General features: G+C 45.3%; 2 protein-coding genes across 11 annotated transcripts; one reads left to right on the top strand and one right to left on the bottom strand.

Moving 5' to 3' along the window:
• Nucleotides 1-9,571: 9,571 nt before the first annotated feature.
• On the bottom strand, nucleotides 9,572-14,904 carry JMJD4 (jumonji domain containing 4). 3 transcript variants are annotated; one of them, XM_060092655.1, is made up of 6 exons: nucleotides 14,398-14,904; nucleotides 13,976-14,141; nucleotides 11,779-11,904; nucleotides 11,155-11,422; nucleotides 10,428-10,574; nucleotides 9,572-9,980 (listed from the first exon to the last, which is right to left on the bottom strand). In XM_060092655.1, the coding sequence occupies exons 1-6, from the start codon at nucleotides 14,660-14,662 to the stop codon at nucleotides 9,678-9,680; spliced, it is 1,275 nt and encodes a 424-aa protein (XP_059948638.1). In that variant the 5' UTR covers nucleotides 14,663-14,904; the 3' UTR covers nucleotides 9,572-9,677. The 3 variants fall into 3 exon arrangements, with proteins under 3 accessions (XP_059948638.1, XP_059948640.1, XP_059948639.1); XM_060092657.1 differs by having other exon boundaries at nucleotides 9,572-9,734; XM_060092656.1 differs by having other exon boundaries at nucleotides 11,155-11,386.
• Nucleotides 14,905-15,108: 204 nt separating this feature from the next.
• On the top strand, nucleotides 15,109-118,279 carry SNAP47 (synaptosome associated protein 47). 8 transcript variants are annotated; one of them, XR_009531524.1, is made up of 8 exons: nucleotides 15,109-15,277; nucleotides 18,027-18,146; nucleotides 25,589-26,133; nucleotides 56,606-57,096; nucleotides 64,355-64,479; nucleotides 81,616-84,977; nucleotides 94,380-94,477; nucleotides 99,012-101,370. XR_009531524.1 is itself a non-coding variant. In XM_060095012.1 (5 exons), the coding sequence occupies exons 2-5, from the start codon at nucleotides 25,634-25,636 to the stop codon at nucleotides 67,338-67,340; spliced, it is 1,152 nt and encodes a 383-aa protein (XP_059950995.1). In that variant the 5' UTR covers nucleotides 15,109-15,277; nucleotides 25,589-25,633; the 3' UTR covers nucleotides 67,341-67,778. The 8 variants fall into 8 exon arrangements, 2 of the variants coding, with proteins under 2 accessions (XP_059950995.1, XP_059950993.1); XR_009531523.1 differs by lacking the exon at nucleotides 18,027-18,146 and having other exon boundaries at nucleotides 15,138-15,277; nucleotides 81,616-81,782; nucleotides 84,877-84,977; XR_009531520.1 differs by lacking the exon at nucleotides 18,027-18,146 and having other exon boundaries at nucleotides 15,138-15,277; nucleotides 81,616-81,782; nucleotides 83,288-84,977.
• The last annotated feature ends 2,536 nt before the right edge of the window (nucleotides 118,280-120,815 follow it).

The following is a 120,815-nucleotide window of genomic DNA, read 5'->3' as shown; positions in this document are numbered from 1 at the left end:
TCCTGGTTTTGGCTATGTGAGCCAGACTTCCAGATCAACCAACTCTTTGTCTGATGCATTCTAATTTGGCCTTGTGCACTGGCTTTCTGGGTTAATGAGCTGTCCTTCCTCTCTGCCCCAGAATTGGCCTTCCTTAAGTGCCAAGCTGCTGGGTTGACCAGCTATCCATCCTGTTTCCTGGTCTTGTCCTCAGGAACCATGCTTCTGGGTTAACAAGCTGTTTGTCCCAGCTGTCAAAATCCTGGCCTCAGGCATCATGCTTCCAAGTCAACCAACTTTCTGTTCATCTCACATCTGGTCTCAGTGTTGGGATGCTGGGTTGACCTGCTGTCAATCTCAGGTGTCCTGGGCATCCCAGACTTGGCCTTGGGTGCCAGGATACTGGGACAACTTTGGGCACCAAGCTGCTGGGTAGTTCAGCTTTTTTTCAGGCATCCTGAACTTGGGCCTCAGGCGCCAGGTCTCAGGTTGCCCAGCTTGGGCATTCCATAGTTGACCTCACCACCAGGTTACCAGGTAAACCAACTGTCTGTCCCAGGCTTCCTGGCAGTCTTGGACTTGGTCTATAGTGCCAGGCAGCTAAGCTCTCCAGCTCTGTGTCTCAAACATCCCCGGCTTGGCCTTTGGTGACAAGCTTGGGTTGACCAGCAATTTGTCTCATGCATTGTGGAAATCCCAAACTTTGCCTCAAGCACCAGGCTGCCAGGCCAATGAGCTGTCCATTCTGGTGGTCCTAGACTTGGCCTCTGCCTTCAGGCTGCTGGGTTGGACAGCTGTCCATCCTGGGCATCCTGGACAACCCTGAGTGGGCCTTAGGTGCCAGAGTGCCAGCATGACCGGGTATCTTTCCTGGGCCTCCCAGATTTGGCCTCTGGCACTGAGCTACTGGGTCAGCAAGCAAATAATACTGGGTATCCTGAGTGTCTGAGACTTGGCATCAGGTCAGGCTACTGGATTGACCAGCTGTCCTTTCAGGATGTCCTGGACTGTTTGAGAGTCCCAGACTTGGCCTTGAATGCTGAGCTGCCAGGTTGATCATCTGTGCATCCCATGGCATTCCAGACTTGGCCTCAGACCCTGGGCTGTCAAGTTGACAAGCTGTCCCTCATAAGCATCACAGTCTTGGACTCCTGTATCGAGCTGCATTGACCAGTAGTCTGAGGTGCCCCAGACTGGGCCTCTGGTGCTGTTCTGTCAGGTTGACCAACTGTGAATTCTGTGGCATAGGGAACTTGGTCTCAGACACCCAGCTACCAGGTGAAACCAGTTGTTTGTCCCAAGCATCACACATGTGGTACAGTGTTGGGCTGCTGGATCAACCTGGTACCTATCTGGGGTGTCTCAGACGTGGCCTCAGATGTGAAGAGTTGACCAGCTGTCCATTTGAAGTATCCCAGACTTGGCCTCCAGTGTTAGGCTGCCAGGTCAACAAGCTCTCCTTCCTGAGCACCCTAGTGTCTTGGATTTGGTTGGCAGGTTCACCAGCTCTTTGACCTGGACATCCCAAACTTGGCCTCAGGTGCTGGTCTGCCAGGTAACTAGCTGTCCTGTTTGGGCATACTGGATTTGGCTTTAAGTGTCAAGTTTCTGGATCAACCACATGTCAGTCCTGGGCATCCCATGTATCGCTGACTTGGCCTTGGGTGCTAGACTGTCAGGTAAACCAGCTGACAATCCTAGGAGTCCTAGACTTGGCATCAGGCACTGGGCTGCTGGGTTGACTTGGGTGTCCCGTGTGTCTTGGAGGGTCCCAGACTTGGCCTTGGGCACTGAGCTGCCAGGTCGAGTTATCACTGGCATCTCAGGCTTCCTCAACTTGGTCTTGGATACTGTACTACTGGGTCAACCAGCCATCCATCCCAAGTGTCCTGGACTTGGCCTCTAGTGCCAGACTTTAGTTGACCACCTGTATGTCTTGGGCCTCCCAGACTTTATCTTGAGTGTTGGGATACTGAATCATCCAGTTCTTTGTCCCAGGTGTCCTAGACTTGGCCTTGGGCACTGAGCTGCTGTGTCTACCAGCTGTTTTCCCTAGGCCTCCCAGATTTGGACTTGGGCATTGGTCTTCTGTGTTGAAGAGCTGTTCGTCCTGGGCATCCCAGACTTGGCCTTGGTCACCTCGTTGCTGGGTTGGCCAGCTGTCTTTCCAGGGTGTCCCAGACTTGGCCTTTTGTGCCAGGCTGCCATGTCAACCAGCTGTCTGTCCCAGGCATCCTGGACTTGACCTCTAATGCCAATGTGCGAGGAGACCACTGTCCTTTCTGGGAATCCTGGAGTTGGCCTCAGGCATTAAGCTGTCGTGTTGACTTGTCTGAAGCAATCATCCTAGATTTGGCCTCTAGCACCTGGCTGCCAGGTCAATCACTCATCTTTCCAAGGTGTCCCAGCCTTAGCCTTGGCCCTGGGCTGCCTGCTCAACCAACTTTTTGTCCCAGACTTGTCCTCTGGAATTGGGCTGCTGTTTTGACCAGTAGTTTGTCCCGGGCATCCCATATTTGGCATCAGGTGATGAGCATCCAGGCCAACCAGCTGCCAGGTACCCTGCACTTGCCTTAGGTAACAGTCTGCTGAATCAAACAGCTGTCTGTCCCAGGCATTCCGGATGTCTTGGACTTGGCCTCAGGCATGGGGCTGCCCAGTCAAACAGATATGTATCCTGGTCATTCAAAACTTTCCTTGGGTGCCTGTCTGCTGGGTAGACCACCTTTCTGGTCCCAGGAGTCACGAATTGGCCTCAGGCACTGAGATACCAGATGGACCAGCTATTCATTCTGATCTTGGACTTGGCCTTGGGCACTGGGTTGGCCAGTTGCCTGTTCTGAGTGTCCCTGTCTTGGCACTGGCACCAGACCGGGGGGCCAACAGTCATCCTAGTCATCCTGGAATTGGCCTCACAAGACAGGTTGCTGGTTTAACCAGCTGCTCATCCTGGGCATCCTAAAATTGACCTCAGGTGCTGGACTGCCGGGTTGAACACCTGTCCATTTGGGCATCCTGGACTTGGCCTTGGGCACCAGGATACCGGCCTGTCTAACCATCAGTCTTGGACATCCCAAACTTAGCCTCTGGATTCAGGTTGCCATGTCAACTAGTAGTTTGCTTTAGACATTCCATACTTGGCATGGGGCTCTGGGTAACCAAGTCAACCAGCTGTCCATCCTGGGCCTTCTGAGCTTTATGTCAAATGCCAGGCTGCCAGGTCTACCAGCTGGGTATCCTGGGCTTGGCTAGAGTTTCCAGGCTGCTGAATAGACTGGGCTGTTCATTCTGAACCTCCTGGGTGTCCCAGACTTGGCCTTAGACTTCAGATTGCTGGGTCAGCCAGCTGTCCACCCAGAGGATCCCACCTAGGGTGCTGGGCTGCTGGATCAATCAGTTGTTTGTACCAGTTTTCCCAGACTTGGTCTTGGGTACTAGGCTGCTGGGTCGGCGAGTTATCCATCCTGAGCTCGGCCCTGGGTGCCAGGTTTCCAAGTGACCAGCAGTCTGACGTGGGCTCCTGAGCATCCAAGACTTGGCCTCAGGCACTGGGCTGCCAGGTGAATCAGCTGTTTCTCTTGGGTGTCTTGGGCATCCTGGACTTGGCCTTGGGCACTGGTCTGCTGGGTTGACTAGCTGTTTATCAGTCCAATTGCAGTCCAATTCTGATGAAGTCCATTTGTTTTATATTTTGTTGCTTGTGCCTTTGGTGTCACGTTTAAGAAACCATTGCTAAATCCAAGGACATAAAGATTGGCCTCTATGTTTGTTTGTTTGTTTTCTTTCCCCTAAGGGTTTTGGAATTTTAGCTCTTGGATCCATTTTGAGTTAATTTTTGCATATGGTGTGAGATAAGGTTCCAATTCCACTTGTTTGCATGTTGAAAACTGGGATAACCAGTTTTCCCAATGCGATTTGTAGAAAGACTGTTTTTCCTTCATTGGATGGTCTTCATGCCTTTGTTGAAAAATCCACTGGCATGGGTTTAATTTTTAAGTCTCAATTTCTATTCCATTGATCCTGCAGCTTGACTGAATTCGTTTGCTAGCTCTAACAGTTGTGTGTATGTGTGTGAATTTTTTAGGATTTTCTACATATAAACTTTTGTCATCTGTAAATAATTTTACCCCCTACTTTCCAATTTGGATGCTTTTTGCTTTGCTTGCCTAATTGCTCTGGCCAGAGCCTCCAAAGAAATGAATGTTGAATAGAAGTGGTAAAGGTGGATGTCTTTGTCTTATTTCTGATCTTAGGAAGAAAGCTGTCAGTCTTTCAAAACTGAACATGATGCTAGTTGTGGGGTTTTATACATGCCCTCTATCATGTTGAGGATGTTCCCTTTTATTTCTACTTATTGAGTTCTCTTATTCTGAAAGGGTGTTGGCTTTTGTCAAATGCCTTTTTTTCATCAGTTGAGATGATCATGTGGATTTCCGCCCCCCTTCATTCTACTAATGTGGTATAGATTGCATTTCATATATTGAGCAGTACTTTAACCCCTGGGATAAATCCCATTTGACCATTATGCATAATCTTTTAATATGCTGCTGGATTCTGTTTGCTAGTGTTTATCAAGGATTTTTGCACCTATACTCATGGGGGATATTGGTCTCTAGTTTTTTCTTGTGAGATCTTTGTCTAGCTTTTGTATTAGTGTAATGTTGCTCTCACAGGAATCGTTAAGTGTTCCCTCCTCTTCTACTTATTGGAAGAGTGTAAAAATTGGTGTTAGTTTTTCTTTAAATGTTTGGTAGGATTCACTGGTTTTTAAAAAAATTTATTTATTTATTTATTTATTTTTGGTTGTGTTGGGTCTTCGTTTCTGTGCGAGGGCTCTCTCTAGTTGTGGCAAGCAGGGGCCGCTCTTCATCGCGGTGCGCGGGCCTCTCACTATCGCGGCCTCTCTTGTTGCGGAGCACAGGCTCCAGATGCGCAGGCTCAGTAGCTGTGGCTCACGGGCCCAGTTGCTCCGTGGCATGTGGGATCCTCCCAGACCAGGGCTCGAACCCGTGTCCCCTGCATTGGCAGGCAGATTCTCAACCACTGTGCCACCAGGGAAGCCCTCATCTGTTTTGTCATTTGTGTGCCTGTAAGAATTTTCCCATTTCATCTAGAGTATGCAATTTGTAGGTGTGTAATGGTTCACAGTTTCTTATAAACTCTTTTATTTCTGTGGGGTTGGTAGTGTTGTCCCAACTTTGTTTCTGACTTTAGTTCCTTGAGTCTTCTCTACTTTTTTCTTAATCAGTCTAGCTAAAGGTCCATCAAATTTTTCATTTTTTCAGAGAAACAACTTTTAGTTTGTTGATTTTCTCTATTGCTGTGTTGTTCCCTATTCTATTCATCTCGGCTCTAATATTTATTTTTTAGGTTTACTTTGCTCTTTTGCTGGTTCACAAAGGGCATCTTCTAACTGACTCCTGGCAATAGCTAGCCTCAGGATCACCCCCTCCAGGGTGAGCTAAAAACTTACAGACTGGAGTGGCCCAGGCCAGAGAGGCATTGTGCTCCCAACAGGACAGCCCAGGCCACCTGCAGGCTTGCTTCACCACTGAACCTCTCCTGGCTGGGTGTGACACCTAACAGTTGACAGGCTGACCTGGACTCCCGGGGACCTTCTTACTGCCTTAGTTGCCCTCTGCTCTATGGGCACCAGAAGGCTAGTTAACTTTAGCTGAGGAGCACTGCCAAGGGGCACAGGACCCTGCCTGCTGCTGGATATTGCCCTCTGTACACTTCTCTCATTCCTTCACAGTTACCAGTCGTTGTCATCTGTGCCCACAGGCATCCCAGAGCACTCACCCACCCAATGGGTCTGACAACTTCAGTTCTAACTTCACGACTTACAGCACCTGCCTATTACCCTCCCAGGGCTCCTGGCCCTGCCTCCCACCACGTTCTCAGGCTAGATTCCATCATCAAGGCCAACTGAGAGTGATGGACTTACCTACCCCCCTCCTCCAGTAGAGGAGAGACCCCACTTAACATACCTTGCTCTTCACCAGGTGAGGGGCAGCTGAGTCCCACTGATGTTGTCTGGTGCCACTGCAAGTGCCAGGCACCAAGGACTTTATGAGACCACAGGAGATGGGGTCAGTGGGAAGGGAATAGTTCAGAGGAGGTGAGAGGGTGATTGATTTGTTTGTATAAAAGGTAAAAAAAAGAAAAGGTTTACTATTGTTGGAAATAGCAAAAGCTGCACTGGAATATTATATTAAAATCCCATTTCTACTATAGCCCGGGAGTTGTGGTTTTGTTCTTTCATTTCTTGTGTTTAAAAAGAGATAGACACTCTCACTCTTCAATAAGTCTTGAGGGCCATCAGTTCATTGTATGTGGGAGAAGTAGGAGGGGCCAGCTACCCTTCTCTGAAGGACACGCCCAAGTCCATCTTTCACAGAGACGTTTGTTTCAGTATCATTAAACTGGGCAAGGAGCTGAGAAAGCCCCTCAGAACTCGGGGGGCTTGGAGGTTGAAGGTACTTTCACAGGCATAGCAACAACCACTGAAAACTGGGCATCTTTAAAAGTAACTCTTGCCAGGACCACTTCCTGCCCCAGGACAATGGCTGCTTTTCTACACTCTGGAGAGAGCTTTCTGCTTCTCTTGCTGAGGTATCTTTTGACCACCAATTAGGAAACTGTAGGTCAAACTCTGGAATTCTATAAGCCCTAAGTGGGGAAAATGGTTAAAAAAAAAAAAAAAAAGGAAAGGAAAAAGCCAGAGGAAGATTATTTGCAAACAGACTGAGGGCAGGCAGGATTTTTCATCATCCCTCCCCACCAAGGTCAGCACTTTACCTAAATTTGAATACTCCTCTGACTTCAGAATTCCTTTTCCTACTTATTTCTTATCCAGGGGAAAGATTTGTGATGCAGAGTTTAGGCCTCTAGCTGGGTGTCATTCTATAAGCATCCCTGCAATGCCCTGTATAATTGTTTTAACCCAGAAATGCCCTAGATGGCCCCCAGTCCACCATCAGGTACACTGATCAGGTACATCAGGTCACTCCTTTCTGGCTGGGGCCTGATGAATGTACTTTGGTTATGTCAAGGGGATGTCAACCTTTCATGTCGGAAGGGCTGAAAGATGCAGCCTGATAAGCAGGGGAGGAGGTGTACCACCAGGACCAACAATCCATGGGCAGCAGAGACACAGCTCTACCAATTAAACACTAGAGTGCTTCCAATCTGGGTGGGAAACACACACTGCCCTGCACTCACCTGAGTGCCCTCCTGGGGCTTCCCCCAGGATTGGAAGCTAAAGGGCTAATGCCAGGCATAGGGAGGGAGCCCCTGGGACCCTTTACAGACTTCAGCCTGCACCCTGTCACCTATGTTCAGTAACATCCCCTAAATATACAGCCTATAAAGGCAAGAGACAGATGAAATGCAGGGCAGTTCCGAGTTACTCTTTCCTCTGGGACGGCTCTGTCACTCAGACACAGAGCAGGGCTCACCTCTGCCAGGCCCTAAGTGACTTGTGCAAGTGACTGTTGAACGCAAGTGGAAGTGCAAGAAGCGGACACAGAATAGAGCAAAATGGAGCAAATGATGGTTGAACTACAGATAGCGATTGCAAAGGAGTTGATTATTGATGGCTTAGTGGGATTTGGATGGTGCAGAATGTGCAAGGGAAGATTGATAAGTTGACAGCAACGTGCTAAAGAGTAGTTGTTTTGCAGTGAGTGTGCAAGCACTGACTGTTAAATGGCACTCAGTGGCTGTACAGGAGGGGAAGCTGGAGGAATAGTGAAGAGCAGTTGATAACATGGCCCCAGGGAGTATTCAGTGACTCTTGCAGTGGGCGCAACAAGACGTTGTTGAAGAGCACACAGTGGGTGTGTGAGAATAGAAAATGTGATGGTGAGCATGGGAGGAGCAATTGTTAAATGCTGCAAGAGTGTGCTGGAGTGAAAGTGGGACGCACATGCATAGATTGGCTGTTGAACTGCACATGGCGAGTGTGTAAACAGTGACTGAGTGGCAAAGAGGTGTGCAAAGTGTGAAGTCAAATGGGAACGACAGTCATTGGCTTTTGAATTGCACAGTGAGTGAGCAAGGAGACACTGGTCAATGTCCTAAGAAGTGGGCACTGGATGAAGCAGAGTGACCAGTGAATATGCGGGGAGTGATTACAATGGTCCATTTTATGGGCCAGTGTGGTCAGGTCATGGTGCACAGTTGTTTGGCTAAATGCCAGCGTCTGGATGTTGCTGTGAACTCAACAGACTTTAAGCAGATTACCTTCCATAATGTGGGTGGGCCTCATCGAATCAGTTGAAGATCTTAAGAGCAAAGGACTTAGGTTTCCCAAAGAAGCACTTCTGCCTCTAGACTGCAACACAGAAACCCTGCCTGAGTTTCCAGCCTTCAGACTCAAGACGGCAAGGTCAACTCTTCCCTGGGTCTCCAGGCTATCCTGCAGATTTAACAATCAACAGCCCTTAACACCTCTCTTTCTACACATATTCTATTGGTCCCATTTCTCTGGAGAATCCTGAAACTCTGACTATTGGGTGTAATATAGGTGTGCAAGAAGTGGAAACTGGATAGTACATACAAGTGCAAAGAGTCTGCAATGACAAAAAATTCTGGACAGGGCAGAATGAGTGCACAAAGAGTCGTTGCTGAATCAAACACTGTTTGCAAAGTGACTTTAGATGGTGGATAGTGGGTGTTCAATGAGTTGAAGTAGTATACGGTGCAGAACAGGTGTATGAAGTGTGGAAGAGGCCCAGGTTCCAGCTGGCCTTTTGGGTCCTACCTGGCCTGCAGGGAGACCTTGGGCAAGGCCCTCTCCCTCACTGGGTATGCAGCTGCCAGGGTGGGCTTAGAGTCCCTGAAGGGGAAAGGTGGTGCTGTAGCAAGCAGGAGGGGATAAACTCACTGGTGCTTTGCCTTGCCCTACTGCCAGCAGGGCCCAAGTGGCACGTCAACGATGTACCTATGACACTTGGGGGGCTTGCATGAAGGACAGCACATGAGGCCTAGAGTCCTGACCAAGAGACATCTTTGGCTCAGGATCCTGCTGGGGAGGAGGTGAGCACAGGTGGTTCTAGTGTGGGATAGAGACACAGGCCTTTGGTCTTGGGGCTGCCTTGGACCCCAGTGTCTCCACCTTACACTGAGGGTCTTGCTCCAGTGGGAGATGTGTGGACTCACGCAGGGATGTGGTGCTACTGCAGAGGGGGCCCTGCCAGACGAGCCAGCTGCCCTGCACTGCTGAGGATGGGAGGCCTGTCAGCTTGGATGCTGGCCTTTGCTGAGGGAAGGCTGGGGGAGTGGGGGGAGAAGAAAACCTAGCCACATGCCACCCCCACTCCTGAGTCCCCAGCACATTCCCAGCCTCCTTGCCGTGGGTCCAAATGACCAACACCTCCCCATGCACCACCCCTCACCGGATCCAGTTCCCAGTCCTGGCCGGGCCTCACGAAGACAAGGAGCCTGGACCCTCTGGACAGGCATCAGAGCCCCAGGGATGCCAACAGACAGCCAGGACATGTCAGACCCCAAAGAGCAGGAATTGTGCCTGGGACGCCGAGGTGACAGTTCAACAGGGAGGTGACACATCCCAGGCCACAAAGGAGGACAGAGCTTTATTTCCAGAAGGGACCCTAGCACAGGGTGACTGCCTTCCACACTGGTGCCTCCAGGGTCCCCCAAGGATGTGCTGCACCCGATCCTTGCAGCATGCACTAAAGCGATGTGGTGGCGGCCACAGCCTCCTCCAGCTGCTGTAGGAGTTCCTCTGGCTGTGGTGAGAATGCACTGGTGTCCACTCTCTGGAAGTCAGGGTGGGCCACCACGGACTCCAGCACCTCAGCTATGCGGCCAATGTCAAAAGCGGCCTGCTGGGGGTCCAGCCTGGTGCCCTTGCCGCCCTCCACCTTGCCAGGACCCATCCCCTTCGCCAGGAGGAGAAGCCTCCTTTCAGCAACGACCTTAAGGAAGTGATAAAATTCCTCGAAATTAATCCCGGAGCAGGACTTCATGATGACCTGGGCCAGAAAGGAACAACCAGTGAGCTGCTGCTCACTCACAGCTCTCGGCAAGTTCTGCTGACCCTGCATCGGATCTAGGCTACAAAGGGCCCTGAGACACAGTCCAGTCCTCGAGGATGGAGACACCTGGGGGCCAGCCAGTGATCAAATGGGTCTGAGTCCTGCAGCCTGGAAGCCCCAGAACCCTCACTCACATAGGTAGGCCTGGTTGCCACCAGGCCCCCAAAACTACAGATCTGACCTTAGAGACCACACCCTCCCTTAAGACTGCAGGCTGTCCTGGGGCTTTTCCATACCCTCCCCCCACTGATGCCCTGGGCCAGGTGAGCACCCTCTTGCCCTTGACTGTGGTCCTGGTCCAGGTGAGCCCCCTACCAATCCCCCCACTATAGCCCTGGTGAGCCTCATCCTGTGCCCCCCTCCTGCTCAGACCAGTTGTCCCACCTGGCAGTGGTGGTGCCAGTCGGGCATGCTGTCCCTCCACTCAGTGATCTCCTGCTGCACGGCACAGAGCTCTTGCTGCAGGAAATGCCACATGTTGGCCAGGTTACAGCCGTTGACCCAGTTGTGGTTGATGGAGATGGTGTCCTCCTGGAAGGGGTAGGGCACAGGCTGTCCCCGTTAGCCCACAGGGGGCACCGTCCCCTCCCCATCCTGAGGTCCTCTCAGCCTTCCTCAGCTCGGAGGAGCTGCTTCCATCTCCCAATGGGAGCCAGCAGAGAAGAGGGAGCTGGGATGATTTGAATCCACAATTAGCCCAGAATGGGGCTCCGTAAGGGCTGGGACAACACCACAGTGTGTGGACCCCTTGCCCACTGTTGCCCAGGAAAGCAACATGGGAGGGAGGGAAAGAGGCTGGGGGCCCTCAGCAGTGCTGCATGCAGGGAACAAACATAGCCACACGTAGTACCAGCCTTGCCCGTGGCCTGCCCCCTCCCATACCCAGGCTCTCCCAGAGGGACAGCCTGCCCGCTCTATGGGATCAGGGCGGGTGGGCTCGGCCCTCTCTCTGCAGGAACGCATTTAGGAAGGTGCTGAGGGCAAGAAGAGCTGCTGAGCAGGCCAAGGGGCACAGGTGAATGGGGGTAAGAGTCAGCTCAGTGGAGCCCTGTGGCCTGTCTCCCTGACCCATCTGGGCCACAGCACATGGGGTAGGGAGTGACCAGCATACCAGGTTGTGGACTTGATGGTGCCACCCACTGGGCACAAACACCATCTCGCCTGCCTCCTGTGTGACCTCCAGTGGTGGGCTACAGTGATCTCGCATGGGGTGTAGGCGGCTATCCAGGAGTGTGGGGGAGGTCACGTCGTAGGGCAGGCTACCGTGGCAATCCCGCAGGGCTTCTTCTTGCCCCGGTGGGAAGAAGAACCACTTTTTCCTCCCGCAGATGTTGACAGACCAGCTGAAGGAGCGGAAAATGTCAGCATGGAACGGCGACCTGTGCAAGAGCTTCTGTTGGTGCTGTGTGGCTTGGATGTGGGCTTTGCTTCTTCTGAGTAGACTGGCCAGGCTCAGAGGCCTCAGTGGTCCCCAGCTCTCACACCTGGCCTGTGAGCCAGGTGGGAGGGCCAAACCTCCCCCACCCCAGAACATCACACAGGAGGTGCATGAGCTCTTTCCACAGAAGAAAGAGGTAAGTGGGCTTAGAAATGACAGACCTGGCAGCCGACTCCATTACCTGGCTAATAGGAATCTCTGAGAGGCTCTGGGCAAGAGGTGACACACCAGCATGAAGGTTCAGGAGTGACCAGGGACAGGGTGTAGGATGGTGGGTGGGAGTAGACAGGCGGTTACCAGGTGCCGGTGGGCCCCATGTAGATGAAGCGGTAGTCATCCACGTCCAGGGCATCCCAGTACTCGTTGAGCCAGTCAGATGAGAAGTATATGGGCAGGGTGAACACGCCCTCCGCCGAGGAGTCCCTTTAGAAAACGGCATGAAGCTACAGCAGAAGTGGCTACAAGCCAACCTCCTGGCACCCACGTCCTGAGTGCATGAAATATCATGAGAGCTTTGAAATTATGTGAATGACCCTGACCTGCCTTCCAGAGTCAGCACCAACCACCAGAAGTGGGGCCACCTCAGACCACCCAGCGATAGTCCAGCCGCCAGATGACCACAGCCCCAAGTGGCCCTAGCTGATCCCTGCCCAAACAACTGAACCAGAGTTGTAAGCAGATGAAATGGCTTTTGGGGTGCTGTGACACAGCCTAGACTACTTGTACAGGCAGTGACCTAGATGTTCCTGGCCGCTCCCACACCCATTCCAGGATTTCAGCTTCTGGCTGAGCTGGGGTTTAAATGCATCATCTGCATCGTGCTGGTTTCCCGAATTTAGGGGCCTCCTCCACTTTTTTAACCACACCAGTGACCTTGATTCTGCTGAGCAGATTCAAAGCCACAAGCCCAGGCATGAGGATAGCCCAGGTACACGGAGGTCCTTTTCAACCCCTCACTCCCCTGGATCCATCCCCACAACCCAACCAATGGGCTCCCAAACAGAGGAGCATTCTAAACCAGCCCAAGGGAGAGTGCAGTTCTACCAACAACATGGTCGCACAACACTCTTGGTCAGAGGCCATGACAGGGGAGAGCCTTAGTAGTACCAAACCACCAGTAGTTCCCCAAAACACCATGCAGGTCCCTCCGCTGCCATGCCTTTGTACAGTGACAGACTCCTGCTTATCGTTCAAAACCCTGCTCAGATATCACCTCCCCTGTGGCTACCCCTGCATGCCTGATCCAGGCCTTCCTTTGTTCTTTTTATTTTTGGGTTGCCAAGGAAAACACAAGACACTTCCTCAAGACTGAATTTCAAATCAACAGTGAACAAGTTTCTAGGATAAGTATGCCCCTTGTAATACCTGGGACATACTTATACCCAAAAAACTACTCGTTGCTTATCTGAAGCACAAATTCACAGTGCACGAGTGTCTGAATCTATGAGTCCATCTGTGCTGTTGGAATATGAGTCCGTGAAGTCTAGGACCAGAGTCTGGTTGCATCTTAATGACTGTCTGCCGGGCCAGGTCTCTCTGACAAGTAAGAAGCTGTATGGCAGACAGTACCAAGGGCAAACTTTGAGCAGGATGCTGGTGCCCTTCATGTACTCTTGGATTGCTCTTGGGAATCACAAGGGCCTGAATTTTTTTTTTTTTTTTTTTTTTGCGTCTTAGTTCCTGCATCAGCAAAACAAGAATTCCACTGTTCACTCATTCATTAAATGAGCACCTGATCTGTGCGAGGGCCCTGTGCTAGATGGCGGGGGTCTGACTAGGGCCTCCTCTCTGCTTGTGAAAAGCACACCCCTGGCAGGGCTACAAAACCTGAGGACCACCTCAGAGAGTGGGAAGGCCAGCAGAAGGGGTGGGGCTGCCCACAAGAGCTAGGCGTTTCTCAGAGCACATCCTTTGAGCTCCCCAGGTGGAAGAAGCATGTGGTGAGTGGCAACAGATCTCGGAAGGCCTTATTAAAGAGTTGGCATTGCTTGTTAGTGATGGAGATTTTAAATGGGTGGGGCACAGTCCTGCTGGAAAGCTCACTTGGACTTTAGCAGTGGGGTGCAGGACTTGAGGCGGGGCAGCTAGTCTGGAGACTGGCAACAGCCAAGGTGGATGATAACAGGCCTGACTTGGAGAAGTAGGTCTGGACAGGGGAGGCTGGTCCCAGGGGCATCTGAGAGGACAGGCAAAGGCTGGATGCTGCCAGTTAGATGGAGATGAAGCCGACAAGCATGGTTCTCGGCAAATGTGACAAAGATGAGGTGGGTAACCATAGCCCATCTGTGCCTCTGCCAGGCCCACATTCCTCATAGCAACCAAGCCTGTGCAGGCATGGTAAGATGGCCATGATTGGAGAGAATGACACTTCCCACCAGGCCGAGGAAAGTGGGTTACATTCCGAACTGGGGAAAAGATGAGTTCCTCCGTGTGCAGCCAGGGCTCACACAGAACTGAAAAGCAGTGCTGTGGCCAGTGCTCCAGGCTCCTTTACCTGCACAGATGCCAGTCTTTGAGATAGAGACAGCCCCGTGAAGAGGAGTAGTTTCCCTGAATGTACTCTTTCCAGTAGCTGATGTAGTCTCTGAGGGGCATGTGTTCTTTGGGGTTGGAGTTGTATTCCCGGACCCCACAATTTGCAACGGGTACAACCACGTCTCCTGAAAGGAAAGGGTCAGGGACAAGACTTTTCTGAGAGTCCTCCAGCCTGTCAATCCTCCCTGACCCTGCCCGCCCTCCAACTCATTGCTACACCGTCTCCAGGTGAATTCTTCTGGGGAGTGACTCATGCCTTGCCTCCCTCAAGCCCTCTGTGGCTGTCCTCACTTGCGCCCTCCCTCACAGTCCGACCTAAGGGCCTAGTCCTGTGTTTGCACTCCATGCTGTTCTTGCCCGGGGCACTCGCGCTGTCCTTACCATAGTTCTGAAGCAGATAATCGAAGTTGGGCTTTCCGCTGGGTGTCACCCAGAGCCTCCTGCTGCCCCAGCCCTCGGTGAAGGCGCTGGAGAAAACACAGGGTAAGTTAGGGAGCAGGTAACCCTTGAAGAAGTCGGCGTAGGAAAAGGAGTCCGGCTTCTCGATGAAGTCCACGCGGTCCAGTTTCGGGCAGACCCTGCGGGGGAGACACTCCTCGAGGCCTCGGAAGTGGCTCTCGGCGAACACGCGCGCCTCCCTGTCCATCCCGGGCCAGGTTCAGCGTCCCTGGCGTGCGGGATGCGTGGGGTGGGAGTCTGCCGGGGGGATCTGGAGGGCTGCCGGGAACAGGGCGGGGCTCGGGGGGTTGTGGGTCGGAGGAGCTGCCGGGCACAAGGAGGGCTGCGGGGCGGTCACAGAGGCTGCGCGGAGTCGGAGGGGCTGCTGGGGACGGAATGCTCCTGGAGGCCCAGAATCCGGCTTCCGGATTCCCACTTCTCTGCTCTTTAAACAGGGAGGTGAAAAAGGAAGTATTTGCTAAACCTACTTCCGGAGTACACGCTCTGAGCACCCGCGGCTCACAGCCCCGCGCCGGCCAGAGCGAAACCGGCGAGGTACAGACACTCATAGCCGCGGTCGCCCCGGAGCACTCGAGCGGAACCTAGAGCCCGCGGTCTAAGTTCCTGCCCGAGCCTGAAACACGGTGAGCCAGTTCTTGGGCGCATGCTCGCTGCATGCTACGGCCCTCACCCGGCGCAGGCATAGGAACGGCCCACGGCACAGTCCTCCCAGCTCCCGGTCCCCCGCCCCGCGCGGCTTCAGAGATTGTTGAACGGTGTCGGCCTCGGGTCTTGTCGGCTTCGCGCCTCCCCCGCGACTCAGGTAAGGCGTGTCTCCAGTCTGCAGCTGGGCCTGTGCTCTTCCGTCAGGGTCCCTCCTAACGCTACCGCCGAAGTGAGGACTCCTCCTCTTTCCAATGCTCCAAGGACTACGGAAGGTGGTGGGATGTGGGCTGGGCTAACAGAGAGGCACAAGGGCCAAAGGTGGGGTCTTGAGGGTTGGTGGGTGTCTAAGGGGATGCTGGGTACCTGGAGGGGATGCTGGGGGACTAGGGCGATGGTGGAGGCCTAGGGGGATGATGAGGACTTGGAAGGAATGCGGTAACTTGCCTGTGATGGTGGGACCTGGTGGGGATGCTCGGAGACTAGGGAGGTGCTGAGGGCCTAGGGCGATGCTGGGGACCCGGAGGAAATGCTGTGGACTAGGAGAAGATGGTGGGACCTGAAGGGCATGGTGGGGACCTGGAGGCATGCTGGGGGACGAGAGCGATGGTGGGGACCTGGAGGGGATGCTGGGGGAATAGGGTGGGTCTGAAGTGAAGGTGTGGGGGGATCAAGTGTGGGGATATGAGGCTGTGCACACCAGCAGACCTGAAATGGGAGACATCAAAGAGGAACTTGGGTGGGGGTGACACGTCAGGGTCTCAGCATGTTGGAGAAATAGATGTCCTTCCTACCCATATCAATATGGAAAGGAAGAAAACAGTTTCATTACTGTATGAGCAGATTACATGCATGTAAGGCATCTTCAAGAGAGTACAGAGCTGGGCAGAACGTCACACATTTTACACACAAGGAAGTAGAAGAATGAACTGTTAAGACCTCTCTCATCTCCTTGAGGGAAAAATAGATGCACCTGTGTAGTCTGCAGCTGATGAGAGACTCCTGCCTCAGTTCTGGAGCTCCATGTTTACTTCTCTGAGTCAGCAGGTGGTGACTGTGCCCTGTAAAATCTGAACACTGAGTTTGTTTCATTCCTGACGAAAGGAAACACTCAAAGGACAGGGAAGGGGCAACTTCTTCCCCTTTGTTAAACAGTGAAGATGTAATCTCATTTATTTACCCTTATAGATGGCATAAGTGAGATCCTGGGGATATGAGGGCTCTGAGCTTTGGAGCGGGGCTTGAGGGGGGACTCTTTCCAAGGGGTATGAAGCTTATGCAGAAGGTGAACAGTGAGGACGGGAAGTGGGGAAAGGCAGAGATGGGGAGGACTAGGAAGAAAGTGAGTTAGGGAGAGTCTGAAGTCCAGGTATAGGAGGGGTCTAAAGTGGGAGCTGAGAACATGGGCAAGATGTTGGAGTGGAGAGTTCGTTGCAAGCAGAGCAATGTGTGGGGTTGTGTGATTCTGTGTGCACTGTGTTCCCTTCCCAGTCTGTCTCATTGTACCTCATATGGTCAAGCTGTGGAATTCTTCATTGGGCCAGTGTTGGGCAGAAAGTTAGAATGCACTGGGAAGTTAAAATGGAGAAAAAGTGTCACCCTTGAGCATTTTTTTGTTTCTTGATATAGAGTTATCCTTCCAGGCATGCACTCATTCATTCATTTTTTTTCTCTTTATCCCTCCCTGTACACACACACACGCACACCCACAAACACAGTCTCTCTTTCTATTTTATATGGATGTAAGTTTATATATGTAAGCTTTTGCTGCTTTTAACTTTTTAAAAAAGATTAACAGATGTCAATTTCTTGCCACATATTGACCAGATGTTCCTTAATTATTTGGTTTTAGTTGTGAGTGCAGATCATGGAAGGCAAATAGAAAAAGTGTGGGAAGCAGAATGTTCATAATTGTCTAAAGAACTGGGAAATATGGCTCAAAGTTTGCCTCACAGGGGAAATATGAAGTTCCGATAGACATTGCCTGGGAAGAATCCCAGGATTCCAGCTTCTGAAGCTCTGTGGTTGAGACTAAGTTTCATAAGAAAGGGGACTCTTTAGGCCAGCAGGTCCACATGCTCCCCAGGATTGTTGGGGCAACTGAACCAGTAACTCAGGGTAGGAGAGAAGGTCTCCTTTCTTGAGCATTTGCCCTGGGCCAGGCATTTTGTCCTGTATTTCCCCTAGTTCACATGATGGCTCGCTGGTGTTGACAGTATTATCACAACTGTACGCATGAGGCCCTGACATAACTAGTGAGAACAGGGGACTGGAACACAGGTCTGTGTCCCTCCAAGGCCACTAGACAGCAGCCCTGGCATCACTTGGGAACTGGTGGGAAATGCACATTCTTGGGCCCCACCCAGACCTGACTCAGAATCTGGGAGCAGGGTACTGCTCTAAGCCTTGTCACATCTCAGTGACACACCCCACAGAGGGCCAGAAAGAAAAATGGCAGGAGTGGAGTTTAAAAGTTAGCATTTTGTAGGAGATGCAGTGGGAATAACATAAAATCCTAGTTGTCTGCTCTGAGAGGTTAGAAAGATAGCACGTACCATGTGAATAGGCTATGTTATTGTAATTAAACAAACACCCCCAAACCTCCCCGGTTGAAAGTGGGAGCCTCTGAGGAGCAGGAGGTGAAGGTAATGGAAAAGACTGGCCACCGGTGCCTGGAGACACTGCTCCCAGTGTTCTGACTCTAAGCCTTCTTGTGGTCAGGAGTTATTGGAAGGTGTATAAAATGTTGCTTGGTCTGTTACTTTGGAAATTAACTAAAAATAGGATGTTTACTTGATACTGAGTCTACTCCAGGACACAGTTCTGATGGAAGTGCTAAAAGAGATCCATTATACTAATTGCAGTGTGTTAATAAGTTCAGTCCCTGTGACCATTCATTTCTTCCCCAGGAGCATCACTGTGTGGATTAGTCTCAAAGACTCTTGAGGTACCTTGCCATGACCTCTTCTCCATAATTCAGCAGGCATGTTGTGTTTTCACTGGAAGATGTGGGTTCCAGTTTACAGCAGGTGAGGACCAAATAAGAACTGCGTGAACTTAGCATAGAGTGAAAACCTAGTTCAGCAGATAGAGGGAAGAAAACTGTCCACAGTGGACACAGTTAATGATTTCACATCATGTGATTTGCGGTTCACTCAACACATATTTAGTGGGTTCCTGTGATGCACCAGCATTGTGCACAAGGCACCCTCCTTGTAATGTTTGCCTTCTCCATTGTTTTGACTGAGTTGGTCAACATGTAAGCACATTCACAGGCTTTTTGGAATTATGGTGAGTGCTGTGGTTGGTGAGTGCTGTGGTTGGTGAAGGGGCAAGGATGCCACTGGAGCAGAGACCTGGAGAGTGAGGTAGAGTTGGCTGTTCAGAGTCCCAGGAGCAGCAGGTGGGGAGCCTGAGACAGGAACAGAGCAGAGCAGGGAGAGGGTGTGGGCTGGGCCGTGAGGCTGTAGTTAGGTAGTAAAGCCTACATGACCTGGGTGGCGACTTTGGACTTTACTCGAGGTACATGGGGAAGGATTTCGGCAGAAGAATGATATTTTCTAATTTTGTTTTATGACTGTCACATTGGCTGCTGGCTAGAGAACGGGTAGTCGGGGGCAAAGTGAAACCAGGAGGTCAGGTGGGAAGTTGTCCAGGAGAGTAATGACAGTGTTGCATAGTCGTGTGGCTGGGGGGATGGGGGGCGGTGCAGACGGCAGATGTGAGATACAACAGCCAAAACTTGCTGACAGATTGAGAGGGATGAGGAAGAGGGGATCCAGGAGAACTCACCTGGCAGTGCCTTCACTGAAATGCAGGAGCAGATGGAGGGGCTTGCTCAATTGCAGATGCCTGTTAGATGGTCAGGTGGAGATGCCCAGGCAGCACTCAAGTCACAGAGAGTCTGGACTGGAGAGGAAAGGTTGGCAGGCCAGGCAACAGCTGGAAGGTGATATTTAATGCCGTGAAACTGTGTTGACTCACTTAGAGAGTATTGATTAAGAGGACCAAGGTTGTGGCAGGGTCATTCCAGCATTTAGCAGTCAGGTGGAAGAGGAAGAATCAGCAGAGGAGACTGAAGACAGGCCCCAGGGGGTGGGAGACCAGGGGAGCATGGTATCCAGGAAACCAAGATGTAATGTGTCTCAGGAGTTGAGCAGGTGTGTTGGACAGAGGTTAGAACAGATGTGGGCTTTGCATTTGGCCACCTGGAGACCTGGACAGAGAAGTGTCAGTGAGTGGCAGGGACAGGAGCCTGTCTGGAGGGGGAGATTCCTGGCTGGTGGCTGGGGGGCAAGCACAGGGAAGCATTTGGAGTCTCTTGGAGGAGCAGTAAGTGGAGAGGACTGCAGGGATGTGGGGACGGTGTCTGTTTTAAGATGGTCTTAGAGCGTGAGTGTAAACTGATGAGATGATCTAGGACAGGTTGGTAAACTATGGCCCCTGGGCCAAGTCTGGCTACCACCTGTTTTATAAGTGAAGTTTTATTGGAACAGCCACACCCCTTTGTTTCTGTATTGTCACTGGCTGCTCTACTCTACAATGGCAGAATAGTTTAAGGGAGACCATGTGCTCACGAAGCCTAAAATACTTACTACCTGGCCCTTAGGAAAAAAAAAAAAAACATGCCCTTTCCTAGTGTTGAAGGGATGGAGACCAGACTAGAATCTGGTCTTTGAGGGAAGGAGTGGGGACACTGCTTCCCACAAACTGCGCACGGAGACCAGAGGAAAGGCAAAACACCCAGGGACAGGTGTGGTATCAGAGTCCTCAGCTGAGGGAGAGGGAGGGTGTGGGTGGGGTCATTCTAATGCACACGGGAATGTTGTTCTCACTTTGGCCCTTCCACTTAATCCTCATTTATTTTGTTCTGTTGGGAAAGCTGCCATGGAAATCTGTGGTAGGAAAAGTTGTGGCCACAGGTTTTTCCTTTTGCTTTTTCCTTGGTATTTGTCAAACCTGAGTACTTTTCTCATATTTCTTGTATTGGTACAATCATGAGAAGTGTTTTCGTTCTTCTCTTAATTTTTTTTTTCCTCTAACTTTTCTCTCTTTTTGAATTTTAGAATAATTTAGAGCTGATATTGTCCTTGGGCCTTTTAGTTATTTTCATGGTTAAACAGAGGCCCAGAAGATGAAATAGCTTTTCCACAGTCATAAAGTTTGTCGCAGAGCTGGAGTTGGAACTACAGCAGGGTTCCTTGGATGCTGTAATGCCAGACTCAGTAATTCTTCGGGGAATTTGTGCATAATCTCACTCAGTGCTCAAGGAATACCTCTCAGAGTACACATTCAGGAATGACAGCTCGGGTCAGGCAATTGTTAATATACATTCAATTTTCTTGCTAAATCAAAGTCTCAAAGTATGGGGAATAGCGGTAAACAAGATATGGCCCCTCCTTAACTCTCTTGGGGGTGTTTATGGCAGACAGGGGGTGGCCAGGTGGCAGGAGGCCCTTTTCAGCCAGGAGGACCAGAGTCTAGCTGGTTTCACATTGAGCGCATTGCAGTGACTGAGGCCAGAGGTACCTTGCCTCTGACATTTGTCTTGGACGTGGAAACACTGAAAACCATGGTTGATGGGGTTAGTAGTCCCTAATGCTGAGAGTAAAGACTTTTCTGTTATTCACATCTGAATAACTGCTGAGTGGCCTCACGGCAGGACAGTGCTAGCAGGTTGGGCAGGTGGCTCGCCGGGGACCTCACAGCTCTTGGGGGACTGTAGGTGTGTCCGTCATAAAAGCTGAAGGTCTACACATCCTTGCTTCCCTGTCCTGTGAGAAGCCCTAGTCCAGCGACACTCTGTAGTCTGTTTTATGTCTGTTTCAGGGTGGTCAGGTGAGTGTCCTTCTTACTAGGGAGAAAGGTCTGGTGAAGGCACTTTGGCTTTACAGTTCCTTTTGTCCAGAGTGAACCGTTGTTACAGAGGAAAGGCACCCTCCCAGCTGCTCTGCCCCGTGCACGGAGCCTCCACACAATCCCACTGCGTGCAGGGAGCTCACAGGGAAAGCCCCTAAAGAAGACGACACCAGTCTTCTGTACAGGAGGTCAGTTTTAAACACCTGAGATCTTCGTTAGCTTTCCAGCGACATAAGAGCACGGGTTTCCTGGATCCTTCACAGAGCCCTGCTGAGTTGGGAGTATGAGATTGTTTGTAGTGTTGAGATTCCCCTTGGTCTGGCATTCATCATCATGTTGCCTAAGAAGATGGATTCTTGGGTTTGTGTCTCCTTGGGGAAGTTTCTGACCCCATAAGCCTCAGGCTCCTCTGTGACTCAGAATGGTCATTCCTACTGACGCACAAGAAGGTGGCACCAGACCTGAGAGTGGAAAGTCTCTGCTTCTTCCTGCTCCAGCCCTGCTACATTCTTCAAGTAGGAGGCTTGCCTTCCTTATAGTCTTAATCTGCAGTAGTCTCTTCTAGAATGTTCTTTACCACTTACTGTTTTTGCAGTTCAGTGCAAGTATCTGCAGTCTAATTGTTGCTTATCTTTAACTGTATATGTTCTATCTCCTTATCCCTGTACCCTCTGGTCCCTGCACTGTATTGTATCTCCTTAAATATGGAGGTCCTAAGGCTATTACTTTTTCAGAATTGACACTCAGAGAAAACACTTGAAGATGCTAATACTCCTGAAAGAGTATTAGCCAAGCTATCAGTGGACTTTCAGAGCTTCTGCCATGATAGAGTTGTGCTCATTCATTTGTTGAATGAAGTGAGTTGGAGATGATCTCTGTGGTCCCTCCAGCGCTGACATCATTTTGTTGTGATGACAAAATTCTCATGCTTAATGTGGCAGCTTTCTTTTAGGTTTGTCCTAATTTTAGGTATTAGTAATTAGCAGAGCTGGTAAACTGGACTGATTTGTAGTACTGAGTAACAGGGCTTGATTGGCACATACGCATATCTGGGAAGTTTGGGTCAGCCCTTGCTACTGTGATTAAGAGAAGTTCTAGAGCATACTTGGGAAGTACTTCAATCTGATTAACATAGGAGTTAAATTTATTTCTCTTATAATGGAATCAAGTTGTTTGGCACTTCAATTTTGTGTACACTAGGCACATTCTTCCTTCTTTTTTTCTCCTCTTTTTCACTGTCATGTTTGTTTTTGTGACCAGGTGCTGATCAGGTGGTGAAAACTAATGAGACCAAATGACAGATTCTGGGTATGGTGATGTTTTAGCAGTCGTTAAAGAAATGGAATCAAGAGTAGACTCTTCACATGCCTAATAGATGAGCTGAGTTAGTTCTGTAAATATTCGTAGTATTCACAATGATTGTAATAACACCTATAGCATGTATTGGGTGCCAAGTACTCTTCTAAGCACCTTTCACGTTATCAGTTCAGTTAAGCCTTACAGCTGCAGTGTGGGATAGGTACAATTATTATCCCATTGACAGATCAGGAAGTAGAGGCAGTGGGGCTGAGTAGCCAGGGGTCCCACACAGATGAGTGGGAGTACCTGCCATTGTCCGTATGAAAGGTTTGTGCTGTAGTCTTCCAGCTGTGCTGCTACCTAAGGCAGTGATTTCAGATGTTTTTGAAATTGTAATGCCCAGCTGAAATTTAGTTTTGGTATATCTTTCATATGTACATTTATTATTAATTTTTAATAAAATTTTATATTATTACTAAATATTTAGTAAATCCTTCATTGAAGTATTAATGAAGAAAAGTGAACAAATCATAACAGAAAATGCACAAATCTTGAATTATCAGAAAATTAATACACCCAGGGCAAGAAATAGAACATTACCAGCACCACAGAGTCAAGGCCTCCTTTCTCCCCAGTTATAACCACCATTCTGACTCCTGTTTCTGAACTTTTCATGGACTTATTTTTAAAATGAATTAAAGTTTGGGGAAAGTTTTAATTCCCATAAGTCAAATAGAAGCATCCTAGGGTGTTATGAATTGATAGAGTCGATTTGTAGAGTTTGCTTCCTAAATATTTAGCTTAATAGAGATTCTCATATGAAGAACCCATACCCAAAGTAGAATGATCTTTGTGTTGCACATCACTGTTGGGGATTGTGAAGGGTCTGAGACTTTATTGCGGGTTGAAGAGTGAGCCTGTCATAGTTTTGTAGATGTGGCAGAAGAGAGGAGGTCCTCTGTCAGAGAGAAAGGGCCTGTTGTGCATGGCATAGCAGGATTCACATGTGCATCTGTTCCCCTTGCCCCCTACATTCTGAGGGCACAGGTAGATGCTGCATGTACCATGGGTTTGTGTCACAGCTTATGAGGGGATTGCTAGCAAATCTGCCCAACATTTGCCTCCAAGGGGACACTGACCTATTATCCTGGTCAGGAAACAGATCTTCTTTCACCCAGGAGGGAGACACTGTCCACAGTTACAAGGAAGATAGTCTGGGACAGTTTTTGGTACATAAAATTTTATGTCAGTTTTTGACATAAAATGTGGAGAAGCACCATGAAGAATTGCCTCCATAATGTCCATACCTTGTATGTGCAGTATTTAATTAAGCAGTAGGATGAGACCAGCCTGAGCACTGACCTCAGCTATGCTGAGGGTCACAGATGGACAGATACCATAAACCACGAGTGTCTGTTCTATTCATTCAGTCACAAAGTGTTTCCTGAGTTAGGATTATGAATAAAATAGTCATTGCCCTTTGAGAGCTTGCAGTCAAATAACAAGGGGTCATCCTACCATTTAACAGGTATAGTAAGTGTGCATAAGTTCCATACAGCCCCACAAGGGAGAGAGAGGGTGGGAGAGGCCGAGGGCTGGATGGGGCCTCTCTTACTCTGGAAAGAAGATTGCAGTGGCAGTGGGGGGGTGGTATTTTGGAGTACCAAAGGCAGGAGACCAATTAGACTGCCACTATAGTCCACTTAAGACTTCCTTACATTCCTTATCATGCCTACAACCCTATGAGCTTTGGGGTTTTGTTTGCATTAACATATTTCATATTTGATGATACATTGCCTAATCTCAAATCACTTTGTTTCTTCATAATTAGGAATCTCAATTCAATTCAGGTTCTTCAGGTGCAGGTACTGCCTTTTTTTTTTTTTGCTGTTCAGGCTTGTGGTGCTTGATGTGGCGTCTAGTACAGTAATTACATTGAAGAGTCTGAGTCTTTAGAATATAACTCAGTGAGGAAGTTTATAGAATTCCAGTGGACTCTAAGCTCCATGAGCCAAGGACTATGTCATTGTTGTTTCTTTTGTACTTGCAGCCCAGCATGGCATAGTGGGGGCTTAAAACTTGTTAACCAAATGCAGAGAATCCCTGTACCCATTCTGTGAAAGTCCACACGTTTCAATATTTTTAGAGATAATATTATGTCTTCTCCTATTTTTATAAGTGAAATCATGTCATAGTTAAACTCGTGTGTGTGTGTGTGTGTGTGTGCGTGCACACGTGCGTGCATGCATGCAAGAGAGAACGAGGATTTGAGGAAGGAGGGAAGGAAGGAAGGAAAGAAAGAAGGAAAGAAGGAGGAGAAAGGAAAGAAGAAACGCCATATTACAGGTGGACCTCTAATTGGAAGAGCATTGGATTAGGTATTACCCTGCCTGGTTCTAGCCATGTTAATATCATGAACTTGTGGTTTGACCTTGTACAAAGTCTTCATCTTTTCTTGGCCTTATATTCTTTATCTGTACAATGAGAAGGTTGGACTAAGTGTTCTACAAGGGTTGTTTCAAATCTGTCATTCATGACTTTTTAAAATGCATTGATAGGGAATTCCCTGGCAGTCCAGTGGTTAGGACTCCATACTCTCACTGCCGAGGGCCTGGGTTCAGTCCCTGGTCGGGGAACTAAGATCACACAAGCCGTGCAGCGTGTCCAAAAAAAAAGTGCATTGATAAGTGCAAATGGTACATAAGAATAGTACACCTTTGTTATGTATAACTATATAAAACTATATATAAAATATATATATATAATTATATAATTATGTAGAACCCTATAAAATTAGTTGGGATTACAAGAATAGAAAAGGTTGTCTGTAGGATTATTTTGTATATGAAACTAAGTAAATTTATAAAAATTTCAAAAGGAGAATGTTAGTTTAGAAACTTGTAGAGTGTGTAGTTGATAGGGGTCATCACAGCTGATGGTGTTCCTATGGAGAATCCTTGGGTGGTCGTTTCCAGTGATTTTCTTCTTTCAGTCACATCAGCTGTGGACCCTGGTCCCAATGGGGGTGCTCTGGTGAGTGAAGAGCCCCTGGGGACCTTGATGCTTGACCTTGGTCAAGCACAAGTCTGGCCCCAGCCCTTACCTCTCTGCTGAGTAGGGCAAGGTCTTCATCCTGCCTATCACAGGTGGTGTGAGAGTCCTTGCTAGGTGAGGACTTGGCCATGTGCTGGAGTCTCCAGTGTGCTTGGAATCCAGACCATACCCTTGCTGTCAGTGTCCTAGTGTCTCTAGTCCAAGTGTGATGTCCTATTTTAAGCTCATCTATCCACTAATTTGTCCCCCTCTCCTTCAGAGGCAGAGTGACCTTGGCCGTGGTACAAACCAACCTAGGAACCAGATGAGCAGAGACATCTGCGTCCACACCTGGCCATGCTCCTATTATTTAGAACTTGAGAAGCAATGGGTCCCTGGAAAACTTTCATTAACTTCTCTCTCACTAAAATTTATGACTGATAAAACTAGAGAAATTCTTGTCAACTTTCCCCTTTCTAGTATAATTGAGATCAAGAAAGAAGCTTCTCATTTTATCTTCAGTTCTATTACCATCCTGGAAAAGGACCACAACAAGCACTGGTTCAGTTCCTTGCAGCCTAGTCGAAATGTCGTTTTCAGCATCATCGAGCATTTCTGGAGAGAGATGCTGTTGTCCCAGTCAGGAGCTGCTGTTGAGGAATCATCCTCCCCCATGACCAAGGGGAAGGAGTTGACTGGTCTGATGGCCTGTACCCAGAAGCGTCTGGAAGACACAGCCAGAGTCCTCCACCATCAGGGCGAGCAGCTTGACAGTATCTCGAGAGGCCTGGACAAGATGGAATCTGACCTGGATGTGGCTGACAGGTAAACAAACACTCTAATCCTAACCTGACCTTTGGATGGCTGTGGTATAGTATCTTTTCCATCATCCTGTATTTATTACACATTCAGCCTTCTGAAAACACAAGCTGTGCCCCTGTTGTGGACAGTTACACTGGGCTGACTGCTGTGGGCGTGCAAGTAATGAGGGCCAGCGTTCGCTAAGTGTGCAGTATGTGCCAAGGACCGTTTTAAGTGTTGAAGGGGGATTACCTCACTGAATCAGCAGACAAGCCAAGAAGAGGGTGTTGGTCTTCATTTTACCCATGGGGAAACTGAGGCTGAGAGGCCGGGTAATTTGTTCAAGATCACACACACTAAGTTTGTTAGCGTAGTTTATCTTAATTTCTTTTCCGTAGCTGTAGAGCAGCAAGGTTTGAGCCAAAGCATTTTGGCTTCAGAAGCTGCCATCTTAGCCACTGCACTAGCCACTCTCAAACCTTCAGTCTTAGGGGCCACCCCACCCACCTTAAAAACTGAGGACCCAAAGAACTTCTGTTGATGTGGGTTATATATACCGATATGTACCATATTTTTTTAAAACTAAGAAATTAAATAATTATTTATTTAAAAAGTACAATGATAAATCCATGACCTAGTAACATAAATAACATTTTTTTAATGAAAAATAACTTTTATAAAGCAAAACGTGTAGTGAGAAGGGTGGCACTGTTTGAGATTTTTGTACCTCTCTTTAAAGTAAAGCTTAGCAGAAAACAGCTGGATTCTCATGCCTGCTTCTGCAGTCAGTCTGCTGTGATATCACAAGTCACATGGTCTCTGGAAACTCCACTCTACACTCATGAGAGAATGAGAGTAAAAAGCCAAATAGCCAAATAGTGTTGTGGTGTTGTATGAGGTGACTTTGACCTCCCAGACTCCTTTGGAGGGTCTCAAAAACCACATTTTGAGAAGCGCTGCACTGACTATAAGACATATAAAGTAAGTCAGGGATCTTAGAGTCTGGTAGGAATAACCTCTCCCCCATGTCTGGAATGGTTGCTTGAGAGCTCAGGATGAGGTGGCAGCCTCTCAGTGATGGGCCCTGAGTGTGGGCCCCCCGTCTCAGACCAGGGCTGCATGGCTGCTGTTTGTGAGACCCCTTGCCTCTGAGTGACCCCACTCTGCAGTTACCACCTGTTGCTATTTCTAAGCACTATGTGGTAAAGGTCATCGTGCTAGAGCTACAGGGAACAGGGCCCTGCATCTTATTCTTAGAGGGGGTGCTTATGGTGGTTGGGACGTAAGATCACCAGACCTTTGTGAGTTTTCCTCATGGGAACATGGCCAGACATTTTTCCACCCTCCCTTGCAGTTTGGGGTCTATATGACTGAGTTGTGGCAGAAGTGATGTAGGTCACTTGCAGGCCTAGTCTCTAAAAGCCCTGCTACCCAATCTCTAGTACTGTCTTCCCCTTTACCTGCTGGAATCCTCCAGGACTCGAAGGCCCTAGGACAGAAGCATTAGTTAGACAGAGTTTAGGGCCTCAAATGGCTTCCCAGAGCAGAATGCTGACCCCAGCCCTCAATTGGACTACAGTGTGAGCAAGAAATAATCCTCTATTGGGGCTAGGCCCTTAAGATTTTGGGAGTTGTTTGTTATAGCAGTCAGCCCTCGCAGAATAACACAACATTCCTGTAGGAAATTGAGACACCTATTAAATATCTTCAATACATAACAGGACATAGAGACCAGAGATTTAGAAGAATGTTCATTTGCACTGGAAATCAAAGAAATGCACACTAAAATAATGGAAATCTAGGTTTTAATGATCAAATTAGTAACAATTAAAAGTAAGAATACACAGTACCAACTGAGGATAGTGAATAAGCATTTTCATACACTGCTTATTAGGAATGACAATTGGTATAATCCTTTTGGAGAACAATTGGGTGGTTTGTAAATCTTCTTTTGACAAACAACAAAGTGAAAGGATGAATCTGAGGCTGGGAGAAAGTATTTGTGATACCTACCCATATCCCAACAAAGGATTAATACCCAGCTAGTTAAAGGCAAAATGAGAAAAAGGCAATTCAGCAGAAAGGTTAGTAAAGGCCGTTGACTGGAGTTTAGGCTAAGAAGCTACCATAACAGAGACCCAAAAATATTGTGGTTGAAATAAGCTAGACCTCCATATAGTGGTCCAGAGGAAGGTATTTATCCCAAGCAGATAGAAAGCTCTGCTTTAGGCCTTCACCTCCGGCTGCATGTTGGCTAGAAGGTCTCCTGTCTTATCACATGGCACCATCACTACATCAAAAGTTGCTGGTATCACTCATTCGCAGCCATTGGGAACGGGGAACAAAGAGGGAGGCCAGGGTACACAGCCTTGTCTTTAAGAAGGTGACCCCAAAGTTGCACATATTACTTCTGCTCATATCCTACTGGTAGGACTTAATCTCATAGTTACACCTAGGAACAAAGAAGCAGGGTAGTTGTGAGAGATTACTCAGGTATTCCATTATGGAAGGAAGAACAGGAAAATGGATACAAGGGATCATTAGTTGTCTCTGCCACAGTGTCTCACAAATGAGAAATCCCAGAAGACCAATGAAAAGGGAGTTTAGCATCCCTAGTGATTAGAGAAAGGTAAATTAAACCAACACATGTATTAGTTGGGTAACACCAGCTGTTGGTTAAGATGTGGGGTGATAAGAACTCTAATGTTTTTGTCAGAAATATGAAATGGTTCAGCCACTTAGGAGAGCAGTTGTCAATACCTAGTGAAGCCAGAGGTGCACAGACCCCATGACTGTGACCTTGCTCTTTCAGATGTGTATCTTAGGGAAACATTGGCACTTGTGCACAGCGTGTGTGGACATGAACTTTCATTAAAGGATTGTGGATGGTAGCGAGCGATTGCAGTCAGTTGCTTCTCAAGGGGGATTGGGTATATAAGCTATGTTTTAGTCACAAAATAGACTAATTCTTTCATGGTAACTGTTATATGTTAGATCTATACATATCAGCTTGAATAAATCCCAAAGCAGTATTAAAAAAACAAAGCAAGTTGCAAAGAGATGTGTACAGCAGGATACCATTTATAAGGTTTTTTTTTTTCGTTTTTTTTTTTTTTTTTTTTTTTTTTTTTTTTTTGCGGTGCGCAGGCCTCTCACTGTTGTGGCCTCTCCCGTTGCGGAGCACAGGCTCAGCGGCCATGGCTCACGGGCCCAGCCGCTCCGCGGCATGTGGGATCTTCCCGGACCGGGGCACAAACCTGTGTCCCCTGCATCGGCAGGCGGACTCTCAATCACTGCACCACCAGGGAAGCCCTATAAGGTTTTTTTTTTTTAATATGCCAAATAATACTATAGGAAAAACATTGAGTTAAAATATGAAAACCTGAACAGGAAGGGTGCATGCAGGGCACCATACTATGTAGCTCTGTGGTGAGTTATCCAGAGAGCAGCTGACTGGTGTTCCTGGAGTGGTCTTGTGGTTCATGATGCTCTTTGGCGTGGGTCCTTTCAAGCCAATTGTGGTAGGCCCTCAGTGAGCTCTCTAATTTGTCCATCAGAGCTGGGGAAATTTCCTGTATTATTTCTTTGATAATTTTTCCCCCTCAGTTTTTAAAATGTGTTCCTTTTGGAACTCTCCCTTTTTTTGTTATCTGACTTCCTGAACTGATCTTCTAATATTGTTCTCATTTTTCTTTCTCCTCATCCTTTTGTTCTGCTTTTATTTCTTGAATTTTATCTTCCTACCTTCTATTTCTGTTATCATGTTTTTAATTTCCAAGACTTATTTTTTGTCTTCCAATGTTCCTTTTGAATAGCAGCCTATTATTGTTTCATGGACACCCTATTCTCTTATCTCTTGGGTTGTTATGGATAGCCTTGTCTTAGTATGTTATGTCTTGTATGGGAAGGCCTGGGTGGACTGTGCAATTTTTGGTTCTGCTGAAAAGGGCTGTGGTCTTTTGAGAGCAGTGTTTGAGAGCAGTGCTCTGTGGTCCGAGAATATCTGGTCTCTCTTCCCATGACAGTCCTAGATTTATGCAGTTCTAGTGTTTTCAGTAGTCTTCACAAAATGTGGTCTCTCCTCTCTCTCTCTCTCTCTGTTTCTCTGTCCCTCCTTCCCTCTCTGTCTCCCTTTCTAGCTCCCTGGTCCCCTCCCTCTTTCTCTTTCTGTACTGAGAGTGAAAGGTGAGTTTTCTGAATTCTGAGGTTTTTGGAATCTCTAATCTGATTAGATTTAAAGCGACTAATAACTCTTATTTCAAGTGGTATAGAAGGCACTGATGTTGTGGCAATGGTGATATGTAAAATAATCATCATGGGATACTCGTAATCAAATATTTTAAAAAGGCTCTGAGTGACCATGTATTTGATACCTAATAACATTTTTGTCAAACTAATGAGTAATGAGATTGGCTGGCTGCTCTAACTCTACTGGACAAAGTGTGGAAAGGCTAAAGATGTTTTCCATTAACTCAGGAAATAAAGCTTTATAAAAGTCAAAAAAAAAAAAGTGTGGAAAGGAAAGGATGAGTTCAGAGTGCCCCATAATGACCTGAACATTTCTGTATCTGCCTTGAAAGAAAACCTTAGCTCCCGTAGCTGCAGCACTGAGATTTCTGAAAATCAGATCTGGAGTGTCATCCTGTGAGTGACTAAATTACAATGTAAATTGAAATCCCAACTTTGCATGGTGTCTGTTGTTAAACTGAGGGTATTGATAGGGGAGAAATGGGATCCTGAAAATTGGAATGTAGACATATGGGAAGATCCTGATGAAACTGAGAAAATAGAACCCCTAAATTCTGATGAGTCTTCTTTGCCAGTAGAAGCAGCCCCTCCTCCCCTATCTGAGGCGATTAACCACACTTTGCCTGAGGAAGCTGTAATGGCCTCCCCTGAGATAATTGCTTTGCAAGACGGTGCAGATTTCCTTCAAGACCCACCCTCACCACCCCCCTTTGCTTCCAGGTATATTGTTAGAGTTAAGTCTCAGCACATCCCAGAAGATGAGGCATAAAGTGTGGCCCATGAAGAGGTGCACTGCACTCTGAAAGAACTGCATGATTTTTCCAATTTATACAGGCAGAAATCTGGAGGGTATGTGTGAGAATGGTTATCTTGGGTGTGGGGTGATGGTGAGAGGAATATGAAGTTGGATGGGGCTGACTTTACTGAAATGGACCCACTAAGCAGAGATCCTGGATTTGGTACCATGTCTCAAGGAGTTAGAAAGGCTCTAACAGTTTGGTTGGTTGTCTGAGATGTGGACTAAAAGGTGGCCTACACTAAATGGAGCTTGAAATATCAGAACTGCCTTGGTATACTCCAGAGGAAGGATCCAAGACTGAGGAAGATTGGAATGGTAGAATAGATTTGTTATGTGAGATCTCCTCACCCATCCTGGCAGGGTCCAAGAAGACACACTTTTTACCATGACTGTGAGAAATAAATTTTTAAGGGGAGCCCCAGCATCCTTGAGCTGTGTGATTGCTCTTCTCTGTAGGCCAGAAATTACAGTGGGAAGTGGCTGCCGCTGAGCTGGGATCCTTAAATGCAGCAGGGATAATTGGAGCCTGGGGTGGCAGGGCTAAGTGGTAGCACTTAATGACCAAAGACAATTGGGGTTGTCTTGGGACAGTAGAGTCAAAGCAGCAATCAGAATAGTCTGACTCCCAGAGACCTATGGCATTAGCTAGTTGGTCATGTGTCCCTAGAAGAGAAATAGTTGGGCAGTGTGCTCAATTCTTACTTCATCTGTTAAGCAGAAGAGTTCTAGGTCATGTGAACAAGCATCTAACCTGAATTTAAAAAGAAAAAAAAGTCACGGCTCCTTAATTGATTTCTAGATTTGAACCGGTTTACACACCCAGAACCCCTTGAATGATGGGGAAGGTGGGTCCCTTGTGTAAGGACCCCAGTGTGCTACCAAATTTTGTACTGTTAATCTTTCTCCCAGCCTTCCCCAGAGAGACATATGGCATTTTACCAGGGTGACCGTGCATTGGGGAAAAGGAAATCAGATTTTTCAGGGACTACTGGACACTGGCTCCAAACTGACACTGATTCTAGGAGACCTAAAACATCACTGTGGCTCACCTAGGGGCTTATGGAGGTCGTGATCAGTAGAGTTTTAGCTCAGGTTCATCTCACAGGGAGATGGCCCCTGAACCCATCCTATGGTAATTTTTCCTAGTTCTGGAGTATATAATTGGAATAGACATACTCAGTAACTGGCAGAATCCCCACACTGGTTCCCTGACCTCTGGAATGAGAGAGATTCTGGTGGGAAAGACCAAGTAAAAGTCACTAGAACTTCTTCTACCTAGAAAAATAGTATACCAAAAGCAATTTTGCATTCCTGGAGGGATTACAGAGATTAGTACCACCTTCAAGGACTTGAAGGATGCATGGATAGTGAGTCCTACCCCATCTCCATTCAGCTCACCTATTTGTGCAGAAAAACGATGGATCTTTCAGGACAGTGGTTTATCTTAAACTTAACCAGGTGGTGACTATAATTGCAGTTGCTACTCCAGTTGTAGTTTTACTGCTTGAGCAAATTAACACATCCTCTGGTACCTGGTGTGCAGCACCTGATCTGATAAATGCTTTTTTTCCATCCCTGTTAGTAAAGACCACCAGAAGCAGTTTCTATCAGCTGACAAGGCCAGCAATACACCTTCACTGTCCTACTTCAAGGGTATACCAACTTTTCAGCCCTGTGTCATAATTTAGTTCACAAAGATCTTGATGCCTTTCTTTTCCACAAGATAGCATGCTATTAATGCTGATTGGACTGAGTAAGAAGTAGCAACTACTCTAGACTTATAAGACATTTGCATATCAGAGGATGGGAAATCTGACAGAAATTCAAGGGCCTTCTACTTCAGTGAAATTTTGAGAAGTCCAATGGTGTATGGCTCATTGAAGTATGTCTTCTATGGTGAAGGTTAAGTTGTTGCATTTGGCTCTTCCTACAACCAGAAAGGAGGCACAATGCTTCTTAGTGTTTTGGAAGCAACATATTCCTCATTTGGGTGTGTTACTCTGGCACATTTACCAAGTGACTCAAAAGCTGCCGGTTCTGAGTAGGGCCTAGAGCAAGAGAAGGCTCTGAAACAGATCCAGATTGCCACAGAGCCACGCTGTCACTTGGGCCAGATGATCCAGTGGTGTATGAGGGGTCAGTGGCAGACAGGGGTGCTCTTTGGAGCCTTTTGCAGACCTCTGTAGGGAATCACAGTGCTCGCCCTTAGGATTTTGGAGCAAAGCCCTGCTATCCTCTGCAGATAACTACTTTCCTTTTGAGAAACAGTTCTTGTCCTGCTACTAGGCCTTAGTAGAGACTGAACACTTTGGACTTTTCAGCTTCCAGACTGTAAGAAATAAATATTTGTTGCTTAAGCTACCCAGTCTGTGGCAGCCCAAGCTGACTGATAATACTCTGGAAATCTAATTCTCCTATGCCTCAGGGGTTGCTGGATTTTGCTTGCTGTGGGTTGGAACTGACTTTTTGTGACTTTTCCAAATTATTTTTGCAAAGCGTGTATTCCTTGTTAAGTGTGGTCACTGAAGTTCTGAAGACGGAAAAAGTAAATAGGTCTTGTTTCTCTCAATTCCCTCCTGGCTGGGAAGCCACTTCAGCTCATGGTGGTAGAAAAGTCTGTGCCAGCCTCTCAGCAATCAGAAGCCCCAATCAGACTCACAGTCCCAGTTTTTGGAGGAAAAGTCTTTATTGCCCCCCCTGGCTCCAACAGGCCATACTAAGAATACTTGCGGCTGTCCCACAGCTTCCAGCTATGGATTTGTGGGATGGGGGTTGGTAGCTGCTACTGCTTGAAAGCAGAAGTTGATTGAAATTTATTGGTCTCTCCATCAAACTCACTGCTGGATGCTGCCGATGTTCTCCTTGACCTAGAGTTCCAAAATAGTTGCTTCAGACAGTTCTGCCAGTTCCTTCCTTTTTCTGGAGGGACAGATTCCTGCAGCTTCCTATTTCACCATCTTCCCTGCTGCCACTAACTCTATGGCTTTTATGAATAGATGGCCGCCCTTCATGTACCATTTCATTCTGAGGCAAATTTCATGGAGGTTTGCTCTTTTTCTGTATTTAACAGTTTTCAAGGTAATGACTTTGTTCTTTATCATCCTCAAAAGATGTTCAATTAGGGCTTCCCTGGTGGCGCAGTGGTTGAGAGTCCGCCTGCCGATGCAGGGGACAGGGGTTTGTGCCCCGGTCCGGGAAGATCCCACATGCCGCAGAGCGGCTGGGCCCGTGAGCCATGGCCGCTGAGCCTGCGCATCCGGAGCCTGTGCTCTGCAACGGGAGAGGCCACAACAGTGAGAGGCCTGTATGCCGAAGGAAAAAAAAAAAAAGTTCAATTATTATTTTTAATATCCTTTTGAATCCTTGGATTTAAAAATATTTGAGTTTCAATCCGTTGCAATTAGTATCTTATTGAACTTTAAACTGTTCCATCTTTGAGCATGTTGTGACATTTTTAATCCAATAATTTAGCAAGGAGTAATGTCTAGGATTGTAAACCTTAAATTATATAATATCATGGGTTCCTGGACAGTTCCTGTGACCATTTTTTACACTTTAAATAGAACTATGTTGGGTGAATGGTCTGCAGACAAATACCAGGTAAAGTCCACGTTACAGAGCAGAAGCAAGGGGTGGCGCAGAACGTCACAGTGACTGGAGCAAGTCTTGTCAGTGAGGTTGGCATCCAGAGGCTTTATTTCCAGCTGCCTCTTGGGAGGGAGTCAAGAGCCTTGCTTCCCTAATGCTCATTCAACAGCCATGCCGTTCTTTAATCAGATATTTACCACTTCCTCACATTCTGTGGTAAAATAAGGACTACCTAGTGAATTTTTAGAAAACAAAGCTTATTTACATATATTCAAATTCTGGATTAGATACTTCCTACTTTTTGGTATTATGTATGTCAGCCAAGAAAAGAGGCACAGCTAAAATAAACAAAAGAATTTATTTGGTGTCTTAGAACCATTACCTCAGTTGTTTGTCAAGAATTGTGATTGGAAGATATAATTACAATTTACGTTTTATTGGGTTTCTAAGCACTTTGCATAGGATACTAGGAAATCTATTGTTGGAGTGTCCAGATTTTATCTTGGAAATGTGGCCACAGCAGTCATGTGGTCAGCCATCTGCCTTTGTCCAGTACAAGAGTAAAATTTGGTTCCTGCTATATCAGCATAAGGTGGAGTTCAAATCCAAAATGCAGTCTGTTCTGTTCAGTTAAGCACACAGGTTCACACATGTCTCTTTAAATGAAACAAGGACATGTTAGTAACACAGACTTGATCGCAGTTTGCTGGAATCTACTTGGTGAAATAATTGGTCTGATTCTGTGTTCACTGGGGTCTGTGAGTAAGTATTGTCTCAGTCTTTATATGTTGGAAAATGCCTTTATTTTACTGACACTCTGAATGATAATTTGGCTCTTCACAGTTGAGCCAAATTTAGCTCAACATTTTGAAGATGTTTTTCCATTGTCCTCTTTGCATATGTTATTGCTAAAGAGAATTTACTGTTTCTTTGTGACTAATGTTTTTTTTCCCCTATTTTAGATGTTTTTTTACTCCATTGTGTCTGTGTAGATATTTTAGAATAGCTTTCTAATTTACATACCACAAAATTCACTCATTTTATATGAAAAATGATTTTTAGTAAATTTACAGAGTTGGACAAACATCACTATAGTTCAATTTTAGGACATATCCATCACCCCCAAAAGTTGCCTCAAGCCCATTTGCTGTCACTCTCTGTTCTCACCCTAGCCCAGGTCACCACTAATCTATCTATTCTCTTTCTGTATTGTATAGGGTATTATCTTATGGGACTCTGGACATTATCTTCTGTTTTAGCAGATCTTTCTTTGACACATTGCCCCGGGAAGCAAGACGCTGATTCTTCTTACTGCCATGTGGGGATGAGAGTCCAGATTCTCCTCTTGGCCCTAGTTTATGCCTTGAGATGGAAAAGGGCACCTGTTGCTACTGACTGGGCGTGGAAGGTCAGGTTTCCCCATAGGTCTCTGCTAATACCACCCTGATTGGGAGAATGAGGGCTGTCTTGTTACCTGCTCCTGGCCTATGCTGACCTGTAAGGTTTCCCTCATTACTGCTGGCTCCTCATATGGCCTTCTCTGACGCTACCCCAGTTAGGAAGGAGTACCCCTCAGTGCAGGTAGGAGAGGGTCCATGTCTACGTTCCTCATGTGGTGTTTGCTGGTGAGGGTGGGAGTGGGCTGCACTTCCTTCTGGGGAGTTTGGCTGCAGTAGAGCTGTTATTGACTAAACGTTCTCTGTCTTGACAGCTTCCCCATTTCTATAGGGTAGGGAGAGCAGGCTTTTATTTATTTAATTAGTGTCTGTTTATCCAGGTTTCTGGCTTCTTCAGGACTCAGTTCAGAATGTAGTAAATAAAAAGAGAACTCGCTTCCTCAAAGCTTCGGAAGTCCTGAGACCTACCAGCCTGACTTTTTCTCTCCACTCTCCATAATCTTATGTGTGTTTCATATATAATATCCAGGGTTTTAAACTGTATTTAGTGGGGAGAACAGGGAGAAGCGTATCTACTCTATCTAGGCCTCGAATTGGAGGGCCTTCGATTGATCTTGTCTTGTATCCAGCCAACTTTCTGAATTTGTTTATCAGTCCTAGTGGCTTCTGTGTGGATCTGTAGGATTTTCCACCTGCAGAATCATGTCTTCTGTGAATAAAGATTGTTTTACTTTTTTGCTTCTAATCTTGATGCCTTTGATTTCTATTTCTTACCTAATTGTACTATCTAGAGTTTGTGATACAGTGTTGGCTGGAAGTGGTGAGTGCAGACATCCTTTACTTGTTCCCAGTGTTAGGGGAGAAAGCATTGTCTTTCACTATTAAGTTTGATGTTGCCTGTAGGTTTCTAATATCAGATTGAGGAAGTTCACTTCTATATCTGGTTCATTTAGTGTTTTTATTAGGAATGAATATTGGGTTTTATCAAATGCATTTTCACCATCTATTGAGATGGTCATGTGGTTTTTGTCCTTGATTCTGTTAATACAGTGTAGTACATTAATTGATTTTCAGAAACTAAACATTTCAGATATTTTTGTTCTTGTGATAAGTCCCACTTGGTCATGGTACATAGTCCTTTTGGGTTTGGTTTGGTAACTTTGATGGGGATTTTGTATCTGTAGTCACAAGATTTATTGGTCTGTAGTTCTCTTTCTTGTGATGTGTTTATCTAACTTTGGTTTGGGTAATACTGTCCCTCATCTGTAGTTTCTGGAGAAATTTGTGAAGAATTGGTATTATTTCTTCTTTAAATCTTAATAGAATTTACCACTGATGCCAACTGGGCCTGAGTTTTTTTTTGTGTGTGGAATATAATTACCAATTCATTTCTTTACTTGAATAGGTATATTCAGATTTTCCTTTTCTTCTTGAGTCAGTTTAGTAGTTTGTGGTGTTCTAGGAATTTTTAAATGTTATCTAAATTGTCTAATGTTGTAGCGTAAAGTTGCTTGTGGCTTCCTTTATAATCCTTTTCATTTATGTAAGGTCTGTATTAATGTTCTGCTTTCATTCCCAATTTTAGTAATATTTTAAAAGATTATTTATTTATTTATTTATTTTGGCTGTGCTGGGTCTTAGTTGTGGCACGCAGGATCTTCACTGTGGCCTGTGGGATCTTTTAGTTGTGGCATGAGGGCTTCTTAGTTGCGGCGTGTAAACTCTTAGTTGTGGCATGCATGTGGGATCTAGTCCCCCAACCAGGGGTCGAACCTGGGGCCTCTGCATTGGGAGCGTGGAGTCTTACCTACTGGACCACCAAGGAAGTCCTGATTTTAGTAATTTTTGTGTTCTTTCTTCTTGGTTGGTCCAACTGAAAAGTTTGTCAATTTTGTTGATATTTTCTAATAATTAATTTTTGTTTTCAAAGATTTTTCTTTTATATTTCTCTTTTCCATCTCATTGATTTCCTCCCCTCTTTAATTTGCTCTTCTATTTTCTTGTTTCTTAATGTGAAAGTTTATGGTTTTTTTTTTTTTTTTTTTTTTTTTTGCTGTACGCGGGCCTCTCACTGCTGTGGCCTCTCCCGTTGCGGAGCACAGGCTCCGGACACACAGGCTCCGCGGCCATGGCTCGCGGGCCCAGCCGCTCCGCGGCATGTGGGATCCTCCGGGATCGGGGCACGAACCCGTGTCCCCTGCATCGGCAGGCGGACTCCCAACCACTGCGCCACCAGGGAGGCCCAAAGCTTATGTTTTTGATTTGAGATCTTCTTTTGTAATACAGGTTTTATGGTTATAAGTTTCCCTCTAATTACTGTTTTAGCTGCATCCCATAAATTTCGGTATGCAGTATTTTTAGTTTTATGTAGCTCAGGCCATTTTCTAATTGTCCTCAGGATTCTTTCTTTAACCTATTGGTTATTTGGAAGTGGGTTAATTTCCAAATATTTGTGGTCTTCTGAAATTCCGTTCTGTTGATTTCTATTTCATTCCATCATGGTCAGGGAACAAAGACCCTTTGCATTATTTAAATCTTTTTAAATTTATTGAGACCTGTTTTATGACTTAGCAAGGAGCTGGCAAATGACAGTGGACTAAATTCATCCCACCTCCTATTTTTACAAATGAAGTTTTATTGGGACACAGCCATGCCCATTCATTTGTGGTTGTTTTCCTGGTCTAATGGAAGAGTTGAATATTTGTAACAGAGACAGTTGGTCCTCAAAGCCTAAACTATTTATTGTTTGGCCTTTTGTATAAAAAGTTTTCTGACCCATGGTCTAGCATAGCATCTATGTGGGAGAATGCTCCATTTATACTTGAGAAGAGTGTACATCCCAGTGTTGTCAGATGAAGCGTTATTTAGATACCAGTTAGATGGAATTGGTTGATAATGTTCAAGTGTTCTGTATCTTTGATGGTTTTTTCAGTCCATTTTGAGAGTAGGGCATTGAAATCTCCAACTATTATTGTTGAATTGTCTATTTCTCCTTCAATTCTGTCAATTTTTTCATAATGTATTTTGTGATTCTATTGTTAGGTGTGTATATATTCATAATTATTGTTTCTTCATAATGAATTGACCCTTTTATCATTATAAAATGACTCTTTTCATCTGTATTAATTAAAAATTTTTTTTTATTTTGTCTAATAACAATAGTATAACTCTATACCTCCCTTATGATCACTGTTTGCGTGGTGTACCTTTTCTCTTTTTATTTGCAGTCTATATCTTTGAATTTAAAATGTGTCACTTATAAACAACATGTAGTCTGATCTTTTTTTTTTAATCCAGAGTGACAACTTCTGACTTTTGATTAGAATGTTATTCATTTACATTTATTCTAATTATTGGTATGGTTGAATTTACTTCTGTGACTTTGCTATGTGTTTTCTATATGTCTGTAGCTTTTTTTCTTCCTGTTTCTCCTTTACCACCTCTGTGTGTGCATTAGATTTTTTTCTAGTGTACTATTTAAATTATTTCATTAGTATTTTAAAAATTATTTTCTTAATTGTTATGTTAGATATTACAGTGTACATCTTATGATCTATTTCAGATTAATGCCAATTTAATGTACTCCATTATAGCTTCATTCCCTCCCCTACCTTTGTGCCATTGTCATATATCGTACGTCTATATATATTTTAAACGCAATAAAACAGTACTATAATTATTACTTTGTACAGTTGTATATTTTAAAGAAATTAAGAGAAGAAAGAAAAATATAGAATATTTTATTCTAATCCAAATACTGCTTTCAGTACACATCATTTCTACCTGTGGACTTGAGTTACCATCTGTTGTCACACTCCTAACCCCCTTTTATGCCATTATTTGTCATATATATTATATCTTTATATGTTATAAGCCTCAGTATAATTTAAAATTATTATTTTATACAATTATCTTTTAAATCAGTTAGGAAAAGTAAACAAAATACTTATATTCTCTAATTACCTGCACGACCTCATTACCAGTGCTTTTTGTTTCTTTGTGTGGATTTGAGTTTCCTTCTGGGGGTGTCATTTCTTTTCAGCCCAAGGAACATCCTTTAGTCTTTTTTTCAGGAAACAGGCCTGCTAGCAGTGAAGTTTCTCAGCATTTATGTGTTTGGTAATGTATTTTCCCTGATAGTTTTATGGTGTAGAATTCTCTACTGGCAGTTTTATTTCTCTCAGAACTTGGCTTTTGTCATCCCATTACCTTCTGGTGCTCAAGGTTTATGATAGAGGTCAACCGTTAATATTATTATGATTCCCTTATTCATGATAAATCATTTTTCTATTGCTGCTTTTACAGTTTTCTCTCTGTCTTTGGCTTTCAGTGGTTTAAACTAGGATGTATCTTACTATCGTTTTATTTTGAGAAATTCCATTTGGTTCTTTTTTATATAATTTCTCTCTGATTTGATAGTCTCTGATGAATCATTGTCACCATACTTTTCTTTACTCTTTTTAACATGGTTTTCTTTAACTCTTGAACATTTATAATTACTTCTTTGACATCTTCACCTCTTAAGTCCAGTATATGAGTGCTCTCAGAAATGGATTCTGTTGACTTTTTTTTCTACTCCTGTGTATGAGTCACATTTTTCTGTTTCCTTGCATATCTCATACTTCTTTGTAGAAAACTTGGCATTTTAAATAATACATTGTTGCAACTCTGGATTCTGATCTCCCTCCTTGCCACAGGATGGTGGTGTTGGTGGTTGTTTTTATTTGTTTACTCATTTTAGTAACTTGTCTGAACTAATTCTGTGGAGTGTGTTTCCACTGTCATGTGCAGCTTTTTTATTTTTGGTTTTTTTTTATGTTTTAATTTTTAAGCATGGCTTGGTTCCTGATGGTTGTCCCTGCATCAGCATAGCTTAGTGGTCAGCTATTGATTAGTCAGAGGTTATGTTTAAGTGCCTTGTGCTGACAAGGCTCTACCCTTTGCCATTGGATCTCTGTGTAGATTTGGGGAATACTTTCAAAATTCAGATACTTTAGAAGTCTGCCCAATTTTTTTAACTTTGTTTCTGATTTTAAACAGAAGACATTGACTTTTTCAACATGAGGCATACTGTTACATGTACGTTTTTTATGCATACATACATGTATGCTTTTATAGATGTCCTTTATCAGATTGAAGAAATTTCCTTCTAGCTTGCTGAGGTTTTAACATGAATGAGTACTGAATTTCATCAGAATCTTTTTTTGCATCTTTTGTGATGATCATACAGTTTTCCTTTTGTTTTTCTATCAATGAAATAAGTTGCAGTGATTAATTTTCAAATGTTAAACCAACTTCAGTTTCCTGGGATTAATATCACTTAATCATGATATTATTATATTCTTTTTTATATTATTAGATTTGACTTAATATTTTCACGGAACTCTATATCTATGTTACTGAAGGTTATTGTTATGTACGTATTTCCTTGTAATGTCCTCATCAGGTTTAGGTATAGGAGTTATATTGGTCTTGTGAACTAAATGGGCAAAACATTCACTCTTGTTCTATTCTTTGAAAGAGTTGGTATACAGTTGTGATGATTTCCTCTCTATATATTTGGCAGAATTCATCAGTGAAACCACTTGGACCACAGTTTTCTCTATGGCAAGATTTTTTTTTTTTTTTTTTTTGCGGTACGCGGGCCTCTCACTGTTGTGGCCCCTCCCGTTGCGGAGCACAGGCTCCGGACGCGCAGGCTCAGCGGCCATGGCTCACGGGCCCAGCCGCTCTGCGGCATATGGGATCCTCCCGGACCGGGGCACGAACCCACATCCCCTGCATCGGCAGGTGGACTCTCAACCACTGCACCACCAGGGAGGCCCTCTATGGCAAGATTTTAAATTACAGATTCAATTTCCTTGTGAGGCTATTCTTATTATTAAACTATTTCTTGCCTCAGTTTTGAAATTTTGGGTTTTTCACGTGTTTTGTGTATTTCATGTAAGTTGTCCCATTTATTGGTATAGAGTTGAGTATAAAATTCCCCATAAACCTTTCAAAGGCTAAATGATCTGTGATGATGCCCCTTTTTTTATTCCTGATATTGGTAATTTGCATTTTCTTTATTTTCTTCTTTATTATTTCTTGCTAGGGGTTTAATTTTTAAAATTACCTCAAAGAACCAACTTCTGGCTTTGTTAATATTTTGTATTTTTTCTGTTTTCCATTTCATTGATTTTTTAAAAAATGAATTTATTTATTTATTTATTTTTGGCTGCATTGGGTCTTTGTTGCTGCATACAGGCTTTCTCTAGTTGCAGCGAACAGGAGCTACTCTTCATTGCGGTGTGTGGGCTTCTCATTGTGGTGGCTTGTCTTGTTGCAGAGCACGGGCTCTAGGCGCGTGGGCTTCAGTAGTTGTGGCACATGGGCTCAATAGTTGTGGCTCATGGGCTCCAGAGCGCAGGCTCAGTAGTTGTGGCGCACGCAGGCATAGTTGCTCCGCAGCATGTGGGATCTTCCCAGACCAGAGTTCAAACCTGCCTTGGCAGGCAGATTCTTAACCACTGTGCCACCAGGGAAGCCCCCATTTCATTGATTCCTACTTTTCCTTTCTTCTACTTACTGTGGGTACAATCTGTAACTTTTTGAGGTAGAGAATTAGATCGCTGATTTTAAACATTCCTAAGAAGTTTTCCAATTACATGCATTGAGAGAGATGAATTTCCCTCTTATGACTTCTCTATTTGCATCCCTCTGTTTTTTTGTGTATCATGTTTTTAGTTTCATTCACTTCAAATATTTTCTAAGTTCCTTTATTTTAGAATTGGGTTTAGTTTCCAAATATTTGAGGATTTTCTAGTTAACTTTTTGTTATTGATTTCTAGTTTCATTTCTTTGAGGACAAAGGATATGCTCTATATTATTTCAATACTTGAAATTTATTGAGACTTGTTATACTCTTTTTTTCTTACCGTTTTATTGATATATAACTGCCCTACCATACTGTGTAAGATTGAGGTCCAGTATAATGATTTGACTTATATACATTATGAAATGATTACCACAGTAAGTTTAGTGAACATCCATTGTCTCTGATAGATACAAAATAGAACAGAAAAAATTTTTTTTCCTTGGAATAAGAACTTTCAGGATTTACTCTCTTGTCAACTTTCATGTATAACATACGTCAGTGTTAATTAAATTAATCATGTTGTATACATTACATCCCTAGTATTTAATCTTATTATTGGAAGTTTGTACCTTTTGACTACCTTCATCCAATTTCCCCTTCCCCCAGTCTCCACCTCCAGTAACCACAAAACTGATCTCCTTTTTTTATTAGTTTGTTTCTTTTTTTTTCTTTTTAAAGATTTTTATTTATTTTAATTGACGTATAATTGATCTACAGTGTTTCAGTTGTACAGCAAAGTGATTCAGTTATACATATATATGTGTATATGTATTCTTTTCCAGATTCTTTTCCATTATAGGTTATTACAAGATGCTGAATATAGTTCCCTGTGCTATACAGTAGGTCTTTGTTGGTTATCTGTTTTATATATGGTAGAGTATATCTTTTAATCCCAAATTCCTAATCTATCCACCCCACCTTCCCCTTAGGTAACCATAAATTTGTTCTCTTTTGTCTGTGACGCTGTTTCTGTTTTGTAAATAAGTTCATCTGTATCAGTTTTTGAAGTGTAATTTACCTACAGCACTATATTAGTTCCAGGTGCACAACATAAGTGTTTTGAAATTTCTGTACATTACAAAACAATCACCACGATAAGTCTAGTTACTGTCTGTCACCATTCAAAGATATTACATTATTATTGACTATATTCCCCATGCTGAATTTCATCCCTTTGACTCATTTATTTTGTGCCTGGAACTTTGTACCTCTTAATCTTCCTTACCTGTTTTACTCATCCTCCTCTCCCTTCTGGCAACCACCTGCTTGTTCTCTGTATCTTTGACTCTGTTTCTGATTTGTTATGTTTGTTCATTTGTTTTGTTTTAGATTCCACATATGAGTGAAATCATACAGTATTTGGCTTTCTCTGACTTACTTCACATTGCATAGTACCCTTCAAGTCCATCCATGTTGTTGCAGATGGCAAGATTTCAATCTTTTTTATGGTTTCCATTATGTATATATATATATATATATATATATATATATATATATGTATATATATATACTACATATTTATGCATTCATCTGTCAGTGGGCACTTAGGTTGCTTCTGTAGTTTGGCTATTGTGATTAATGCTTCATTGAAAATAGAGGTGCATATATCTTTTTGAATTAGTGTTTTTGTTTTCCTCAGAAAAATACCCAGGAGTGGAATTGCTGGAACTCATGGTAGTTCTAGTTTTAATTTTTTGAGGAATGTCCATAATGTTTTCCATAGTTTTCTTTTTTACATTCCCACCAACGGTGTTCCAGAGTTCCCCTTTATCCATTTCTTTGCCAGCATTTCTTATTTGTTGTCTTTTTGATAACAGCCAACTGACAGATGTGAAGTGATATCTCATTGTAATTTTGATTTGCATTTCCCTGATAATTAGTGATATTGAGCATCTTTTCATGTGTATGTTGGCCATCTGTATGTCTTCTTTGGAAAAAATGCCTGTTCAGGTCCTCTGCCCATTTTTTTAATTGGGTTATTTAGTTTTTTTTCATGTTGAATTGTATGAGGTCTTTGTATATTTTAGATAGTAACCCTGTACATGTATATTGTTTGCAAGTGTCTTATTTTTCTTATGTTTCCCTTGCCTGCGGAGACATATCCAAAAAATATTGCTAAGACTGATGTCAAAGCGTGTACTGCCTGTGTTTTCTTATAGGAGTTTTATGGTTTCAGGTCTTAAATTTAACTCTTTAATCCATTTTGAGTCTATTTTTGTGTATGGTGTGAGAAAGTAGTCCAGTTTGATTCTTTTGCATGTAGCTGTCCAGTTTTCCCAACACTATTTTTTGAAGAGGCTGTCTTTTCCGGGTTGTATATTCTTGCCTTCTTTATTGTAGATTAATGGACCATATAAGTGTGACTTCATTTCTGGGCTGTCTGTTCTGTTCCATTGATCTTTGTGTCTGTTTTTGTGCCAGTATCTTACTTTTTTGATTACTGTAGCTTTGTAGTATAGTTTGAAATCAGAGCATGATACCTCCCACTTTGTTCTTCTTTCTCAGGATTGCTTTGGCTATTCTGCGTCTTTTGTGTTTCCATACAAATTTTAGGATTTTTTTTCTAGTTTTGTGAAAAATGCCATTGGTATTTTGATAAGAATTGCTTTGAATCTGTAGATTACCTTGGATAGTATGATCATTTTAATAATATTAATTCTTCCAATCCATGAGCATGGTATCTTTCCATTTGTTTTTGTCACCTTTGATTTCTTTCATCAGTGTCTTATAGTTTTCCAAATATAGGTCTTTAACTGCCTTAGTTAGATTTATTCCTAGGTATTTCATTCTTTTTGATGTAATTGTTAATGGGATTATTTTTTAATTTCTCTGATAGTTTTATTAGTGTATAGAAATGCAACAGATTTCTGCATATTAATCTTGTATCCTGAAATTTTACTGAATTCATTGATGAGTTCTAGTAGTTTTTTGGTGGCATCTTTTGGATTTTCTACATATAGTATCGTGACATTTACAAACAGTGACAGTTTTAATTTTTCATTTCCAATCTGGATTCCTTTTATTTCTCTTTCTTGTCTAATTGCTATGACTAGGACTTCCAATACTATGTTGCATAAAAGTAGCAAGAGTGGGCATTTTTGTCTTATTCCTGATCTTAAAGAAAATGCTTTCAGCTTTTCACTGTTGAGTATGATGTTGGCTGTAGGTTTGTCATATGTGGTGTTTATTATGTTGAGGTATGTTCCCTCTAGACCCAGTGTTGAACATTTTTATCATAAATCGATGATGAATTTTATCAGAAGCTTTTTCTGTGTCTTTTGAGATCATATAATTCTTATTCTTCAGTTTGTTAATGTGGTGTATCACATTGATTGCTATGCAGATATTGAACCATTCTTGCATCCCTGGGATAGATCCCACCTGATCATGGCGTGTCGTCCTTTTAATGTATTGTTGAATTTGCTTTGCAGATATTTTGTGGAGGATTTTTGCTTCTATGCTCATCAGTGATATTTGCCTGTAATTTTCTTTTTTTGTAGTGTCTGTCTGGTTTGGTATCAAGGTGATGCTGGCTTTGTAGAATGAGTTGGGAAGCATTCTTTCCTGTTTAATTTTTTGGAATACTTTGAGAAGGATAGGCATTAGTTCCTTTTTAAATGTTCTGTGGAATTCACCTGTGAAGCCCACTGGTCCTGGACTTTTGTTTGTTGGGAGTTTTTAAATTAATAATTATAATTAGTTTGTTCGTATTTCTTCCTGACTCAATCTTGGAAGATTGTACATTTCTAGGAATTTATCCATTTCTTCTAGATTGTCTGTCTTATTGACATGTAATTGTTTGTAGCAATCTCTTACAGTCCTCTGTATTTCTGACGTTTCATTTGTAACTTCTTTTTCATTTCTGATTTTGTTTATTTGGGTCCTCTCTCTTTTTTTCCTTGATGAGTCTGGCTAAAGATTTATCTTTTCAAAGAACCAGCTCTAAGTTTCATTGATCTTTTCTATAGTTTTTTTAGTCTCTATTTCATTAATTTCCACTCTGATATTTATGACTTCTTTCCTTCTAACTTTGGGTTTTGTTTGTTTTTCATTTCTACCTCCTTCAGATGTAAGGTTAGGTTGTATTTTAGATTTTTCTTGTTTCCTGAGGTAGGCATATATCACTATAAATTTCCTTCTTAGCACTGCTTTTGCTGTGTCTTACAGATTTTGGATTGTATGTTTCCATTTTCTTTTGTCTCCAAGTATTTTTTTATTTCCTCTGATTTCTTCTATGACGCCATTGGGTTTTACTAGCATATTGTTTAGCCTCCATGTGTTTGTGGTTTTTTGCAGTTTTTTTTCTTATAGTTGATTTCTTGTCTCATAGTACTGTGGTATGAGACTAGAGTTATCTTAAACTGTCCTCATTTTTAAAAATTTCTCTTTCTTTTTTCTGTTCAACTTGGGTGATTTCAACTACTCTATCTTCCAGATCACCTGTCTGTTCCTCTGTATCATCTAATCTGTTGATTCCTTCTAGTGTATTTTTTAGTTTCAGTTACTATTTGGTTCTTCTTTATATTTTCTATCTCTTCTTAAGTTTCTCACTGTGGCCATTCATTCTTTCCCTGAGTTTGTTGAGCTTCTTTATGATCATTACCTTGAACTCTTTACCGGGTAGGTTGCTTATCTCCACTTCACTTAGTTCTTCTCCTGGGATTTTATCTTTTCCTTCGTTTGGAACGTGCTCCTTTGTCACCTCCTTTTGTTTACCTAATTTTCTGTGTTTATTTCTATGAATTAGTTAGGTTGGTTACGTTTTTTTTTTTTTTTTTTTTTTTATTTTACAAATTTAATCAGTTATACATATACATATGTTCCCATATCCCCTCCCTTTTGCGTCTCCCTCCCACCCTCCCTATCCCACCCCTCCAGGCGGTCACAAAGAACCGAGCTGATCTCCCTGTGCTATGCGGCTGCTTCCCACTAGCTCTCTACCTTACATTTGGTAGTGTATATATGTCCATGCCGCTCTTTCACTTTGTCACAGCTTACCCTTCCCCCTCCCCATATCCTCAAGTCCATGCTCTAGTAGGTCTGTGTCTTTATTCCTGTCTTACCCCTATGTTCTTGATGACATTTTTTTCTTAAATTCCATATATATGTGTCAGCATACAGTATTTGTCTTTCTCTTTCTGACTTACTTCACTCTGTATGACAGACTCTAGGTCCATCCACCTCATTACAAATAGCTCAATTTCATTTCTTTTTATGGCTGAGTAATATTCCATTGTATATATGTGCCACATCTTCTTTATCCATTCATCCGATGATGGACACTTAGGTTGTTTCCATCTCTGGGCTATTGTAAATAGGGCTGCTATGAACATTTTGGTACATGTCTCTTTTTGAATTATGGTTTTCTCAGGGTATATGCCCAATAGTGGGATTGCTGGGTCATATGGTAGTTCTATTTGTAGTTTTTTAAGGAACCTCCATACTGTTCTCCATAGTGGCTGTACCAATTCACATTCCCACCAGCAGTGCAAGAGTGTTCCCTTTTTTCCACACCCTCTCCAGCATTTATTGTTTCTAGATTTTTTGATGATGGCCATTCTGACTGGTGTGAGATGATATCTCATTGTAGTTTTGATTTGCATTTCTCTAATGAGTAAAGATGTTGAGCATCCTTTCATGTGTTTGTTGGCTGTCTGTATATCTTCTGTGGAGAAATGTCTATTTAGGTCTTCTGCCCATTTTTGGATTGGGTTGTTTGTTTTTTTGCTATTGAGCTGCATGAGCTGCTTATAAATTTTGGAGATTAATCCTTTGTCAGTTGCTTCATTTGCAAATATTTTCTCCCATTCTGAGGGTTGTCTTTTGGTCTTGTTTATGGTTTCCTTTGCTGTGCAAAAGCTTTGAAGTTTCATTAGGTCCCATGTGTTTATTTTTGTCTTTATTTCCATTTCTCTAGGAGATGGGTCAAAAAGGATCTTGCTGTGATTTATGTCATAGAGTGTTCTGCCTATGTTTTCCTCTAGGAGTTTGATAGTGTCTGGCCTTACATTTAGGTCTTTAATCCATTTTGAGCTAATTTTTGTGTATGGTGTTAGGGAGTGATCTAATCTCATACTTTTACATGTCCCTGTCCAGTTTTCCCAGCACCACTTATTGAAGAGACTGTCCTTTCTCCACTGTACATTCCTGCCTCCTTTATCAAAGATAAGGTGACCATATGTCCGTGGGTTTATCTCTGGGCTTTCTATCCTGTTCCATTGATCTATCTTTCTGTTTTTGTGCCAGTACCATACTGTCTTGATTACTGTAGCTTTGTAGTATAGTCTGAAGTCAGGGAGCCTGATTCCTCCAGCTCCATTTTTCGTTCTCAAGATTGCTTTGGCTATTCGGGGTCTTTTGTGTTTCCATACAAATTGTGAAATTTTTTGTTCTAGTTCTGTGAAAAATGCCATTGGTAGTTTGATAGGGATTGCATTGAATCTGTAGATTGCTTTGGGTAGTAGAGTCATTTTCACAATGTTGATTCTTCCAATCCAAGAACATGGTACATCTCTCCATCTATTTGTATCATCTTTAATTTCTTTCATCAGTGTCTTATAATTTTCTGCATACAGGTCTTTTGTCTCCTTAGGTAGGTTTATTCCTAGATATTTTATTCTTTTTGTTGCAATGGTAAATGGGAGTGTTTCCTTGATTTCACTTTGAGATTTTTCATCATTAGTATATAGGAATGCCAGAGATTTCTGTGCATTAATTTTGTATCCTGCAACTTTACCAAATTCATTGATTAGCTCTAGTAGTTTTCTGGTAGCATCTTTAGGATTCTCTATGTATAGTATCATGTCATCTGCAAACAGTGACAGCTTTACTTCTTCTTTTCCCATTTGGATTCCTTTTATTTCCTTTTCTTCTCTGATTGCTGTGGCTAAAACTTCCAAAACTATGTTGAATAAGAGTGGTGAGAGTGGGCAACCTTGTCTTGTTCCTGATCTTAGTGGAAATGGTTTCAGTTTTTCACCATTGAGGACGATGCTGGCTGTGGGTTTGTCATATATGGCCTTTATTATGTTGAGGAAAGTTCCCTCTATGCCTACTTTCTGCAGGGTTTTTATCATAAATGGGTGTTGAATTTTGTCAAAAGCTTTCTCTGCATCTATTGAGATGATCATATGGTTTTTCTCCTTCAACTTGTTAATATGGTGTATCACATTGATTGATTTGCGTATATTGAAGAATCCTTGCATTCCTGGAATAAACCCCACTTGATCATGGTGTATGATCCTTTTAATGTGCTGTTGGATTCTGTTTGCTAGTATTTTGTTGAGGATTTTTGCATCTATGTTCATCAGTGATATTGGCCTGTAGTTTTCTTTCTTTGTGACATCCTTGTCTGGTTTTGGTATCAAGGTGATGGTGGCCTCGTAGAATGAGTTTGGGAGTGTTCCTCCCTCTGCTATATTTTGGAAGAGTTTGAGAAGGATAGATGTTAGCTCTTCTCTAAATGCTTGATAGAATTCGCCTGTGAAGCCATCTGGTCCTGGGCTTTTGTTTGTTGGAAGATTTTTAATCACAGTTTCAATTTCAGTGCTTGTGATTGGTCTATTCATATTTTCTATTTCTTCCTGAGTCAGTCTTGGCAGGTTGTGCATTTCTAAGAATTTGTCCATTTCTTCCAGGTTGTCCATTTTATTGGCATAGAGTTGCTTATAGTAATCTCTCATGATCTTTTGTATTTCTGCAGTGTCAGTTGTTACTTCTCCTTTTTCATTTCTAATTCTATTGATTTGAGTCTTCTCCCTTTTTTTCTTGATGAGTCTGGCTAATGGTTTATCAATTTTGTTTATCTTCTCAAAGAACCAGCTTTTAGTTTTATTGATCTTTGCTATCGTTTCCTTCATTTCTTTTTCATTTATTTCTGATCTGATTTTTATGATTTCTTTCCTTCTGCTAACTTTGGGATGTTTTTGTTCTTCTTTCTCTAATTGCTTTAGGTGCAAGGTTAGGTTGTTTATTCGAGATATTTCCTGTTTCTTAAGGTGTGATTGTATTGCCATAAACTTCCCTCTTAGAACTGCTTTTGCTGCATCCCATAGGTTTTGGGTCGTCGTGTCTCCATTGTCATTTGTTTCTAGGTATTTTTTAATTTCCTCTTTGATTTCTTCAGTGATCACTTCGTTATTAAGTAGTGTATTGTTTAGCCTCCATGTGTTTGTATGTCTTACAGCTTTTTTCCTGTAATTGATATCTAGTCTCATAGCATTGTGGTCGGAAAAGATACTTGATACAATTTCAATTTTCTTAAATTTACCAAGGCTTGATTTGTGACCCAAGATATGATCTATCCTGGAGAATGTTCCATGAGCACTTGAGAAAAATGTGTATTCTGTTGTTTTTGGATGGAATGTCCTATAAATATCAATTAAGTCCATCTTGTTTAATGTATCATTTAAAGCTTGTGTTTCCTTATTTATTTTCATTTTGGATGACCTGTCCATTGGTGAAAGTGGGGTGTTAAAGTCCCCTACTATGATTGTGTTACTGTCGATTTCTCCTTTTATGGCTGTTAATATTTCCCTTATGTATTGAGGTGCTCCTATGTTTGGTGCATAAATATTTACAATTGTTATATCTTCTTCTTGGATTGATCCCTTGATCATTATGTAGTGTCCTTCTTTGTCTCTTCTAGTAGTCTTTATTTTAAAGTCTATTTTGTCTGATATGAGAATTGCTACTCCAGCTTTCTTTTGGTTTCCATTTGCATGGAATATCTTTTTCCATCCCCTTACTTTCAGTCTGTATGTATCTCTAGGTCTGAAGTGGGTCTCTTGTAGACAGCATATATATGGGTCTTGTTTTTGTATCCATTCAGCCAGTCTGTGTCTTTTGGTGGGAGCATTTAGTCCATTTACATTTAAGGTAATTATTGATATGTATGTTCCTATTCCCATTTTCTTAATTGTTTTGGGTTCGTTATTGTAGTTCTTTTCCTTCTGTTGTGTTTCTTGCCTAGAGAAGTTCCTTTAGCATTTGTTGTAAAGCTGGTTTGGTGGTGCTGAACTCTCTCAGCTTTTGCTTGTCTGTAAACGTTTTAATTTCTCCATCAAATCTGAATGAGATCCTTGCTGGGTAGAGTAATCTTGGTTGCAGGTTTTTCTCCTTCATCACTTTAATTATGTCCTGCCACTCCCTTCTGGCTTGTAGAGTTTCTGCTGAGAGATCAGCTGTTATCCTGATGGGGATTCCCTTGTGTGTTATTTGTTGTTTTTGCCTTGCTGCTTTTAATATGATTTCTTTGTGTTTAATTTTTGACAGTTTGATTAATATGTGTCTTGGTGTATTTCTCCTTGGATTTATTCTGTATGGGACTCTCTGTGCCTCCTGGACTTGATTATCTATTTCCTTTCCCATATTAGGGAAGTTTTCAACTATAATCTCTTCAAATATTTTCTCAGTCCCTTTCTTTTTCTCTTCTTCTTCTGGAACCCCTATAATTCGAATGTTGGTGCGTTTAATGTTGTCCCAGAGGTCTCTGAGACTGTCCTCTGTTCTTTTCATTCTTTTTTCTTTATTTTGCTGTGCAGCAGTTATTTCCACTATTTTATCTTCCACCTCACTTATCCGTTCTTCTGCCTCAGTTATTCTGCTATTGATCCCATCTAGAGTATTTTTTATTTCATTTATTGTGTTTTTAATCCATGCTTGATTCGTCTTTAGTTCTTCTAGGTCCTTGTTAACTGTTTCTTGCATTTTGTCTATTCTATTTCCAAGATTTTGGATCATCTTTACCATCATTATTCTGAATTCTTTTTCAGATAGACTGCCTATTACCTCTTCATTTGTTAGGTCTGGTGGGTTTTTATCTTTCTCCTTCTCCTGCTGTGTGTTTTTCTGTCTTCTCATTTTGCTTATGTTACTGTGTTTGGGGTCTCCTCTTTGCAGGCTGCAGGTTCGTAGTTCCCGTTGTTTTTGGTGTCTGTCCCCAGTGGCTAAGGTTGGTTTAGTGGGTTGTGTAGGCTTCTTGGTGGAGGGGACTACTGCCTGTGTTCTGGTGGATGAGGCTGGATCTTGTCTTTCTGGTGGGCAGGTCCACGTCTGGTGGTGTGTTTTGGGGTGTTTGCGGACTTTTTATGATTTGAGGCAGCCTCTCTGCTAATGGGTGGTGTTGTGTTCCTGTCTTGCTAGTTGTTTGGCATAGGGTGTCCAGCACTGTAGCTTGCTGGTCGTTGAGTGAAGCTGGGTGCTGGTGTTGAGATGGAGATCTCTGGAAGATTTTCGCCGTTTGATATTATGTGGAGCTGGGAGGTCTCTTGTGGACCAGTGTCCTGAAGTTCGCTCTCCCACCTCAGAGGCACAGCACTGACTCCTGGCTCCTCAATTTGGGATGATTTGTTGTCTATTCATGTATTCCACAGATGCAGGGTACATGAAGTTGATTGTGGAGCTTTAATCCGCTGCTTCTGAGGCTGCTGGGAGAGGTTTCCCTTTCTCTTCTTTGTTCTCACAGCTCCTGGGTCTCAGCTTTGGATTTGGCCCCGCCTCTGCGTGTAGGTCGCCGGAGGGCGTCTGTTCTTCGCTCAGACAGGACAGGGTTAAAGGAGCAGCCTCTTCGGGGACTCTGGCTCACTCAGGCCGGGCGGGAGGGAGGGGCACGGAGTGCGGGGCGTGCCTGCAGCGGCAGAGGTCGGCGTGATGTTGCACCAGTCCGGGGCGCGCCGTGCGTTCTCCCAGGGAAGCCGCCCCTGGATCCCGGGACCCCGGCAGTGGCAGGCTGCACAGGCTCCCGGAAGGGCGGTGTGGACAGTGTCCTGCGCTCGCACACAGGCTTCTTGGCGGCGGCAGCAGCAGCCCCAGCGTCCCACGCCCGTCTCTGGGCTCCGCGCTTTCAGCCGCGACTCGCGCCCGTCTCTGGAGCTCCTTTACGCGGCGTTCTTAATCCCCTCTCCTCGCGCACCAGGAAACCAAGAGGGAAGAAAAAGTCTCCTGCCTCTTCGGCAGCTCCAGAGTTTTCCCGGACTCCCTCCCGGCTAGCTGTGGCACATTAGCCCCCTTCAGGCTGAGTTCTCGCCGCCAGTCCCAGTCCTCTCCCTGCGCTCTGACCGAAGCCCGAGCCTCAGCTCCAGCGCCGCCCGCCCTGGCGGGGGAGCAGACAAGCCTCTCGGGCTGGTGAGTGCCGCTCGGCACCGCTCCTCTCTGCGGGAATCTCTCTGCTTTGCCCTACCCAGGTATGTGGGGAGTTTCTTGCCTTTTGGGAGGTCTGGGGTCTTCTGCCAGCGTTCAGTAGTTGTTCTGTAGGAGTTGTTGCACGTGTAGCTGTATTTCTGGTGTATCTGTGGGGAGGAAGGTGATCTCCGCGTCTTACTCTTCCGCCATCTTACCCGGAAGCCCCAGGATAGATCGGTTGGTTACGTTTTTGATCTTGGAGAAGTAGGCTTGTGTAGGAGACATCCTATGGTGCCCAGCAGCACCAGAGTTTTATGATCAAGTGATGCCCCTGTGGGCATGTTGGTGGGCAGGGCTATCCCTGTCCCAGTTGGCTACCAGGCCTTGCCTCATGCAGAGGCTGTTGGCCACTGGTGAGCAAGGCTAGGTCCCAGAGCAGCCAACTGAGTGGCCCTGGGGTTTTCTGAGGCTTATCTCAGCCTGCTGGTGGGTGGTACCTGGTCCCGGTGCAGTTGACTCTAGGGCCTGGGGGGCCTTGGACTGCTGTCTGCAGGTGCTGGCAAGTCCCAGTACTGGTACCGGCTTGCTAGTATGTGGAGCAAAGACCTTGAAACTCCTGGGGCTGGTGCCAGCCTGTTTCTGGGTGAGCTGGGTCCCAGTATGGTTGGTTGTAGGGCCTGAGGTCCCAGGGCTGGTTCCAGTCCATTGGTGGGTGGTGCCAGGTCCTTGTGTGGCTGACTACAGGGCCGTGGGTCCAGGACTGGTCTCAGCCTGCTGGTAGTCAGGGTCATTTCCTCACGTAACTGGCTTGTCAGTGTGGGAGGTCCCAGGACTGTGGCCAACCTGCTGGTGGGTGGGACCGTGTCCCGATGCAGATAGTCTAGACACCAAAATGGCCCTTGCCAGCACCAGTGTCCTCCTGGTAGAACCTAAATGGCTCCCATAAATGGCTGCCACCAGCATCTGTATCCCCAGGGGGAGTTCTGGTGGCCTCCTGCCTCTCTGGCAGGCTTCTTCAAGTTCAACAAGTGGGACTGACCTAGGCTTCTTTCAGATTACTCCCTCTGTGCTGGGTCTAAGAGCATGTGAGATTTTGCTTGTGTTGTTTAAGAGCAGAGTTTCTGTTTCCTACAGCCCTCTAGCTCTGTCTTATGTAAGTCCCGCTGGCCTTCAAAGTCAGATGTTATGGGGGCTTATCTTCTGGTGTAATACTGGGCTGGGGAGCCCAGTGTGGGGCTTGGACCCATCACTCCTTGGGGAGAACCTCTGCAATTGTGATTGTCCTCCCTTTTGTATGTCACCTACCTGGGGATGTGGGTCTTAACTATACTGTGTCTCCGCCCCTCCTATCCATCTCATTGTAGTCCCTTCTTGATAACTTTAGTTGTGGAAAATTTTTTCTTCTAGTCTTCAGGTCCTTCTCATCATTAGTTCCTCTGTAAGTAGTTGTAATTTTGGTGTACCTGTGGGAGGAGGTGAGCTCCAGGTGTTTCTTCTCTGCCATGTTGACCACTCTGTTATATATAATCTTTTTGTTGTTATTGTTTACATTCTGAATATACTTAACAGAGTGCATTCAGCATTTGGATGATGTTTCTGTAAATATCAGTCAGGTTTGAGATGGTTGAATTGTGTTGTTCAAAATTTCTATATTCTTATTAATTACTTTTGTCTTCTTGGTGTATCAATTGTGGAGAGCAGTTTGTTAAAATCTATTTCTTCCTTTAGGTTTGCCAGTTTTTGCTTAATGAATTTTGAAGTTCTGTTATTAGATGCACGCATATTTACTATCATTAAGTCTCTCTTTTGGATTCATCCTCTTATTATTATGCATTGTCCCTCTTTTTCCCCAGTAACACTCCTTGTCTTAAAGTTTACTTTTGGCATGATATCTTTTTACTTTACTTTTCCAATCCCTTTACTTTCAGTGTATCTGTATCTTTATATTTCACATTGCTTCTTGTCAACAAGATATAACTGTGTCTTGTTATAGACTGACCATCTGCCTTTAAAGGCTGACAATCTGCCTTTTAATTAGAGAATTTAGTCCACTTACATTTAGTATGATTACTAATATGGTTGTGATAATTCTGCCATCTTGTTATTTGTTTTCTGTTTATTCCATTTGATCTTTGTTCCTTTGCTTTTCCTTTCCTGCTTCCACTGTTTTCCCCTCTTATTGGCTTTTTAGATGTATCTCTGGATATTATTAGTGGTTAATTTAGAGTTGTCCAATATGGTAGCCACTAGCCACATTAAAATTAAGTTTAAAATTCAATTCATCATTGCATTAGCTACATTTCAGGTGCCCAGTAGCCACATGTCCCCATTACTGGATTAGGCAATACAGATTACTGAAGAAAGTTCTATTAGACAGCTCTCTAGAGATTATGATCAGGATTTATTTTGGTCAAAATTACCCCAGGTCAAGTGTGAAAAGAGCAATATTCTAGTCACAAGATGTGTGTTTTTGTTGTGTGTCTACCTTCTGGTTAGTTTTGTATCTGTAGGCAAATGTCCCACTGCTCTTAGCCTCAGTTTTCTTTTCTAAAATGTGGAGATAATAATTCCTGCTTTTTCTACTTCATGGAGTGCTTGTGGAAAAGAAAAGTATAAAATGGTAACATTCTTTATAAAAGTCAAAACAGTTTTCAAAAAAAAAAATTAACTGATTGACTACTTTCTGTGTTTTGTTTGCTTTTTCAGGCTGCTGACAGAACTGGAGTCTCCTTCTTGGTGGCCCTTTAGCTTCAAGCTTTGGAAGATGCCATCAGAAACAAAGCCCAAGTGGGACGTCTCAATGGCTACTTCCAAAGCTTTTGGAAAAGAAGGGATAGTGATCAAAATTCCTGCTGTTATTTCCCAAAGAACAGAATCTCATGTTAAACCAGGAAGGCTCACCGTCCTTGTTTCTGGGTTGGAAATCCACCACTCAGATTCTTTGCTCATGCACAGATTTGAAAGAGAAGAAGTAGATGACATCAAGGTTCATACACCTTATGAAATTAGCATCCGCCAGCGGTTCATTGGGAAGCCAGATATAGCTTATCGTTTGATATCTGCCAAGATGCCGGAGGTTATCCCCATTTTGGAAGTGCAGTTCAGCAAGAAGATCGAGTTTTTAGAAGATGCCTTGATGCTCAGAAGCACTAGAACCTCTCCCCTAGCAGAGAAGGGCTGCTCAGTCTGGCATGCAGGTGAGTGATCGTCAAAACAGTCTGTGCGCAAGACCTCTAAAGTCACAAACTCAACACACCCATGGTGCGTTGCCATGATGCACCACATAGAGCGACTGCCGGTTTCAGCTCACTAGTGACTACCTATTTGTTTGTAAATAAAAATAATTTCAGACCATTTTCCTTAGTACTTGCCATCTGAATCTCAAATCACTCAGGCTTATCATATACTTGAGAGCTGTGCCTTTTCAAATAGGTCAGAAATGGTTTTGGTGATGCTTTCAGAACAAAGGAAAGCTCCAAGTTAGATGTTTTCACCTCTTTCCTCTGTTTGATTTGAGAACCAACACTTTAGGGTCTTAACTAGCATCATCCCCACCTGCTCTGGTGTGTCTCCAGTCCCTTCCCCGACCCAGCATCACACTCGGTTTTCTTGGCACTTAATTGAGGTATTCCCAGCCCACCTTCCAGATGTGCATTTGGATATCAGAATTTTTGAAAACTATGCAGCATAGTTTTTGTGTGCTTTTTTTTTAGCATCCCAAAAGTATTGTGAAACCCTTGCTTTTCTTGGCATTGTGGTTGCAGTATCCTCTTTTAGGTCTCTGTGGGGCATAGAGGGTATAGCTGAGTTTGGCCTGAGGCTCTAGTGTGGGTGGCCGGACATGTGGATATGTCCCCAGGTCCCAGCCTCCTCCCTAGCATAGAATAACTTGGTGGTATCTGACTTCTCAGTTTTGCCATTCTGATGGATGTCAAGTGGTATCTTAAAGGTATTTTTATTTTTTTGATTGATTGTGAGGTGGAGCATCTGACGCCTTTTAGTTGCTTTTTGGTCCCACAGATTTTGCTCTGTGTGTTGCTTGTTCTGGTTTTTTTTTTTTTTTTTTTTTTCTTTTCCTACTGGGCTTTTTTTTTTTTTTCCTCTCTGATTTGCAGGAGTTCATTATTCATTCTAGATATTCATCCCTTGTTGACTTTAGAAGCTACCAATACTTCTCCTAGATTGTCAGCTTCCATTACAGAAATCTTTAATTTTGCTGTGGTCAGATTTACCATTTTTCCCCTTAAGTTTATTTTTGAGCCCTGCTTAAGGCATCCCAAAGTCATAAAATATTCTAATACTAGCATTATAGGTGACATTACTTCTATGTTATAGTGATTTTTCTAACAAGTAATAGTCTTTTCTTATTAACTTTGATTGCTAGAGTTTGTTTAAAGTAAGAGATATGTTTGTTACTATTCCAGTTCCTTTTCTTTTTTCCTCTTAAGTGATTGATTTCAATTCCAATATGTAATCTGTTTCCCTAACATATGAATATTTTGATGTTATTCTAGATGACTTCAAGTTTCAAAAAGAAATTACTTGATAATAGATCTGGTCCCATAAGTATCAAAATGTTGGAAATGTTAATGTAAAATCTTAATTTAGAAACTTACTGTCTTAATTTAGAAACTTACATTTCCAGATTTTTCTTTGGCCCCTCATTCAAGGCAGGACTCAGAAGCTGGCGCATAAAAGGGCCAAGAAGGGTACACTGTACCAGCCAACATAAGATCCTGACCAGAAGGGCCCTTCAGGAAAGGCCATTTGCAAGCTCAGCTGGGTAGCCTCTCTGATACCCCAAATCTCTGAGTCCCCCTCACTGCTGTTTTCCTCTGGGAGGAGCCTCAGCAGTGAGAGGAGGGAGGAGGCCCTGGCTGGTGGGACCACATGCAGAGCACCGTGGGCTGCTGGTCCTGACAGTGCTGTTGGAGAATCCCTCTGTGCCAGGCGTGGTGCCAGGTACCCACAGTCCTGAAAACTATCCTTCTTCTTATGGAGCTCTACCACATTCGTGGGTTTTATGTTAGGCATGGTGGTTTCAGAGAGAGAGCACGGCATAGAATGTTACAAATGAGATGGCAGATGTGAGCATGTCACGTGTGTCACAGAAAGTCACACTGTACAAGTGAGAAGGGTGCATGCCTGCTGTGCCTTGCTGTCATGGAGGAAGATGGGATGGTAAGCTCTGACTCCAAGCATACAGGTGGCAGATGGGGCTAGAGAGGAGGGAGTGAGTGCCAGGGCCTCTGCAGCCATAATCAAACTGCAGGAAGCTGAGTGAGTGCACATTCTGCAGGGCCACCCATCAGGAAGGGGAAAATGAACCTCTTGTGTACAAGCTGAGGCTGCTGACCAGAGGCTGAACGTCTTTCTCCTCAAGGAAGCTGCAGATATCCTTTTTAAGGTTTTTCAGCTGACTGAACCAGGCCCACCAGATTGTCTAGGACAGGCTCCCTTCACTAAAGTCAACTGACTGAGAGCCTTCACCACGTCTACAAATACCTTCCCAGTAACACCTAGATTAGGGTTGGATTGAATAACTGGGGACTATGGCCTCACCCATCACAGTAACGGATTGTATATGTATGGAAGGAGCTGAGCCGCATCCACAGTGACAGATGGGTTTTCATCTCAGTGCTAACTTTAGCCTGTGGGTAGGATCCCTACAGTGTGTCTGAGTCTGCACTGAGCATGAAGTGCCATCCTCCCCTGGTGAAGCCTCCCTGCGTAGGCGAGGCAGGTGTACCTTACAGCTGTGGATTTGGAGAGGTACAGGTGACAAGGAGTCATGTTTGGAAGAAGCTGGCATGCTGAGTTCAGTAAGCAAGATGGTATCTCATTTGCTTGGAACTTTAATCCTGCACAAGCCCAGCAATGAGAACTTACTTCTCATTGTTACCTCTCTTGTTGTTGTATCTGTCAGCACCTCTGTTTTTACTGTTCTGCACTGGAAACTACAGAAACAGTGGACGTGGAAACCATGACTTTGACCTCTCAGAAACATATTTCTCTCCTCGATGAGCTATTTTGGTAACTTGTGTGGCCAGAAGGTGGCGGTCTAGTAACAGGGGACCAGTGTTAGGAACCAGTGTCCTAGAAGAACTTTCCAGAGACCTCTGTAGTAATGTATAGAGTAGACAGGTTGAGGGCCTGGGGTGGCCAGGCCAGGACTGGGGGAGGAAGAGAGTCTCCTGGGCTTCAAGGGCTGGAAATGATACAGGTGGGCAGATCCCACCTTAAGGGAGAGCAGTTGCAAATTGCTGTTTTTCTGCATAGTATCTTTAAAATAATCTTTTAAATTTTAGAATAGTTTCAGACTTGAGAAAAAGTTGTGAGGATAGTACAGAGAGTTCCCATGTCTCCCACACCCAGTTTTCCCTATTCTTGTCATCTTACATTAGTATCGTTCATTGTCACAACTAATGAGCCTGTACTGATACACCTTTATTCACTAAAGTCCATATTTTATTCAGATTTCCTTATGTTTTACTGCTCCAGAATCCCTTCCAGGATCCCACATGATATTTCGGCGTTTCATCTCCTTGGACTCTTCTTGACTGTTTCAGTGTCTCAGACTCTCTTTGCTTTGATGATCTTGATGGTCTTCATGAGTAGTGGTCAGGTTTTTGTAGACTCTTCCCTAGTTGGACTTTGTGTCATGTTGTCTCATGATCCACTGGGGTAATGGGTTTTGGGAGGAAGCCCACAAAGCTCTTATCATATAAGAGCAAGGTCCGTGCATAGCATTTTTAAAGAGTTTTTTGGTACTGATTTTTGTTTTCACTGTTTGCGAACTGTCGCCTTCTGAGAGGGGCCTTCTCTGACCACCTAATTTAAGAGGACTAGTTTCCCATTCACTGATCCTATAGAAATCTTGCCTAGCACTTGCCCTCTGGTGCTGGTACCCTCTGGTTTGCTGTTCAACTTCCCACACTAGGATGTGTGCTCCAGAATCAGACACAAGTCTGTCTTTTCTCACCCCATCTCCAGCACCCAGGACATGCCCAGGTAACCAGAAGGCACACACATCTCTGTGTAATGATAAATAAACTTCTGAGGCATTGAAGTCTCTGCATAGGGTCATTAATTTAAGATCATCTTTTGAAATAGTAAAGTTCTGACCCTGGGACACAGCACCATGCTGACCACCAACAGACTCCATGTGGTCACTAGGATATGGGTATCAGGTTGACCACCAACAGACCCCTCCATGTGGTCACTAGGACACAAGCACCGCACTGACTTCAGACAAGCCCCATGTTATTAGTTTCTTAGGACACGGTGACCCCCTGACTATCGACAGACCCCGGAGAGCTGCTTGGCCCTCACCCACTTGATCCCGTCCAAGGGCTCATGAGTCAGTGGAGACTGCTGTCGCTTTCTCTCCGTTACACTTCCTGCTGTATTGAGGACATGGGGCCTTTTGTGTTTTTTTCCTGAAAGGGCTTCCCACCCTAGTTATATAAGCTGCTGGATCCATCCCTGGGTAGAGTAGGCATTTTCCTGTGTCATCAATGGGGCGTACGGGGCCCAGAGACAGGGAGAAAGATTTGCTCAAGGCTGGACAGGCTTGGAGCGGTTTTTCTGCTCCCAGGTCAGGCCCTGGTGGTCTTTGGTCTGAACTTGCAATGAGGCCAGGAGTGTATGTCTAATGCACAAAGGAGACTGGCATCCCAGCGCTGCCCCTGCCAGCGCAGTCCTTACGCAGGGTTTCCCTCGATGCCTCCTTGTTCTTGGAAAGTGGAATCATCTGTAAGGTAGCATGTAGCTTGAACAATTTGTGATTATTTTGTTTAACTGAGATAACTAATGACTTTTGAGACAAAAACCATCTTATACTGAACTAAATTTTTTCAGAAGATATTTCAAAGCATTGAAGTAACTGAGTCAGCAACACAAGTCTCAACACAGAGTTCGCGGGGGTGGCCGCGTTTTGTATTAGGCAGGATCCTGCTGATCCCACAGCTCGTTGTGAAAAACATCTCTTATTAGTATATTCCAGGAAGAAAAATCCTCAGTTTTGGTTTTCTGGTTGTTTAAGTAATCCCATTTGTTAAACATTCAACAATAGTATGTCTCTAACTGTAACATAGCTGTAGGTGTTGAAATAGAAACCAGAGTGGCAGTGCAGGAGCACAGTGCTGGGCACAAGTGTGAATTAGACATGGGCCGTGCTTTCAGAAAAGCTAGCTGGGGAGATCCCAGTTTGAAAAGATGCTGAAAAAGGTAAATAGCAGTGCAGTACCAAGCAAGTTACTGTCAAAGGTATGTAAACTGAATGGTACTAGGACAGATGAGGGAAGATTGCTGCTAATGGAGGGGCTGAGTGGAGAACACATCTCCAAACTTGGGCTAGGGGACATCTGTCTGCATGACATGTGCAGAGCGGGGGCATGGTGGGCAGGAATAGCATGCTGGGGCCAGGGTGCTGGGGTGGCTGGACCAGGAGTCTGCAGGATCAGGAGCAGACTAGGAAGGAGAAGGGTGTAGGCTGAATGGGGAGTTTGCTTTCACCCATTAGGCCATAGAACCACTGTTAACATAGACAAGTGAAGTGCGCTTTGCCATCATGTTATCACTGATAATGTTTTAATGTCAGGTATGTTAGTTGGCCTTTCCTTTAGGCTAATAATATCTAGTAGAACATGTCCTCTGTTGTCTAGTTTAGCTCTGATGGTGTTCTGTTGCTGTTTTAGAAAAGTGCTTCTCATTATGTAACATCTTAGTGACATTTAGATCATGTAAGACCAACCGACAGTGAGTTGTATGCTATGGAAAGTTCTGTGCTAATTAATAAGCCCTTAGGATGTTGGAGCAGGGGCACTTTGGAGATTCCAGGACACAGGTTGTAAAATCAATTTGGTTGGTTGCAACCAGCTTTTATATAAAGAATAGAATAGAAAAGCACATCTGAGTACACGGTGTGTACTAAGGTTTTTGTCTTGTGAAACTTTTTCAGACCTCCAAGGTGCTTGTACGGGTGTAGCAGTTCTGTGTAGGAAGCACTTCGCACAGTGGTGCAGTTAAAGGGCACGAAGACTCTCACAAAGGGCCTCCTTCCCAGTGGAGATGGGCGTGGGGAGGGCTCAGGCCCGCAGTGTGGAACCCTTGGGTCTTGCCTCCATGCAGGTTTTGCTTCGCATCAACTGGTTCCTGAACTCACTCCATCTGGCCAAGACCCTTTTCCTCTCTAGGATCCCAAGAAACATGCTTTCTTGTCATCATGTCTTCTTTGCTCAGCTAGGTAATCTCAGGGAGTGTTAGCTTGTAAGAAAATTTTTGAGAAATAAGAATAAGAGGATGTTTGTGTACCTGTTGGAGGTGGCTGGTCTCTCCCCGGGGAGGAGGGGCTTGTGCAGTTGGTGTGTCCTGGATTCACCACCTGGGTTCCTGCTGTTCAGGCCCAGCAAGAGCTTTACCCCAAGATGGATTTCCTTTCCTAACAATGCATTTATCAGTTGCTCCAGGCTGCTTGGATGAAAGGCAGCTCCGCTGACTGCCACTAGGGTCCTAGGAAGGAAGTGGGGTGTCCTGCTTTTGCCCTTCCATTTTGCTGAAGCAGAGAAATCTGCTCAAAGGAGTTGGTGCTGGCATCCACACAGCTGGTTCTCACCCCAGTATGCTTTCAGCTTTCCAGCATCCTAATAAGTAAACATGGCTCTATTGACACATCTGAGGTGGTCTGTATTATGGAGGAAAGCAGGTGACAGGCTCTAAGCTATGCTCTTTTCTGGGCTTTACAGTGCCAGGGTTGCAGATGGAGGCGGCTCTTTAAATAAAGGATTATCGCTGTTCCTTGCCAAGCTGCTCTTCTGCTTCTTAGCAAGACTACCCAGGCATAGAGGTGTGAATGGAAACACCCCTGAGCAATGCATTGCCACGTGCAGCAGTCTGGCTCACCCCTACCTCAGTACAGCTCCACGTTCAACTTTGCTTGGCCTGACTAGCTGACCATTTCATGTGCTCTCTAGAACCACAGTGTTTTGTGGGGTAATCAGATGGTAATGCAGTTCCTAGTAGTGTATTTCATGTACATTTCACCAGGGCTCAACAAGTATTATGTTTCATACTCCAATCTGTTGTCCTCTCAAAAAAAAAAAAATCACTCCTGGATAAAGCATCTTTCTTCTAAAAGCCAGTTATAGAACTAGATCCTGAGTATTTACAGTGTTGCACACTCTGATCAGTGTGGGGTAAGGAAGCAGCCCTGGATTGGGGTAGAAGGCAAGGCTCAGGCAGGTCCCACATTCAGTCAGCTCAGCAGAGGTTCAGAGAGGTGGACTCACCACTCCCGCAAACACAGAAGCTCTAAACCAGTAGATGCCTGGGAAAGCACTTCGTCAGCCCAGAGAGCTCTGACGGTCTTAAACACCACTTTTTGTAAAGTTCTGCATGCCCTTGCGTTGTTCACACCTTCTAGAAGATGCCACTCTGTTTGACTTTCCATTTCAGCATCTGGGCTGATGGACCGAGCCATGCACTGTGAGCCCTTCTCCGGGAACCAGGAAGGGAGACCGCTTCAGCTACAGACGAGCGAACCATTCATTTCCGAGGGGGACAGCCAGGAACTGAGACAGGTAACATGCATTCACAGTGTCATGTCCTCCCCTGCAGGCAACTCACTTCTTTTTCTTGCCTAAAAACAATGCTCCACTGATTTATGCTTGCCTGTCACGTGCACGGAAATACTGAGACATCCACCTGATTTGCTCAGCTCCCTATAGCTTGAGGAAGGGTGGTGCCCATTCTGAGTCCTTGCGTTTTGTGGCATGCAGACACACATAGCATTCCTGTGCACACACAGTGGTCTTGGCAGCTACCTATGCCTGTTGTACGTGTGTGTATGTCCGTACATGTGGGCTCAGATGCATATGTAGGCTGTGTATGTGCACGATGTGTGTGTCCAGGTGGGCTCTGTACACATACATGTATGCATGTGCGGTGTGTGTACTGTGTGCACACATGTGCAGCACCTGTATGTGTGTGCCATCTGTGTGTGCACTACCTGGGCATGTACAGTTGAGGGCACTTGCTCTCAAGTGCTCAACACAGGTTCTCGCAGAGGCTTGCCACTTTTTGTCCAGGAAGTTGAAATATAAACAATATTTGATAGAAATACTTGCAACTTATCTTCCTACGTTAATGCTGGACAACACAGTGGCCTTTTCTTTTTCCTTTTTAAATAATTATGTAGCAAATACCTAGACGATATATCATTTCATTCATAAATATTTCAGTATGTAGCTTTAAAAGATAAGAACTGTTTTAAAAAATCAGCATGATACCATACTCACCTTAAAAAAGTAGAAAGTAAATTCCTTGGTATCATCAGACATCAAGCCAGTGCTCACATTTCCCTAGTTACCTCATTTAGGAAAATGTGTTACATGTTTATTCAGATCAGGATCCTCATGAGGCCCGTGTGTTGCATTTAGTGAAGTGCCTTTAATGTATAGCTTTCTTTCCTCTGTCATCTTGTCTTTTTCCTTTGAAGTTTATTTGATGAAAAAACTAAATTGTTCCTCTGTCAAGATTTTGCAGCTTGCATCTTGCTGACTTGGTTTCCCCAGCTCCCAGCAGGTGGTGAACTGCCTGCTCTCTGCCCTGGTACTCCTGTAGGTCGGTTTGTAGCTCTCGAGGCTCCATCAGATTCAGGCTCCATTTTGGAGAGACTGTTTCATTGGTGGCAACCCACACTTAACATCAAGGCATACAAGAGACTGTATGTCTTTTAAACCTGTTTTTAAATAATTTTATTCTATGTGTCTGTATAGGCATAGACTCCTTTAAGCTCAGCCTTTTCCATTTTGGGAAAAAAGTGTTCATCTTTTGCTATGGGATATTTTAAATATACATGATTTGTCACTTTTTCCTTCTGATCTAACTTTTAATCACTTTTAGTAATGACACAGAGACATGCCGCTTTCTAGATGCAAGTAGCAAATTCTGCAGGTTACTAATAACTTCTTTTGATAGGCTTAGTGACTCCAGAACACCGCAGATCTTGTCTGCCTTGGGGCTTGAGAAACCCTCATACTATAAAGGCAAACTTAACCTGTTCTCATGAAAGTGGGTAAGAGTGCATATAGGCCTCAGGCTGGTAGGATCTGAGGCCCTCCTCTCCCACCCTCCAGTGAAGGTGTCTGTGGCTGAGATGAACTCTCCTATGTCCCACAGTTGTGTTGAGGCTGAAGCAAGAACATGGGTTTTTCATGGGAAATGTAGGAATTTTATCTGTTAATTCTAGTGGTGGCCATGTAGTTTGAGAGGGTCCTTGCAACTTCAAATAACCAATCTCTACTACTATGTATATACAATGTGCCCTTCCCCTAAAAGCTGTGATAGAATGGGAGAGGTCAGGATGAATGCCCCAACAGCTGTGAGTAGAATAAAATTCCTCAGTGACTACTGAGGTCACCATTCTTTCCCACGAAAGTGTGTTTCTTATGTGGTTGGTCCTGACTGTCATCAACAGGTCTTAGTGAGCCCTGTGGCGTCCATGCTGGGAATAGCAGATGCCATGGTCATGAATCAGGATGCTGGCTTCAGGGCAGAGGACACGGTGATCCCTGAGCAGTTAGGCTGGGAAGACCTACCCACAGGAGGGGCAGGGCTTTGTGCTGGTTAGCTGCCTCATTCTCCTTCCCTGCAGGGAGAACCTAATTTCATAAGAGATTGTCCTTTTGAGGTAAAACACATGTTTCATATTTAGAGAAGAATTCTGAGCTGTGTAGTTGAAGCTCAAGCATAGGTAGGAATGAGTTAAATTTCTGGGGAAAATGAAAATGCAAGAAAATCTCCCTCCATTCATCTGTGGTTTCTGTTGCAGATGCTATTAAAGTCATTACGTGGAAATGGGTTTTGGTGACTTAAACTGCAGTTGGGGTGCTAGAGAGAGGATTTGCCGTGATTTCCTCAGGGAGCAGCCGTGCTTAGTGCAGTGTGCCAGCTCCCTCTGTGCTGGGCCCCTGGAGCGGGCATGTGGGCTGCGGTTAGGCCCCATCTGCTGCGTAACTGTGGCCGTCCACCATCCGCTGTGGGAGGGCACGTGGTGGAGGAGGCTGGGAGAGGAATCAGAGTCCCTCAGATGGGTTTGGCAGAGTCCCTCAAATCATTTCCAGTGTCTGATGTGCTAACCTTTCCTGCCTCAGAACTCCTGCTCTTTCGTTACTAAGTCTGTGGCTACCATATATTTGATACAACATTTGGAAGTGATAAAACAAAAAGCAGCATGGCTCTGTCCTGAGGACATTGCAGTTTTACATAAAGTTTCTTCATAACTTCTTAATCTGCACTTCTCTGTCTTGTCCTGAGTTTGGTGTTTTTTCATCCTGCCTCCCTCTTTCACCAGGAAGGAATCAGAATGAAAAGCTGACCCAGGTCTGGTCTCATGTTTTATCAGGCTCTGCCACAGCCCTGGCACTGGGAACAGCAGTGAAGGAAGACTTGCACTGGATGTTCTCATCATTTCCAGTAAAGAGGGATGCACGGAGTGTGGATTCATGGCAAGTTTTTAGGTCATAGTTTTGAACTTTCTGTTTGATTATATTCGGCATTTAGTCTGCCTACTGTATGTGGTATCTTTATAGACAGTAAATGCAAAGCACAAAAATTAAAAACTGAGGTGATTAATTCAGTTCAGTCAGAAAGTTCGTTTACTGGAAAACCTAGCTAGTCAGCTGGCGTGAGGAGAAGAGTTTATTGAAAAGGCAGCCCTGCGGATGCCTGTGCTGGGGAGATGAGTGAGGCCCAGGGCTTTTGTCTCTGTGTTGCTTAGCAGAGCCAAGTTCCACATGTATCTGCACTGGCAATTCACTGGATCTTTCCTGAAATAATTCTAGGCCGGAAAGGATGCTGTGGTTCTCTACTTGCTGTGAAACTATCTTAAGAAATTAATGTCCTTCTTTTCTTTAACAAATATATATATTCATTTTCACATTCTTTTCCATTATGGTTTATTATAAAATAATCTTATTTTCTTTTTTTAGGAATTATAGAATACATTTCATCTTCAGTAACTCCACCATTCTGGTCTTTTCCCCTGGACTTTGTTCCCAGTTATTTAAATTTGCCCCAATTCATCTGTCTCCTCTCCTAGTCAGGAAAAAAAAAAAAAAATCTGTCATTTCTTGCATACCTAATCTACGTAAAAGAATTGTGTTTAACAAGTGTTCTTCAGCCTAAACTAAATGTCTGAATCAGTGAATTATTTAGCCGTGGCTTCAGTGAGTTATTTGGAGAAGACAGCAGATCTGGGTTTCCTTGGATAATTGTCAGGACAAAGTCATGAGATAATGAGCAAGGGGTGATATCCATGATGCTTCTCATCAGTTGTGGCAATGGACTAGACCACACTTCAGGAATACAGATTCCAGAACTGATACTTCTTAGGAAGGAGGGGATGGCTAAACTGGTGGGCCCTCAAAAGTAGAAAGGCAGGGGCAATGCACTCCAGCTATAGGACCACCGAACAGTGCCGGGACGGTGTGCAGACACCTTTGTTGGAGTGGGCTCTGTGGAGGGGTCTGGGGACAGAGAGCTGGACATGTCCACTCACTTATCAGTACCTTCATTTAGTCTGGGTTTTGTCCTGTAAGCAGTTTGGAATCATTGAAGATTTTTCAGCAATGAGTCATGAGATAATTTCAGATTTTTACCCGTTTCCTCAGGTTCTCCTATTGTCCTCTGTTGCCTTCTGAATCTTTTCAGACTGTAGCATTTCATTCATTAATTATGGGGCACAGTTAGATGGTTAGTGTTTTTATTTGTGGCTTTGATACCAGCCTGGATTATTAGCAATGAGCTAGGCTGTTTATTTAAATATGTGTTACTCTAATTGTGAATTATTAATAAATGTTTCTGACATCACACCCTATGTCATTTCTAAACGTTAAACCATAAAAAGAGCCTTGGTAACCAGGAAAACATACCTAGTAACTTTTGATGTCCACACACAGTGGACATTTCAATAAGAGGTCATATGTCTTAGGATGAGCCCTGGCCTAGGAACCTGGCATCCTGGTGCTGGTCCCAGCACCTCCCTGTCAGCTCTGTAGTCCTGGGAAGGCTGGTTTGCTTCCCTGGCCTCAGTCTCCAGCTCTGAAAAGGGCACTGACTTGTAGCGTATTCCAGTATCTACCGTCTAATGTAGAATCCATCGCAATGAAATGAAAGCTGAGTTACAGAAAAATGTCACGCCTTACTTTTAAATATTCGTTCATGGTTTTCCTGTCTGCTCTGTTGGTTAACTAGGTCACTGGTAATGATGAGCATTACTTTGACAGACAGGAGACAGACACGCGGTGCCCCCACCACTAGCCCAGCCCTGCCTGCTGTGGTTTCATGTGCCTCCCACTGCTGCCTTCTGTAATTGCCTGGGACAACCATCTCTTCTCCACAGCAGCCTTCAGAACTCCCATTATGTTGGATGTGGTCACCACTCTAGCAGAGGCCCATGTTGTCTGTGGCAGTGGTTGTTCGGAGTGGGAGGACCTGTCAAAGCGTGTGGCTGTGTGTCCTCTGCAGTTGACAGAGAAGGCTATGTGGGCACACCGGCCCTCCCTCACATAGAGGCCATGGTGTAAACCCGAGCTGCATGGAGGTGGCATTTGCCCTTCAGGTCCAAATACCCGTGCAGATGAATCTTGGGGATGTATTCTGTCTCTTCCACTGCCCCTGGGAACTGTGGACAGGGAGGAAGCTGCCAGATAAGGAACTCTAAGATATTGTGCCAAGGGCAGGATTCCAGAATGTACCAGCATCTCAGTGAACAAATTCTAGAGCAGCTGCTTGGCTGTGCAGAAGATAGAATGCCAAGGAGCAAGAAACAGATGCTCAGGCATTTAGACTGGGAGGATGACTTGTTCCCCCTTTGGAACATTTTCCTGTGCTCTTGGTCAGCTTTTAAATGAACCTCAAGTCTTAAAATCAAGTGTTTGATTTGAGTGCCTGGCTATGGAAGGTTACATATATTAGAACCATGTTTTTTATTGTGGTAAAATATATAGAATAAAATCTTGCCATTTTAACTATTTTAAGTGTATAATTTAATATCATTAATTACATTCAAAATATTGTGCCACCATCACCGCTATCTATTTTATTTCCAAAGCTCTTTTATCACCCCAACAGAAACTCTGTTACCATGAAGCAGTAACTCCACATTTCGCCTCCCCCCAGTCCCTGGTAACCTCTAATCTTCTCTCTGTCTCTATGAATTTGCCTATTTTGGGAACCTCCTATAAGTGTAATCCTTTGGCATCTGGCTTTTTTCACTTAGCATAATGTTTTCAAGGCTGATCCATCTTGTAGCATGAATTGGTACTTCTTTCCTTTTTATAGGTGAATAATATTCTGTTGTATGGTTAAAACATACTTGGTTTATCCATTCATCACCGATGGACACTTGGATTATTTCCACCTTTCAGTTCTTTTGGACATATACCTAAGAGTAGAATTGCTTGGTTATAGGATAATTCTATGTTTAACTTTTTGATGAGCTGCCAAATTATCTCCTTAGCAGCTACTCCATTTTACACTCTCACCAGCAATGTATGAGGATTCCAGTTTTTCCACATCCCTGCCAACACTTATTTTCTTTTTTGAAAATTTAAAAATTATTCTAACTATCAAATAGAATAGATAAGGAAGTAAGGGTTGGAGGTAAGGGTCCAACTTCATTCTTTTGCGTGTGGCTGTCTGGTTGTCCCAGCACTACTTGTTGAACAGACTATCCTTTCTCCACTGAGTAGACTTGGCACGCTTGTCAAAAATCTGTTGATCTGAGGACTCTTTATTCCATTAGTCTGTTCTTAGGCCAGTACCAAGCTGTTTTTATTACTATAACTTTGGGTCGGGTTTAAAATTGGGAAGTGTGAGTTTAATTTCATTCTTCTTTTTCAACTTGTTTTTACTATTCAGGGCCCCTTGCAATTCTATATGAATTTGAGGATTAACTTTTCCATTTCCGAGTAGGGGGGCTGTTGGAAATTTGATAGGGATTACATTGAATCTGTATATCACTTTGAGGAGTATTGCCCTCTTGCCAATATTGTCTTCCAGTCCAGGAACACAAGATGTCTTTTATTTATTTAGGTAGTCTTTATTCCAGCATGATTTTATAATTTTTAGTCTTTCACCCGCATGGTTTTTTTTTCCCTAGGTATTTTATTCTTTTGAGTGCTATTATAAATGGCATTATTTTCTTAATTTATTTTTCTGATTCTTCATTGCTGCTGTATGGAAACACAACTGATTTTTGTGTGTTGCTCTTGTATCCCGTAACTTTGCTAAATTTGTTAATTAGTTCTTCTAGTTTTCTTGTGGATTCTTTGGGATATTCTATATATATAGGGTCATGTCATATGAAAATAGAGATAGTTTTACTTCTTCTTTTCCAGTTTGGATACCTTTTATTTCTTTTTCTTGCCTACTTGCTCTGTCTAGGACTTCCAGTGCATAGCAGTACTGTGTAGCAGTGGTGAAAGTAGGCATTCTTGTCTTTTCCTGATCTTAGGGGGAGGGCTTTCAATCTTTCCCCATTGAGTATCCTATTAGCTGAATTTTTCATAAGTCCCTTTTTTTTAAAGTGTTTTAAGTTTTTACTTTATTACAGGCTTTTCTATTTCTAATCATTACAAATGTTTTCAACATTTCATTTATCTGCTCCGTTGTATTCCATTTATATTTCATTATGATTCCCATCTGTCTATCATATATTCAAGTCATGTCTACTATTTTCTTTTTTTTTTAATTTTTATTTTATACTGGAGCATAGTTGATTAATAATATTGTGTTAGTCTCAGGTGTACAGCAAAGTGATTCAGTTATACATATACATATATCTATTCTTTTTCAAATTCTTTTCGCATTTAGGTTATTACAGAATATTGAGCCGAGTTCCCTGTGCATATAGTAGGGGTTTGTTGGTTATCTATTTTAAATATAGTAGTGTGTACCTGTCAATCCCAAACTCCCAATCTATCCCTCCCTCCCACCCTTCCCCTCTGGTAACTATAAGTTCATTATCTAAGTCTGTGAGTCTGTTTCTGTTTTGTAAATAAGTTCATTTTATCATGGGGGGGGGTTCTGCATATAGCGATATCGTATGATATTTGTCTTTCTCTGTCTGACTTACTTCAATTAGTATGATAATCTCCAAGTTCATCCATGTTGCTGCAAATGGCATGATTTCATTCTTTTCAATGGCTGAGTAATATTTCATTGTATTATTTCATAGTAATATTTCATTTCATTGTACCACATCTTCTTTATTCATTCCTCTGTCGATGGACATTTAGGTTGCTTCCACGTCCTGGCTATTGTAAATAGTTCTGCAATGAATGGGGTGCATGTGTCTTTTCAAATTATGGATTTCTCTGGATATATGCCCAGGAGTGAGATTGCTGTATCATATGGTAGCTCTATTTTTAGTTTTTTAAGGAACCTCCATACTGTTCTCCATAGTGGTTGTAGCAATTTACATTCCCACTAACAGTGTAGGAGGGTTCCCTTTTCTCTACACACTCTCCAGCATTTATTGTGTGTAGAGTTTTTGATGATGGCCATTCTGACCGGTGTGAGGTGATACCTCACTGTAGTTTTGATTTACATTTCTCTAATAATTAGCTATGTTGAGCATCTTTTCATGTGCCTCTTGGCCATCTGTATGTCTTCTTTGGGAAATGTCTATTTAGGTCTTCCGTCCATTTTTGGATTGGGTTGTTTGGGGGTTTTTTTTGATATTGAGCCACATGAGCTGTTGTTTTTAAATTTTGGAGACTAATTCCTTGTCGGTCACATTGTTTGCAAATATTTTCTCCCATTCTGTGGGTTTTTTCGTTCTGTCTATGGTTTCCTTTGTTGTGCAAAAGCTTTTGAGTTTCATTAGGTCCCATTTGTTTATTTTTGGTTTTTTTCCCATTATTCTAGGAGACAGCTCAAAAAAGATATTGCTGCGATTTATGTCAAAGAGTGTTTTGCCTATGTTTTCTGAGTTTATTTTTGTGTATGGTGTTAAATAATGTTCTAATTTCACATGTAGCTGACCAGTTTTCCCAGCACCATTTACTGAAGAGACTCTCTTCTCTGCATTGTAGAGTCTTGCTTCCTTTGTCATAGATTAATTGACCATAGGTGCGTGGGTTTAGTTCTGGGTTTTCTATCCTGTTCACACATCGGTCTATATTTCTCTTTTGTGCCAGTACCATACTGTTTTGATGACTGTAGCTTTGTAGTATAGCCTGAAGTCAGGGAGCCTGATTCCTCCAGCTCCATTTTTCTTTCTCAGGATTGCTTTGGTTATTCGGGGTCTTTTGTGTTTCCATACAAACTGTAAAATATTTTGTTCTAGTTCTGTGAAAAATGCCATTGGTAATTTGATAGGGATTGCATTGAATCTGCAGGTTGCCTAGGTTAGTATAGTCATTTTGACAATATTGATTCTTCCAATCCAAGAACATGGTGTATCTTTCTGTTTGTATCATCTTTGATTTCCTTCGTCAGTGTCGTATAGTTTTCAGAGTACAGGTCTTTTGTCTCCTTAGGTAGGTTTATTCCTAGGTATTTTATTCTTTTTGATGTGATGATAAATGGGATTGTTTCCTTAATTTCTCTTTCTGACCTTTTGTTGTTAGTGTATAGGAATGCGAGAGATTTCCGTGTATTAATTTTGTAACCTGAAACTTTACCAAATTCATTGATGAGCACTAGTAGTTTTCTGGTAGCTGTTTAGGATTTGTTATGTATAGTATTATCTCATCTGCAAACAGTGACAGTTTTACTTCTTCTTTCCTAATTTGGATTCCTTCTATTTCTTTTTCTTCTTTGATTGCCGTGGCTAGGACTTCCAAAACTATGTTCAATAAGAGTGGTGAGAGTGGACATCTTTGTCTTTTTCCTGATCTTAGAGAAAATGCTTTCAGCTTTTCACTGTTGTGTATGATGTTAGCTGTAGGTTTGTCATATATAGCCTTTATTATGTTGAGGTTTGTTCCCTCTATGCCCACTTCCTGGAGAGTTGTATCATGAATGTGTGTTGAATTTTGTCAAAAACTTTTTCTGCATCTATTGAGATGATCATATGGTTTTTATTCTTCAGTTTGTTGATATGGTGTATCACACTGATTGATTTGAGGCAGTGAAAAATCCTTGCATCCCTGGGATAAATTCCACTTGATCATGGCGCATGATCCTTTTAATGTATTGTTGGATTCAGTTTGCTAGTATTTTGTTGAGGATTTTTGCATCTATGTTCATCAGTGATATTGGTCTGTAATTTTCTTTTGTGGTATCTTTCTCTGATTTTGGTATCAGGGTGATGGTGGCCTCATAGAATTAGTTTGGGGGTATTCCTTCCTCTACAGTTTTTTGGAATAGTTTCAGAAGGATAAGTTAGGTGCCTTTTATCATGTTGAAGAAGTTCTCTTCTAGTCCCAGTTTTCTGAGTTTTTATCTGAAAGGATGTTGTTGGGTTTGTCGTTGCCATTTCTCCATCAATTGAGTTGATTGTGTTTTTTTTCTCTTTGTTCTAATAATGTGGTATATTGCATTAATTGATTTTCTAAGGGTGAACCACCCTTGTATTCTGAGATAAATCCTACTTGGATTCAGTTTGCTAGTATTTTAGTATGTTGTGGTTTTGTTTTCATTTGTCTCAAAGAATTTACTAATTTCCCTCTTTGACCCACTGGTTGTTTAAGAGTGTGTTGTTTGATTTCTACATACTTGTGACTTTTTTAGTTGTCCAGATTTCCAGTTTCATTTCACTGTGAAGGTACTTTCTATTACTTCAATCTTAAGTTTGAGGTTTATTTTGAGGCCTACCATGTGGTCTGTCCTGGAGGATGTTCTGTGTGCACTTGAGAAGAATGTGGGTTCTGCTGATTTGGATGGAGTATTCCATGTACATCTGTTGGGTCCAGATGGTCTATAGTGTTGTTCAAGTCTTCTGTTTCCTTATTGATCTTCTATCTGGGTGTCTTATCCATTACCAACATCTTTTTATTAGCTTTTAAAAATAGTTAACAAGTATTAGATGGTTTTTGGTTCAGGCTGGGAAGTTTTTAAATGTGCAGTTTTTAAATGTGAAATTGGACTGTATGCATGAACACAGTGTTGAGGAGGCTGCGTGGCCTTGGGCAGCATATGTCTGTCCATCCCATCTGTGGCATAGGGCTGGGGACTGATTGTTGGAAACATGGTTTCTGGTAGCCAATAAGTACCTTTGCCATGTTAGCCATGTGGCCTTCAGCAGGCTTCACATTTCCCTGAAAAAGTACTACTATCACTTTTTACACAACAGGGTCCTGCCTTGAGGCTTGCATGGGTTTGAAGTGAGAATGAGGCCTGTACCATATGGAGCAGAATTCTGGCACATATTGAGTTCTAAATAAATGTATCAGTGGGACCCCAACTATCTTTGACCTAGTCAACTCTGAAGAGCCCCAAACTTAATGCATTTTCTGATTGTTTCATATTCTGAGAATGTCCCTGCTGAGGCATTTACTTCCACATGTAAGATGAACCTTCAGTTTATTGAGCATTTCACTTGGTAGGGATTCCATTGCTCTCTTAAAAACGTACTTCTCATCATGGGAAGCTCAATTTATGGTCTGATAGCAGCTTGGCTCCCAGGACCCCTCTCTAGTCCTGGGAGGTGCTTTCCCTGCCCAGACCTTGAGTTAGAGGGGCCATCTTTGCTGTGGGCCATTGGGGCCATTTGTAACTGGAGGCCAGTCAGCAGACTTCAAGTGAGGGCTAATAGATCCCTGAAGACTCAGCTCTGAGTCTTGCTATACAGACACAGCCATGGTGCCAGGTTTGTGCTCCTCCACCCTCTTCACTGAGAGGGGGGTCGTGAGGAAGGGAGCACCGTGGTAGGGGAGCTCCTTAAAAGAGAACCCTGTGCCACCCCTGTTGGTCCACAGAGCATCCTCAGGTCCTCAAGGAATGCAGCAGAGAGGACAGGGTGGGGTGCAGGGGTGGTCTGTGAGTGCTGAATGTGACAGGTTGTAGCCTAGAATATTCTTTACAGCCTCCAGAGCTTTGGCTGAGAGGGAGCCAATTTTTCCCTCTTTACCCTCTCTGCAGCATGTTAAGAGCCCCAACTGGTAGAACTGCAGACAGCTTGATTTATCCCAGCTCTATTCTTAAATGGTTGCTAGTTTCTCACTGCAAGAAAATTCAGTTTTTCAGCGGGTCAGTTTAATAACAAGATCAAGGCAAACAGTCTAGCTAATACTAACTCACTTTAGGTGCTTAATATTAAGATACTCATACTCTAAATCCTGGAGTTCTATCGTGAGGTAGAGCAGAACATTGTTTTTCAGACTATAAGTTGAGGCAACAACTGGCATATTGTAGACATTTTAGAAATAGGAAGGCCCATACTTGTATGTACCATGTCCATACACAGTGAAAGCACAAGCCTGGTTGTTTCAGGACCCCCTTGGAGGCACAGCTTACAGCAGAGCTTGGGGCCTCTGATTCCCAGACTTGCACACCTTGATAGCCGGCATGAGGCATACAGTTAAATACATCTGTCTTGGTAAGTGAATCTCCTCTACTGGATGAGCTATTTTTCCATAATTTATTTTCTGTTTTTATAAACAAAATGGAAATGGTTGGAAGGCTAAAATGTCTCCGTATCGGCTCTTATATCAACCCAGACGGTGTCTGTGCCGCCTTTCTGAGGTCTGTGGTATTGCAGAGATGGAGGTCACTGTAGCATGTGACCAAAGCAGAAGGTCTTCCTCTTCCAGAGAGGACAGTAACTTCTGCTCTGCCCGGGATCATGTGGTGCCTCCCACTTCCTGCCTGAGTCATCTCGGCTATCCCCCTTGCCGGCTACTGACGCTGTGAGTGAGCCCAGCATCCTGCCTGTGGGGAACCAAGCCTCCTGCTCTGGCTTTGTTGAGTGCCTGTGACCCCTGAGCTGAAGAGCACTGAGTGTTTCTGTGGGTTTTTTTCCAAGATGCTGCTCCCAGAGGTATTGGCATGTATGTTTTTATGTCTTAGCTTGTGGTTATGTGCATCATATATTTCTTTGGAGTTAGTTTCTCCTAAAACTCAATGTACTGTTAATCAGGTAATTTCTGTGTAGGTACAAATGTGGCTGGAAAGATGGCTGGCTGCTGGGTTTATTTATTAGTGGAGCAGAAACTTGGGGAAAAGTCCCTTTTGACCCTGGTCTTTGACTCAGAGCCCAGCGAAGGCTCATCTGAGAGGCCAGTTGATATTCCAGAGGCTGGCAACATCATACATTGATGACTAGACAGCTTGTCATCCTGGGCCACAGAAGTAACAACTGTTTTTAAGGTTTGGCCAGACTTCATATTCTCCATTCTTTCCATCCCATGTTATATGGAATGCACACGATGCCATTTAATTACTTCAGTCCCTTTCTTAAAGGAAAAGGACATTGGACCAATATTCCAGAGGTGCTAGTAGTTTGGAAGTTTGCTCGGTAGTTTTCTTTGCAGACTTAGTAGCTGCGAAGATCTTGCTTATATTTTCGCGGTATTAATTAATTTCAAGTGCAGTTTTGGCAGACCAACCAAGGGTCTCAACAGGCTGCATAGAATGGGTGCTATTTTTAAGGCCATCATCTCAGTGAAGCTTTTTCCAAATGAAATTCAACAGGAACCAGCCTTTATTTGGACTGTACACTCAGTAAAATGCTCAACTTTGTGTAGGCATGTCAGCAGTTCTTACAAAATAAGTTGTATGTGCCTTTTATTACTGTGCTTATTAAGTGTAGACTCAGGAATGTAAGTGTTCTTGCTTTTGCCACTGTTTCATTTTGGAAAAAGAGGCAGTTGATTCATCCTCTAGAGAAAGATGGCCATGGAAACGTAGGACACATAAGGTCAGTCACACAAAGTGGCCCTTGGTGGAAGTGCTATCATGTGGTGATGTGGTCCTGTGCTGCCTGGCACAGTAGCCACTGACTACATGTGGCTACTGAGCACTTAAAAAGCAGTTGGTCCATGACTTCCCTGGTGGCACAGTGGTTAAGAATCTGCCTGCTAATGCAGGGGACACAGGTTCGAGCCCTGGTCCGGGAGGATCCCACATGCCTCAGAGCAACTAAGCCCGTGCACCACAACTACTGAGCCTGTACTCTAGAGCCCATGAGCCACAACTACTGAGCCTGCCTGCCACAACTACTGAAGCCCATGCACCTAGAACCTGTGCTCTGCAACGAGAGAAGCGACTGCAGTGAGAAGCCCGCGCACCACAATGAAGAGTAGCCCTCACTTGCCACAACTAGAGAAAGCCGGTGTGCAGCAACGAAGACCCAACACAGCCAAAAATAAATAAATAAATAAATAAAATTTATTTTAAAAAAGCAGTTGGTCCAAGTTCATACTAGCTTGCTAGGACTTCATATAAAAAAAGAATATAAAATATCTCATTAATAATTGTTTATATTGCCTTCATGTTGAAATGATAATGTTTTGGGTTGATTGGTTTAAATAAAATATATTATTAAAATTAATTATACTATTTACTTTTTATTAGAAAATTTGAAATTACAGGTATGGCTCTCCCCTAACTGGACATCTTGCCACAGTTGCTCAGGGCTCTAAGAGCTGGCACAGGTTCTGGGGTGTGTGAATGGACTGCCTATCCCTATTGGGAGCCTTTGTGCCATTTTTTAAGGGTCTTATGCAATTTCTTTCAGTGTCTCAGTGATGTGACCTCTGAGTCATGGCCATGACATCTCTTGTCCACGCAACGGTCATGTCAGGGCCGCTCTGGGAGCTGGACCCCAAGAGCTTGAGCAGGTCACCCACCCTTCTCAACCTTATCTGTGAAACAGAGTTCGATCGAGGATCAACAGGGAATAGTTAGGGCACATTGCAGGGGTCTCATAACCCCTATCCTTATTTAGGATAACTGGGGGATGAGGAAACAGAAAACAAAACCGTGTATGTATATATACTTTAATCCCCAGTTTTACTTTTCTCTGAGAGTGTATGGATGTTGGGATGAGAAAGCAAGATGAAAAGGCCACACAATATTATCAGCAGTGCTTATCTGATAGGCAGTAATTTGCATTTGAATTTTGGAAGCATTTTATTTTCTCCTCTAAGTTCTGTTTCCTGGTTTTCTATGTGCACTGTTATTATCGGAACAGAACAGGACAGTTGACTATCTGCATGCACTAAAGGGAATACGTGGCTGCCTTGCTGAAAGCCCATCTCCTGCCATCAGTGCACGTGCAAACAGTGATTGTTTACAGTTCAGGATCTGGTGGTCCTGAAAGACAGTTCAATTGAAAATAAACTTGACCACATTTTGATGTGATTGACAAGGATGTAGAGGTAGCAAAGAGAGCCTCAAGGTCTGTGCGGGCTGATCACTCAACATAGGAGAGAGACCTCCTCGAGGGTGTCAAATCGGATGCAGGTGTGTGACAAAGGGGACATTTTGTGCAAGTTCCTGGTAGAACGGCCTTATTATCACACTAAAATGGAGGTAATGAGGAAGGAATAGTTGACCAGAGAGAACAGCATAGAAGGACCTGCCTAACATAGCAATGAGTGGTGACTTTTTTATTATGCTCTCTGGGCCTCAGCCATATGAGATCATAGAAATGAGAGATGGAAAAGACCTCCAGTATTAGGTCATCCAGCCCATCCCCTCCAGAGCTGACTGACCCCACAGTGTACTTTCCAGAGCTCCGTCCAGTTTTTCAAGTGACTCAACTGATGGAGTTTCCACCAGCTCCCAGAAGGTGCAGAAAGGTGGTGTCTGAGATGGCTAACTTGGATCTGGATTTATTCTTCTTTCTCATGACGAAGATCCCAGTGATGATGCTTTGTTCGAAGAGAGATGTCGGGGTGAATCCCACCTCTGTCACTAACTTGCGGATGACTGCAGATCACCCCAGCTCGCCTCATCTCCACATCCCCCTCCGAAAGTGGGGGTGCTTTGCTGGGCTCCTTCAGTCTGAGCGTTCTGAGACTTGGCAGCGGCACCTTACATAGCACTTTATGGTTTTCACAGCTTGTTCACATTTGTGATCTCATTTGAGCCTCACCATTCTTAGGGCAGGAGTTGATCTTATTATCCTCCTGGCCATCTCCCTGCCTTTATTGTTTCTTGTTGATCAGATGAAGCAGTTCTCCCAGGCAGTGGGTGCTGGGCCAGGTCGTCAGGCATTCCTTTTGATTCTAAGCACAGAGCTGCTTCCATTTGACCTCGTGGGTACTATTATGCCTTCTGAGACACCACATGGGTACAGTTTACTCTTCTTGAGGTGTGGCCTCCTTACCCGGCAGTAGCACTGCTCAGGATTGTCCCAGGCCACCTGTGGAACCTAGAGCTTTCTTGCCTGTGTCACCTGGTGGGACCTCTGGGGGCATGGGGCGGGATTTCAGTGTGGAGTATGATATATTATCAATAGATTGCACTTGGGGTCTTCTGAGGTGGTCACCCAGGCTGTTCACTAGTAACATCCATCCCTGTGTGATAAAGGACTTTGAATGGATCTATAGGCAGGTTAATCTACTGGGAGTTAGTAAGCAGGGCACCAAGGGCTCATCTTAATAGTTCAGATTCTGCAGTTCCTTTTTCTTGACCTAACCAATGATCTGAAACTTTCCCTAAAAGAGGAGAGGTATTAACATTTGCTGCAAGTAGTTTTGGTCATTAAGATTTCTCTTAAAATCATTTCTTTTTGTATCGGCTTGGGGATATTAAATTTTTAAACCCAGGTTCAGTAAGTGTGTAATTAAAGTACATTTCACAATGCAACTAGTCCCAATAGAATTGTAATACAATGCTGCTCTTAACTAGTTTATGAAACTGTATGAAGTATGACATGAGTCACAGAAATGGGGACGAGGGACTGCCATCCAGCCTGGTCGGCTCCCTTGGTCTAGCCATGCTGGAGCAGCCCTCCACGCTGTGGGCGCCATCCTCCCCTGTGGCATCACTGTGTGTTTATGGCATTTCTGAGTGTCCTCCACGTGTCTGCGCCCACAGATATCTTTTTACCTCTCCACAGAACCCCGCCGTCTCCCAGTTTTTCTCAGTGGGCCCACGGGGTTATGTTGTGTAACTGCTTCATCACCTTGGGTTATTTGTGCTGTGTTTTGTTCTGCCTTTTGTATTTGTATGCGAAATATTTCAAACATATAGACAAAAAAGTGTTTTGCCTTTCTTCTTAAATTTTGTTTTTCCAGCTTCAGTCTGCAGTTAGGCACTTGATTGCAGAAGGGTAATGAAAACAATGATTGGGTGAGAGCTGGAACTCAGATCTGAGTTGTAGGATCCAGATCCCTGATTCTGCCCTGTGCCGCTACTGTTTGCAGGAATTCCACATGGATGTGGTAACATTCCCAGCAAGGCTGTCAGGGTTGGTGAAACAGCAAACCGTGGGTTGGAAACAGCAGTGCCGCAGGGGTGCAGCTCCTGGGGCTGTGTGGTCAGTCTCCTTGCTTACGGCCTGGAGCAGGGCCAGCGAGCAGATACGTCATCTTCCAACAGCTCTACCTCGCCGACGGTCAGTGCCAGAAAGTGGCAGAGCTGAGACCCAAACCCAGGGTCAGGGCTGCAAGCTCTGGCTCTGTGCTCAGAGTGTTCATCATTCCCATTGACTTACATATTTTCTTAAGTACTGTAAGAATAACGGAAAGATATATTGTCTGTTTTTGAGAGTATAAGAAAAGGCACCCCTCCTGTCATTTGTGCTTCCCTTGCAGATCCTGAGGAAACTAAAAGATCTCGCGTTGGATGCCGAATCAGAGCTGGAGAGACAGGACGAGGCCTTGGATGGCATCGCTGCAGCTGTGGACCGGACAACCTTAACCATTGACAAGCATAATCGACGAGTGAAAAAACTGACCTAGAAGGACAAGAAAGCATAGAGGTGACTGCTTTTGTTGAGAATCTCTTCTCTGAGTATGTTGTTCTCAAGTCCTGCATGCCTCCTTTGAGATGACGACCCCAGGAAGTCATTCCAAGCGCCCTGCCCCGGGAGGTGTACAGCTGCCTCAGGGTGAAGGGCTGCCGTTGACGGCTGTGAGCAGCTTAGCTTGGGGTGATTGTGGCCGCCACCAAGGGATTCCCTTTCAGGGAGCTGAAAGTGCAGCTGGAGGAGAGGAGTTCCTGCCTGCAAATACAGCGAGCCACTTCCTCCCAAGGCCCTCTCGGGCTGCTTGTGGAGTCAGGAGCACACACGCATTCACACATGGGCTGAGCCCTATTGAGGTGGCCACAACAGCCAGGCGGCTCTTCATTCTGAGGGTGGGCTGCACCCAGCACTCAGGGACCACTCTGCTTGTCCACAATCCCAGGTCTCCAGTGGCACAACTAGCTGCATTTTCATCCATTTTCCATTCTTGATAAGCATAAAAAGGCTGGTTTAAGTCTCTGTGAAAGAAATCTACTTATTTCTAACCCTCTGCCTAGATGAACACTGCAGGCATATCCTATGCCAGCAAAATCTCTTCTCCAGGATCACATTCAGGTCTGAGCCTGCCTCTCCTACATGGGCTGCTCAGCACAGACCCCACTGCCTTCACTTTGTTCCAGTTTTCTTTGGTGGACAGTTCAGTTTCTTTTTGGTTGTATTGTAATTTCTAACCAAAGCTGAGCCTAGTATACCTCGAGGTCATCCTATAAGCACCTGAAATATTTTCACTGCTCAGTTTTTAGTCAAACATGAAAATAGTACATACTGCACCTATTTTAAAAAGTGTTAATTTTTGCTTTTTTGCCCCATTTCTACCCGGAAACAAAAGAGAAATGCCAGCTTTAGAATATTTTTTGAAGCTATGCATTGATGCTGCTTTTTGCTTGGTTTTGGGTATCTTAGTGTGTCCCTGGGAGAGCCCCTCATGGGGAGACAGAGGAAAGTAGAGAAGTGGGTGACCTCCCCCCATTCTCACCACAAGCCACCTCCAGACTGCTTTGAAATAGCATCCCAAAGAACCTTGCACAGAGGCTCATTTAGACCTTGTAGAGATGTTACTTTGAAGCGCCTTTCCTACAGCCCTCCTGGGATGGCGCCCTCAAGCCCTGTGCTGCCCTGCTGCACCACTCCACTTGCATACTAAGTCCTGGATCGTTTTAAGAATTAATTCACACATGCAGTGTTAGTTTTCTGGGGCTGCCCCAACAAAGTACCACAAACAGGAGGCTTACAACAATAGGAATGCACTTCCGGAGGCCACAAGTACAGGATCGAGGTGTAGGCAGGCTGTGCTCCTTCTGGAGACTCTAGGAGAGGGTCATTCCTGCCACTTCTAGTTGCTGGTACCTCCATGTATCCCTGAGCTTGTGGCCACATCACCCCAGTCTCTGCCTCCATTGTCATGTGGCCATCTTCCTGTGTTTCTGTGTCTCAAATCTCCCTCTCCTCTCTCTTATAAGGATCCATCCTAATCCAAGGTCATCTTATCTTGAGATCCTTACCTTGATGACATCTACAGAGACCCCGTTTCCAGATAAGGTCACATTCAGTGGTTCCCAGTGAGTATGAATTTTGGGTCACCTAGGGATGCCTAGCCTTGTCATAGCTGACCCATTCCAAAAAGACATGGAAAGTAGCACTTTTAGAAAGTAATGTTCATAAGGGTCTTTCAATTCTTCCCTGTTTTGCAATTTGGTATATTATATTCCTAATCTCTGTTTGTCTTACTTGGTTTGTACTTATTAACCTCCAAAATGAGAAGTGGACCTGTTCTTTCAAGGTTTCTCACGCTAATGCAGTATGTGAGCAGTTTGCTCTTGACCTTTCCTGGCACATCAAGTGATGGAGCTCTTGGAGCTCATGCTCATTCCAGGGGGTCTGAGCCCCATGCAGCCCCTTCTAGTGCTTGATGACAGGGAGGTCAGGGAGGACACGGCAGGTGTGAAGATGTGTCAACAAGGACAGTTATTGAGAGCTCATGCCTAGAGGCAGCGGCAGCTGGATCACGTCCCTAGGGAACTTGGAGGGATGCTGGAGGAAAGGCAGCTCGTGCCCTGGGCACAGGGCAAGTGCAGGTGTGCAGGCTGTGCCCAAATACTGTAGCTTCTCACAGCAGCCCATGAAGAGTGATTTCCCCTGAGGTAGAGTATGTGGTTCTCACCGTGGCCACACACTGGGCTCATGCCAGGAACTCAGAAGATACAAACACACACACACGCGCGCGGGCGCTGATCCCAGACCCCTCAGTCAGAGTCTCTGAGGGTATGTACATTACCCAAATGTTTCTAATGAGCAGAAGGGGAAGATCCGCAGGCCAGGTGACTTACTGCCGCCAGACCTGCTCTCTCTCTACATGTAGCTCTAGAGAGCCCTGAACAGCTGAGATGAAAACGAATCTGTCCCACTCATGACGCTGTTCTGAATCCAGGTGGGCACTGCTCAAGAGTTCCCAGTGCAGCCTCCAGCAGCCAGCCTGCCTCTGCTTGTCCTGAAAACAGATACCACCCAGCACTCGTGTGGCATCAGGGCCGTACACACCTCGGCTGCTAACAGGCCTCTGGAAAGCAGGGGGCCAGGACTCCGTTGGTGATCCCTCGCCAGGAGCCAGCCCTGAGCTCTCTGGGCCTCACGCTCTCCTAATCCATCACCTGGGGATGCATAAAGCCCAGACACTCTGGGCATGAAGGTGTGTGGTACAGAAGACATTGTACTGTTAGAGGATTATTCTCCGGGCCTTTTCTCTCCCATGAATAGTTAAATTGATAGAGACTATGGTCTGTTTCTATGTGGAGACTTAGAGTGTAAAAAAAAAAAAAAAAAAGCCATCAAGGGCCACTTTATGCTATTTTTTTAAACCTTGGCCCCAGAGTTAACTTTTTTAACCTTAACCCCTTCCAGTAGCAGAAAATCCACGTGCCAAACTGTTAGTCACCAAGGCTGAAACAAAATTGCCGGGAACCGTATAACACCAGGCACTGATTCCCACGGCACACTGATTCCCCACCCCAGGTGCACTAATTCCACCTCCCATTGCTCCCTCAACTTACAGTGTACTGACTCTGCCTCCACACTTCAGACATGGGAAGGACACGAGGGGGAACAGATATTGTGATGCTCCTAGAAGCAGTACCAGGGGAAGGAGATGAGCAGGTAAGCTGGTGATCTCTCCTGCCATCCTCAGGCAGCCCAGGTGGTAAGTGCCGTGATGGCTAGAACCCAGTGGATCCCATCAGGTGAGTAGACCCTCTGGAGAGTGACAGGAAGGGCACACTGAGCCTGTTGGCATCATCATCGCTGGTGTTTGGATCAGGACCTACTGTGTCTCCTATTCTGTTTTTTACTTTCCTGATGTGGAGTGTGTCCTCTAACATTGACATTGGGTTTATGTGTGGGGTCAGGCTCACCCACATGAGTCCCAAACTCTATTTGCCGCTGTTTAGCCTGTGACTGCGGGAATTATGAGGGGATTATGTTAGTTTGTTGTCACCCCGTAAGGTGTTTGTACTTCCTAAAACATGTAACCCTTTGAGCTCAGTTCTACACTCTGTAAAGGTGGGCAGAATACAAGACCCACATCTGATGCAGCCGTGAGACCAATATTGAGCTGAAATGAAACTGCTTTGACATTTCATCAAAAATGGCTGATCCTTTTGTTTGTTTAGGGCAGAAGTCAGGAGACTTTTTCTATAAAGGGTCAGGTAGAAAATACTTCATCTTTCAAGCCGTATGGTGTCTGTTGTGAACAAATGGCTGTGCTATGTTCCAGTAAAACTACCTGTGAGATTAGAATTTCATGTGTCATGTGTCCTGAAATGTTATTCTTGTTTTGATTTTCTTCGTTCAACCATTTGAAAATCAGACATGTCCTTAGCTTGCAGGCCATAGGAGAACAGACTGCAGGGCTTTGTAGTCACCTGCCCAGGTGGGTGTGTGCCTTTTGAGGTTTCACATAAAGTTGTCCAGCATTGTCTGTCCTGGAGGGCAACTTACTTCCTTCCTCAGCCCCAAACTCAAGCATGGCCTGAGCTCTTCACATGCCACTGCTGCTGGTGGCCAAAGCTGAGTCTAGCGTTGCGGCTGGGAGGGTTCTGGACATTTTTGCCATAAAAAATAAAAAGGGCATAATGAAAAAGACAAAAATGGCATAATGAAACATGAAAAATTAATGACAAAATCTTTAAAAGATTTTATTGTGGAAAAATGAAAATACTAAAAATATTTTAATACAATTAAAATGTGTGTAGATTCATGGTTATAGTTGTATTTGGGTATAACTTAGAGGAAGTGATGATGCTTCCTTTCTCAAAGTCAGTCATTAAGGATTCAGGATCTAATGTCAGTTGTAAGTTCTTTACGATATAAAAAAATCTGTTGTCTCTTCAGGTTTTTCTGGAAGTAAAATAAAAGATGAAGGATGCTATTTCTTATCAATATATATCTTGTGTATACCTGGTAGTACATATCTGGACTACATTTAAATGTTCCATCACATGTCCAGTTCTTATATTTAACCAAATCATCTAAGCAAGATCTGTGCCAAATGCCAAAATTCTGGTTACATCATGTACTCCTCTATCAAATAGCAAAAACATTTCACCATTTTCAAGAAACTTACGCTCATCAGGAATCACATAACCATTTATTTTTGTGAAGGATAGGAGGTCCCAGATTCTTCTTTTCCCTCCTTCTAATATTGCATAAGTTTGGTAAAGAAAGCATTAGAGAACAAGCTGCCATATCTAAATTAGCTAAAGAATCGATAATTAATGCTCTCAAAGACTGTTGTGAATTAGTTACTTTATCTTTTATGGCACAGTTGCCGTACAGCCAATTAGTTGTGTGACCGAAATGCTTGCAGCAAAGATGCTTACAGCAAACATACTGGTCATAGGCTGGGAGACCCCTACCACCTTGTTTCCTGACTGTGCTCAGCTGTTCAGAGCCTCAAAGCCTGCACTGATGGCACAAAGTCAGTCCTGTTCCTTTTAAAGGCAGAAATGGGGAACTGTAGAGAGAGAGGAGTGAGATGGGAAATGGCAGATACTGGTTTCCACAAGTGATCTTCTCTGGAGGCCCAAAATCAGCACACACACACACATTTTAGGAGAGAGGAAAAAACAAAAGTCAGTCCTTGAGGGCTTCCCTGGTGGCGCAGTGGTTGAGTCCGCCTGCCGATGCAGGGGACGCGGGTTCGTGCCCCGGTCCAGGAAGATCCCACATGGCCGCGAAGCGGCTAGGCCTGTGAGCCATGGCCGCTGAGCCTGCGCGTCCGGAGCCTGTGCTCCGCAACGGGAGAGGCCACGACAGTGAGAGACCCGCATACCGCAAAAAAAAATAATAATAAAAAAGTCAATCCTTGAGACATTTTCAAATAACACAGGAAACTCAACTATATGCAGTCAGTTGGGGTGGGGGCTTTGGTTTTGGGTTTGATGAAATGGCCTCTTGGAGACAGTTGTATTGATTGGGGCATCAACCCTGGCATGAGACCACACGACAAGCAGGTGCCTCCAAGGCCCCACTGGCCTCACCTGTGAGGAGCCCTCTCCCCTCTCACTGCTCCCAGTTTAATTATTAGCTATGGGTTTGAATAAAACTTGAAGCACTTGCAAATTGTAATCAGTTTTCACATTTGCAACTGATTTCCACAGCCAAATAATATCTCAAGCTTTTGGCACCCATCTGGAAACTTAGAACAGCAGTGGGTTTGCCCAGGAGGTAATTTTCCCTGATTCATTTTGAAAGTGAAAAGTCACAGGGTTGGTCCTTCAGCCAGGGTGGTCCTGCTTCCCAGAAGGACTGCTCAGTCTCATCCCTCAGCTTCCTCAGTGAGAAGTAGACCGGCACAGGCAGAGTGGAAAAGGCATAGATTCAGAGACAGCAGGAGCTGCTCGCCAGCCCAGGAGAGCCATTCAGGGGCCACACGCAGTGTCCAGGTGAGGAGACCCAGGCTGCAGGGGTGGGGAGCTATGAGCAGGACCATGGTCAAGGCTGTGTTCTGTGGGCCTGACTCATGTCCTGGGCTCTCGCTGGTTAGGCAACCATGTCCAGGCCTTACCATCATGGGTGGCTACTGTCCTGGGGGGCACTGGTGCTGCACTAACTGTCCAACATGTTCTCCCACCAGGTCTGAAGCAGCACTTGCTCCTCAGAGCCCTCTGGATTTGACTCTTACCACCTATCACAACCTCTGCCCCTTTGTCTCACCCTGGGGAGGCAGGTGTGAGCTAGGGAATGGGCAACTCACTTCCCCCATCCCTTCTGGAGGTCGGAGGGTTAGGGACATCAAGGGCATGTTTCCTAGAATGAGTAAAGGGCAGGGTGCAGAAACCCAGCTGTACATGAAGGAGGGTCAGGGCCTCACAGATGTCCCAGAATGCCTCTTCCTCCACACTCTTAGGCTGCTTCCACCCATCAGCAGTGGCTGTTCTGTTCCCATGCCTGGCCCATGGAGCTGGTGCTGAGAGATTGAGGCTGGCCCCTTTTTAGAGGCTCAGGGCAGATGCCTTGGAAAGGGGTGGGAGGTGGGGTACAGCCATTGGGCTCCCACACCATGGAAGGTGAGGACAAGCAGAGAATGCACAGCCTTGTGAAGTCCCTTGGGTGTAGTTGTTTGGACCTTGCGCTGCATTTTCCAATGGAAATGATGCTCTAGAGAGCAGTTTGTTTCCTAATGTGATGGCAGCATTGAGATGCACAGCATGGGAATGAAGATGATAGGGATGGGTCAGAGGGCAAGGCCAGGGGTCCCATTCCCAAGTGCCCAGTAAGTGGGTCATCTGTGAATCAAACACTCAAATCTGTTCATGGGTGCTTGCCTTGCTCTGAATGCTTACAGAAACTCCCCAGAGGGGAGCTCTGTTTACATTTCTTATGGACAAGGAAACAAACACCTAACTCCCACCTAGGGTTGACACTCAAGCCTCTGGGGGCTGCTGAGATCCTGACTGCCCAACAGGAGCAAACCCACAGGAAGGACTGTGGGGAGAAGGGAAGGTATCCCAGGTCATTGGTGTGGTCTGGATGAGCCAGGGTTACTTACAGATCCAAACCCACCTATTTATGCCCCACCTCATAGAAAACTGGTTTCTTTTCGGAAGCAGTAGCTGTCTGCTAAACTTTCAGACCACCTTTCTTACCAATTGGCTTGTTCATGTAGGACATTGCCTTGGTGCAGGAGGGTCACAGAGGGGGTTTGCAGCAGTAGCTGGGGAGGCGGTGAGATGCCCTCTGGGACACTCACTGTCCTGATCCCTCCAGCTTAACCCCAAATCAGGAGGTACCTGAACCTGGAGCCTCACTCATTCTGTGTGCTTGCTGGAGTGTGCGGTCATGAGGAAAGGCACCATTGCATCTTGTTCAAGCCCACTCTGACCTCTGGGTGCTATGAAGTAAGCACTCTGCCCTCTTGGCATCATAAGCTAGCCTGAGGCTGCTCACAGCTCCACCCACTCTTGCTTGCTCAGCTCTCCCTTGTCACACTGCCCAGCAGAGGAACATCATCATGTGTGGGGTCTCCCTGTTACTCTGCCCTCAGGGTCCACAGACCTCAGCATGGGTGGGGTCTCCCCATCACCCAGCCCTTCACTCTTACCAGACCTTACAGCATGGAGTAGGGTCTCCCCATCACCTGGCCTGGCTGCAAACTGTACAAAAGAGCAGATGGAGGTGTATGACCTTCCTGGGGCTGCTATAACAAAATGCGACAAGCTGGGTATCTTGAAACACCAGAATTTAAGCTCTCACAATTCTGGAGGTCAGAATTCTGAAATCAAGATGTTGGCAGGGCCCTGCTCTCCTCAGAGGCTCTAGGGGAGAATTCTTTCACCTTTCCACTTTCTGAGGCTACGCCTCTCCATTTCCACTGCATCTTTGCATTACCTCTTCCTCTTCTGTGTGTCTGTCTCAAAATTCCCACTGCCTCTTTCCTATAAGAACACTTGTCAGTGGATTTAGCATCTACCAGGTAATCCCACCTGATCTGCTCATCTCAAGATTCTTAACCTAACTGCACATGTAGAGACACTTTTTCCAAGTAGGTCATATTTACAGGTTCCTGGAATTAGGATTGGACATATCTTTTGAGGGCAACAGTTCAGCCTATTATAGTCTGCCTGCTGTTCCTCCTAAATTCACATTCATCCCGCATACAAAATACATTCACTCCATCCCAACATCTCCAAAAGTCTCAACCCATTATATAACAGCTCTTCATCCAAAATCTCATCTAAATATCATCAGCTCTGATTTCATCATCTGAATCATCTAAATCCAGTATTGGTGAGACTCTTGGTATGGTCCGTCTGGGGCAAAATTCCTCTCCATCTCTGATCTGTGAAACCAGAAAACAAATTGCTTCCAAAATACAGTGGTGGGACAAGCATGTGATACATGACAGACTGTTCTTACTCCAAAAGGTTGGGGGAGGGGAGGGGGAATGGAAGTTAGGAAGGGTCACCAGAGTTCCTGTTTCCTGTCTGGCATGTGAGGAGCTGGGAAGTCGCTACTCCATCCTAACAACAATTTAAAAACTGAACAAACTGAAAATGAACAACCCTTCTTGGATCAATTAAAGAAGTGAGTTCACAGGGCAAACTTCCTAACTCATTCTCGGAGGCCAGCATTTCCTTAATACAAAACCAGACAAAGACATTACAAGAAAACTACAGACCAATATTTCTCATGACCATAGATGCAAAAACCCTCAGCAAAATATTAGCAAACCAAATCAACAATGCATAAAATGATTACACACAATGACCAAGTGGGATTTATCCCATGTTTGCAAGGCTAGTTCAACATTCAAAAATCAATATAGTCCATCACATCAACAGACTAAAGAAGGAAAATCACATGATCATATCAATAGATGTAGAAAAAGCATATGATAAAATCCAATACTCATTCATGATAAAAACAGCAAACTAGGAACAGAGGGGAGCTTTCTCAACTTCATAAGGAACATCTACAAAAAAATCTACAGCAAATATCATAGTGGTGAAAAACTAGAAGTTCTCCTGCTAGGATCAGGAACAAGACAAGGGTGTTCCTTCTCACCATTCCTTTTCAACATTGTACTGAAAGCTAATGCAATAAGATAAGAAAAAGAAAAGTATACTGATTGGGAAGGAAAAAATAAAACTGTTTATGCTTGCAGAGAATATGATTGTCTATGTAGAAAATCTGATAGAATTGACCAAAAAAACCAAACAACCTGCTGGAACTAATAAACAATTATAGCAAATTTGCAGGATACAATGTCACTTAATATACAAAAGTCACTTTCCTATATACCATTGATGAACATGTATAATTTGAAATTAAAAACAATGTCATTTACATTAGCACCCCTCCAAATGAAATACTTAGGGAGAAATCTAACAAAATATGTACAAGATCTCTATGAGAAAAACTACAAAATACTAATGAAAGAAATCAAAGAAGAGCTAAATAGATATTCTATGTTCATGGATAGGAAGACTCAATATAGTCAAGATGTCAGTATTTCCCAACTAGATCTATAAATTCAATGCAATTCCAATCAAAATCCCAGTAAATCATTGTGTGGATATCAACAAACTGATTCTAAAGTTTATCTGGAGAGGCAAAAGACTCAGAATAGGTGACTTGATATTGAATGAGAAGAACAGAGCCAGCGCATAACCTGACTACAAGACTACTATAATGCTATAGTAATCAAGACAGTGTGGTATTGGTGAAAAAATAGACAATTGAAACAGAATAGAGAGCCCAGAAGTAGACTCACATGAATATAGTCAATGGATCTTTGATAAAAGAGCAAAGGCAATACAATGGAGCAAATATAGTCTTTTCAACAAATGGTGCTGGAACAACTGGGCATCCACATGCAAAAAATAAAAAATATGAATCTAGACACAGACCTTACATCCTTCACAAAAATTAACTCAAAATGGATCATAGACCTAAATGTAAAACATGAAACTATACCTAGAAGAAGATAACATATAGGAGAAAACCTAGATGACCTTGGGTATAGTGTTGCCTCTTAGATCAACACCAAAGTCATGATCCATGGAAGAAATAACTGATAAGTTGGACTTCATTAAAATTTAAATTGTCTGCTCTGTGAAAGATACTGTCAAGAGAATGACAAGTCAAGCCACAGAATGGGAGAAAATATTTGCAAAAGACATACCTGATGAGGACTGTTATCCAAAGGACTGAATGAACAAATAAACTGCGGAGCATCTAGACAATGGAATGTTACTCAGCACTAAAAAGAAATGAACTATCAAGTCATGAAAAGACATGGAAGAACCTTAAATGTGTATTACTAAGTGAAAGAAAACAATATGAGAAGGCTACATAGTATACGATTCCAACTATATGATGTTCTGGAAAAGGCAAGACCGTGGAGACAGTAAGAAGACCAATGGTTTCCAGGGACTGAAGGGAGAAAGGGATGGATAGGCAGAGCACAGAGAGTTTTTAGGGCAGTGAAACTATTCTGTATGATACAAATATAATAATGGTTATATTTGTCAAAACCCATAGAATATAACACCAAGAGTGAACCCTAATCTAAACTATGGACTTTGGGTGATAATGATGTGTCAGTGTGAGCTTATCGATTATAACATATGTACCCCTCTGTTGTGGGATTTTGGTAGTGGGAGACACTCTGTGTATGTAGGGACAGGGAGTACCGTCTCTATACCTTGCACTCAATTTTGCTGTGTAAATCTGCTCTAAGAAAGAAAGACTACTTAAAAAAAAAAAAAAGCAGGGAAAGGAGGGAAGGAGAGAGGGAGGTAAAGGAAGGAATGAACGCAGTCTCCAGTCCCAAGCAATACTAAAATCCAGCAAAGTCCTTGCAGTTTCAAGACCTGAGAATAATCCTCTGTGATTCAAGGCTTTGCCCTCTGGGCCCAACTCCACTCTTGGAGTGGAGTTCTTCCTTTTTCTTGAAGGATAGAACATGTCAGCAGCTCAGTAGCTCTATCAGCCTGTTTGCTGCCTGTAGAATTTCAGAAGTCCAACAGCCGTTTTTTCGCTCCATCCCTTTCAGTTTAAGCTGTCAGTGTTTCTGCTGATTAACATTCTCAAAAAACTTGTGGGTCTCCTGTGTTTATCATAGGGATCCACACCATAGACAAGAAGATCTGATGCTTCCTGGGTAACCCCATCTCTATTCCTGGCTTCTGCTGAGATGGTTGAGTGCATCCATGAGGTCACACCCTTAATCTCTTCAGCCACGCTGTTGGCGTTCTCACCAGTGCACACTTTGCCAACCATAAATCTCCTAATTTTAGCCTCTTTTGCTATCTGAACAGGCTGAGAATTTCCCAAATCATCAGGTGCTCATCATTTCTGTTTAACAGTTCCTTCCTCAGTTTATCTCTTCCCTCTCAAATGTTACTATAAACAGCCAAGGGGTACCAGGCTACACCTTCAAAACTTTGCTTAGAAATCTATCTCTTTGTGTTCATTTACAAGCTATGCTTTCCACCCAACAGTAGAATACAGTTCAGCTGAGTTCTCTGCCACTTTATAATAAGTTTCCTCCAGTTTCCAATAACATGTTACTCATTTCCTTCTGAGCACTCACTGGCAGAGTTTTTAACATCCATATTTCTACTAATAGTCTATTCAAGGCAGTTTAGGCTTTTTCTATCACGTGTCTCAAAACTTTTCAAGGCATTACCTAATTCTAAAGCCACTTCCTTATTTTTAGGTATTTGTTGCAGTGGCACCCCACTCCTGGGTAATAGAATCTGTATTTGTTTCCCGGGACCATAACAGAGTACTACGAACTGGGTGGCTTGAAACAACAGAAAGTTACTCTCATAGTTTCGGAGGCCAGAATTCTGAAATCAGGGTGTTGGCTGGGCTGCGTCCTCATCTGGGCTCATCTGGGGCTCCAAGCTCATCCAGGTTGTTGGCAGAATTCAGCTCCTTGCAGCAGTGAGACTGAGGTCCTCATTTCCTTTCTGGCTGTCAGCTGCGCCGCTCTGAGCCCCTGGAGGTCACCCATGTTCCTTGCCACATGGTCCCTCCATCTTCACACTAGCAGCAGAGGCCAAATCCTTCTCATGCTGTGAGCCTAGGACTCTCCCTTTGCAACCAGCTGGAGAAAACTACTTTTTTTTTTTTTTTTGTGGTACGCAGACCTCTCACTGTTGTGGCCTCTCCCGTTGTGGAGCACGGGCTCTGGACGCGCAGGCTCAGTGGCCATGGCTCACGGGCCTAGCCGCTCCACGGCATGTGGGATCTTCCCGGACCGGGGCACGAACCCATGTCCCCTGCATCGGCAGGTGGACTCTCAACCACTGCGCCACCAGGGAAGCCCGAGAAAACTACTTTTAAAGGAAGTCATGTGATTAGGTCAGGCCCACCTGGTTATCTTCCTATCTTAAGGTCCACTGATCTGGGACTTTGATTCTATATATCTGCAAAATCCCTTTGCAACAGCACCTTATTAGTGTTTGATCAAATAACTGGGAGAGGCTGTGTGTACACCAGGGCAGGAATTTTGAGGGTATCTTAGGATCTGCCCCTCTCTGTTTCCAGCATCCAGGAAAGCTGTGGCCCGGCCCTCATTGCTCACCCACAAGGAGTAGATGCATCGACCCCCAGTGCTGGCTCTCCTTGCTGTCTGTAGGACTTCAGTAAGTTACTTCCCACCTTTGAAGATTCATTTCTGCACCTATAACATGTGGATTCTGAAGATCCACAGTCACAACCAGGCAGAGCCCCTGGCCCAGCCTTACTTCCTCTCTGCTTATCCGTGAGACGCCCCCACCCCTGACAGCTGTGAGAGGTCCTCACACCGGCTTCAGGAGCCAGGAGAGAGTGAAGAAAGGGCTTTATGAAGCCATTCCTGTTCCAGGAGGCTGTTAGTGCTGAGGGCCTGCGAGAAGTCCCCTTCCTCTCCTTCACACGTTCTAGGAGACGGAAGGAGCACAATGAAGCCAATCATGAGGGCTGCAGCTATGGGGAAGAAACCCCCTCACCCTCTTGGCCTGGAGGGCGAGGTGACCAGATGCCTTTGTCATCTCAAAAGGAACCTCTTGCTATGGTTCTAGCAGCCTATTTTCAGGGTGACAGCCAGACCAGAACCTGCAGCGGTCCAGGGAGGTACAGCTGGGGACTTCCAATGAAAATGGCCAGCTGGACACCAGCCCCATCCACAGAAATGTTCCTATTTGTTCCACATGTTCGGTGTGTTTTTAGTTTAATGGTTTCTATTGTGGTGCACAGTGTTTCCAGCAGTAAAGTCAGGACAGACAAGAGGTAACTGTGGACCCAGGATCCCCATATAGCGAGTAGGGCACTGCCCAGTTGCCAGTGACCAGGGGTGTGAGTAAGGGTCTGAGAGGGGACATCAGGGTTTGCTGCTGTTTGTGGGTGCAGCTCACGCCAAGAGAAGGGCAGTACAAAGGGAGAGGACAGCAGGAAGAGATGCAGACCTGAGGGGTGAGGCCTCTACGGAGCTCCCCCTGCTCCATGTGGGGTCCCTCAGCACTCTGCATGCTGTGGATGGATTGGCGAGACAGTGTTTCCGATGGGGAGCTGGCTCTGCCTGATTGGAGAGCAAGTCCAGAGCACCCTGCCCTCTGGGGCTTGAATCTTGTCTGTTTGAAAGCAGGATCCCCTTGAATTTAGTTCCTTCCCACGGCATTTCAGTGCAGTAGACATCAAGCATTTCTGACAGTCATCGAGCACAGGTGGTGAGCTCCTATCACTGGAGGTGTTCCAGGAACCAGGGCACTCTCAGTGACTGTGCTTTTTTTGGAGAAACTGCCATAGGGACCTGTCCATCATGTAACAGCATGTAATGCTGTGGTTCAAAAACCCGCCTTCCTACCTGCTTGTTACAAGAGGGTCGCTAACTCAAATTGCTCGTGTTTGGGCCTGAGACAAGTCTGGCCCTCCTGGCCAGCACTGAGATCAGCACTTTGTTCAACAAACACCCCTCAGCTTCTGGGAGGGAAGAGAGGCAGTCCCTGCCTTGGAAGGGCTCAGCATCCATGGAGAGAGGGGCCGAGGCCCAAAGTGGGGCAGAGATCTTCTGATAGCACCCAGGGCACTAGGAAGCTCCCTCTGATTGAAACAGAACGGGGAGAACAAGCCAGGGCGTCTGAAGTTCTCAGTGCTGTTGACAGATCTTGTGATGAATCGACTGACTGCACGGAGCAAAGCTCACCTGTCTAGTGCCTGGGAACCTTTCTAGAAATTGCCATGGAGTCAGTCTCTGGGAGACAGAGATGCAGGTTCTCCAGGTGGCAGGCCCTTCGGACTACCGTCTTCTCTCTCCTCTTTGCACCAGGGCTGCAGGAACCCTGTGGGGAGGGGCCCACCTGTAGGAGGGTGCTTGGCAGAGGAAGCAGAGACAAGGCCCAGTCTGTGCTCTCTGGTTTTGGCCCCCACTCCCCCTGGGGAGATAGGACAGGTGGCTGCAGCATGCTGGCATTCAGGGTGAGCCCTAAGCAGGCCCAGAGGTGATACTGGAGCCCCCATTAGGGTCTAGGTGCATCAGCTATACCCACGTGCAGCTGGGTTCCTCCACCCTTCCAGTGGGACCTGCCAGGGGTCAAGTGGGCACATTTATACCCATAAGGGTATGCCTGGCACACAGTTGGCACCAAACCCCATTTAGGGTCATGGCTACATGAAGTCCAGTTGGATGGCATAGGGGAGGGCTCCTGAGGGGTACGCCGCTGGGAAAAGCTATTTTTATTGCCCTAAACCTCAAGCCTCCAGCTTGGGTGTGTCTCCGAGCAGGGGAGTGGTGAGCATGGCGTGGCGGGAGTGAGGAAGGAGAAAGCAGAGGGCCTGGGCAGCGTCCTGGGGAGAGGGAGGGGTGGGCGTTCCTAAGGCCCCTTCCTGTAAAGAAGAAGGCCCCATTGCTTGGGACAAGCACAGTCCTGCAGGAGGGTGTCGGCGGTCCTTGTGGAAGGACTCCACACTTGGCACCCGCCTCTGACCGGTCTCTTATTTTAGAAAGAGGGCCGGACATTTTGTGCATTTGTACGACTGAAGTTGCTGTGTGCTTGGCATGACTAAATCGCAGACTCTCACCAAAAGCAGATGTTTATCTCCAGATGCCATCCCAGCGAGCACATGGCCTGAATAAATAAATAAATTACTCTGCAATTTCAGAAGTAAAGCATGCCTGTCAGTATTGGCTTTCAGTAATTTTCAAGGGAGAAAGTTCCAAAACAAAAGTCTGCTTGGATTTGGAAATGATACCTCCTTCAAAGCTTAATTCTTTCCTTATGTTCAGAGTCTGATAAAAATGAGATACAGATTGAGGCCTATTTTAATACAGTCCTGCTATCTGTATAGTGCTAAAGGATCAACATAAAATTTTGTGCGGGAAGTATTTTGCTCATTCATTTGTTGAGCACACTCACCTCTGAGTGTGGGCTTGCCTGGACCCCTGCCTCCGGACCCCTGGGAAGATGTGAGAGTGAGCTTGTAGCCACAGCGAGGCAGAAGTGGGCTGGGCAGTGGTCAGATGGCAGGGAATTTGGACACGGACAGGGGGAGGGCATCCAAGTGGAGGGGACAGGCGACGGAGGGGGCAGGGGGCAGCTGGTGCAGAGCTCAGGTGGCATCTCCCAGCAGCTGGAATCTGGGCTGTGTGGAAGGTGGGAAGGGGTGCACTGTGAGCTGCTTGTCTTTGGTAAGCATCAGGGTGGGGGGAGCAAAGGACCCACACCCTCCAGGCACCACGCCTAGACAGGGAGACGGGGTGAAACCCTGACGGGTGTTCCGAAAACAATAACTGAGGTGATACAGTGGTACCTGCACACACCGTGGAGCCTTCCGGACAAGTGTGTCTGCACATAGGCCGCCCTCAGCTTGGACAGATATCAGCAGACCACGGGAGGCTCCCTGCTCCTTGATGAGCCTCCTACCTACTTCTTTTTTTTTTAACTTTTTATTTTATATTGGAGTATCACCGATTAACAGCGCTGTGATAGTTTCAGGTGCACAGCCAGGCAGCTCAGCCATACGTATACATGTATCCATTCTCCCCCAAACTCCCCTCCCATCCAGGCTGCTACATAACATTGAGCAGAGTTCCCTGTGCTGTACAGTAGATCCTTAGGGTCCCACTTTCTGACCAGACCCGCGGCCTCCTCAGTCCCTAACCTTCAGCTCCTCAGGCCTTGGTCACCAGGATTTGCACAGGATACTAACCCGGAGCCCTGCCCAGGGCCGGCCTCTCTCCCTCCCGATTCCAGAGCTGGGTTTGGTCAGGGGATGCATGCCTGGGGTGTCTAAGGGTGCAGCAGGAACAGCCTTGTGGGGTGGAAGAGAGAGGGATAGCCTGGCTCTAGGGCAGAGGAGCCAGTGGGAGAGAGTGTTCTGACCTGTAGCCCACCAGGCTCCCTTGGTACTCTTGCTGTCAGTGTTCCTGAGCCTGGGTGAGGACACATCATGGGACAATGGTGTACGTACGTGAGTGTGTGTGTGTGTGTGCATTGGGTGTGGGGTCAGGTGTGTGTGATGGAGGGTATGTGGGTGGATTTAGAGGTGTGTGTGCGTGGGTATGTTTGTGGGTTTTGGTGTGCATGACTGTGTATGTGCATGGGTGTGCGTATATGTGGGTGTGCAAGGCTTTGGGGGGGGTGTCAGTGTGTGCGCATGTGGTTTTAGGATCTGTGTGAGTGTGGATGTGAATCAATGTGTGCATGAGTATGTACATGGATTTGGGTGTGGGACCTATGTGCACGTGAAGGGGTTGGGGTGTGAGTGTGTGTGCATGGGTGTGTGAGAGGGTCTGGGTGGGTTGGGAGCCTGGACCGGGGTGCCCTGTGGCAGGACAAGGAGTTCTGCCTCCTAATAGCCGAGGTCAGCCATGTTCTGTTCCGTCATCAGGCAGTGGCGCCCAGAGAAGCTGTGCAGCCCTGGGCAAGGGTGGATCTGAGGCTGTCTGCTCCAGACTTTCCCCTCTACCACCCACAGTACATTAGTCGCAACATCTGAATTAGGAAGTGTGAGGGCGGGTGAGGGAATGGTGCTCGTTTGGGTGGCGTGCCCAAGGCACTTAGCAGCTACTACTGTCAGCTGCACATTGGTGTCCCTTAGGGAGATGGAAACCTGTGTCTGGGGCAGAAGTGGTGTCGTCTCAGAGGGACTTGAGTTTGGTCTCCACGTGTGTGGTCAGCCCTTGCTCCTTGCCCACTCCAGGTCCAGCGTGTGATACATGTGCTCTGTGTGGGCTCTGGCTTCCCATCCAGGTGTGTGGTCCTTCCGTCTGACGTTGAAGCCTTCCTATTGGTGACAGCCAGGTTGTACTGGCACTGGTCATCATCATTCTCTTCTTCGTAGTCTGTGCGCTCCCCATGCAACAGTTAATGAGTACCACCTCAGCACAGAGCACAGCAGTCCTTGGACTACAGCACTCCATCTGAGTGGCCCACCAGTGTGAGTCACAGGTCACAGCGCCCAGTAACTATGGAAGACCAGCAATCTGTGCCCTATCCAGTGGACACCAAACAGTACTGCTTTCCTCAAGTTTTGGGGCCACCATACGAACTTTTTACTCTTCTCCCAGTCTTCTGCTTCAGTCACAGACCCTGGACCTTTCACACCCCAGGGAGGAGTTTCCCAGGACGTGGGACTTTGGCATGAACATTAGGATGTCACTTCCCTGTCCTGGGACCTGAGGAACCCTAGTGAATGCAGGGTCCACATGGTCCCTCTGAAAAGGCACAGCGGTAAAGAAATTCATTAGCCAAAGTGGCTTCACAGCGCTAAAACCTCCCGCCTGTGTTTCTCAAATAAGCAAGGCACACACATCCTTTGTCGGGGCGTACTACACTAGTTTCCTGTGCTCTCCCATCTCCACCTCCACTGCTTCCTCCCTCCATGGGAGAGGGACCACACGCTCACCAGAGCACTCCAAGGAGGACTAGCTGGGAAGGGCGCAGGATGTGCACAGCCACGGGGCTCCCTTCGGCCCATCTGCTGCTGGCTTTGAGCAGCCCAGCACCCCACCGGACACCGGGGGCCCTGTTCTTAATGCACCACCCAGGGAAACTTGGGTCGAGCTCTGGACTCTGGGAAGAGCTGAGGAAGCTGGGTCAGACATAGAATTTCTCTTGGAAGGACAGGAGTTGTGGCACCCCAAGTTCTCTGCAGACCAGCAGAGAACGGTATCACCATCTTCCCTGGTATCACCCCACCCTCCTGCCCCCCAGGGAGGGGTGCCACTCCTAGCTGGCCCGGCTTTGGCTCCTGGCCAGCTGAGAGCCAAGGATGGGAGAAGGAAATGTGCATGAGACAGCTACACCAGCTCACCTAGGCCCAGGCTCCAGACAGGGATGGTGACGCCCGGGGGTGGGCCCACACCCAGCTCCTCACTCCAAGGGGCAGTGGGACCCTCATGGCCTCATCTCTTGGACCCCATCCTCCCCGAGTGCTGTCAGTTCCTCCCCAGTTGCTGTTGGTCCCACTCCCCACTGCAGTGTACGCAGCGCCTTGTTACAGCCAGAGGAAGACTTTGGGCCAACTTTCCACTGAGGAAAGGGAGGCTGCTGTCCATCCTCCCCTCCTAAGCCTGGCTCAGGAACGATACTGCACAGAGCTCAAGGAGAGGCAGCTGAGGAGGGTTGAGGAGGAAGAGAGGCTCCTGGTTTAATCCCCACCCCCTGACGAAGGGAAGGGAAGCTGAGGCTCTGCAGAAGAAGAGTGAACCATCCCCTAGGCAGCCCAGGGCCCCGCTGTGGTGAGAGCCAAAGTCTTACCCTGAGAAGGAGCATAGGGCAGACAACCTCTGAGTCTACCCTCTGGGCCAAACCATCCTGCCCAGGAGGTCAGGCGTTCCTCCCCAACTCTAGTCCTGTATTTTCAGGTCTTCACTGAAAGAGGCCAAATGAGTTTCAAAGAGTTTAAGGAAATCAAAATTAAAAAGTAGAAAAATTCACAAATACGGAATCTGCAAATAATGAGGGTCAACTAATTAATGGTTTGTGTTTACTTTCTCTCAGAAAGGATCATGCTGGCTTAAAATAAAAACATGTATATGGAATGCTTAAAACTGGAAAAAAGCTTAGGAAACTCTGGCTTGTGGAGGAGGAAACAAACCAGGATACTGGGTGGAGTCACCTCGGGAGGCTAGACCAAGGCCAAACGGGCATGTAAATACCTACTTTTGTCATATCTCTGGATGAATGTGGGCAAGCTGAAGAGTTCACGGCAGAAATAGTTTTTTCCCACACACCACCTCCTATGCAGAGCTGTCTGGGGTCCTTCTTTAAGGTACTAACTGCATGCTGCAGTTCTGGAACCCTCCTGGTTCTTCCGTGACCCACAAACATTGGAACTAAATGTCTGCATAGATTAGGGATGGCTCCAGGGTCCTTGCAAGTTCTGGGTGCTTCTTACTAACTTTTCTAATTTATAATTAAAAATGCAAGCAGCTGTGTGGAGCTTTGCAACACAAGTTTGCCTTCCCTGGAGCTTCTGGATCAGTGTCTTGATATTGCAATGCAAACTTAAAAACAAAACATTAAATTTCCTGTAAAACCAACAAAATAAATTGTAGCAGAGACCATAAAACAGCCTCTTCCTTGACTACCATGGTAAAAGTCACAGTTTAAACACATAGTAGTAAGTATATCATTAGACTGATTTGAAATCAAGCTTTAAATCCATGATCTCCTCTCTGGGATTGTCCTTCAATTGCAATTCTCATCTTATTTATGGATTGACCATTAAACATTAATTCCTATGATAATAACTGGTCCTGAAGAACTGTTTGCAGTAGTAACTGTGCAGACACATTCTCACCAGGTGCCCTGCAGGGTGGGAGCCTGTACACCTCCCCTCCAGAACTGATGTTTGCTTTTTAGTATACCTTGTGGTGATATTCTCAAAACTATTTTAGCAGATATTCTTTGTGAGAGGAAAGAAGAGGGGAAATTTATGCTGGAAAAATTTTCTTCCCTAGTTACTTTTTAATCAACATAAGGAAAAGGAGGTTATTTTCAGGTAAAACTCTGACTTGCAGACACAGCTAGAGTGTTTGACTCTGGAAGCCCATGCTCCAAGGGCCATCAGAAGAACTTTCTGGCCACACATGCCTGAGGAGCAATGCCAACCACGAGCTGCTGTCAAGTTTCATGTCTTCCTATGATGTCAGGTACATTTGTAATGTTATGCAATGTTTCTATACATTCAAGATTTTCTCACACAAACTTCCTTCCCATGGAACTGGGCCCAGAAGGAGGAGGTTGTGTCTCCATCACCTTTGGTGGCCACTCCATGGAAGCAAGCCTTCCATCACATGGGCTCCTGGAGCATGTGCTAATCCACTAAAACCAATGTGGGAGAGCTGTTCTGGGACTTCATCCCCCACCAACTCAGAGGTAATTATGCAGTTATTTATTCATATGTGCCTGTGTGTGCACACACAGAGGCATACACACACACAGACACATATGTGCAGACAGAGTCAGGCACATGATGCTCATGGAGACACACAGACATGAGGAGACCTGCAGTCCCACACAGAAACACGCAGACACACAGACACATGGAAACGTGCAGGCACAATGCAGACAGGCACACACACAGCATATACTCAATATACCTTGTTCCAAAAGTTTTTAGAGTAGCTTCTAAAGGATGCATAAAATATCTCAGAAACTAGATTAGTTACAAGAGAGAAAATTTGGGAAAAGGATGGTGACTTCAGAGGGAGGTAGGAATAAAAGCTAACAGAAAGCATAACGATACTAATGCAGTGACAGCTAGCTCTCCTACATCACTCACCATGTGCCTGGGCTGGGGCATGTGTGATTATCCTGCATTTCCCAGGTGAGAAGCTGCATGTCCAGCCACCTCTTCTGGCATCTTTTGATGGTGTCATCATGTGAAGCACAGAACCGTCCATCAGGAACCCCTCTGAGCCACATTTGTGACCAGCGCCAGGCAATGCCCCACACAGGTCGGTGCCTCTTGGTGACAGAACGGAATTCCCTCCTGAGGCCTCTGTGTGTGTGTTCTGCTCCCACAGCCTGTGTCTGGCATCTCTCATGCCCCAGATGAATGCTGTGGCTTTGGCATTTACAAAGGCCATTGCTGGAGCATTGTGGGCTGTTCTCTTGGGCCCAAATATGGTTTGGAGTCAGAGAAGATATTTTAAGGAGGGGTGGGGGGGGGGCTCATGTTTGGACGACCCCTGTGTCACCATCTCTGTCCTTTTTGTTCAGAGGAATGAATGGCAGCCAAGAGACCTGTCCCAGCTGTACGGCCATGTGGTCCCAGGCATTTCCTTCCCTCTCCAGGCCTTTCCAGCATGGCCACCTGGTCAGTAAGGGCCTGCTGCTTCTTGGGCCCTTTATTTATTTATTTATTTTTTGAAGCAAGGAATACGAATTTATTCGGAAAGCTGGTGGATCGAGAAATGGCAGAGACCAGTGTCTCTGAAAAACCATCTTCGGGCCCTTGAAATGAGCTTGTTTTTCTGGTCAGACTAGACTCTGCACTCACATGATGGGAATAGAAACCACAGGCAGGAGCTCAGAACACAACAAGTGCAAATTCTCAACTGATAGATGCTATCTGGCAGCCTGGGAAAGCTAGAGTGGAAGAGAAGCAGAAACTCAGGTAAAACCCCACCAAGTGAACAGGATCCTCATGGGGCAGGTGCATGATCAGGATCCTGCCAGAGTCTTTGTAGCACTCATACTGTCTGAAGATCTCCTGTTTGTTTAAATCCTTATCTGTCCCCACCCAACAGCTATGGTGTAAGACCCATAAGACCTGAGACTTTATCCAAAATTATTGATGAGTTGGAGGTTCCATCTCAGGTGCACATCGGGCCTCATTGGCAGCCTGGGTGATGTGGAGCAGGTAGTGAGACAGAGGCCTCAAGGGAGGAGAAGGTCCAAGGCCTGCACATGTGTACTTCACTCTCTGAGCAACAGCATGCTGGAGTTGAGTCATAGCTATAGCCCCCCAGGGGCCAGTTTGAAGGGTGCTCAGCTGTCATACTTGGTTGTTTCTGTCCAAGCCTCATCAACCATGCAGTTTCCTTTAATGAGGACAGGAGCACATTGTGTAAATCTTTCCCATCCTCCCCAGTGGTACCTGGTGGCTTTAATCTAGCTGATTATGGTCTCTGTTACAACTAGGTACTTAACTCTGCCATTGTAGAGTAGAAGCAGCCAGTGACAATACAGAAACAAAGGGGTGTGGCTGTTCCAATAACACTTCACTTATAAAACAGGTGGCAGCCAGACTTGGCCCAGGGGCCATAGTTTACCAACCCGTCCTAGATCATCTCATCAGTTTACACTCACGCTCTAAGACCATCTTAAAACAGACGCCCTCCCCACATCCCCACAGTCCTCTCCACTTACTGCTCCTCCAAGAGACTCCAGATGCTTCCCTGTGCTTGCCCCCCAGCCACCAGCCAGGAATCTCCCCCTCCAGACAGGCTCCTGTCCCCGCCACTCACTGATACTTAACATCTACCTGTGAGGTGCTTGGAGGGGACCACCTATGAATTCTATCTGTGATGTCCTGGGAGGGGACTGAGCAATGGGATACAGGGTGGGCTCACCACTGTAGAGAGGGCCACAGTGAGTAGGAGCTCCGTGCACACTCACAGGTTTTTTGCAGTGAGGAAAGGGAGACCTGGGGTCTCCTGACCAGAGGGGCACTCTGGGTGCTGACCAAGGGGTGCTCTGACTCACAAACCGTGCCGCCCTGGATGCCCATGGATTGTTGACGAACTGCTGGGATGTAACGGGGTTTGCAGGGGGTGGCAGAGGGGTCTTGGCTCAGGAGGACATGCTGGAACTTCCCTAGTCTGAGACAGCAGGGGAGGCCAGGCCCAGGGTCCAGGAAGCAGCTCTGAATCCCAGTTCCTCTTGGCAGGATCTAGAGTCGGGTCCCCAGACGCTGGAGAGGCGCTCAGTGGCTCTGTGGGGCAGGGCGGTAGGGGTGGCATGCCTGGGCTGCGGTCTGGAGGAGAGAGGGGAGGGACCAGCTCCTGGCCTGTCCCTCAAGGCTGCCTCCGACCCATGTGATGGACCGGAAACAGCATTTAGAAAATCCTCATGGCATCACTGGAACTAGACTGGCCTGCCGCTTCCAGGAAGGGTGGAACCGCCCTCTTGTCCCCTGGGATGGGCCAGGACCAGTGGGGCCACCAAGATGACTCACAGGAGGGCCAAAGGCCCACAGCCAATCCCAGCCTTGAATTTCTGGTGTCTTAGGCCCACAGGTATATGCTCTCTCCTGGGCAATCAGGCCTGGGCTCTGCAGTCAGGGTTTTCCTTGTGCTTAGGCAACCCCTGGGTTGGCTGGGACTGACATACACATCACCTCCTTTAACCTGCCCCCGATGGCCCTTGGAGGGGTCCTTATATCCCACGCTGGCTGCACTCTCTGAGTAGGGATGGACCTCCTAAATGAATGAGAGGGTGATGCATGAAAGAGAGCTGTACAGGCAGGAGAGAGGCCCCAACTTGCCCTGGGCGGGTAGGAGCTGGGATCTCCCAGGTACCCCCAGCATCTGATCCTCAGGCCAAGTGGGATTTGAGCCCCAGCTTGGCCACCATGTCCCACCCAGGCCCTGCCCCACTCTTGCCTGGGCTCCCCATCCCAAGGACGCTAAGCTCATCAGTCCCCTCCTGGCCCTGCCCCAACTCCCCAGAGACCCTTCCCAGGCAGGGGCTTTACCTCTCTCTGCCAGCGGTTCCCGGCACCCTGCTCCTGCCCTCTCCTGCTGCACAAGCTTGGCCAAGACTCCAGCTTACCGGGATAGTTCCTTCTCTCAGAGCTCAGCACAGGCTGTTCCTCCACATAGCCTCCTGGCCCCCTGGACCCCAGAGCTTCATCCCTCAGAAGGGCTAAAAGAGGTGGGCTGCTGCCCAGGGTCTCGCCCAGTGCTGCTCCCTCTGGCCCTGCATTGTCTCTTGAAAGTTTGGGGAAGTCCTGAATGGTGAGGTACTCAACAACAGGAGTGGGGCTTCCCTGCTGGTGCAGTGGTTGAGAATCTGCCTGCCAATGCAGGGGACACGGGTTCGAGCCCTGGTCTGGGAAGATCCCATATGCAGCAGAGCAACTAAGCCTGTGAGCCACAACTACTGAGCCTGCGTGTCTGGAGCCTGTGCTCCGCAACAAGAGAGGCCGCGACAGTGAGAGGCCCGCGCACCGCGACGAAGAGTGGCCCCCACTTGCTGCAACTAGAGAAAGCCCTTGCACAGAAACGAAGAGCCAACACAGCCATAAATAAATAAGTAAGTAAGTAAGTAAATAAATAAATAAATAAATAAAATTAAGGAATTCCTTAAAAAAAAAAAAGAACAGGAGTGGCTGGGATCTCTGCTTCCTTCTCTGGAGTTAGCCTGTCTTAGCATCCAGAGTGTGGGCTTCTTGAGGGTCGGGTTGGTTTTCTGGGTGTCCTCCCCTCAAAGAGCCAGTTGAAGGAGGAGCCTCAGCTGTAGCACCCAGCACAGCAGTGGAGTTGCTGGGTCATCGAGGGAAGGGGCTTCAGGGATGCAGCTGAGTTGGGCAGGGGAAGGGGTGACACCCTCCAGCACCTGAGGCTCGCTCCTTCAGGGTCTGTAGGGCTCTGATCCCTCCCTGCCTCACCTGGGTTTCAAGGTACAAATACAGATTCCTGAGCCCCACAACAGGCCAGGACCAGAACCGTAGGGAGCCCAGAGATCTGCATTTGTAGCCTAATGACTATGAAGCCTGTGGCATGTGAACCCCTTTCTCCAGAAGCTGTAGTACCCAGTTACTAAGACCCCTCCCCTGAAAAAAGTCCGACAGAAGTACTCCTTGTTCCACATGACCCACACAGCCAGGGAGTGGTCACCCATCATGGCAGTGTGCCCTGGCGATGGGCTCCATGACTGGGGTTAGGGTAGAGTAGGCTAGAGGACCCACCTGTGGTAGGGTCTGGAGGGTGTGGCCCAGGGCCTGGGGGTGCAGTAGAGGGGCCAAGGGAGACTGCTGAGAAGGCCGCAGGGTGGCCAGGGCCCTGGGAGGGGAGGGAGCCTCAGTGTGGACACCTCTGAGCTTTCCCTGAGGGGTGGCCCAGAGACACTAAGACAGGCATCACTGAACTTGTATGGACCAGCTGGCCTGCCTGGGGTGGGAAATGGCTCCCTGCAGGCCCAGGGTGGGCTATGATGCTGGGTACATGGGCCAGGGGCTTCCAAGTCCTGGACCCCACCCTCAGGCAGCAATCTGGTGTTCACCGGGGGAAGCCAACGCTACAGGTAGGTTTGCTGACCCCCCATGGCCATCTATCCTAGGCAGGTGTGGCTTGGCCCTGTCTGACTCTCCTGCTCCTTGCCTGTCTTGAGTCAGCACAGGGGCCTGGGGTGCAGAGGTGTTGCTGAGGCTGAGGTGCTATGGGGGAGGTCCCACCCTTCCTGGGACTCCCCAGTCCACACTGAGCGGGCTGTCAACAGTCTCTGAGAAGACCACTGGTGGTTCCCTCATCCCTACAGGACAGAGTCTCTGCCCCTGTCCTACTGCACTCGCTCTCTGTGCACCCTGTCCTGGTCACCCCCAACTACCCCACCTGCCCTTATACATTTTATTGAGGTGAAATTTGCATAACATGCAAGGAACCTTTTTTTTTTTTTTTTTTTTTTTTTTTGCGGTACGTGGGCCTCTCACTGCTGCGGCCTCTCCCGCTGCGGAGCACAGACTCCGGACGCGCAGGCTCAGCGGCCATGGCTCACGGGCCCAGCTGCTCCGTGGCATGTGGGATCCTCCCGGACCGGGGCATGAACCCATGTCCCCTGCATTGGCAGGAGGACTCCCAACCACTGCACCACCAGGGAAACCCCCTAAGTAACCATTTTAAGTTCAGTGGTATTTGGTGCATTCACAATGTTGTGAAGCCACCATCTTTATCTAGTTCCAGAACATTTTGTTACCCCCAAATAAAATGCCACTAAACAGTTTCTCCCCATTCCTTTCCCCCGGCCCCTAGCAACCACCAACTTGCTTTCTGTCTCTGTGAATTTGCCTGCTCTGGACATTTCATATAAATGGAATCAAATAAAATGTGGCCTTTTGTGTCTGGCTTCTTTAACTTAGCACAGTATTCTCGAGATTCATCCATGTTGTGGCATGTGTCAGTACATCATTCCTTTTTATGGCTGAATGATCCATTGGTGGATATTGGGCTGTTTTCATTTTTTGGCTATTGTGAATAGTGCTGCTGTGAACATGGGTGTACATGTATTTGCTCGAGTCCCTGTTTTCAGTCCTAGGGCCTCCGTTACCTAGGAGTGAAGTTGCTGGGTCATATGGTAATTTTCTATATTTAACTTTGTGAGAAACCATCCTTCTTTTTCCACAGTGGATGTACCACTTTACATTCTCACCAGCAGTGTACACAGATTCCAATTTCTACACATCCTTGCTGACAGTTGTTATTCCCCCCACACACACCCTTTTTCTTGTATCTCAGCATGTGTAAAGTAGTATTTTGTTGTTTTGTTGTTTGTAGTTAATTTGCATGACCTTAATGACTGATAATAAGGAACATTTTATCCTGTGTTTGCTGACCATTTGTATATCATCTTTAAAATGTCTATTAGTCCTTTGCCCATTTTAACTGGGTTGTTTGTCCTTTTATTGGTGAGTTGAAAGAATTCCTGATATATTCTGTATACTAAACTCTTTTCAGATATATGATTTGAAGAATTTTTCTCCTGTACATTGTCTTTCACTTTATTAATAATGTCCTCTGATACACAAAAGTTTTAAATTTTGATGAAGTCTATTTTTCTTTTATTGCTTGTAGTGTCATATCTAAGAATTCATTGCCAAATCCCAGATCATGATTTGTCCCTGTGTTTTCTTCTATGAGTTTTATAGTTTTACATCTAGGACCCATTTTGATTAATTGAGGTGGGGGGTCAATTTGAGGTAGGGGTCCAACTCCATCTTTTGTGTGTGGCTATCCAACTGTCCCAGCATCATTTGTTGATGAGATTCTTTTTTTCCCCAAATGGTCTTTGTACTCCTGGTGAAATCCACTGGCCATAGATGCTTGATGTGTCCCTGTAATCCCAGCTCCATCCCATTGGTCCTATGTCTATCCCTGTGCAACAAGCTGCCTTGCATTTGAACCACCACTGTTCCCTCAGCTTCACCAGGACTCACCTTCTTCCTGGATACCTGGGTCCTGAGCCTCTTCCCAGCTTTACCTCTGATTTACTGTCCCTGCCTGAAGGGGGGTTAGACATGCTTCACACTAAGTCTACTCCAGCTCTGGCCTGTGGGTATCTGTGCTGGCCCTTCTCTACCACTGTTACCTGTGTCCATCCTGGGTAGTGCCCCACTAATGAGGAGGGCAGTGGGTCCTTCTCGCCCAATTCTCACCCTCCTCCCCTCCTTCCACCTCCATGCAGTTGGCCCTTTCCTGAGCGGGGCTGGGCCTGGGTCCCTGCTCCATGTTCAAGTCTCAGAACAGAGGTCCAGCACCCCTCATCCATGAGCCATCCTGGTCGGGAGTGTGGCCCCATCAAAACCCTAGGGCTATGGGGAAGCCCCAGATCTGGGAATTCAGGACTTGTTGGTGAGCCTGTATATGTACATGTAAAGGCCCAGTTCTGACACCCACACCCATGGGCTCAGCTCCCAGCTCGACCACGTCCATGGTCTGACCCTGGACTGGCTGCCCACCCTGTAGTAGACAGTGACCTAGTGCCGTGAGGGGCTGAGCCCATCTTTTCTACCCCTGCTTGGGCCTGAGCCTTCAGAGCCCCTGGGAAGACTGCAGCCAGGGTGAGTCACTGCTGATTAAACTAGGCAGGAATTTCCTGGGTGGGGTTATGTTCCTGGAACAGTCCTGCCCTCAAGAGGCATGTGGGGACACATAACCACTGCTCAGGTATAGGGTTATAGATAACCATCTGAGATACCTGGCATTGCAGAGTGGAAGCCTGTAGGAACTGGACCCTGAGGGCGGACCACAAGCTGAACAGATAGAGGGGACAGGGAGGGTGTGGGGGGCAACTGAAACTCAAAGTCCAGAGAAGAAAAGAGGATGGCTTGTATGGGTTAAGGTGGGCACTGCTGGTGTGACCAGAGCACATGTGAACCTGAATCCTTATGAGTTCTTATGAGTGTCATCACATGTGTGCAAGTGTACCTGTGCATGTGCAAATGTGTGCATATACATACAAGTGTGCATACATGCAAATGTTTGTGTGTGTGACTGCATGGGTGTGGGTGTAATGTATACATGTGATTGCATGTGTGCAAGCATGCCAGAGTGTGTGCAATGTGTTCATGTACGTGAATGCATGTGTGAAAATGCTCATGAGTGTACGTGTATATTGTGTGCACGTGACTGCATGTATGCCAGTGTGCTCGTGCATGCAAGTGTACTAGTGTGAGTGCATGTGTGAATACAAGTGTGTGAGTGTGTTGTGCAAGCACACCCACAAGTGCATGTGTGTGAATATGCAAGTGTTCATTTGTATGTTTGCCCGTGTGAGTACAAATGTGTGTGTGTGTCCATAGTGCATATGTACGAGTATGTGTGTGCATGTGTGCATTCCAGAGTACCTGTTTGTGTGCCCAGTATGGACCAATGCCCTAGATGGTTGATAAAGGGCAGGGGCTCCAGCAACACCCTCCAGGTGGACATCCTGCAGCATCAGTGAGGCCTCCTAGGGTGTGGAGCAGAATTGCTATAGATTGGTGCAGACAGGCTCCTAGAACCCAGGTGGTGAGGACCAGGGTCAGATGGAGGCTGAGAGCTATGGTCCAAACAGTAAGAGGGACAAGCCCAGAGCACAGGTGAAATGGACAGATAGGTGGGTACCCAAGGGAAGTGGTGATCCTCAGTTGAGAGTCAAGAGGTCTCAGGACTTGGGAGCAAGAGAACCTTTCCTGCCAGATTCCAGGTAATCTGGAATCACAGAACCCCATGGCCGGGTTGGACATGGGCCTGAAGGGTCCCACTCAAGGATGGGTCCTGGCTGGCTCCCAGACTGTGGAGCAGGGTCAGTCCCACCTCCTGAGTCCCTGTTGGTCTCAGCTAAGGTTTGGACCACTCCTCCGGCACAGCCTGGCTGGCACTTGTCCCCAGGGCCCTGAGCCCCCTGACCAGGATCTCCCAGGGCCACCAGCCACCCCATCTGTGCTGCCTCAGGGCCTCCCCTACAGTTGTGAGAGCCCTGGTACCTGAAGGCAAAGGGTCCCAGGACCTAGAACCGTCTCTAGCTTTCTCCTCAGTGAGACACAGTGCAACCCCAGGAGGCCCCTGGGGTCAAGAAGGTCTAGGGGAACGTGCCCCAGGGCAGGTGGGGCATAAGGAGAAGTGGACACTGGGCATGAGGCCCAGGCTAGAACAGGAGCTCAGTGCCCCCTGCCCCACCTGCCCTTCTCCCAGCAGTCCCCACCAAGAGGCCACAGGGTTGGGAATAAGACCAGGTCTGAGAAGAGAGGCAGCGTGTTTGGCCAGGGGCAAGCTTCATTTCCTGTTCTAGAGAATGAAGACTCATGGCAGCTTCCCTCGTGGGCCTCAGGGACAGTGGCTGAGGCCTCTGCTCTCTGGAGGGACATGCCAGTGTGAATCTCCCCTGTCACCAGTGCCAGGCTGGGGGCTAAGAACCAGGGGCACCAATGGCCCCTTCATGGTGCCCCCAAGAAAAGTGCACAGGACACAACACCTGTACCCACACATGGCACCCACACACAGCTCCACACATGTGCACAGCAAGGCCACAATCCCTGCTGTGCATGCATGGCATGTCCTGAGGACCAGCTTCCCTGGGGTCAGTCCTTCCCCGTCCCTTTAACCTTCATCTGTACAATGCCAAGGAGCCCCCGCAGTGGTGTGGGGAAGACGTAGCAACCTCCAGGCAGGTGGGGCAGGGAGCTCTGCAGCAAGCAAGGACACTGGACCCTGGTCTTTCCAGGTTGGGTCTCCTGGACAGGGGATGATGCCCCATGGCTTGGCCTGGCTGGGGGCAGACACAGGCCAGGCGGACAGAATGGAGAAAGAAGACAGGCTGGGGCAGGTGGAGATGTGGGGCCACAGCACAACATGTGCAGTGCTCAGAGTTATGACTCCACAGGCACAAGCAGGGTGGGCTTCTGGGGTCCTGGGGCAGCTTCTTTCCTTCCTTCTCACTGGGTAAGCCCTCGCAGGGTAAGGGGATCTCTCTCACATCAGAGGACAGGGTGGTGTTTGGTCCTGGAAGTGGGGCAAGCAGCCCAGCCTTCCTCAGGGCTGTAAAAAAAAAAAAAAAAAAAAAAAAAAGAACAGAAACCCCAATCAAATGGAGTCAGGAGACCAGAAGGGGGAGCACTCACACCCTGCAACTCCTCTTCTTTCCTGGCAAGGACTCAGCCAATGAAAGGTCATAGACTCTTTGTTTACTGTAGCCCACCCAACTTCCTTTTCCCCTCTATAAAAGTGTTCTCCTACCCTAGCCACACAGGGACTTGCCAGTGGCTCGCCATGGTTGCAGACCCCAAAATGCAATTCTCTGCTGGAGTAATAACTGGCAGTCTCCAGTTATTTCACATTTTTGCTGGAGAAATAACTGGCAGTCTGTTTTAGGTCAACAATTTGGTAGCCCATATGGGGGTCAGAGAAGGCTCCAGAGCTAGTAAGCAAACAGGTGTGGGACCCCACTGTCATTCACTGCTTTTCTTGTTGACCCTGGGGTTTGAAGGTACATCTTTCTCCTGGATCTGAGCTCATGTTCTCTTTGCATTTTGCAGCTCTCCAGGTTTTACTTGGGATCAATTTAAAGTTTCATCCTTTCTGGTTAAGGCCTTGTTCTGTATGTGAGTACTCATTTGACATTCTGTGTTAGCCTTCAGCAAATTCCCTTTGGAACAGGGGCTGTTTCTCCTGGAAGTGGCTAGTCTTCAACCCATTCCTTTGGGAATGGGGTAGGGGGTGAGGGGGAGGCTGGTTTATTGGAGCTGTGACAGTTCAGCCTTTGGCCCATTCCTTCGAAATGGGGGTTGTCCTATGGGAACTGGGCTGAGCCTTCGGCCTGGCTCCTCCAGGACCAAGCTGTTTCCTTAGAACTGGCTGGTATTAGGCCTGCAGGCTGTTTGAGTTGCAAGCCTCCAGAGCTATCTGAGCTCTTTAAACTGTTTGAACTGTAAACTGTTTGAGCTGTAAGCTGTTTAGGCCATTTGAAAATTACTCTTCCACTCTAGAGAAGAAACCCTGATAAACAGGATCCTAGTTACCTAAATATTTTGAGGTTACCCCCCAACACAGGGACTTTGGCTGATTTTATGTTTAAAAACCACAGTCCTTCCTCATGCACAATTCTAACTAAATGGACCAACCTAACCAAAGGCAATTTAGAACATTAATGACCATTATGGGAAAATTTGAAATCCCCAAACTTAATTTTCTTAAAACCAAATTGGACTACCATAGCTCTAAAATTTCCCAAACTGAATGGAATGCCTATTTTGATTGGTATTTTGAGGCTATACTCTCAATTCTCCTATCTTATTTCTGTCACCAAATTTCCCTTTTCTCTGAAACTCTCTCCACTCCCCTTTTCTCTGAATTTGTTAGAATCTGTTCCTTTAAAATTAAGTCTTCTAAGGATCCAGAGGCTAAGTCCTTAATTTCTTATATGCCCTACACTAAAGCTGAACTGTGAGTCATAGTCAAGGAATTTCCCAAAATAATCAAAGATCCTCAGATATTTTCTGAGGAATTTAATACAGTCATTCAAACTTATCAACCTGGTTTCTCTGACTTATGTCAGCTAGTTCATATGCTTGTCACTGAAGGCCAGGCCCAGCATTGGATGAAAACCGATAACTGGGAAAACCTTGAAAGGTCTCTACTATTACAACCAGGAGATCAGCCTGCTAACTTATTATATGATTAGGTTCAGGCAATCACTACGCAACTTCATTGGACAATTCCTCGGGCTTTTCAAAAGCTTGTTGATTGGGACAAAAGTCAGACTTGCACACAAAAATCTGAAGAACATGTTCATGACTATTATAATTCACTTCAGATTATTTTTAAAGAAAATTCTGGTCTTCCTTCAGATATTGATTCCACCAAGGTAGCTTTTAACTTTATGTTTATTAATGGACTGAGTCAGGGCCTTACCTTTCTAGTAAAAAGGACCAGGATGGAATGGGAAACTGTGTCTACTCCACATTTAGTTAATCTGGCAAACAAACTTTCTAAATGAGTCACCTAAAAGGAAGACTGCTAAAATGCTTAATCTTCAACTCCAGCAAATGAGGGCCCCTAAGGGAAACCAAAACTCTTCTTGTTTCTGCTGTTATTGCAAAGCAATGATATTGGAAAAGAGATTGTTACAAATTTAAGTGCTTTAGGCACCTGCAGCCCTTTGACCAACTTTTCCAATGTCCGTCCAGTTCTCAATGATGAGGCTCGAAGGAACAACAGAGGCTCTTCCCAATATTCCCTCTTCATCAGCTTGGAGAAACACTTCTCCAGATTAGGGATGGGTCTCTTCCGGTACTAACTGACAAGAGAGACACACTCTGTCTACCAAAACGTTTAAATAGTGGGGATCTCTAACGAACCTCCACAGGTTCCTGTTTCTGAACCTATTCCCTTTTTCTTAGGCCCTCTGAGAGATCCACGCCCTTTTCTCTTTAGTTCCTCTGCCCCTATCCATTTATTAGGCCAAGATTTCTTAAAGAAGTATTATGCTGGAATTTTCTCCAAAAAAGAGTAAATAATTCTAGAATTTGACAATAGTCATCAGAGTAACCAATCAGGTGAATTAAATGACCTTTTGACACCTTTTAGTTGCTCTGTCTCTGGTAGCAGAGCTGATTCTGGAAACACTGATAATTTGTCCATATTGAATTAGCTACCATCCTCCTTGGGGCAAAATCTCCAACTGATTTTGGCAAAATTCACATGTACCTCTCATCAAGGTTCAAATATATCCTTCAAAGCCTCTTCCCAAAATGGATATATATAGTAATATAAGTAAAGAAGCCCTTTAAGGCACAAAGCCCATAATAGAAGATTACAAAGTTCAAGATCTTATTATCCCTTGTACTAGCCCCTGTAGCATTCCCATTTTATCAGTGATAAAACCTAAGGGCCAAGGGTGGAGGTTTGTCCAGGACCCCCAAGCAATAAGCAACATTGTTATCCCTCGACACCCTGTTGTTCCTAACCCTTGTACTAACATCCATTCCCACCAGAATTGATTTGTGCGGTGCATTCTTCAGACTCCAGTTGATAGAGCTAGCCGATACCTTTTGCCCTCACTTGGGAAGAAAAACAATTCACCTGGACAGTATTGCCTCAGGGTTTTGCTGGGAGTTTCACAAATCCTGAAGGCTGATATGGATGACATTAGGTTCCCTAGAGGGTCTACTCTGTTGCAGTATGTGGATTATTTGCTTCTTTGCTCCTCTTCTCAAGCCTCCTCACAGGAAGGCACCTTCCACTTGCTAAAACTTTTAGCCTTAAAGGGATATAAGGTCACTAAAGAAAAACTGCAGTTTGACCAAACCCAGGTTTGATATTTAGGGCATCTGATATCAGAACAAGGGTTATATCTAGATCCAGATATGCTTCATTGTGACCTAAGTTTCCCAAAACCCAAGAATAAGTGCCAACTGCAAGGTTTTCTTAGGTTAGTCAGTTATTGGTGAAATTGGATTCTAAATTTATCTCTTATGGCCAAATCTCTGTATTTTTTTTAATAAAGAATAACAACCCAACCCAATTTTATGGGAAGAACTGAATAATATAACTTTTAAGGCCTTAAAGGAGAGTGTGATGAACCCACCTGCCCTTGGGCATCATAATTATCAGATTCCATTTTTCTTTTTTGTATGTGAAAAGAAAGGGAATGCCCTTGGGGTACTCACCCAAAAACAAGGGAACCACCATCAACCCACAGAGTATTATAACCAGAAGCTGGGCCATGTGGCATGTGGATAACCCACTTTGCCTTAAGGCCATTACTGCCACTGTCTTTTTGGTGAAGGTCACCGAGAAAATCACTGTGGGATCTTCTTTAACTATTTTTGTACCTCGTACAGTAGAAGCTTTCCTGAATTTTCATCCCACCCAATATTTCTCAGCCAGCTGCCTCACCTCCTGTGAAGTCCTTTTGTTAACTGTTCCTCATGCAATGCTTTTGCATTGTGGTAACTTTAACCCTGTTGCTCTTCTTCAACTGCTTGATGCTGATGGACCACCTCCTGACTCCTTGTGATGAAGCTCTCTGCATAATGCTGAGTCTCATGGTTCACTGATGGTTCTTATTTAAAAGGTAACAATGGTCACCACAGAGCATTGAGTAGAGTTCCCTGTGCTATACAGTAGGTTCTCATTAGTTATCTATTTTATACATAGTCGTGTATATATGCCAATCCCAATCTCCCAATTCACCCCCCCTTCTCCCCTTGGTATACATATGTTTGTTTTCTACATCTGTGTCTCTATTTCTGCTTTGCAAATAAGTTCACCTGTACCATTTTTCTAGATTCCACATATAAGCAATATTATACGATATTTGCTTTTCTCTTTCTGATTTACTTCACTCTGTATGACAGTCTCTAGGTCCATCCGCATCTCTGCAAATGGCACAATTTCTTTCCTTTTTATGGCTGAGTAATATACCATTGTATGTATGTACCACATCTTCTTTATCCATTCCTCTGGACATTTAGGTTGCTTCCATGTCCTGGCTATTGTAAATAGTGCTGCAATGAACATTGGGGTACATGTATCTTTTTGAATTATGGTTTTCTCCTGGTATATGTCCTGGAGTGAGATTGAAGGAAATTCAGAAAAGAGGGGATATATGTTTATGTATAGCTGATTCACTTTGCTGTACAGCAGAAACTAACACAATATTGTAAAACAACTATACACCAATAAAAATTAATTGAAAAATAAATTTTAAAAAATGAGGTTTAATATCACCTTAGAAGTAATAGCACCATATTATAATCCAGATAGTCATCATATTTATGTATTTTTCTTTGACCTTTCTAGGGATAATCACATAATTCAGGATTAAAATGTAGCAGCTTTTTATAAGAAAATAAATAAAAGGTAACAATGGTAAATACTGTGCTGGGAATGCTATTGCAACCACTTTTGATGTTGCTGAGGCAACATCTTTACCTGTGGCTACCTCAGCCCGATACATTCTTACATAGGCTTACCCTTTAGCCAAGGACAAAACCGACAATATTTATGTTGATAGTAAATATGCTTTCAGATAGCCCACAATTTTAGGATATGGTGTAAGCAATGTGTCTTCCTTACTTCCAGCAGAAATAAAGTTTAAGATGACCCCTATGCTCAGGAATTACTGGATACGATATTTTACCTGATGCTTTAGCTACTATTAAGATTCTGGGGCATCCTATACTTGACTTTCTGGAAGCTAAGGGAAATCACCTTGCTGACCTTTCTGCAAGGAATTCTGCCCTTAAAGGAACCAACAGCAGCCAAACCTCTGTCGTGGTCCAAAGGAATATTTCCCCCAAAGGATAACTTAGAAAAACTGGCTAGAGAAGCCCAACAACTGGCCTCAGAAAAGGAAAAATAAGATCGGAAATCCAAGAATTGTTGGTTCCATAAAAAGAGAAAGCTCTGGTTCAGACCAAATAATTTGGTTCAGACCAAATAACAGCCCAGTCCTACTGGAGACTCTAAAATTCCCACTCTTCACCACTGTACATGCCTTAATCCAGTGGTCTACTGAAAAAAGATAGCCTTCATGAATCAATATTGATGGGGAAACATTAACAAGGCTACAAAAAGTTCCTACCTCACTTGCCCTGCTGGTCCAAATCACAACCCAAGGAGGCATACTTGTACTGCTCCTGGACATTTTAAACTGCCTAATGGACCATTTGAGTTCTGGCAAATGGATTTCATACAACTTTCTCTGTCTAGTGGATATAAATATGTTTTAGTCATGGTATGCATGTTTTCACACTGGACTGAAGCTTTCCCTTGCAGACAGGCTACTCCCTCTTTTGCGGCTAAAGCCCTTTTGGAAAAAATTATCCCTATCTGCAGAATTCCTCTTGAATTCATAATGATCAAGGAACCCATTTTATTGGTCAGGTACTTCAACACGTCTCTACAGGTTGGCTGGTTTTACGACTCTTTTACTGCACTTACCACCCTCAATACTCTGGTTAGTCGAACGCACTAATGGCACTATTAACACTCAATTGGCAAAATTCATAGAGACTCTCCAAATATCTTGACCAAAAGCATTTCAGAACTCATGAACTCTCACCCACTGAGATAGTCAGAGGATGCCCAATGTACTTACCTCCTGTCTCTTTTTACCCACTACTGATAAAAGGAGAGATACTCCAATATTGCAGAGATCTAATTGCTTCTATTTAAAATTACCATGTTTTGGTAAGACAATCTTTTCACAGTGCACTCTCAAGAAATGAAGACCTTAAGCATCATACCTTGAAACCTGGATACTTTGTCTATTGGAAAAGATACCTCCAGAAAGACTCTCTTCAACCTCACTAAAAAGTGTCCATCAAATACTTCTAACCAACTGTTGTGCCACCAATCTCCAGGGAATAATCCTTTGGATTCACATGACACACCTAAAGAAAGCACCAAACTCTGACTGGACCTGCACATCATCCGGTGACCTGAAAGCAAAGATTTCCTAGAATTAAAGCAGATGACATCTGATGAGACAACGTTCCTAAGATATCCAGACCAAGCCTTGATATGATCTTGATAACATATGGACTTTAGATAAAAAGTGCCTGAGAGTTCTCCCTCCTACCCCTCCTTGTTACACAAATGTAACCTCAATAGGTTTCCAATCTGTGTACTTACCCTCTGACATAGGACACTACACCCAGGAAAGGTCCTTCTTGGCTCTGAGAGAAAAAAAGCTGCTGAAACCGGAAAACCTGACTCTTGATCTGCAATGCTTTCAGAGATCAAAAAGGGAGAAATGTAAAAAACTAATAAACAGAAACCTCAATTTAATAGAGTTGGGACACTAGAAAGGGGAGCTCTCACTCCCTGTGTCAATAACACAGCCCAACGGGAAGAAGAAAGACTCCTCTTTTTTTCTGGCAAGGACTCAGCCAATGAAAAGCCATAGACTCCTTGTTTACTGTAGCCCTCCCAACTTTCTTTTCCCCTCTATAAAAGAGTTCTCCTTTCCTTGCTGTGCAAGAGCTTGAACATGGCTCGCCATGGTGGCTGACCCTGAATTTCAGTTCTCTGCTGATCCCGAATAAACCCATATTCGCTGGAGAAATAGCTGGCAGTCTATTTATTTTAGGTCAACAGGACTCAAGCCAAAAGCCAGTGGCCCCAGAAGCTAGGCCACGAGAAGGGGGCTCTCCAAATAGCTCTCTTGTTGGAATGGGCCACATCCAGGGCTCCTCTTCCTGGGAGTCCCTGCCTGCCCTCTGTAGCGGGTTGAGAATAAAGGTCCAGGAGGGCAGGGTTGAGGAGACAGGAGCATGCTGCTCCGCCTGCTCTCAAGGCTGGAATGTGGAATGAGAGAAGGATCAGGTTTCCTCATTTGCTTGACAAGTTCACTTAACCAGTGGGATCTGAGCCCTGTTCTAATGGGAACCAGCTGTGGGAGGGGGAAGCTGTGTCTGGAAGGAGCACAGGCCACGTACTCCCTGCTCAAGTCATCTCCCAGGGAAGACTTGGTATAACCCTTCTTTTGCAGCTGGGGAAACTGAGGCCCAGGGAGGTGGGTCACAATAGACCCATGTCCAGGGCTTCTCCACACAGACTGCAGCTGGCGATCCTTGAGCCAGTCCTCCAGATGGCTTCTCCTTGAGGTCACTGCCCAGGGGGACTGTCCTCAGGCCCAGGCAAAGCTCCCCAACAGGGTTGGCCCGGCTCCTGGTCTGTGTGCCTCCCACCCAGCCCTCCTTGACCAGAACCTGCCTGTCTGGTTTCCATGCTCCCCAAGGTGAGACTTGCATGTTCTGGCTTGCTCTTGTTTGCTTTGCTTCCCTTTAGTACCCTCACAGCTTCCCCTCAGGTTAGGGCACTCAGGAGTGAGGAGCGTTTCTTCCCACACCAGGTCTTGGGGGCACACAGGCTTTGTACATTGGGAATAATTCACAGGTCCGTCAGCTTAGGGTTATTTCTGGGAAGGGTAATAGCCATGGTGTGGGGAATGTAACCCCAGCAGCCTGCCACTGGCAGTAGGAGAATCCAGGCTTATCCCAGCTGCCTGATCTTACCCCACCACATGATCTTCAGCCCTAGACATCCTCAAATTCAGCTCTTACTACCTCTTACTAACTATGTATCAGTTGGTTTTTGCTGCATAACAGACCATTCCTAAACTTGATGGCTTAGGACAACAGATATGTCTCATTTCTCATGATTCTATGGGCTTCCCAGGTGGCTGGCTGGAGCTGAGTGTTATGATGTGTTCATACAAGTGTCTGGAGGGCCACAGGGGTCAGAGGCTGGATGGCACTGGAGTTACAGCTCATTGGGGCTTCCAGTTTGGCTGAGCCCTCCTGGAAAGGGCTAGGGACAGGGGTGGGGAACTGCAGTGGGGTGAGAGGTAGAGTGAGGATGCCCATGGCCTGGTTTAGGCCTGGCAGAGGCTCCCAGGCAGGAGGCAGGTGGGAGCTACTTGGCCCAGCCCCTGGGTCTAGGCTCTGAGCAGAGGGACATGGATCAGACCTATGTCAGGCCTGAGGATAAATGATGACCACACCTGGGGCTGATGCCTGGACCCAGGACCCCATGCCACTCGCAGTCACTCAGGACCTATTGCAGGGCCAGGTCTCTCCTTCCTGGCCTCCTAGGTATGTCCTGGGTCTGTCTGGCATGGAGTTCATGGGGGCGAAGAGTGGGTAGAGAACACTGAGGGCATGAACCAAGGTGTGGGTGGGCTGGTCCCCGGGCAGGAGCCCAGTATTCTTCCTGCTATTTTCCTGCTATGCTGGCCTCAGATAGTGACTCCAGGGGATCAGAGGCAGCCTGGTCTGAGCCCATCTTGC

The sequence above is a fragment of the Mesoplodon densirostris genome, chromosome 3 (genome assembly GCF_025265405.1).
Source record: "Mesoplodon densirostris isolate mMesDen1 chromosome 3, mMesDen1 primary haplotype, whole genome shotgun sequence".
NCBI lineage: Eukaryota > Metazoa > Chordata > Mammalia > Artiodactyla > Ziphiidae > Mesoplodon > Mesoplodon densirostris.
Note: the sequence above shows the minus strand (reverse complement) of the source record. Positions and strands in the feature narration are given on the sequence as shown.

Coding starts and splice junctions, on each gene's coding strand:
- JMJD4 (XM_060092655.1), bottom strand. CDS start 14,662: ATGGACAGGGAGGCGCGCGTGTTCGCCGAGAGCCACTTCCGAGGCCTC. Junction 11,423..11,778: donor ATGGGGCCCACCGGCACCTG/GTAACCGCCTGT, acceptor GCTCTTGCACAG/GTCGCCGTTCCATGCTGACA. Junction 10,575..11,154: donor ACCATCAAGTCCACAACCTG/GTATGCTGGTCA, acceptor TACCCCTTCCAG/GAGGACACCATCTCCATCAA.
- SNAP47 (XM_060095010.1), top strand. CDS start 25,634: ATGAGCAGAGACATCTGCGTCCACACCTGGCCATGCTCCTATTATTTA. Junction 26,134..56,605: donor GACCTGGATGTGGCTGACAG/GTAAACAAACAC, acceptor TTGCTTTTTCAG/GCTGCTGACAGAACTGGAGT. Junction 64,480..81,615: donor ACAGCCAGGAACTGAGACAG/GTAACATGCATT, acceptor CTTCCCTTGCAG/ATCCTGAGGAAACTAAAAGA.